The 137,707-nt window shown below is 49.5% G+C and overlaps 6 protein-coding genes across 11 annotated transcripts in view; 3 read left to right on the top strand and 3 right to left on the bottom strand.

The window, feature by feature from the left end:
• The window catches only part of DHX57 (DExH-box helicase 57), a 19,937-nt gene extending 3,807 nt beyond the window's left edge, over nt 1-16,130 (top strand). Inside the window, exons 5-24 of the mRNA XM_082480793.1 lie at nt 195-1,006; nt 2,066-2,253; nt 2,394-2,515; nt 2,782-2,977; nt 3,736-3,860; nt 4,973-5,106; nt 5,786-5,840; nt 6,429-6,631; nt 7,652-7,768; nt 8,125-8,221; nt 9,514-9,687; nt 9,959-10,159; nt 10,949-11,225; nt 11,880-11,975; nt 12,073-12,156; nt 12,278-12,415; nt 13,782-13,856; nt 14,270-14,404; nt 15,410-15,610; nt 15,695-16,130. Coding sequence (XP_082336919.1) covers nt 195-1,006; nt 2,066-2,253; nt 2,394-2,515; nt 2,782-2,977; nt 3,736-3,860; nt 4,973-5,106; nt 5,786-5,840; nt 6,429-6,631; nt 7,652-7,768; nt 8,125-8,221; nt 9,514-9,687; nt 9,959-10,159; nt 10,949-11,225; nt 11,880-11,975; nt 12,073-12,156; nt 12,278-12,415; nt 13,782-13,856; nt 14,270-14,404; nt 15,410-15,610; nt 15,695-15,838 — 3,574 coding nt within the window. The 3' untranslated portion in view covers nt 15,839-16,130. The remainder of the gene's footprint in view (nt 1-194; nt 1,007-2,065; nt 2,254-2,393; nt 2,516-2,781; nt 2,978-3,735; nt 3,861-4,972; nt 5,107-5,785; nt 5,841-6,428; nt 6,632-7,651; nt 7,769-8,124; nt 8,222-9,513; nt 9,688-9,958; nt 10,160-10,948; nt 11,226-11,879; nt 11,976-12,072; nt 12,157-12,277; nt 12,416-13,781; nt 13,857-14,269; nt 14,405-15,409; nt 15,611-15,694) is intronic.
• Nucleotides 16,131-54,979: 38,849 nt separating this feature from the next.
• On the bottom strand, nt 54,980-63,025 carry LOC309669563 (serine/arginine-rich splicing factor 7-like). 2 transcript variants are annotated; one of them, XM_082480266.1, is made up of 9 exons: nt 62,903-63,025; nt 62,375-62,555; nt 62,052-62,228; nt 61,033-61,107; nt 60,805-60,906; nt 60,252-60,305; nt 56,870-56,914; nt 56,145-56,180; nt 54,980-55,289 (listed from the first exon to the last, which is right to left on the bottom strand). In XM_082480266.1, the coding sequence occupies exons 1-9, from the start codon at nt 62,922-62,924 to the stop codon at nt 55,265-55,267; spliced, it is 717 nt and encodes a 238-aa protein (XP_082336392.1). In that variant the 5' UTR covers nt 62,925-63,025; the 3' UTR covers nt 54,980-55,264. The 2 variants fall into 2 exon arrangements, with proteins under 2 accessions (XP_082336392.1, XP_082336393.1); XM_082480267.1 differs by lacking the exon at nt 56,870-56,914.
• Nucleotides 63,026-64,343: 1,318 nt separating this feature from the next.
• On the bottom strand, nt 64,344-69,300 carry GEMIN6 (gem nuclear organelle associated protein 6). 4 transcript variants are annotated; one of them, XM_082480482.1, is made up of 4 exons: nt 67,200-67,827; nt 66,702-66,922; nt 65,008-65,240; nt 64,344-64,432 (listed from the first exon to the last, which is right to left on the bottom strand). In XM_082480482.1, exons 2-4 carry the CDS (start codon nt 66,827-66,829, stop codon nt 64,419-64,421), a joined length of 375 nt encoding a protein of 124 aa, XP_082336608.1. In that variant the 5' UTR covers nt 66,830-66,922; nt 67,200-67,827; the 3' UTR covers nt 64,344-64,418. The 4 variants fall into 4 exon arrangements, with proteins under 4 accessions (XP_082336608.1, XP_082336606.1, XP_082336605.1 ...); XM_082480480.1 differs by lacking the exon at nt 64,344-64,432 and adding an exon at nt 69,141-69,300 and having other exon boundaries at nt 64,520-65,240; nt 66,702-66,899; nt 67,200-67,307; XM_082480479.1 differs by lacking the exon at nt 64,344-64,432 and adding an exon at nt 69,141-69,299 and having other exon boundaries at nt 64,520-65,240; nt 67,200-67,307.
• Nucleotides 69,301-69,404: 104 nt separating this feature from the next.
• On the top strand, nt 69,405-76,231 carry SRSF7 (serine and arginine rich splicing factor 7). 2 transcript variants are annotated; one of them, XR_014268991.1, is made up of 9 exons: nt 69,405-69,492; nt 69,839-70,019; nt 70,592-70,768; nt 71,655-71,729; nt 71,819-71,920; nt 72,288-72,341; nt 74,088-74,132; nt 74,742-74,888; nt 75,919-76,231. XR_014268991.1 is itself a non-coding variant. In XM_082481211.1 (9 exons), exons 1-9 carry the CDS (start codon nt 69,465-69,467, stop codon nt 75,971-75,973), a joined length of 753 nt encoding a protein of 250 aa, XP_082337337.1. In that variant the 5' UTR covers nt 69,405-69,464; the 3' UTR covers nt 75,974-76,231. The 2 variants fall into 2 exon arrangements, 1 of the variants encoding a protein (XP_082337337.1); XM_082481211.1 differs by having other exon boundaries at nt 74,742-74,777.
• On the bottom strand, nt 72,367-85,048 carry GALM (galactose mutarotase; the record flags this gene model as incomplete). Its single annotated transcript, XM_082481212.1, has 8 exons — nt 72,367-73,019; nt 78,255-78,367; nt 78,805-78,979; nt 79,077-79,218; nt 81,045-81,126; nt 82,178-82,384; nt 84,221-84,375; nt 84,853-85,048. The coding sequence occupies 7 exons, from the start codon at nt 85,046-85,048 to the stop codon at nt 78,290-78,292; spliced, it is 1,035 nt and encodes a 344-aa protein (XP_082337338.1). The 3' UTR covers nt 72,367-73,019; nt 78,255-78,289.
• A 15,981-nt stretch (nt 85,049-101,029) lies between these two features.
• On the top strand, nt 101,030-129,903 carry HNRNPLL (heterogeneous nuclear ribonucleoprotein L like). Its single transcript, XM_082480538.1, has 13 exons — nt 101,030-101,352; nt 109,623-109,741; nt 111,870-112,107; nt 116,073-116,158; nt 119,160-119,256; nt 119,345-119,417; nt 123,437-123,508; nt 125,210-125,427; nt 125,590-125,711; nt 126,124-126,325; nt 127,332-127,389; nt 127,500-127,598; nt 129,141-129,903. The coding sequence occupies exons 1-13, from the start codon at nt 101,158-101,160 to the stop codon at nt 129,194-129,196; spliced, it is 1,635 nt and encodes a 544-aa protein (XP_082336664.1). The 5' UTR covers nt 101,030-101,157; the 3' UTR covers nt 129,197-129,903.
• Nucleotides 129,904-137,707: the final 7,804 nt, after the last annotated feature.

The raw sequence follows: 137,707 nt of genomic DNA, 5'->3' as shown, positions 1-137,707 counted from the left end.
TACTGTCTGCCACTGTCATTTAAAATGGCATAAATATTTTCGTGTGGGTTCTTTTCCCCCCCAGTAGTAGTAATAGTATCTCGTGCCATACATGCTTCCTTACTGTAAGCCTGATTAAGCGGATCTATGATTATTTTGCTTCATACAAGTCTCTGTTACTCATTTGTTGCCATGTTGTCTCTGTTTTGTTGCAGGTATGGTTTTGACAGTGAGCGCTGTAGGACGGTACTGAGATCCTGCAACGGCAATATTGGGGCATCACTGGAGTATTTGCTATTGCAGTGTTTTACCGAAAGATACGGAGAGAAGATGCAAGTTTCTGCAACAGCTGCTGAAGCCAGTCAAGAAGAATGTTTAGAACAGAGACAAGAAGAGGCTTTTGCTCTTCGATCAATCTATGGAGAGAAATTTGTAGAAAGAATTCAAAACCGAGTTTGGACTTTTAGTTTGGAATTGGAGTACCTAGCAAACAAGCTCAGCAAATCTAAACAAAAGGGTGGTTGTACTAGGGATGCAGCAAAGCAGACTTCAAAGGAAATATGTAAATTTTATCTCCAAGGAGGCTGCAGGTTTGGTTCAAAATGCAGATTCGGACACGAGTTCCCTGCAAACCACCTGCTAAAACCAGCCCGGAACCCTGTAGATGATGCTCATCTCAGAGCTAGCAGTGATGGTCCTGTGTATGAACTTGAAGTAAGATTTCCTGAAGAAAACAAGTATCCACTCCAGGCACCTCTCGTGGCATTTTATTCCACTGATGAGAATCTACCTTTTGCTTGTCGTTTACACATTGCTGAATTCCTCTTTGGAAAGGCCTTGATAGCTGCAGAGTCTAACGAACCAGTGGTGTACACCTTAGTGACTTGCTTAGAAGATGAATCTGAAATAAGTGAGCTGCTTAAAAATACTCACCACAAGTACAGTGTTCCTCCTGTGTCCCTGCTGGCAGCACCTTCAGGAAAGCTACAGACAGAGAGTACATCTGGTTCAAATCAAATATCTGAAGGTACACTAAATTTCCCTCTACGGTTTCTGGGCGAAGACCAGTCAGAAAGATTTAAAACAAATTTAAAAAATAAAAAAGAGAAGGCAGAGAGCTCAATTCAGGCATCTGTTCCAAATCTATTTCTGGAGATAAAACTCATGTGGTGATCCAGATCTGTAATGTGTCTGTGCCTCAGGAAGTCTCTTCCATAATAAAGGTGCAGCAGAGATGTTTTCTGCTGGGGAGAACTGAGTTAAAGGATCACAGAGCTAATGAGTTTGGGTTGGCAGAGTGAACGATGCCTGTTACCACACAGTAAAAAGCCATTGAGAGATGTGGTGTGAGCTCACCAAAACTGACCAGAGGAGTGTGCTTGGAAGGGGGGAACGGGGGAGGTTGTTTGCAAGCTTTGGTGCATTTGCTGCTCATCAATTCAGAAACATCTTTTAAAAAAAAAAAAAAAAAAAAAAAAAAAAAAAGATATTACTTAAAATTACCAGCAGCTCCTCAAAATTGATTTTGTAAATATGGCTTTAAGGCTAAGTCAATGTTGCAGGCTGTTCTAGAATGTTGTTCAAGGTATCATCGCTTTTCCTGCAAGCAATTGCAACTAGGTTGATTTCACAGGGGGAGAGTTGGGACTGTGTCACTTGTGACAGGGTGACAGCAACTCTGTGGCATAGATGACCTTCAAGCTCTCAATTCCAAACATGTTTTATCCGAGGCAAACTTTCTTCAAGAGAGTTTTCAAGAACATCTGTGTCATGTTTTAGAGCACCTAAATAGCAACAGCCTATTTTTTGTCATCGTAAAACAAATTATTCCATTTTTTAACAGCTCCAGAGAAAGAAATTGAAATCAGTTTCCAAATAATCTTCCTTATGTTATAAAACACCTTGTTTAGATAAACGTAGTGTTGAGCTAAATGCATGTCATAAACAGTCCTGCAGACCCTTGGCTCCAGTCTAACAAGGTTCTTTGTCAAGAATGCTCCTGGAATATGTGTCTCTTCTTCAGTGCTGATGAGGTCCTCTTCCTTAGTAACAAGACTACCTATAACTGTACATTCTTTGTCTCAAGCCTCAGCAGTGTCGGAGCCTCAGGAAGAAGAGGAGGCGGCAGAAGAGGAAGATGAGCCCGAACAAGTTGTTGTGGAGAATGAGAGTTACGTCAACCTTAAGAAAAAGCTGTCCAAAAAGTATGATGTGCAGGCAAAGTCTCTGTATAATGAAAATGTTAAAATCTGCACACAATTTCGGCTGAAAAAGGTATAATGTACAGAATAGAATACCTGATTTCATGCTTACTTGAGAGAAATAAGTATTTAAGCCACAGGCTGCTGTTCCAAATAGTTCTGTTCCACTCCAGTGGTGGTCTTACTGCTGTGCTGTCTGGTTTTGTGCTTCAGTCTTCTAGGCACTTCCAGTCCATGTTGTATGAAAGACAGAAGCTCCCTGCATGGCAAGAGAGAGAAACCATTCTTGATTTGCTGAAGAGCCACCAAGTTCTTGTTGTGAGCGGCATGACAGGGTAAGAGTGTGATGGCACGTGCAGACTTTATGTATCAAAGTATACACAGAAGAATGCGAAATGCCTATCTATGTCCTGAAAAGGTTAGGGTCGTGGTCCATCTGTGAGCAGTGACAGCAGTCCTAGGTGAACTTCATGTGAAGGATGACACTAATGAAACAAAGCAAATTTCAAGTGGAGTGCGGTCATCTTAATTTACATGGATGGAAGGTGTTGGGTTTGTGTTTTGTTTTGTTTTTTAATTAATCCCCGATTTTGTCATGCAGGTGTGGGAAAACCACTCAGATTCCTCAGTTTATTTTGGATGCCTCATTGCAAGGATCTCCAAGCAGAGTTGCAAACATCATCTGCACTCAGCCTCGCAGGATCTCTGCCATTTCTGTGGCTGAACGCGTAGCCAAAGAAAGAACAGAAAGGGTTGGACTCACTGTCGGATATCAGATCCGTCTAGAAAGTGTGAAGGTATATATGCTTTGCTTGTTGGTTTTCATTTAGTTCTATTAAAATGTACTTAGTGCTCCTCTGGCGTGCAGAAACTCTGCCCTGTATCTGCCATGTAGTGAGATAAGCAAGTCTGTGTCACCTATATTCTATATTATGTTATGAAATACACTGTCTTTTATTTCATCGCAAGTTGCTCAGTCCACAGAATAAGAGTGCAATACTATGTCTTGTATTGATGTTTTGCTTTCTGTTGAGACAGGTGAAGGGGTCTGAGAGTCTGAGTAACATTTGTGTCCTCTGGAAGGCTACTGACTTCATTTCCACTTGTCTCTGCTTCCATTTGTCTCCCAAGTGAGGACTGAAGGGTACAGGTTCAGTCAGCCAGAAGGGGGGGTTGAATTCAGACTGCTGTCTTGGAACTGAAATTTTGTCTACGTTGCAGCTGGTTGCTTTTATCAAGAAAAAAAAAAAATCACTAAGTATTTCTAGGGACAGAGATCCAAGTTGTTTATCAGAAAGCAACTTCCACAGGAAAACCAGTTCAGATTTTTTTGTTTACCCCTTATAGTTAGCAGTGCCCCTTGGTAAGAAGCAGATGCTCTTAGGTTTTAGTCAAGAAAGACAAATCGTTCATCTCATCTCCAGCAGGGATTGCTTGTTCCCTTTCTGTTAAACCTGGCAGTCAGCTGAAACCAAATGGTTTACAGCAACTCGTATTCTCTTTGCACTATGTGAAGTTGCCAAAGTCAACTGAATGCTCTGTCTTACTGTTCAAGTCCTCAGCTACCAGACTCTTGTACTGCACTACTGGTGTGCTGCTGAGAAGGCTGGAAGGAGATCTGACCTTGCAGGGCATCACACATGTTATTGTTGACGAAGTTCACGAAAGAACAGAAGAAAGGTAAATAATCTTTTACCCCATAAGCAAAACGAAGAAACATAGTCAGAAGGGTAAAGGTGACTAAGGTGCAAGTAACTGAAGTCAGAGTTGTTGATCTCGTGGCAGTCGTGTGGGATGGTGGAAGCAGTCTGGTTTTAGGTTCTTGTCTTTGGGCAGTAAGAAGTTGTGTTGCAGCAGCTTGCAAAGAAAGTACGTCTCTTAAATTTCTGTGCCTTTGATCTGCCATCACGTTGCAGTGGTATTGAAAAGAGGTTTTCGATGGGGCTGGAGGGTTAAGTAACTTTTTAACCACAGTTGTCTGGTTCTTATTCTTCCCTTGTTAGGACAAGTGCTCGTGTTTTCTTCCAGTCTACAGATTTTACTAGTTCTATGCAGTCTCATGCTATCCTTCTCCAGTCTCCTATAGTTTTACCCCATTTGCCTGCTGATGCCAGACAAAAGATAATGCGTGTCATTATCTCTGTAAACTATGGCAAGGATCCCTTTCTTTGATGTTTTGCTAGTGAAACACTGCAATGCGGTGGGTTTGCAGGAGGCTTTCAATATGACCCGTTATTCTACAGCTCAGATTATATTTTAGCCTCATAAAAGGGCTTCTGTCTCTCAAGCATTCTTCTTCCTTCTCATCTAAAATCATTTCAAGGCAGGCTTCTAGGCATGCCGCAAAAGCTATTAATACGTAGGGAAGAATACAGTGAGCAGGGAAGAGTGGGTAAGTTTGAATAACTCTTCCAGCGAGGAAGAGGAGCAAAAAGGACTCATCTGCTACGCTGAGTTAATTTGTTATCCTGTGTTGTCGTTAATGTAATTAATATCTGTGACTTTATAGAATGTAATTAATTTATAAGAGCTTTTTGTTTCTTAAATGAATTTGCCAAGTAATCCTGAGACTCTTAGTTAAGGGACAACCAAAAAGTAAGCAAGTTGCCTTCCATTAATTTACTGCATTATTAGCCTCTGGCCGTTCTGAGAAGCTCGTGCTGCTGTGATGGTATCGCTGTGCTATTGAAAACACCAGGAAAGGTGGACAGAATGGGGAGGAAAAAAAAAAAAAAAGACTCTGACCGTTAACACTGAAGAAATTCAAATATATTTTTGCTTGTTTTCTTCAGTGACTTCTTGCTGCTGGTTTTGAAGGATATAATGGTTCAGAGGCCAGACCTGCGCATTATACTAATGAGTGCCACCTTGAATGCCGAGCTTTTTTCTCAGTACTTTCACTCCTGTCCAATTATTAACATACCAGGTGAAAACCATTCATTTTTATTATCTTGTCACATTCATTGTTTTAGGGGTTTGCTTTCAGTATTTCTGCTTGCAAAGTGTTTCTCAATTCAAGTGCAAGGGGCTAATTTGCAAAGTGGCAAGATGAGGATTTATACGAGAACTATGATTCCAAGGGCTCAGACGGAAAGACCAGTGAGATTTAGGAGAGAGAAAACTTGGAAACGGAGCCATTTTTGTGCTGTCTCTATACCAGCAGAATTTCCTTCCCCAAAAGAAAAAAACCGACATGGCATGCATTACATGGTTCCCTGAGCTAGGTTCACACAGCTGAAGACTCTTCTCTATTCTTGTGAAAAAGAAGCCCTGAGAGGATGCAGCTGGATGCATACACATTTACCCAAATGTGCATTTTAAATTGCTAAGTTGTTACCATGACGGAAACAGAGAGCCTCACGGATACGTTCCTGTAAGTGCATCGGCCCTTCTCTGGCTGTGTAAATGCATGTTACCAAACCATGCGTGGAAAACGTCCACTCCTTGTCCTAGACAGAAATTGTGTTGAAAAGTGCAGTATAGATGAGAGCTGTGAAGCCAGTGTATGACGTAAAAAAACATGTGAAACGATAACCATCTTCTGCCTTTTTCCCCTTTTCTGCATCTTGTGTGGCACCTAGATTTATTCTCGTGTTTCCTTTTAGGTCGAACATTTCCCGTGGATCAGTTTTTTCTGGAAGATGTGATTGCAATGACAAGGTATGAAGTTGCCAAACATTCTGAGCTGTATTTGGCCTTTGAGGTTGCACTGCTGACCTTGAGACTGCACTAGTTCTGTGCCTAAATTTAAAAATGAAATCTCCAATCTCCCCCATCACCTGCAGTCTTGGAGTTCTGCTAAAGCACTGACTATAACCCATACTTCTTATGCTGCAGTGGGGTCTGGGATCTCATGCCAAAACATTTTTGTGAGCCCTACCTTGCAGCTGGGGTACCAGATTCCTGTTACCGTTTGTAGTTGCACGGGAGTCACAGCAGCTCAGACATTCCAGAGAGTAAATTGATCAGCTGTTGTAAATTACTTGCAGATTGTTCCTCTGAGCTGCCTGCTTAGTTGTCAAGATCAGGTTTGCAGTCCTAGTCTTTTGCATCACAGCTTTTAAAATACTAACATCCTAGCATGGAAGGACACCTTGACTTTGATACCGTCTATGGTTTTGCAGTCCACTTCCACAAAATTCCTCTCAGATTTGCGTATAAATACTTTGGATAGCCTGTCTCGGTAGCTAATTATTAGGAGACTGTTAGGCTTCTTTCCACGCCACTAAATGTTCTTCTGCTGTTCAGGTATGTTTTAGAGGACAGTAGTCCCTACAGGCGCAAGACAAAGCAAGAAAGCAAACAGAATGGGAGACACAAAAGAACTGCATTCGAAGAAGTAGAGGAGGACCTGAGACGTGCTGGCATTCTGGAAGACACTGACACAGTTGTCAGAGATTCAGACCCAGACCAAAAATTAACTCTGAAGCAGCTGCTTACGCGATACAAAGGTGAGCTCCTTCCTAAATGTAACAAATTGGCACATAACGCTCACCAGCCAACATGGTGTGTTAGTGTATGATGATGTATGTTTAATGCATGTGTATAATTCAGAGTTTTGTACTTGTGAGGTTAAGGTGGTCACTACTTCTAGATGAGATCAGAAACCTCCTGCCAGCTTAAAAAAAAAAAAAAAAAAAAAAAAAACGCGAACCCATTGTTCTCTTAAACTAGAACAAACGTATTGGCTGACAGCAGTTCTTAGCATCTGAAAATGGACAGTTTTCAGCTAGTTTCTGTTTCCATCCCTTTTCAGATGCCTCGTTAATTCCACTTTCTTCTCTGTTCTTGCCAGAGCAGCTTTACTTAAAACAGCATGTATCTGCCCGCTTCAAGGAGGTCACTTCAGCATGACAAGCCTTCCTTGAGAAATTCAGTCACTCTGTGAATGGCTTAATAAGAGAGGCAGAGCTCTCCGTGAACTTCCCACTCTCTCATCATCGATATCCTCCTTGTGGTTAGTCCTAAAGACTTCCTGCACGCCCTTATGGCGAGCTCCATAGTGGTACTGAGTGAACGCTTAAAAGCTTCAGGTTCTTGCTAGACAGTTATCATCTCAGAGGCTCAGAAGGAAATCTGGCTGTCTTACTGAGTTGATGTAAGAAACACTGGAAGGGAGAAGAGAGGGCTTGAGAAGGTAGTCCTGAAGGTACCTGTCAGTGGCCATATGAAGGCTTTCGGCTCCTCTTATGCCGTGTTTTCCTGCTAGTAGGCGAATCTTGGTCTGGGCTGTGCTCGGGGCAGGTGTGAGCCCCAGTAAAGCACGAGAAAGGAAGAGCTGAAACAGAGGGAAGCCTGGAAGGGGGAATGTGAGGTGTTGAATCACTTACGGAGCTGCCTCTGTCTGGTGTAAGCCAGATGCTGTTTAAACCCAGGTGTGGCTGGCTGTGCAGCTACACTGCTGGATGCATTGAACCAGGAGTTTTTTTACAAGAGATGGACTTACTGTCTATTTTATTCCTTTTTCCCAGGAGTTAACAAGACAGTGTTGAAAACGATGTCCGTCATGGACTTGGACAAAGTTAATCTGGAATTAATCGAAGCCTTGCTGGAGTGGATAGTTTCTGGCAGACATTCGTACCCCCCAGGTAACTTCGTAGTGCTTGAGAGAGAAAGTAGATTCATGGAGGCTGTGCGCTTATAGAGAGCCCAAAGCTAATGTTTTGCATGCAGAGTTTCTGTAGCTACTAACTATTTTTGAAAAAAATAAAGTTCTAGCTGAGTAATGAAGTCCCTGATACACAGGGGATAGGGAAGGTGAGAGAATTGTCCGCTTTGGAAGTCTTTGGTGAGGGACTGTGGCAGCCTGTGTGGTTTTTGTACAATAATTGCAAATCGGAGTTGGAGTTTTGACTTGGGCCATCTCTACATTGATAAAATATCATGCTGTCCTTTCTGTTGAGTGATTTTTATTTATTTTTTCTTTGTAAATCTACATATATAGGTGCTGTGTTGATATTTTTGCCTGGTCTAGCAGAGATCAAGATGCTTTATGAGCAGCTCCAGTCAAATGCTCTTTTCAATAACAGGCATAGCAAGAGGTAAGGCAGAAAAGCTCCAAAACTATCCGTCTTTACCTATAAATAAAGAGTAGTTTCCTGCACAGAGCCTGCCTTTATCCAGGGATAAATAAAGGTTATTAAATGTGGGAGAGCTTGTGATGAGGGGGTCTTGACTCCGGTCAGGGTAATTGTTTTCTACTATCTTATTGGCTTGCTCTTTTTGTTGTTTTTTTTTTTTTTCTCTTCAACTCTGGAAGGTCAGTTGTTGAAGTTCTTGGAGACCCTAGTGATGAGCGTTCTCCATTTTGTGCTCTGCATGATCCAGTGGACTGTTGAAAACTTCACCTCGACCCTTGTTCTGTTTCAGAATGTTTGCTGAGACACATTCAGTTGTCCCTCATTTGGCCTTAGATTGTTACTTTGGGATGTAATTGACTAAACGGTTTTTACACAAATGTCCACAGCAAAGGTTAGCTGGAGTGATTTCTTCCAGTCTGGCTTTATAAATGGCAGATTCTAGACTCTGCAAAAGAGTCAGAATTTTTGCTCAACTCTGCTCTGAGACCTGTCCATTCTGTAAACTTCTCCACCTTACCTTAGAACGTGTATCAGGAACAGTGCGGCCAGCAGGACTGGGGCAGTGATCGTCCCCCTGTACTCGGCGCTGGTGAGGCCCCACCTCGAATACTGTGTTCAGTTTTGGGCCCCTCACTACAGGAGGGACATTGAGGTGCTGGAGCGTGTCCAGAGAAGGGCAACGGAGCTGGTGAGGGGTCTGGAGCACATGTCTGATGAGGAGTGGCTGAGGGAACCGGAGTTATTTAGGCCGGGGAAAGGAGGCTGAGGGGAGACCTTATCGCTCTCCGCAGCTCCCTGAAAGGAGGGGGTAGCGAGGGGGGGGTCGGGCTCTTCTCTCAAGGAACAGGCGATAGGACAAGAGGAAACGGCCTCAAGTTGCTCCAGCAGAGGTTTAGAATGGATATTAGGGAAAATGTCTTCACCGACAGGGTTGTCAAGCACTGGCACAGGCTGCCCAGGGCAGTGGTGGCGTCGCCATCCCTGGAGGGATTTAAAAGACGGGCAGAGCTGAGGGACGTGGGGTAGTGGTGGACTTGGTAGTGTTGGGTTAACGGTTGGACTTGATGATATTAAAGGTCTTTTCCAACCTAAATGATTCTGCGATTCTGTGTCTTAGAGGTGATACGGCAGAGAGGTTTGCTGGGTTTATGTTGCTCCAAATGGCAGCAGGGCAAAAGCGTGTGCGGGCAGGTTGTTCCCAAGAGGGAAAAGGCTGGAGATGCACTGAAAAAGCTGTCCTGTTGTCTTTCCAGGTGTGTTGTTTATCCGCTTCATTCTTCGCTGTCTAGTGAAGAACAGCAGTCTGTGTTCCTCAGGCCTCCCGCAGGAGTTATCAAAATCATCATCTCTACAAACATTGCTGAAACCTCTGTCACCATTGACGATGTGGTCTATGTGATTGACTCTGGAAAAATGAAAGAGAAAAGGTACTGGGATTCATTCGTCGGGGCTTTGTGATGCGGGAGACTGCTCTATGCCTTGAGCTGCTTATTTCAGCTTTCCAATAAGCTGGGAAAAACTGGAAGGAACTTGATCTGCAGAAAGCTGCTCCAGCGTGGAGGAAGCCAGTCTAGACTCAGATGCAAGCACAGGGGTGGGGATTGTGTCCGTACAGAAGTTGACAGCGTCTGCCTGCTTGCCGTCCAGCCTGTTCGCTCTGCCCTCGTGAATATAAGCCTATTTCTTGCTGTCCTGTAGATACGACCCAAGCAAAGGAATGGAAAGTCTGGAAGACACATTTGTGTCCAAGGCCAATGCTCTGCAAAGGAAAGGGCGAGCAGGCCGTGTAGCCTCTGGCGTCTGCTTTCATCTTTTCAGTAGCCATCACTATAACCATCAGCTTATAAAACAGCAGTTACCGGAAATACAAAGAGTGCCCTTGGAGCAGCTTTGTCTGAGGTGAGCTGTTGTTCCTGTGTTGCCTGACAACGCTATTGTACAGAACGTCCTTCCTCCACTGCAAGGAGCACCTGGAAGGCCGTTACCAAGGTGTTCAGCTTCCTCAGTGTCTTCTCACACTGTGGAGCCAAGAAACTTGCTCTGGGGATCGAAGGCTCTGTTGGCCGGTTGCTTTGACCTCTGCATCCAGAGCCCCCCCCTAATCACCCCCTCTGCCTGTTCTCCCTTGCCGCCTCCGCATTCCTTAGCTCTCTCCTGATCCTAGGCAAAAGGTAACGTCTCTCAGCTCTCTCGTTGCCAGAGAAGGCAGACGTTTGTCCCTGTAGGCTGTAAGCTCTCCTGCGGTGCGTCTGTGCAGCGTAGCGCAGTAAAGCCGCAGCCGGGATCCAGCACCACCACGGTGCAAATAGGAAATGAAGAGGCGCTCCTGTCCCTGCTGCACGCTGCACAATACGGAAAGCAACAATGCGATTTTAAAGTTTTTACTGTAAATAAAAAAAAAATAATACTATTTTAAACCCTAGTGTGCTAAACAGGAGCCTGTTCTGAAGGACTCTGTGCTTGGGTGAGGTACGCCGCGCCCCAGCTGTTACTTCTCATTGTTTGCTGACTTGAAACACGTGTTACAGGCTTCTTCTAAGGGAGACGTTCTTAGAGACATGTTTTCTGTGGGTGTTTTGTTCTGCTTGGTTTTTATAAAAGCTTACTTTTTTGTCCCGTGTATGAAACTAAGCTGTTTGGGTTTTTTCTCTTTTTTTTTCTTTTTTATCCTCCCCCCCCCCCCTTAAGAATTAAGATTCTGGAGATGTTTTCTGCACAGAGTCTTCACTCCGTCTTATCGCGACTAATTGAGCCCCCTAGAACCGAGTCTTTGCGGGCATCAAAGCTCCGACTACAAGACTTAGGAGCCTTAACTCCCGATGAAAAACTCACCCCTCTGGGCTATCACTTGGCGTCGCTGCCTGTTGATGTCAGGATTGGGAAGCTGATGCTGTTTGGCACCATCTTCCGCTGCCTGGATCCCGCACTAACGATAGCGGCCAGCCTGGCCTTTAAGTCGCCTTTTGTAAGTATTCTTAACCGTGCGTCCCGCTGGAAAGCAGTATGTTTTCATACAGCAGCGAAGCGCTGTCGCAGCTTGCAGTGTACTACACTTGAGCGGTTCAATTCTCCTTTTTAGCCCGCGTTGTAGATACGTTAATGCAGTACTCACTAAAAAGAAGTCCAGTTATAAGCAGAAGACCAAAACCACGCAGCAGCGACAAGAACATTATTTATATCGTGAGTGAACGGTAGAGCAGGTAGTAGTTTTAATTTGAACTAAAAAGTACAGTGAGTCCATTTTGTCCCAATCTGGTCTTAAAATTGAAAAGGAATGGTAGTGTAAGAAGCCGTTAGAAATGATTATGGAAGATGATGAAGTTGACGTGCCTGAGGTGGGAATGCCGAGCTCGGTTTGGATCTCAGTTTCTGTGTTCACTTTCACTTCGGCTTTTTGAATCTGCTGCTGCCCTTACTGTTGTTAATCTACTGCAATGTACAAACACGCATGAACAGACAGACTTTGTTGAAGTTGTGATCGCTGTCGTTAGTAGTGCGAAGCGTTTGTATTGAGGATAGTTGTTGAAATAGATTGTTCCAGTGATGTGATTGCATATTGTTTTCCATATGCTTATTGGGCATTCTCTAGAACGTGCTTAATCTGCTGCTGCCTGTCTAGGTGTCGCCATGGGATAAAAGGGAAGAAGCAAACAAAAAGAAGTTGGAGTTTGCGGTGGGAAACAGTGACTACCTGGCTCTTCTCCAGGCCTATAAGGTGAGCTAAAATTCAGTAGCCTCTCTGAGGTTTCTGTTGAGCTTGAAATTGAAGCTGAAATATTGTATTGAAGGTTTCTTCCCATCCTCTCAATTAGGGGTGGCGTTTAAGTATCAAGGAGGGCTCTCAGGCAAGCTACAACTACTGCAGGGAGAACTTTTTGTCGGGTAGGGTTCTTCAGGTAAGTTGGTTTTTGTGGCCTCGCAGAGGGCCGCTGGCAGAGTTCTAATGATGACAATAAGCAACCGGCGAAGACTGTCCTCGCTGTGTGGCGCCCGTCACAGTCCTTTGTCTGTTTGCAGGAAATTGCCAGTCTGAAGCGGCAATTCACAGAGCTGCTTTCTGACATCGGGTTTGTGAAGGAGGGCTTAAGAGCCAGGGACATTGAGAAGAAGTGGTCCCAAGGAGGCGATGGCGTGTTGGATGCCACGGGAGAAGAGGTAATTGATGGCATTTCACTGCTGCAAAATGGTGGCGTGCTTTTTTTGGTTTTGGTTTTTTTTTTTTTTTTTTTTCATTTGACCTGGGTGCCTGGTGGGCTCTAGACCCGTGGGCTTCTTGCCGCAGTCTGGCTTGGTAATGTCACACTGGCAACAGTCAGCTCCTGCCTGCTCTGTTCTACCTCCCCGTACGTTACTCGTGCTGGTGCTAGCCTCGATTGCACGGGGCCTCACGCGCCCAGAAAGAAGAGTCCCGCACATGGGAACGGGCTGAAACCTGCTCCCTTTAGACAGCGGAACACCGGTGAGCTGGCGTGTTAGAAGTCAGCAAGCGGTGGAAAGGCGTGGGTCTGACTCGTGACCTGGCCTCAGTGTTGGGATTAGTGCCAGCCTTGTAATTCTGTTCCCAAAACATTACAGAGCAGGCAGTGAAATGTTTCAGCCCCGTGGACAGTTCTCACAAAGCAGCCCCTCTGGAGCCAGAGCCACGCGATGAGGTGGTAAGGGTTTGGGAGCTGTAGAGTCTCACTGTGCATTGGGACGGCAGGTGCTCGCTTTCTCTCTTTGTAGCCAGACATTAGGGAACAGTTACGTTCAGCACTAACGGCATCAGCCCCATCCCGGGCTGCATCCCCAGCAGCGTGGCCAGCAGGGCAAGAGAGGGGATTCTGCCCCTCTGTTCCGCTCTGGGGAGACTCCACCTGGAGTACTGCATCCAGCTCTGGAGTCCTCAGCACAAGAAGGACGTGGACCTGTTAGAGTGGGTCCAGAGTACAGGCGGAGAGAGTTGGGGGTGTTCAGCCTGGAGAAGAGAAGGCTCCGGGGAGACCTTAGAGCCCCTTCCAGTATCTGAAGGGGGCCTACAAGAAAGCTGGAGAGGGACTCTTTGCAAGGGCACGTAGCGATAAGATGAGGGGTAACGGCTTCAAACGGGAAGAGGGGAGATTTAGATGAGATATCAGGAAGAAATTCTTTGCCTTGATGGCGGTGAGCCCCTGGCACAGGTCGCCCCGAGAAGCTGTGGCTGCCCCATCCCTGGAGGTGTCCAAGGCCCGGTTGGACGGGGCTGGGAGCAACCTGGGCTGGGGGGAGGTGTCCCTGCCCAGGGCAGGGGGGTGGGATTAGATATCTTCAAGGTCCCTTCTGACCTCAACCATTCGATGATTCTAAGATAGTTGGTGGCCAACTTGCTCCATGACAGCGGGGGGAACACAGCCCGGGTCTAGCCTGAGACCTTGGGAGACCGGTCCACCCCTGTAACACACAGCAGCGCAACCAGTTCCAAGGAATTCAGTCATTCCAGAAGCGGGGCTTTACCTTTAAAGGCTTACCTGTAGAGTACCTGATGCATGCATTAATTTCACAGGCAAATTCCAACGCGGAGAACATCAAGCTGATCTCAGCTATGTTGTGTGCTGCGCTGTATCCCAACGTTGTCCAGGTAAAAGAATGCTTTTTCGTTTTCTTTCCCTTCCGCACTCTCGCAGCGCCACGCAGCCGGCTCTCTGCCGAGGCTGATCGTGGCAGCCTCGAGCCTGGCTTCGGTTGCCAAAGCTCACCGCTTACGCTGGTCGAGCCAGGCAGCTGGCCTCCGTCCGTACTGCTGCTGTTCCCGAGGGCCGATTGCAGCGTCACGCAGACGCCAGCAGCAAATCTTCTTAAGAAGCCGCTTTAAATTACAGCTTGTAGAAGGCTGAGGTGCACGGTCAGGCAGCAGCCGGAGTGCCATACCTGGCCGCGGTGAACTTGCCGTGTTACTGCTTGAGAATTTCTGGGTTTGATAAAACTCAAGCATAAGCTGAAAAGGTTTTCTGGTACAGCAGATTTCTTATAAGTTTTTGCCTTGCCTTACAGGTGAAAAAGCCAGAGAGCAAATACCAGAGGACCAGTACAGGAGCAGTCAAAATGCAACCAAAAGCAGAAGAGCTGAAGTTTGTTACCAAAAACGACGGTTACGTTCACATTCACCCTTCATCTGTGAATTATCAGGTCAGGATTCTTTTCTTCTGCAAAGCACGCTCTTTTTTTAGAAAAGAAATCACCTTTGCCTGAGCAGTGGAGCTTACAGTGAGGGTCCCTAGCGGTGTTTAAAAAAAAAAAAAAAAAAAAAAGTCTCTTCGTAATCAGTCCCCTGTTAGAATCGTAAATAATGGTGCGTTTCTGAGTACAGAGCGTCCTCTTGGGCACCCAGGGAAACTCCAGCCTGGGCTGCGGAGTGAGCAGTTGCAGTAACCCCCCACCCCCCCAGGTCCTGTTTTCTTAAGCTGCGCCTGCGAAGCCGTGCCCAGAAGCGGTGGGGCGGCAGCGCTCCCCTGGCTTCTCCCCGCTGCGGCCCGGGATCACCCGCGGGTATGTGCAGATGGCTTTTCCCACCAGCCCTCCCCAGGCTCCTTCGCTTCAGCTGAAATAGTATTCATTGGTAAATGACTGAGGGACGTACTCTGGTTTGTTTCTTCGTGGGCCCTCCAACTCTCAAGTTGATCTCCTTTCCTGCTTCATAGCTAATGCTCGGATAAAAGCTCTTCTCCCTCTGCCGGGACATAGGTGGTATTTCTCTCTTGAGGTCTGTCCCTCATGTGCTGATGCGTTGCTTTTCCAGGATATCAATCGCTTGCTGTAAACACAGTCGTGTCTTCTCATCATTAACCACAGCTGTGGGTTATAAAGGCTTTGAAGTGTTCACTTTTGCTTCTAAAGAGCGTAACAAAACCGCACGTGAGCGTGTCCTCAGCGCGACACGGAGAGCTTGGGGCCCTGAGGCAATGTGGATGAACTGGGTGGTTTCTCCCACCCTCCCTGCGCTGCGGGAAGGAGTGAGGGATAAACAGGAAAGCTAGCGGCAGCTCTTAGGGGTCCGAGGGCCTGTTAGTCACGCAGGCGCCTTTAGGCACGCTTGCTGTTCTGGGCAGCCGTAGAAGAGGCCGGGGAGGCCGCTGTTGGGGCAGGTAGGGCGAGGTGAGGCACTCTGAGGAGGAGGTTGTGTCTGTCTTCCAGACCAGGCACTTTGCGAGCCCCTACCTGGTGTACCACGAGAAAATCAAGACCAGCCGCGTGTTCATTCGGGACTGCAGCATGGTGTCGGTGTACCCGCTGGTCCTGCTTGGAGGCGGGCAAGTTCACATGCAGCTGCAGAAGGGAGAATTCGTCATCTCGCTTGACGACGGGTGGATACGCTTCGTGGCCGCCTCTCACCAGGTAAGGAAGAGGAGGGATTTCCCGGGGAGCGCAGGAGACGGTGGATGCCTGACGCCGGCCTCTGTGTCTTACTGCGCACGGTAGGTGGCGGAGCTGGTGAAAGAGCTGCGCTGCGAACTCGACCAGCTGCTGCAGGACAAAATCAAGAATCCCAGCATGGATCTCTGCCTCTGCCCCCGCGGCTCGCGCATCATCGGCATGATTGTAAAGCTGGTGACCACGCAGTAGCCTCGAGACCAACTGAGTAGCCTTGAGACCAACTGGGTGCAAAGACTCGCTGCCCGAGACCAGCGCAAGCAACATCCGCGTCTTGATGTATCTGTCACCTGTTGCCCAAACGGGGCGCTGACGGCTGGAAGAGCAGGTCGCCGCCTGTCCGAGGGAGGGGGAGGGGGGTTGTTTGCCCCGTTGTTTGCGCAGAGCTGGCCTGGGGGAAGGAAGGAGGCTTACAGTACCCGCCGGGAACCGGGGAAGTGGCAAATCGGCCGTGAGCAACCCAACCCTCCAAGTAAAAACGCAAAGTCGAGGTTTGTTCTTTTCTTGTCGCGAGGCCGCACGCGGGCAAGAGTGTGTGCCGGCCGCAAAGGGACCGGCTACCGGGCGGCCGCGGGGAGCAGTAGGGGCTGGAGGCAGATGTGCCAGCACCGGCTGCGCCCACGCTGCTTTCACCTCGCTCTGCCAGGGGGGCCGCGGCGGGGCCGAGCGGGCAGTGGGGCCGAGCGGGCAGTGGGGCCGAGCGGGCAGTGGGGCCGGGCCGGGCCGCCCAACAGCCCGGAAAGACAGGAGCGCATCGCCATGCCCAGCAGGAGGGCGCCCAGATGGACGTAGAGCGTGGCCTAAAGCGCCCTCACGCCGGGGCTCGGGGTGGCGCTTCCGCGGACGCTGCGAAAGGGCAGCGGAGTGCGGCCGTTCCCCCGGAAGCCGGCTGTGCCAGCGTCCCCAGGGCGCGCAGACGCACGCGCACAGGGACAGGCACATCTGTGTGCTTCGGTGTGCATCGGTGCACGTGCTGTGCACATATGTCGGCACACCTCTGTGAATGTGTGCGTGCACGTCACTGCGTGGCTCTGCGCCACTGTGTCACTGCGTGTGTCGCTGTGCGCGTCAGCCTGGACGCGTCACTCTGTGTGTGGGCGCGTCACTGCGTCACTCTGTGTGTGTGGGCACACCACTCTCTGTGTGGGTGCGCGTGACTGTGCGCATGTGCGCGTCACTGTGTGAGTGCGTCACTGTGTGAGTGCGCGTCACTGTGTGTGCGCGTCACTGTGTGTGCGCGTCACTGTGTGTGCGCGTCACTGTGTGTGCGCGTCACTGTGTGTGCGCATGAGTGCGTCACTGTGTGTGCGCGTCACTGTGTGAGCGCGTGAGTGCGTCACTGTGTGTGCGCGTGAGTGCGTCGCTGTGTGTGAGTGCGTCGCTGTGTGTGAGTGCGTCGCTGTGTGTGTGTGCGTCGCTGTGTGTGTGCGTCGCTGTGTGTGTGCGTCGCTGTGTGTGTGCGTCGCTGTGTGTGCGCGTGTGAGTGCGCGTCACTGTGTGTGCGCGTCACTGTGTGTGCGCGTGAGTGCGTCACTGTGTGTGCGCGTGAGTGCGTCACTGTGTGTGCGCGTCACTGTGTGTGCGCGTCACTGTGTGTGCGCGTCACTGTGTGTGCGCGTCACTGTGTGAGCGCGTCACTGTGTGTGTGCGTCACTGTGTGAGTGCGTGAGTGCGTCGCTGTGTGAGTGCGTCACTGTGTGAGTGCGTCGCTGTGTGTGTGCGTCACTGTGTGTGCGTGTGTGTGCGTCACTGTGTGTGCGTGTGAGTGCGTCGCTGTGTGAGTGCGCGTCACTGTGTGTGCGCGTCACTGTGTGTGCGCGTCACTGTGTGTGCGCGTGAGTGCGTCACTGTGTGTGTGCGTCACTGTGTGAGTGCGTCACTGTGTGAGTGCGTCACTGTGTGTGCGCGTCACTGTGTGTGCGCGTGAGTGCGTCACTGTGTGTGCGCGTGAGTGCGTCACTGTGTGTGCGCGTCACTGTGTGTGCGCGTGAGTGCGTCACTGTGTGTGCGCGTCACTGTGTGTGCGCGTCACTGTGTGTGCGCGTCACTGTGTGTGCGCGTCACTGTGTGCGCGTCACTGTGTGTGCGCGTGAGTGCGTCACTGTGTGTGCGTGTGTGTGCGTCACTGTGTGAGCGCGTCACTGTGTGAGCGCGTCACTGTGTGAGCGCGTCACTGTGTGTGCGCGTCACTGTGTGTGCGCGTCACTGTGTGTGCGCGTCACTGTGTGTGCGCGTCACTGTGTGTGCACGTCACTGTGTGTGCGCGTGAGTGCGTCACTGTGTGTGCGTGTGTGTGCGTCAGTCACTGTGTGAGTGCGTCACTGTGTGTGCGTGTGAGTGCGTCACTGTGTGAGTGCGTCACTGTGTGAGTGCGTCACTGAGTGTGCGTGTGAGCGCGTCACTGTGTGTGCGCGTCACTGTGTGTGCGTGTGTGTGCGTCACTGTGTGTGCGTCACTGTGTGTGTGCGTCACTGTGTGTGTGCGTCACTGTGTGTGTGCGTCACTGTGTGTGTGCGTCACTGTGTGTGTGCGTCACTGTGTGTGTGCGTCACTGTGTGTGCGTGTGTGTGCGTCACTGTGTGAGCGCGTCACTGTGTGAGCGCGTCACTGTGTGAGCGCGTCACTGTGTGAGTGCGTCACTGTGTGAGTGCGTCACTGTGTGAGTGCGTCACTGTGTGTGCGCGTCACTGTGTGTGCGCGTCACTGTGTGTGCGTGTGAGTGTGTCACTGTGTGAGTGCGTCACTGTGTGTGCGTGTGAGTGCGTCACTGTGTGTGCGCGTCACTGTGTGAGTGCGTCACTGTGTGTGCGTGTGAGTGCGTCACTGTGTGAGTGCGTCACTGTGTGTGCGCGTCACTGTGTGTGCGCGTCACTGTGTGCGCGTCGCTGTGTGTGCGCGTCACTGTGTGTGTGCGTCACTGTGTGTGTGCGTCACTGTGTGAGTGCGTGAGTGCGTCGCTGTGTGAGTGCGTCACTGTGTGAGTGCGTCGCTGTGTGTGTGCGTCACTGTGTGTGCGTGTGTGTGCGTCACTGTGTGTGCGTGTGAGTGCGTCGCTGTGTGAGTGCGCGTCACTGTGTGTGCGCGTCACTGTGTGTGCGCGTCACTGTGTGTGCGCGTGAGTGCGTCACTGTGTGTGTGCGTCACTGTGTGTGTGCGTCACTGTGTGAGTGCGTCACTGTGTGAGTGCGTCACTGTGTGTGCGCGTGAGTGCGTCACTGTGTGTGCGCGTGAGTGCGTCACTGTGTGTGCACGTCACTGTGTGTGCGCGTCACTGTGTGTGCGCGTGAGTGCGTCACTGTGTGTGCGCGTGAGTGCGTCACTGTGTGTGCGCGTCACTGTGTGTGCGCGTGAGTGCGTCACTGTGTGTGCGCGTCACTGTGTGTGCGCGTCACTGTGTGTGCGCGTCACTGTGTGTGCGCGTCACTGTGTGTGCGCGTCACTGTGTGCGCGTCACTGTGTGTGCGCGTGAGTGCGTCACTGTGTGTGCGTGTGTGTGCGTCACTGTGTGAGCGCGTCACTGTGTGTGTGCGTCACTGTGTGAGCGCGTCACTGTGTGTGCGCGTCACTGTGTGTGCGCGTCACTGTGTGTGCGCGTCACTGTGTGTGCGCGTGAGTGCGTCACTGTGTGTGCGTGTGTGTGCGTCAGTCACTGTGTGAGTGCGTCACTGTGTGTGCGTGTGAGTGCGTCACTGTGTGAGTGCGTCACTGTGTGAGTGCGTCACTGAGTGTGCGTGTGAGCGCGTCACTGTGTGTGCGCGTCACTGTGTGTGCGTGTGTGTGCGTCACTGTGTGTGCGTCACTGTGTGTGCGTCACTGTGTGTGTGCGTCACTGTGTGTGTGCGTCACTGTGTGTGTGCGTCACTGTGTGTGCGTGTGTGTGCGTCACTGTGTGAGTGCGTCACTGTGTGAGTGCGTCACTGTGTGAGTGCGTCACTGTGTGAGCGCGTCACTGTGTGAGTGCGTCACTGTGTGAGCGCGTCACTGTGTGTGCGCGTCACTGTGTGTGCGCGTCACTGTGTGTGCGCGTCACTGTGTGTGCGCGTCACTGTGTGTGCGTGTGAGTGTGTCACTGTGTGAGTGCGTCACTGTGTGAGTGCGTCACTGTGTGTGCGTGTGAGTGCGTCACTGTGTGTGCGCGTCACTGTGTGAGTGCGTCACTGTGTGTGCGTGTGAGTGCGTCACTGTGTGAGTGCGTCACTGTGTGTGCGTGTGAGTGCGTCACTGTGTGAGTGCGTCACTGTGAGTGCGTGTGAGTGCGTCACTGTGTGTGCGCGTCACTGTGTGTGCGTGTGAGTGCGTCACTGTGAGAGTGCGTCACTGTGTGTGCGCGTCACTGTGTGAGTGCGTCACTGTGTGTGCGTGTGAGTGCGTCACTGTGTGAGTGCGTCACTGTGTGTGCGCGTCACTGTGAGTGCGTCACTGTGTGTGTGCGTCACTGTGTGTGTGCGTCACTGTGTGAGTGCGTCACTGTGTGTGCGTGTGAGTGCGTCACTGTGTGAGTGCGTCACTGTGTGAGTGCGTCACTGTGTGTGCGCGTCACTGTGTGTGCGTGTGAGTGCGTCACTGTGTGAGTGCGTCAATGTGTGTGCGTGTGAGTGCGTCACTGTGTGTGCGCGTCACTGTGTGTGCGTGTGAGTGCGTCACTGTGTGAGTGCGTCACTGTGTGTGTGCGTCACTGTGTGTGCGTGAGTGCGTCACTGTGTGTGTGCGTCACTGTGTGTGTGCGTCACTGTGTGTGCGCGTCACTGTGTGTGTGCGTCACTGTGTGTGCGTGTGAGTGCGTCACTGTGTGAGTGCGTCACTGTGTGTGTGCGTCACTGTGTGTGTGCGTCACTGTGTGTGCGTGTGAGTCCGTCACTGTGTGTGCGTGTGAGTGCGTCACTGTGTGAGTGCGTCACTGTGTGAGTGCGTCACTGTGTGAGTGCGTCACTGTGTGTGCGTGTGAGTGCGTCACTGTGTGAGTGCGTCACTGTGTGTGCGTCACTGTGTGTGCGTGTGAGTGCGTCACTGTGTGTGTGCGTCACTGTGTGAGTGCGTCACTGTGTGTGCGTGTGAGTGCGTCACTGTGAGTGCGTCACTGTGTGTGCGCGTCACTGTGTGAGTGCGTCACTGTGTGTGCGTGTGAGTGCGTCACTGTGTGAGTGCGTCACTGTGTGAGTGCGTCACTGTGTGAGTGCGTCACTGTGTGTGCGTGAGTGCGTCACTGTGTGTGCGCGTCACTGTGTGTGTGCGTCACTGTGTGTGCGTGTGAGTGCGTCACTGTGTGAGTGCGTCACTGTGTGAGTGCGTCACTGTGTGTGCGTGTGAGTGCGTCACTGTGTGTGCGTCACTGTGTGTGCGTGTGAGTGCGTCACTGTGTGTGCGTGTGAGTGCGTCACTGTGTGTGTGCGTCACTGTGTGTGTGCGTCACTGTGTGTGCGTGTGAGTGCGTCACTGTGTGAGTGCGTCACTGTGTGAGTGCGTCACTGTGTGTGCGTGAGTGCGTCACTGTGTGAGTGCGTCACTGTGTGTGCGTGTGTGTGCGTCACTGTGTGAGTGCGTCACTGTGTGTGTGCGTCACTGTGTGAGTGCGTCACTGTGTGTGCGTGTGAGTGCGTCACTGTGTGAGTGCGTCACTGTGTGTGTGCGTCACTGTGTGTGTGCGTCACTGTGTGTGTGCGTCACTGTGTGTGTGCGTCACTGTGTGAGTGCGTCACTGTGTGTGCGCGTCACTGTGTGTGCGTGTCACTGTGTGTGCGTGTGAGTGCGTCACTGTGTGTGTGCGTCACTGTGTGTGTGCGTCACTGTGTGTGCGTGTGAGTGCGTCACTGTGAGTGCGTCACTGTGTGTGCGTGTGAGTGCGTCACTGTGTGAGTGCGTCACTGTGTGCGTGTGAGTGCGTCACTGTGTGAGTGCGTCACTGTGTGTGCGCGTCACTGTGTGTGCGCGTCACTGTGTGAGTGCGTCACTGTGTGTGCGCGTCACTGTGTGAGTGCGTCACTGTGAGTGCGTCACTGTGTGTGTGCGTCACTGTGTGTGTGCGTCACTGTGTGAGTGCGTCACTGTGTGTGCGTGTGAGTGCGTCACTGTGTGTGTGCGTCACTGTGTGTGTGCGTCACTGTGTGTGTGCGTCACTGTGTGAGTGCGTCACTTTGTGTGTGCGTCACTGTGTGTGCGCGTCACTGTGTGTGCGTGTGAGTGCGTCACTGTGTGTGCGCGTCACTGTGTGTGCGTGTGAGTGCGTCACTGTGTGAGTGCGTCACTGTGTGTGTGCGTCACTGTGTGTGTGCGTCACTGTGTGAGTGCGTCACTGTGTGTGCGTGTGAGTGCGTCACTGTGTGAGTGCGTCACTGTGTGTGTGCGTCACTGTGAGTGCGTGTGAGTGCGTCACTGTGTGTGCGCGTCACTGTGTGTGCGCGTCACTGTGTGTGCGCGTCACTGTGTGTGCGTGTGAGTGCGTCACTGTGTGAGTGCGTCACTGTGTGAGTGCGTCACTGTGTGAGTGTGTCACTGTGTGTGCGCGTCACTGTGTGTGTGCGTCACTGTGTGTGTGCGTCACTGTGTGTGCGTCACCGTGTGAGTGCGTCACTGTGTGTGTGCGTCACTGTGTGTGCGTGTGAGTGCGTCACTGTGTGAGTGCGTCACTGTGTGTGCGTCACTGTGTGTGCGTCACTGTGTGAGTGCGTCACTGTGTGTGCGTGTGAGTGCGTCACTGTGTGTGCGCGTCACTGTGTGAGTGCGTCACTGTGTGTGCGTGTGAGTGCGTCACTGTGTGTGCGTCACTGTGTGTGCGTCACTGTGTGTGCGTGTGAGTGCGTCACTGTGTGTGCGCATCACTGTGTGTGCGTGAGTGCGTCACTGTGTGAGTGCGTCACTGTGTGTGTGCGTCACTGTGTGTGCGTGTGTGTGCGTCACTGTGTGTGTGCGTCACTGTGTGAGTGCGTCACTGTGTGTGCGTGTGAGTGCGTCACTGTGTGAGTGCGTCACTGTGTGTGTGCGTCACTGTGTGAGTGCGTCACTGTGTGAGTGCGTCACTGTGTGTGCGTGTGAGTGCGTCACTGTGTGAGTGCGTCACTGTGTGTGCGCGTCACTGTGTGTGCGTCACTGTGTGTGCGCGTCACTGTGTGTCACTGTGTGTGCGTGTGAGTGCGTCACTGTGTGTGCGTGTGTGTGCGTCACTGTGTGAGTGCGTCACTGTGTGAGCGCGTCACTGTGTGTGCGTGTGAGTGCGTCACTGTGTGTGCGTGTGTGTGCGTCACTGTGTGAGTGCGTCACTGTGTGTGCGCGTCACTGTGTGTGCGTGTGAGTGTGTCACTGTGTGAGTGCGTCACTGTGTGTCCGTCACTGTGTGTGCGCGTCACTGTGTGTGCGTGTGAGTGCGTCACTGTGTGAGTGCGTCACTGTGTGTGCGCGTCACTGTGTGAGTGCGTCACTGTGTGTGTGCGTCACTGTGTGAGTGCGTCACTGTGTGAGTGCGTCACTGTGTGTGCGTGTGTGTGCGTGTCACTGTGTGTGCGCGTCACTGTGTGTGCGTGTGAGTGCGTCACTGTGTGAGTGCGTCACTGTGTGTGCGCGTCACTGTGTGAGTGCGTCACTGTGTGAGTGCGTCACTGTGTGTGCGTGTGAGTGCGTCACTGTGTGAGTGCGTCAATGTGTGTGCGTGTGAGTGCGTCACTGTGTGTGCGCGTCACTGTGTGTGCGTGTGAGTGCGTCACTGTGTGAGTGCGTCACTGTGTGTGCGTGTGAGTGCGTCACTGTGTGAGTGCGTCACTGTGTGTGTGCGTCACTGTGTGTGCGTGAGTGCGTCACTGTGTGTGTGCGTCACTGTGTGTGTGCGTCACTGTGTGTGCGCGTCACTGTGTGTGTGCGTCACTGTGTGTGCGTGTGAGTGCGTCACTGTGTGAGTGCGTCACTGTGTGAGTCCGTCACTGTGTGTGCGTGTGAGTGCGTCACTGTGTGAGTGCGTCACTGTGTGAGTGCGTCACTGTGTGTGCGTGAGTGCGTCACTGTGTGTGTGCGTCACTGTGTGTGTGCGTCACTGTGTGTGTGCGTCACTGTGTGTGCGTGAGTGCGTCACTGTGTGAGTGCGTCACTGTGTGTGTGCGTCACTGTGTGAGTGCGTCACTGTGTGTGCGTGTGAGTGCGTCACTGTGAGTGCGTCACTGTGTGAGTGCGTCACTGTGTGTGTGCGTGTGAGTGCGTCACTGTGTGTGTGCGTCACTGTGTGTGCGTGTGAGTGCGTCACTGTGTGAGTGCGTCACTGTGTGTGTGCGTGTGAGTGCGTCACTGTGTGTGTGCGTCACTGTGTGTGCGTGTGAGTGCGTCACTGTGTGAGTGCGTCACTGTGTGAGTGCGTCACTGTGTGTGTGTGTCACTGTGTGTGCGCGTCACTGTGTGAGTGCGTCACTGTGTGTGCGTGTGAGTGCGTCACTGTGTGTGCGTCACTGTGTGTGCGTCACTGTGTGTGCGCGTCTGTGTGTGCGTGTGAGTGCGTCACTGTGTGTGCGCATCACTGTGTGTGCGTCACTGTGTGAGTGCGTCACTGTGTGTGCGCATCACTGTGTGTGCGTCACTGTGTGAGTGCGTCACTGTGTGAGTGCGTCACTGTGTGAGTGCGTCACTGTGTGAGTGCGTCACTGTGTGTGTGCGTCACTGTGTGTGTGCGTCACTGTGTGAGTGCGTCACTGTGTGTGTGCGTCACTGTGTGTGCGTCACTGTGTGTGTGCGTCACTGTGAGTGCGTCACTGTGTGAGTGCGTCACTGTGTGTGCGCGTCACTGTGTGTGCGCGTCACTGTGTGTGCGTGTGAGTGCGTCACTGTGAGTGCGTCACTGTGTGTGCGTGTGAGTGCGTCACTGTGTGAGTGCGTCACTGTGTGAGTGCGTCACTGTGTGTGTGCGTCACTGTGTGTGTGCGTCACTGTGTGAGTGCGTCACTGTGTGAGTGCGTCACTGTGTGTGCGTGTGAGTGCGTCACTGTGAGTGCGTCACTGTGTGTGCGTGTGAGTGCGTCACTGTGTGAGTGCGTCACTGTGTGTGCGCGTCACTGTGTGAGTGCGTCACTGTGAGTGCGTCACTGTGTGTGTGCGTCACTGTGTGTGTGCGTCACTGTGTGAGTGCGTCACTGTGTGTGCGTGTGAGTGCGTCACTGTGTGTGTGCGTCACTGTGAGTGCGTCACTGTGTGTGTGCGTCACTGTGTGTGTGCGTCACTGTGTGAGTGCGTCACTGTGTGTGCGTGTGAGTGCGTCACTGTGTGTGCGCGTCACTGTGTGTGCGCGTCACTGTGTGTGCGCGTCACTGTGTGTGCGTGTGAGTGCGTCACTGTGTGAGTGCGTCACTGTGTGAGTGCGTCACTGTGTGAGTGCGTCACTGTGTGTGCGCGTCACTGTGTGTGCGTGTGAGTGCGTCACTGTGTGAGTGCGTCACTGTGTGAGTGCGTCACTGTGTGTGTGTGTCACTGTGTGTGCGCGTCACTGTGTGTGTGCGTCACTGTGTGTGTGCGTCACTGTGTGTGCGTCACCGTGTGAGTGCGTCACTGTGTGTGCGTGAGTGCGTCACTGTGTGTGCGCGTCACTGTGTGTGTGCGTCACTGTGTGTGCGTGTGAGTGCGTCACTGTGTGAGTGCGTCACTGTGTGAGTGCGTCACTGTGTGTGTGTGTCACTGTGTGTGCGCGTCACTGTGTGAGTGCGTCACTGTGAGTGCGTCACTGTGCGAGCGCGTCACTGTGTGTGCGCGTCACTGTGTGTGTGCGTCACTGTGTGAGTGCGTCACTGTGAGTGCGCGTCACTGTGTGAGTGCGTCACTGTGTGAGTGCGTCACTGTGTGTGTGCGTCACTGTGTGTGCGTGTGTGTGCGTCACTGTGTGAGCGCGTCACTGTGTGTGTGCGTCACTGTGTGTGCGTGTGTGCGCGTCACTGTGTGTGCGCGTCACTGTGTGCGCGCGTCACTGTGTGAGTGCGTCACTGTGTGTGTGCGTCACTGTGTGTGTGCGTCACTGTGTGTGCGTCACTGTGTGTGTGCGTCACTGTGTGTGCGCGTCACTGTGTGTGCGTGTGAGTGCGTCACTGTGTGTGCGCGTCACTGTGTGTGCGTGTGAGTGCGTCACTGTGTGAGTGCGTCACTGTGTGAGTGCGTCACTGTGTGTGTGTGTCACTGTGTGTGCGCGTCACTGTGTGAGTGCGTCACTGTGTGTGCGTGTGAGTGCGTCACTGTGTGTGCGTCACTGTGTGTGCGTCACTGTGTGTGCGCGTCTGTGTGTGCGTGTGAGTGCGTCACTGTGTGTGCGCATCACTGTGTGTGCGTGAGTGCGTCACTGTGTGAGTGCGTCACTGTGTGTGTGCGTCACTGTGTGAGTGCGTCACTGCGTGTGTGCGTCACTGTGTGAGTGCGTCACTGTGTGAGTGCGTCACTGTGTGTGTGCGTCACTGTGTGTGTGCGTCACTGTGTGAGTGCGTCACTGTGTGAGTGCGTCACTGTGTGTGCGTGTGAGTGCGTCACTGTGTGTGCGCGTCACTGTGTGTGCGCGTCACTGTGTGTGCGTGTGAGTGCGTCACTGTGTGTGTGCGTCACTGTGTGTGTGCGTCACTGTGTGTGCGTGTGAGTGCGTCACTGTGAGTGCGTCACTGTGTGTGCGTGTGAGTGCGTCACTGTGTGTGCGCGTCACTGTGTGAGTGCGTCACTGTGTGTGCGCGTCACTGTGTGAGTGCGTCACTGTGAGTGCGTCACTGTGTGTGCGTGTGAGTGCGTCACTGTGTGTGTGCGTCACTGTGAGTGCGTCACTGTGTGTGTGCGTCACTGTGTGTGTGCGTCACTGTGTGAGTGCGTCACTGTGTGTGCGTGTGAGTGCGTCACTGTGTGTGCGCGTCACTGTGTGTGCGTGTGAGTGCGTCACTGTGTGAGTGCGTCACTGTGTGTGCGTGAGTGCGTCACTGTGTGTGCGCGTCACTGTGTGTGTGCGTCACTGTGTGTGCGTGTGTGTGCGTCACTGTGTGAGTGCGTCACTGTGTGAGCGCGTCACTGTGTGTGCGTGTGAGTGCGTCACTGTGTGAGTGCGTCACTGTGTGTGCGCGTCACTGTGTGTGCGCGTCACTGTGTGTGCGTGTGAGTGTGTCACTGTGTGAGTGCGTCACTGTGTGTGCGTGTGAGTGCGTCACTGTGTGAGTGCGTCACTGTGTGTCCGTCACTGTGTGTGCGCGTCACTGTGTGTGCGTGTGAGTGCGTCACTGTGTGAGTGCGTCACTGTGTGTGCGTGTGAGTGCGTCACTGTGTGAGTGCGTCACTGTGTGTGTGCGTCACTGTGTGAGTGCGTCACTGTGTGAGTGCGTCACTGTGTGTGCGTGTGTGTGCGTGTCACTGTGTGTGCGCGTCACTGTGTGTGCGTGTGAGTGCGTCACTGTGTGAGTGCGTCACTGTGTGAGTGCGTCACTGTGTGTGCGCGTCACTGTGTGTGCGTGTGAGTGCGTCACTGTGTGAGTGCGTCACTGTGTGTGCGTGTGAATGCGTCACTGTGTGAGTGCGTCACTGTGTGTGCGTGTGAGTGCGTCACTGTGTGAGTGCGTCACTGTGTGTCCGTCACTGTGTGTGCGCGTCACTGTGTGTGCGTGTGAGTGCGTCACTGTGTGAGTGCGTCACTGTGTGTGCGTGTGAGTGCGTCACTGTGTGAGTGCGTCACTGTGTGTGTGCGTCACTGTGTGAGTGCGTCACTGTGTGAGTGCGTCACTGTGTGTGCGTGTGTGTGCGTGTCACTGTGTGTGCGCGTCACTGTGTGTGCGTGTGAGTGCGTCACTGTGTGAGTGCGTCACTGTGTGAGTGCGTCACTGTGTGTGCGCGTCACTGTGTGTGCGTGTGAGTGCGTCACTGTGTGAGTGCGTCACTGTGTGTGCGTGTGAATGCGTCACTGTGTGAGTGCGTCACTGTGTGTGCGTGTGAGTGCGTCACTGTGTGAGTGCGTCACTGTGTGAGTCCGTCACTGTGTGTGCGTGTGAGTGCGTCACTGTGTGAGTGCGTCACTGTGTGAGTGCGTCACTGTGTGTGTGCGTCACTGTGTGTGCGTGAGTGCGTCACTGTGTGAGTGCGTCACTGTGTGTGTGCGTCACTGTGTGAGTGCGTCACTGTGTGTGCGTGTGAGTGCGTCACTGTGTGAGTGCGTCACTGTGTGTGAGTGCGTCGCTGTGTGTGTGTGCGTCGCTGTGTGTGTGCGTCGCTGTGTGTGTGCGTCGCTGTGTGTGTGCGTCGCTGTGTGTGCGCGTGTGAGTGCGCGTCACTGTGTGTGCGCGTCACTGTGTGTGCGCGTGAGTGCGTCACTGTGTGTGCGCGTCACTGTGTGTGCGCGTCACTGTGTGTGCGCGTCACTGTGTGTGCGCGTCACTGTGTGTGTGCGTCACTGTGTGAGTGCGTGAGTGCGTCGCTGTGTGAGTGCGTCACTGTGTGAGTGCGTCGCTGTGTGTGTGCGTCACTGTGTGTGCGTGTGAGTGCGTCGCTGTGTGAGTGCGCGTCACTGTGTGTGCGCGTCACTGTGTGTGTGCGTCACTGTGTGTGCGTGTGAGTGCGTCGCTGTGTGAGTGCGCGTCACTGTGTGTGCGCGTCACTGTGTGTGCGCGTCACTGTGTGTGCGCGTGAGTGCGTCACTGTGTGTGTGCGTCACTGTGTGAGTGCGTCACTGTGTGAGTGCGTCACTGTGTGTGCGCGTCACTGTGTGTGCGCGTGAGTGCGTCACTGTGTGTGCGCGTGAGTGCGTCACTGTGTGTGCGCGTCACTGTGTGTGCGCGTGAGTGCGTCACTGTGTGTGCGCGTCACTGTGTGTGCGCGTCACTGTGTGTGCGCGTCACTGTGTGCGCGTCACTGTGTGTGCGCGTGAGTGCGTCACTGTGTGTGCGTGTGTGTGCGTCACTGTGTGAGCGCGTCACTGTGTGAGCGCGTCACTGTGTGAGCGCGTCACTGTGTGTGCGCGTCACTGTGTGTGCGCGTCACTGTGTGTGCACGTCACTGTGTGTGCGCGTGAGTGCGTCACTGTGTGTGCGTGTGTGTGCGTCAGTCACTGTGTGAGTGCGTCACTGTGTGTGCGTGTGAGTGCGTCACTGTGTGAGTGCGTCACTGTGTGAGTGCGTCACTGAGTGTGCGTGTGAGCGCGTCACTGTGTGTGCGCGTCACTGTGTGTGCGTGTGTGTGCGTCACTGTGTGTGCGTCACTGTGTGTGTGCGTCACTGTGTGTGTGCGTCACTGTGTGTGTGCGTCACTGTGTGTGTGCGTCACTGTGTGTGCGTGTGTGTGCGTCACTGTGTGAGCGCGTCACTGTGTGAGCGCGTCACTGTGTGAGCGCGTCACTGTGTGAGTGCGTCACTGTGTGAGTGCGTCACTGTGTGAGTGCGTCACTGTGTGTGCGCGTCACTGTGTGTGCGCGTCACTGTGTGTGCGTGTGAGTGTGTCACTGTGTGAGTGCGTCACTGTGTGTGCGTGTGAGTGCGTCACTGTGTGTGCGCGTCACTGTGTGAGTGCGTCACTGTGTGTGCGTGTGAGTGCGTCACTGTGTGAGTGCGTCACTGTGTGTGCGCGTCACTGTGTGTGCGCGTCACTGTGTGTGCGCGTCGCTGTGTGTGCGCGTCACTGTGTGTGTGCGTCACTGTGTGTGTGCGTCACTGTGTGAGTGCGTGAGTGCGTCGCTGTGTGAGTGCGTCACTGTGTGAGTGCGTCGCTGTGTGTGTGCGTCACTGTGTGTGCGTGTGTGTGCGTCACTGTGTGTGCGTGTGAGTGCGTCGCTGTGTGAGTGCGCGTCACTGTGTGTGCGCGTCACTGTGTGTGCGCGTCACTGTGTGTGCGCGTGAGTGCGTCACTGTGTGTGTGCGTCACTGTGTGAGTGCGTCACTGTGTGAGTGCGTCACTGTGTGTGCGCGTGAGTGCGTCACTGTGTGTGCGCGTGAGTGCGTCACTGTGTGTGCACGTCACTGTGTGTGCGCGTCACTGTGTGTGCGCGTGAGTGCGTCACTGTGTGTGCGCGTGAGTGCGTCACTGTGTGTGCGCGTCACTGTGTGTGCGCGTGAGTGCGTCACTGTGTGTGCGCGTCACTGTGTGTGCGCGTCACTGTGTGTGCGCGTCACTGTGTGTGCGCGTCACTGTGTGTGCGCGTCACTGTGTGCGCGTCACTGTGTGTGCGCGTGAGTGCGTCACTGTGTGTGCGTGTGTGTGCGTCACTGTGTGAGCGCGTCACTGTGTGTGTGCGTCACTGTATGAGCGCGTCACTGTGTGTGCGCGTCACTGTGTGTGCGCGTCACTGTGTGTGCGCGTCACTGTGTGTGCGCGTGAGTGCGTCACTGTGTGTGCGTGTGTGTGCGTCAGTCACTGTGTGAGTGCGTCACTGTGTGTGCGTGTGAGTGCGTCACTGTGTGAGTGCGTCACTGTGTGAGTGCGTCACTGAGTGTGCGTGTGAGCGCGTCACTGTGTGTGCGCGTCACTGTGTGTGCGTGTGTGTGCGTCACTGTGTGTGCGTCACTGTGTGTGCGTCACTGTGTGTGTGCGTCACTGTGTGTGTGCGTCACTGTGTGTGTGCGTCACTGTGTGTGCGTGTGTGTGCGTCACTGTGTGAGTGCGTCACTGTGTGAGTGCGTCACTGTGTGAGTGCGTCACTGTGTGTGCGCGTCACTGTGTGTGCGCGTCACTGTGTGTGCGTGTGAGTGTGTCACTGTGTGAGTGCGTCACTGTGTGAGTGCGTCACTGTGTGTGCGTGTGAGTGCGTCACTGTGTGTGCGCGTCACTGTGTGAGTGCGTCACTGTGTGTGCGTGTGAGTGCGTCACTGTGTGAGTGCGTCACTGTGTGTGCGCGTCACTGTGAGTGCGTCACTGTGTGAGTGCGTCACTGTGTGTGTGCGTCACTGTGTGTGTGCGTCACTGTGTGTGTGCGTCACTGTGTGTGTGCGTCACTGTGTGAGTGCGTCACTGTGTGTGCGCGTCACTGTGTGTGCGTGTCACTGTGTGTGCGTGTGAGTGCGTCACTGTGTGTGTGCGTCACTGTGTGTGTGCGTCACTGTGTGTGCGTGTGAGTGCGTCACTGTGAGTGCGTCACTGTGTGTGCGTGTGAGTGCGTCACTGTGTGAGTGCGTCACTGTGTGCGTGTGAGTGCGTCACTGTGTGAGTGCGTCACTGTGTGTGCGCGTCACTGTGTGAGTGCGTCACTGTGTGTGTGCGTCACTGTGTGAGTGCGTCACTGTGAGTGCGTCACTGTGTGTGTGCGTCACTGTGTGTGTGCGTCACTGTGTGAGTGCGTCACTGTGTGTGCGTGTGAGTGCGTCACTGTGTGTGTGCGTCACTGTGTGTGTGCGTCACTGTGTGTGTGCGTCACTGTGTGAGTGCGTCACTTTGTGTGTGCGTCACTGTGTGTGCGCGTCACTGTGTGTGCGTGTGAGTGCGTCACTGTGTGTGCGCGTCACTGTGTGTGCGTGTGAGTGCGTCACTGTGTGAGTGCGTCACTGTGTGTGTGCGTCACTGTGTGTGTGCGTCACTGTGTGAGTGCGTCACTGTGTGTGCGTGTGAGTGCGTCACTGTGTGAGTGCGTCACTGTGTGTGTGCGTCACTGTGAGTGCGTGTGAGTGCGTCACTGTGTGTGCGCGTCACTGTGTGTGCGCGTCACTGTGTGTGCGCGTCACTGTGTGTGCGTGTGAGTGCGTCACTGTGTGAGTGCGTCACTGTGTGAGTGCGTCACTGTGTGAGTGTGTCACTGTGTGTGCGCGTCACTGTGTGTGTGCGTCACTGTGTGTGTGCGTCACTGTGTGTGCGTCACCGTGTGAGTGCGTCACTGTGTGTGTGCGTCACTGTGTGTGCGTGTGAGTGCGTCACTGTGTGAGTGCGTCACTGTGTGTGCGTCACTGTGTGTGCGTCACTGTGTGAGTGCGTCACTGTGTGTGCGTGTGAGTGCGTCACTGTGTGTGCGCGTCACTGTGTGAGTGCGTCACTGTGTGTGCGTGTGAGTGCGTCACTGTGTGTGCGTCACTGTGTGTGCGCGTCTGTGTGTGCGTGTGAGTGCGTCACTGTGTGTGCGCATCACTGTGTGTGCGTGAGTGCGTCACTGTGTGAGTGCGTCACTGTGTGTGTGCGTCACTGTGTGTGCGTGTGTGTGCGTCACTGTGTGTGTGCGTCACTGTGTGAGTGCGTCACTGTGTGTGCGTGTGAGTGCGTCACTGTGTGAGTGCGTCACTGTGTGTGTGCGTCACTGTGTGAGTGCGTCACTGTGTGAGTGCGTCACTGTGTGTGCGTGTGAGTGCGTCACTGTGTGAGTGCGTCACTGTGTGTGCGCGTCACTGTGTGTGCGTCACTGTGTGTGCGCGTCACTGTGTGTCACTGTGTGTGCGTGTGAGTGCGTCACTGTGTGTGCGCGTCACTGTGTGTGCGTGTGAGTGTGTCACTGTGTGAGTGCGTCACTGTGTGTCCGTCACTGTGTGTGCGCGTCACTGTGTGTGCGTGTGAGTGCGTCACTGTGTGAGTGCGTCACTGTGTGTGCGTGTGAGTGCGTCACTGTGTGAGTGCGTCACTGTGTGTGCGCGTCACTGTGTGAGTGCGTCACTGTGTGTGTGCGTCACTGTGTGAGTGCGTCACTGTGTGAGTGCGTCACTGTGTGTGCGTGTGTGTGCGTGTCACTGTGTGTGCGCGTCACTGTGTGTGCGTGTGAGTGCGTCACTGTGTGAGTGCGTCACTGTGTGTGCGCGTCACTGTGTGAGTGCGTCACTGTGTGAGTGCGTCACTGTGTGTGCGTGTGAGTGCGTCACTGTGTGAGTGCGTCAATGTGTGTGCGTGTGAGTGCGTCACTGTGTGTGCGCGTCACTGTGTGTGCGTGTGAGTGCGTCACTGTGTGAGTGCGTCACTGTGTGTGCGTGTGAGTGCGTCACTGTGTGAGTGCGTCACTGTGTGTGTGCGTCACTGTGTGTGCGTGAGTGCGTCACTGTGTGTGTGCGTCACTGTGTGTGTGCGTCACTGTGTGTGCGCGTCACTGTGTGTGTGCGTCACTGTGTGTGCGTGTGAGTGCGTCACTGTGTGAGTGCGTCACTGTGTGAGTCCGTCACTGTGTGTGCGTGTGAGTGCGTCACTGTGTGAGTGCGTCACTGTGTGAGTGCGTCACTGTGTGTGCGTGAGTGCGTCACTGTGTGTGTGCGTCACTGTGTGTGTGCGTCACTGTGTGTGTGCGTCACTGTGTGTGCGTGAGTGCGTCACTGTGTGAGTGCGTCACTGTGTGTGTGCGTCACTGTGTGAGTGCGTCACTGTGTGTGTGCGTCACTGTGTGAGTGCGTCACTGTGTGTGCGTGTGAGTGCGTCACTGTGTGAGTGCGTCACTGTGTGTGTGCGTGTGAGTGCGTCACTGTGTGTGTGCGTCACTGTGTGTGCGTGTGAGTGCGTCACTGTGTGAGTGCGTCACTGTGTGTGTGCGTGTGAGTGCGTCACTGTGTGTGTGCGTCACTGTGTGTGCGTGTGAGTGCGTCACTGTGTGAGTGCGTCACTGTGTGAGTGCGTCACTGTGTGTGTGTGTCACTGTGTGTGCGCGTCACTGTGTGAGTGCGTCACTGTGTGTGCGTGTGAGTGCGTCACTGTGTGTGCGTCACTGTGTGTGCGTCACTGTGTGTGCGCGTCTGTGTGTGCGTGTGAGTGCGTCACTGTGTGTGCGCATCACTGTGTGTGCGTCACTGTGTGAGTGCGTCACTGTGTGTGCGCATCACTGTGTGAGTGCGTCACTGTGTGAGTGCGTCACTGTGTGTGTGCGTCACTGTGTGTGTGCGTCACTGTGTGTGTGCGTCACTGTGTGAGTGCGTCACTGTGTGAGTGCGTCACTGTGTGTGCGTGTGAGTGCGTCACTGTGTGAGTGCGTCACTGTGTGTGTGCGTCACTGTGTGTGTGCGTCACTGTGTGAGTGCGTCACTGTGTGTGTGCGTCACTGTGTGTGCGTCACTGTGTGTGTGCGTCACTGTGAGTGCGTCACTGTGTGAGTGCGTCACTGTGTGTGCGCGTCACTGTGTGTGCGCGTCACTGTGTGTGCGTGTGAGTGCGTCACTGTGAGTGCGTCACTGTGTGTGCGTGTGAGTGCGTCACTGTGTGAGTGCGTCACTGTGTGAGTGCGTCACTGTGTGTGTGCGTCACTGTGTGTGTGCGTCACTGTGTGAGTGCGTCACTGTGTGAGTGCGTCACTGTGTGTGCGTGTGAGTGCGTCACTGTGTGAGTGCGTCACTGTGTGTGTGCGTCACTGTGTGTGTGCGTCACTGTGTGTGCGTGTGAGTGCGTCACTGTGAGTGCGTCACTGTGTGTGCGTGTGAGTGCGTCACTGTGTGTGCGCGTCACTGTGTGAGTGCGTCACTGTGTGTGCGCGTCACTGTGTGAGTGCGTCACTGTGAGTGCGTCACTGTGTGTGTGCGTCACTGTGTGTGTGCGTCACTGTGTGAGTGCGTCACTGTGTGTGCGTGTGAGTGCGTCACTGTGTGTGTGCGTCACTGTGAGTGCGTCACTGTGTGTGTGCGTCACTGTGTGTGTGCGTCACTGTGTGAGTGCGTCACTGTGTGTGCGTGTGAGTGCGTCACTGTGTGTGCGCGTCACTGTGTGTGCGTGTGAGTGCGTCACTGTGTGAGTGCGTCACTGTGTGAGTGCGTCACTGTGTGTGCGCGTCACTGTGTGTGCGTGTGAGTGCGTCACTGTGTGAGTGCGTCACTGTGTGAGTGCGTCACTGTGTGTGTGTGTCACTGTGTGTGCGCGTCACTGTGTGTGTGCGTCACTGTGTGTGTGCGTCACTGTGTGTGTGCGTCACTGTGTGAGTGCGTCACTGTGTGTGTGTGTCACTGTGTGTGCGCGTCACTGTGTGAGTGCGTCACTGTGAGTGCGTCACTGTGCGAGCGCGTCACTGTGTGTGCGCGTCACTGTGTGTGTGCGTCACTGTGTGAGTGCGTCACTGTGAGTGCGCGTCACTGTGTGAGTGCGTCACTGTGTGAGTGCGTCACTGTGTGTGTGCGTCACTGTGTGTGCGTGTGTGTGCGTCACTGTGTGAGCGCGTCACTGTGTGTGTGCGTCACTGTGTGTGCGTGTGTGCGCGTCACTGTGTGTGCGCGTCACTGTGTGCGCGCGTCACTGTGTGAGTGCGTCACTGTGTGTGTGCGTCACTGTGTGTGTGCGTCACTGTGTGTGCGTCACTGTGTGTGTGCGTCACTGTGTGTGCGCGTCACTGTGTGTGCGTGTGAGTGCGTCACTGTGTGTGCGCGTCACTGTGTGTGCGTGTGAGTGCGTCACTGTGTGAGTGCGTCACTGTGTGAGTGCGTCACTGTGTGTGTGTGTCACTGTGTGTGCGCGTCACTGTGTGAGTGCGTCACTGTGTGTGCGTGTGAGTGCGTCACTGTGTGTGCGTCACTGTGTGTGCGTCACTGTGTGTGCGCGTCTGTGTGTGCGTGTGAGTGCGTCACTGTGTGTGCGCATCACTGTGTGTGCGTGAGTGCGTCACTGTGTGAGTGCGTCACTGTGTGTGTGCGTCACTGTGTGTGTGCGTCACTGTGTGAGTGCGTCACTGTGTGTGCGTGTGAGTGCGTCACTGTGTGAGTGCGTCACTGTGTGTGTGCGTCACTGTGTGTGTGCGTCACTGTGTGAGTGCGTCACTGTGTGAGTGCGTCACTGTGTGTGCGTGTGAGTGCGTCACTGTGTGTGCGCGTCACTGTGTGTGCGCGTCACTGTGTGTGCGTGTGAGTGCGTCACTGTGTGTGTGCGTCACTGTGTGTGTGCGTCACTGTGTGTGCGTGTGAGTGCGTCACTGTGAGTGCGTCACTGTGTGTGCGTGTGAGTGCGTCACTGTGTGTGCGCGTCACTGTGTGAGTGCGTCACTGTGTGTGCGCGTCACTGTGTGAGTGCGTCACTGTGAGTGCGTCACTGTGTGTGTGCGTCACTGTGTGTGTGCGTCACTGTGTGAGTGCGTCACTGTGTGTGCGTGTGAGTGCGTCACTGTGTGTGTGCGTCACTGTGAGTGCGTCACTGTGTGTGTGCGTCACTGTGTGTGTGCGTCACTGTGTGAGTGCGTCACTGTGTGTGCGTGTGAGTGCGTCACTGTGTGTGCGCGTCACTGTGTGTGCGTGTGAGTGCGTCACTGTGTGAGTGCGTCACTGTGTGTGCGTGAGTGCGTCACTGTGTGTGCGCGTCACTGTGTGTGTGCGTCACTGTGTGTGCGTGTGTGTGCGTCACTGTGTGAGTGCGTCACTGTGTGAGCGCGTCACTGTGTGTGCGTGTGAGTGCGTCACTGTGTGAGTGCGTCACTGTGTGTGCGCGTCACTGTGTGTGCGCGTCACTGTGTGTGCGTGTGAGTGTGTCACTGTGTGAGTGCGTCACTGTGTGTGCGTGTGAGTGCGTCACTGTGTGAGTGCGTCACTGTGTGTCCGTCACTGTGTGTGCGCGTCACTGTGTGTGCGTGTGAGTGCGTCACTGTGTGAGTGCGTCACTGTGTGTGCGTGTGAGTGCGTCACTGTGTGAGTGCGTCACTGTGTGTGTGCGTCACTGTGTGAGTGCGTCACTGTGTGAGTGCGTCACTGTGTGTGCGTGTGTGTGCGTGTCACTGTGTGTGCGCGTCACTGTGTGTGCGTGTGAGTGCGTCACTGTGTGAGTGCGTCACTGTGTGAGTGCGTCACTGTGTGTGCGCGTCACTGTGTGTGCGTGTGAGTGCGTCACTGTGTGAGTGCGTCACTGTGTGTGCGTGTGAGTGCGTCACTGTGTGAGTGCGTCACTGTGTGAGTCCGTCACTGTGTGTGCGTGAGTGCGTCACTGTGTGTGTGCGTCACTGTGTGTGTGCGTCACTGTGTGTGTGCGTCACTGTGTGTGCGTGAGTGCGTCACTGTGTGAGTGCGTCACTGTGTGTGTGCGTCACTGTGTGAGTGCGTCACTGTGTGTGCGTGTGAGTGCGTCACTGTGTGAGTGCGTCACTGTGTGTGTGCGTGTGAGTGCGTCACTGTGTGTGTGCGTCACTGTGTGTGCGTGTGAGTGCGTCACTGTGTGAGTGCGTCACTGTGTGAGTGCGTCACTGTGTGTGTGTGTCACTGTGTGTGCGCGTCACTGTGTGAGTGCGTCACTGTGTGTGCGTGTGAGTGCGTCACTGTGTGTGCGTCACTGTGTGTGCGTCACTGTGTGTGCGCGTCTGTGTGTGCGTGTGAGTGCGTCACTGTGTGTGCGCATCACTGTGTGTGCGTGAGTGCGTCACTGTGTGAGTGCGTCACTGTGTGTGTGCGTCACTGTGTGTGTGCGTCACTGTGTGTGCGCGTCACTGTGTGTGCGTGTGAGTGCGTCACTGTGTGAGTGCGTCACTGTGTGTGTGCGTCACTGTGTGAGTGCGTCACTGTGTGAGTGCGTCACTGTGTGTGCGTGTGAGTGCGTCACTGTGTGAGTGCGTCACTGTGTGTGCGCGTCACTGTGTGTGCGCGTCACTGTGTGAGTGCGTCACTGTGTGAGTGCGTCACTGTGTGTGCGTGTGAGTGCGTCACTGTGTGAGTGCGTCACTGTGTGTGCGCGTCACTGTGTGTGCGCGTCACTGTGTGTGCGTGTGAGTGCGTCACTGTGTGTGTGCGTCACTGTGTGTGTGCGTCACTGTGTGTGCGTGTGAGTGCGTCACTGTGAGTGCGTCACTGTGTGTGCGTGTGAGTGCGTCACTGTGTGAGTGCGTCACTGTGTGTGCGCGTCACTGTGTGAGTGCGTCACTGTGAGTGCGTCACTGTGTGTGTGCGTCACTGTGTGTGTGCGTCACTGTGTGAGTGCGTCACTGTGTGTGCGTGTGAGTGCGTCACTGTGTGTGTGCGTCACTGTGAGTGCGTCACTGTGTGTGTGCGTCACTGTGTGTGTGCGTCACTGTGTGAGTGCGTCACTGTGTGTGCGTGTGAGTGCGTCACTGTGTGTGTGCGTCACTGTGAGTGCGTCACTGTGTGTGTGCGTCACTGTGTGTGTGCGTCACTGTGTGAGTGCGTCACTGTGTGTGCGTGTGAGTGCGTCACTGTGTGTGCGCGTCACTGTGTGTGTGCGTCACTGTGTGAGTGCGTCACTGTGTGTGCGTGTGAGTGCGTCACTGTGTGTGTGCGTCACTGTGTGTGCGTGTGAGTGCGTCACTGTGTGAGTGCGTCACTGTGTGTGCGTGTGAGTGCGTCACTGTGTGTGTGCGTCACTGTGTGAGTGCGTCACTGTGTGTGCGTGTGAGTGCGTCACTGTGTGAGTGCGTCACTGTGTGTGTGCGTCACTGTGTGTGCGCGTCACTGTGTGTGCGCGTCACTGTGTGTGCGCGTCACTGTGTGTGCGTGTGAGTGCGTCACTGTGTGAGTGCGTCACTGTGTGAGTGCGTCACTGTGTGAGTGCGTCACTGTGTGTGTGTGTCACTGTGTGTGCGCGTCACTGTGTGTGTGCGTCACTGTGTGTGTGCGTCACTGTGTGTGCGTCACCGTGTGAGTGCGTCACTGTGTGTGCGTGAGTGCGTCACTGTGTGTGTGCGTCACTGTGTGTGCGTGTGAGTGCGTCACTGTGTGAGTGCGTCACTGTGTGAGTGCGTCACTGTGTGTGTGTGTCACTGTGTGTGCGCGTCACTGTGTGAGTGCGTCACTGTGAGTGCGTCACTGTGCGAGCGCGTCACTGTGTGTGCGCGTCACTGTGTGTGTGCGTCACTGTGTGAGTGCGTCACTGTGAGTGCGTCACTGTGTGAGTGCGTCACTGTGTGAGTGCGTCACTGTGTGTGCGTGTGAGTGCGTCACTGTGTGTGTGCGTCACTGTGAGTGCGTCACTGTGTGTGTGCGTCACTGTGTGTGTGCGTCACTGTGTGAGTGCGTCACTGTGTGTGCGTGTGAGTGCGTCACTGTGTGTGTGCGTCACTGTGAGTGCGTCACTGTGTGTGTGCGTCACTGTGTGTGTGCGTCACTGTGTGAGTGCGTCACTGTGTGTGCGTGTGAGTGCGTCACTGTGTGTGTGCGTCACTGTGAGTGCGTCACTGTGTGTGTGCGTCACTGTGTGTGTGCGTCACTGTGTGAGTGCGTCACTGTGTGTGCGTGTGAGTGCGTCACTGTGTGTGCGCGTCACTGTGTGTGTGCGTCACTGTGTGAGTGCGTCACTGTGTGTGCGTGTGAGTGCGTCACTGTGTGTGTGCGTCACTGTGTGTGCGTGTGAGTGCGTCACTGTGTGAGTGCGTCACTGTGTGTGCGTGTGAGTGCGTCACTGTGTGTGTGCGTCACTGTGTGAGTGCGTCACTGTGTGTGCGTGTGAGTGCGTCACTGTGTGAGTGCGTCACTGTGTGTGCGTGTGAGTGCGTCACTGTGTGAGTGCGTCACTGTGTGTGTGCGTCACTGTGTGTGCGCGTCACTGTGTGTGCGCGTCACTGTGTGTGCGCGTCACTGTGTGTGCGTGTGAGTGCGTCACTGTGTGAGTGCGTCACTGTGTGAGTGCGTCACTGTGTGAGTGCGTCACTGTGTGTGTGTGTCACTGTGTGTGCGCGTCACTGTGTGTGTGCGTCACTGTGTGTGTGCGTCACTGTGTGTGCGTCACCGTGTGAGTGCGTCACTGTGTGTGCGTGAGTGCGTCACTGTGTGTGTGCGTCACTGTGTGTGCGTGTGAGTGCGTCACTGTGTGAGTGCGTCACTGTGTGAGTGCGTCACTGTGTGTGTGTGTCACTGTGTGTGCGCGTCACTGTGTGAGTGCGTCACTGTGAGTGCGTCACTGTGCGAGCGCGTCACTGTGTGTGCGCGTCACTGTGTGTGTGCGTCACTGTGTGAGTGCGTCACTGTGAGTGCGTCACTGTGTGAGTGCGTCACTGTGTGAGTGCGTCACTGTGTGTGCGTGTGAGTGCGTCACTGTGTGAGTGCGTCACTGTGTGAGCGCGTCACTGTGTGAGCGCGTCACTGTGTGTGTGCGTCACTGTGTGTGCGTGTGTGCGCGTCACTGTGTGTGCGCGTCACTGTGTGCGCGCGTCACTGTGTGAGTGCGTCACTGTGTGAGTGCGTCACTGTGTGTGTGCGTCACTGTGTGTGCGTGTGAGTGCGTCACTGTGTGAGTGCGTCACTGTGTGAGTGCGTCACTGTGTGTGTGTGTCACTGTGTGTGCGCGTCACTGTGTGAGTGCGTCACTGTGAGTGCGTCACTGTGCGAGCGCGTCACTGTGTGTGCGCGTCACTGTGTGTGCGTGTGAGTGCGTCACTGTGTGTGTGCGTCACTGTGAGTGCGTCACTGTGTGTGTGCGTCACTGTGTGTGTGCGTCACTGTGTGAGTGCGTCACTGTGTGAGTGCGTCACTGTGTGTGTGCGTGTGAGTGCGTCACTGTGTGTGTGCGTCACTGTGTGTGCGTGTGAGTGCGTCACTGTGTGAGTGCGTCACTGTGTGAGTGCGTCACTGTGTGTGTGTGTCACTGTGTGTGCGCGTCACTGTGTGAGTGCGTCACTGTGAGTGCGTCACTGTGCGACCGCGTCACTGTGTGTGCGCGTCACTGTGTGTGCGTGTGAGTGCGTCACTGTGTGTGTGCGTCACTGTGAGTGCGTCACTGTGTGTGTGCGTCACTGTGTGAGTGCGTCACTGTGTGAGTGCGTCACTGTGTGTGTGCGTCACTGTGTGTGCGTGTGAGTGCGTCACTGTGTGAGTGCGTCACTGTGTGTGCGTGTGAGTGCGTCACTGTGTGTGTGCGTCACTGTGTGTGCGCGTCACTGTGTGAGTGCGTCACTGTGTGTGTGCGTCACTGTGTGTGCGTGTGAGTGCGTCACTGTGTGAGTGCGTCACTGTGTGAGTGCGTCACTGTGTGTGTGTGTCACTGTGTGTGCGCGTCACTGTGTGAGTGCGTCACTGTGTGTGCGTGTGAGTGCGTCACTGTGTGAGTGCGTCACTGTGTGAGTGCGTCACTGTGTGTGTGCGTCACTGTGTGAGTGCGTCACTGTGTGTGCGTGTGAGTGCGTCACTGTGTGAGTGCGTCACTGTGTGTGTGCGTCACTGTGTGTGTGCGTCACTGTGTGAGTGCGTCACTGTGTGAGTGCGTCACTGTGTGTGCGTGTGAGTGCGTCACTGTGTGTGAGTGCGTCACTGTGTGTGTGCGTCACTGTGTGTGTGCGTCACTGTGTGTGCGTGTGAGTGCGTCACTGTGAGTGCGTCACTGTGTGTGCGTGTGAGTGCGTCACTGTGTGTGCGCGTCACTGTGTGAGTGCGTCACTGTGTGTGCGCGTCACTGTGTGAGTGCGTCACTGTGAGTGCGTCACTGTGTGAGTGCGTCACTGTGTGTGTGCGTCACTGTGTGAGTGCGTCACTGTGTGTGCGTGTGAGTGCGTCACTGTGTGTGCGCGTCACTGTGTGTGCGTGTGAGTGCGTCACTGTGTGAGTGCGTCACTGTGTGTGTGCGTCACTGTGTGTGTGCGTCACTGTGTGAGTGCGTCACTGTGTGTGCGTGTGAGTGCGTCACTGTGTGAGTGCGTCACTGTGTGTGTGCGTCACTGTGTGTGCGCGTCACTGTGTGTGCGCGTCACTGTGTGTGCGCGTCACTGTGTGTGCGTGTGAGTGCGTCACTGTGTGAGTGCGTCACTGTGTGAGTGCGTCACTGTGTGTGTGTGTCACTGTGTGTGCGCGTCACTGTGTGTGTGCGTCACTGTGTGTGTGCGTCACTGTGTGTGCGTCACCGTGTGAGTGCGTCACTGTGTGTGCGTGAGTGCGTCACTGTGTGTGCGCGTCACTGTGTGTGTGCGTCACTGTGTGTGCGTGTGAGTGCGTCACTGTGTGAGTGCGTCACTGTGTGAGTGCGTCACTGTGTGTGTGTGTCACTGTGTGTGCGCGTCACTGTGTGAGTGCGTCACTGTGAGTGCGTCACTGTGCGAGCGCGTCACTGTGTGTGCGCGTCACTGTGTGTGCGTGTGAGTGCGTCACTGTGTGTGTGCGTCACTGTGAGTGCGTCACTGTGTGTGTGCGTCACTGTGTGTGCGCGTCACTGTGTGTGTGCGTCACTGTGTGTGTGCGTCACTGTGTGTGCGCGTCACTGTGTGTGCGTGAGTGCGTCACTGTGTGTGTGCGTCACTGTGTGTGTGCGTCACTGTGAGTGCGTCACTGTGTGTGCGTGTGAGTGCGTCACTGTGTGTGTGCGTCACTGTGAGTGCGTCACTGTGTGTGCGCGTCACTGTGTGTGCGTGAGTGCGTCACTGTGTGTGTGCGTCACTGTGTGTGTGCGTCACTGTGAGTGCGTCACTGTGTGTGCGTGTGAGTGCATCACTGTGTGAGTGCGTCACTGTGTGAGTGCGTCACTGTGTGTGTGCGTCACTGTGTGTGTGCGTCACTGTGTGAGTGCGTCACTGTGTGTGCGTGTGAGTGCGTCACTGTGTGAGTGCGTCACTGTGTGAGTGCGTCACTGTGTGTGTGCGTCACTGTGTGTGCGCGTCACTGTGTGTGCGCGTCACTGTGTGTGCGCGTCTGTGTGTGCGTGTGAGTGCGTCACTGTGGTGCGCATCACTGTGTGTGCGTGAGTGCGTCACTGTGTGAGTGCGTCACTGTGTGTGCGCGTCACTGTGTGTGCGTGTGTGTGCGTCACTGTGTGTGTGCGTCACTGTGTGTGTGCGTCACTGTGTGAGTGCGTCACTGTGTGTGCGTGTGAGTGCGTCACTGTGTGAGTGCGTCACTGTGTGTGCGCGTCACTGTGTGTCACTGTGTGTGCGTGTGAGTGCGTCACTGTGTGTGCGTGTGTGTGCGTCACTGTGTGAGTGCGTCACTGTGTGAGTGCGTCACTGTGTGCGTGTGAGTGCGTCACTGTGTGAGTGCGTCACTGTGTGAGTGCGTCACTGTGTGAGTGCGTCACTGTGTGTGCGCGTCACTGTGTGTGCGCGTCACTGTGTGTGCGTCACTGTGTGAGTGCGTCACTGTGTGAGTGCGTCACTGTGTGAGTGCGTCACTGTGTGTGCGTCACTGTGTGAGTGCGTCACTGTGTGAGTGCGTCACTGTGTGAGTGCGTCACTGTGTGTGCGTCACTGTGTGTGCGTCACTGTGTGTGCGTCACTGTGTGAGTGCGTCACTGTGTGTGCGCGTCACTGTGTGTGCGCGTCACTGTGTGTGCGTCACTGTGTGAGTGCGTCACTGTGAGTGCGTCACTGTGTGAGTGCGTCACTGTGTGAGTGCGTCACTGTGTGTGCGCGTCACTGTGTGAGTGCGTCACTGTGTGTGCGCGTCACTGTGTGAGTGCGTCACTGTGTGTGCGTGTGAGTGCGTCACTGTGTGAGTGCGTCACTGTGTGTGCGCGTCACTGTGTGTGCGTCACTGTGTGTGCGCGTCACTGTGTGTGCGCGTCACTGTGTGTGTGCGTCACTGTGTGAGTGCGTCACTGTGTGAGTGCGTCACTGTGTGCGCGTCACTGTGTGTGCGCGTCACTGTGTGTCACTGTGTGTGCGTGTGAGTGCGTCACTGTGTGTGTGCGTGAGTGCGTCACTGTGTGAGTGCGTCACTGTGTGCGTGTGAGTGCGTCACTGTGTGCGTGTGAGTGCGTCACTGTGTGTGCGCGTCACTGTGTGTGCGCGTCACTGTGTGTGCGCGTCACTGTGTGTGCGTCACTGTGTGAGTGCGTCACTGTGTGAGTGCGTCACTGTGTGTGCGTGACTGTGTGTGCGTCACTGTGTGAGTGCGTCACTGTGTGAGTGCGTCACTGTGTGAGTGCGTCACTGTGTGTGCGCGTCACTGTGTGTGCGCGTCACTGTGTGTGCGTCACTGTGTGAGTGCGTCACTGTGTGAGTGCGTCACTGTGTGAGTGCGTCACTGTGTGTGCGTCACTGTGTGAGTGCGTCACTGTGTGAGTGCGTCACTGTGTGAGTGCGTCACTGTGTGTGCGCGTCACTGTGTGTGCGTCACTGTGTGTGCGTCACTGTGTGTGCGCGTCACTGTGTGTGCGTCACTGTGTGTGCGTCACTGTGTGAGTGCGTCACTGTGTGTGCGCGTCACTGTGTGAGTGCGTCACTGTGTGAGTGCGTCACTGTGAGTGCGTCACTGTGTGAGTGCGTCACTGTGTGAGTGCGTCACTGTGTGTGCGTCACTGTGTGAGTGCGTCACTGTGTGTGCGCGTCACTGTGTGTGCGCGTCACTGTGTGTGCGTCACTGTGTGTGCGCGTCACTGTGTGTGCGTCACTGTGTGAGTGCGTCACTGTGTGAGTGCGTCACTGTGTGAGTGCGTCACTGTGTGCGCGTCACTGTGTGAGTGCGTCACTGTGTGCGCGTCACTGTGTGTGCGCGTCACTGTGTGTGCGTCACTGTGTGAGTGCGTCACTGTGTGAGTGCGTCACTGTGTGTGCGTCACTGTGTGTGCGCGTCACTGTGTGTGCGTCACTGTGTGAGTGCGTCACTGTGTGAGTGCGTCACTGTGTGAGTGCGTCACTGTGTGCGCGTCACTGTGTGAGTGCGTCACTGTGTGAGTGCGTCACTGTGTGAGTGCGTCACTGTGTGAGTGCGTCACTGTGTGCGCGTCACTGTGTGAGTGCGTCACTGTGTGTGCGTCACTGTGTGAGTGCGTCACTGTGTGTGCGCGTCACTGTGTGTGCGCGTCACTGTGTGTGCGTCACTGTGTGTGCGCGTCACTGTGTGTGCGCGTCACTGTGTGTGCGCGTCACTGTGTGAGCGCGTCACTGTGTGTGCGCGTCACTGTGTGTGCGCGTCACTGTGTGTGCGTCACTGTGTGAGTGCGTCACTGTGTGAGTGCGTCACTGTGTGAGTGCGTCACTGTGTGAGTGCGTCACTGTGTGAGTGCGTCACTGTGTGTGCGTCACTGTGTGAGTGCGTCACTGTGTGTGCGCGTCACTGTGTGAGTGCGTCACTGTGTGTGCGTGTGAGTGCGTCACTGTGTGAGTGCGTCACTGTGTGTGCGCGTCACTGTGTGTCACTGTGTGTGCGTGTGAGTGCGTCACTGTGTGTGCGTGTGTGTGCGTCACTGTGTGAGTGCGTCACTGTGTGTGCGTCACTGTGTGTGTGCGTGAGTGCGTCACTGTGTGAGTGCGTCACTGTGTGTGCGCGTCACTGTGTGTCACTGTGTGTGCGTGTGAGTGCGTCACTGTGTGTGCGTGTGTGTGCGTCACTGTGTGAGTGCGTCACTGTGTGTGCGTCACTGTGTGTGTGCGTGAGTGCGTCACTGTGTGAGTGCGTCACTGTGTGCGTGTGAGTGCGTCACTGTGTGCGTGTGAGTGCGTCACTGTGTGTGCGCGTCACTGTGTGTGCGCGTCACTGTGTGTGCGTGACTGTGTGTGCGTCACTGTGTGAGTGCGTCACTGTGTGAGTGCGTCACTGTGTGAGTGCGTCACTGTGTGAGTGCGTCACTGTGTGAGTGCGTCACTGTGTGTGCGCGTCACTGTGTGTGCGTCACTGTGTGAGTGCGTCACTGTGTGTGCGCGTCACTGTGTGTGCGCGTCACTGTGTGTGCGTCACTGTGTGAGTGCGTCACTGTGTGAGTGCGTCACTGTGTGTGCGTCACTGTGTGAGTGCGTCACTGTGTGAGTGCGTCACTGTGTGTGCGTCACTGTGTGTGCGTCACTGTGTGTGCGTCACTGTGTGAGTGCGTCACTGTGTGTGCGCGTCACTGTGTGTGCGCGTCACTGTGTGTGCGTCACTGTGTGAGTGCGTCACTGTGTGAGTGCGTCACTGTGTGAGTGCGTCACTGTGTGTGCGTCACTGTGTGAGTGCGTCACTGTGTGAGTGCGTCACTGTGTGAGTGCGTCACTGTGTGTGCGCGTCACTGTGTGTGCGCGTCACTGTGTGTGCGTCACTGTGTGAGTGCGTCACTGTGTGAGTGCGTCACTGTGTGAGTGCGTCACTGTGAGTGCGTCACTGTGTGAGTGCGTCACTGTGTGAGTGCGTCACTGTGAGTGCGTCACTGTGTGAGTGCGTCACTGTGTGTGCGCGTGAGTGCGTCACTGTGTGAGTGCGTCACTGTGTGAGTGCGTCACTGTGTGAGTGCGTCACTGTGTGTGCGTCACTGTGTGAGTGCGTCACTGTGTGTGCGCGTCACTGTGTGTGCGCGTCACTGTGTGTGCGTCACTGTGTGTGCGCGTCACTGTGTGTGCGTCACTGTGTGAGTGCGTCACTGTGTGAGTGCGTCACTGTGTGAGTGCGTCACTGTGTGCGCGTCACTGTGTGAGTGCGTCACTGTGTGTGCGCGTCACTGTGTGTGCGCGTCACTGTGTGTGCGCGTCACTGTGTGTGCGTGTGAGTGCATCACTGTGTGAGTGCGTCACTGTGTGAGTGCGTCACTGTGTGTGTGTGTCACTGTGTGTGCGCGTCACTGTGTGTGTGCGTCACTGTGTGTGTGCGTCACTGTGTGTGTGCGTCACTGTGTGAGTGCGTCACTGTGTGTGCGCGTCACTGTGTGTGCGCGTCACTGTGTGTGTGCGTCACTGTGTGTCACTGTGTGTGCGTGTGAGTGCGTCACTGTGTGTGCGTGTGTGTGCGTCACTGTGTGAGTGCGTCACTGTGTGAGTGCGTCACTGTGTGTGCGTGTGAGTGCGTCACTGTGTGTGCGTCACTGTGTGTGCGTCACTGTGTGTGCGCGTCTGTGTGTGCGTGTGAGTGCGTCACTGTGTGTGTGCGTCACTGTGTGTGCGTGTGAGTGCGTCACTGTGTGTGCGCGTCACTGTGTGTGTGCGTCACTGTGTGTGTGCGTCACTGTGTGAGTGCGTCACTGTGTGAGTGCGTCACTGTGTGTGCGTGTGAGTGCGTCACTGTGTGAGTGCGTCACTGTGTGTGCGCGTCACTGTGTGTGCGTGTGAGTGCGTCACTGTGAGTGCGTCACTGTGTGTGCGTGTGAGTGCGTCACTGTGTGAGTGCGTCACTGTGTGAGTGCGTCACTGTGTGTGTGCGTCACTGTGTGTGTGCGTCACTGTGTGAGTGCGTCACTGTGTGAGTGCGTCACTGTGTGTGCGTGTGAGTGCGTCACTGTGTGAGTGCGTCACTGTGTGTGCGCGTCACTGTGTGAGTGCGTCACTGTGTGTGCGTGTGAGTGCGTCACTGTGTGTGCGCGTCACTGTGTGAGTGCGTCACTGTGTGTGCGTGTGAGTGCGTCACTGTGTGTGCGCGTCACTGTGTGTGCGCGTCACTGTGTGAGTGCGTCACTGTGTGTGCGCGTCACTGTGTGAGTGCGTCACTGTGTGTGCGTGTGAGTGCGTCACTGTGTGTGTGCGTCACTGTGAGTGCGTCACTGTGTGTGCGCGTCACTGTGTGTGCGTGTGAGTGCGTCACTGTGTGTGTGCGTCACTGTGTGAGTGCGTCACTGTGTGAGTGCGTCACTGTGTGTGTGCGTCACTGTGTGTGTGCGTCACTGTGTGAGTGCGTCACTGTGAGTGCGTCACTGTGTGTGTGCGTCACTGTGTGTGCGCGTCACTGTGTGTGCGCGTCACTGTGTGTGTGCGTCACTGTGTGAGTGCGTCACTGTGTGTGTGCGTCACTGTGTGTGTGCGTCACTGTGTGAGTGCGTCACTGTGTGTGCGTGAGTGCGTCACTGTGTGTGCGCGTCACTGTGTGTGTGCGTCACTGTGTGTGCGTGTGAGTGCGTCACTGTGTGAGTGCGTCACTGTGTGAGTGCGTCACTGTGTGTGTGTGTCACTGTGTGTGCGCGTCACTGTGTGAGTGCGTCACTGTGTGTGCGTGTGAGTGCGTCACTGTGTGTGCGTCACTGTGTGTGCGTCACTGTGTGTGCGCGTCTGTGTGTGCGTGTGAGTGCGTCACTGTGTGTGCGCATCACTGTGTGTGCGTGAGTGCGTCACTGTGTGAGTGCGTCACTGTGTGTGTGCGTCACTGTGTGTGCGTGTGTGTGCGTCACTGTGTGTGTGCGTCACTGTGTGTGTGCGTCACTGTGTGAGTGCGTCACTGTGTGTGCGTGTGAGTGCGTCACTGTGTGTGCGCGTGAGTGCGTCACTGTGTGTGCGCGTCACTGTGTGTCACTGTGTGTGCGTGTGAGTGCGTCACTGTGTGTGCGTGTGTGTGCGTCACTGTGTGAGTGCGTCACTGTGTGAGCGCGTCACTGTGTGTGCGTGTGAGTGCGTCACTGTGTGTGCGTGTGAGCGCGTCACTGTGTGTGCGTGAGTGCGTCACTGTGTGAGTGCGTCACTGTGTGTGTGCGTCACTGTGTGTGCGTGTGTGTGCGTCACTGTGTGTGTGCGTCACTGTGTGAGTGCGTCACTGTGTGTGTGCGTCACTGTGTGAGTGCGTCACTGTGTGAGTGCGTCACTGTGTGCGCGTCACTGTGTGTGCGCGTCACTGTGTGTCACTGTGTGTGCGTGTGTGTGCGTCACTGTGTGAGTGCGTCACTGTGTGTGCGTCACTGTGTGTGTGCGTGAGTGCGTCACTGTGTGAGTGCGTCACTGTGTGCGTGTGAGTGCGTCACTGTGTGCGTGTGAGTGCGTCACTGTGTGTGCGCGTCACTGTGTGTGCGCGTCACTGTGTGTGCGCGTCACTGTGTGTGCGCGTCACTGTGTGAGCGCGTCACTGTGTGTGCGCGTCACTGTGTGTGCGCGTCACTGTGTGTGCGCGTCACTGTGTGAGCGCGTCACTGTGTGAGCGCGTCACTGTGTGTGCGTCACTGTGTGAGTGCGTCACTGTGTGTGCGCGTCACTGTGTGTGCGCGTCACTGTGTGAGTGCGTCACTGTGTGAGTGCGTCACTGTGTGAGTGCGTCACTGTGTGAGTGCGTCACTGTGAGTGCGTCACTGTGTGAGTGCGTCACTGTGTGAGTGCGTCACTGTGTGAGTGCGTCACTGTGTGAGTGCGTCACTGTGTGTGCGTCACTGTGTGAGTGCGTCACTGTGTGAGTGCGTCACTGTGTGTGCGTGTGAGTGCGTCACTGTGTGTGCGTCACTGTGTGAGTGCGTCACTGTGTGAGTGCGTCACTGTGTGTGCGCGTCACTGTGTGTGCGCGTCACTGTGTGTGCGTCACTGTGTGTGCGCGTCACTGTGTGTGCGCGTCACTGTGTGTGTGCGTCACTGTGTGAGTGCGTCACTGTGTGAGTGCGTCACTGTGTGCGCGTCACTGTGTGTGCGCGTCACTGTGTGTCACTGTGTGTGCGTGTGAGTGCGTCACTGTGTGTGCGTGTGTGTGCGTCACTGTGTGAGTGCGTCACTGTGTGTGCGTCACTGTGTGTGTGCGTGAGTGCATCACTGTGTGAGTGCGTCACTGTGTGCGTGTGAGTGCGTCACTGTGTGCGTGTGAGTGCGTCACTGTGTGTGCGCGTCACTGTGTGTGCGCGTCACTGTGTGTGCGCGTCACTGTGTGTGCGCGTCACTGTGTGTGCGTCACTGTGTGAGTGCGTCACTGTGTGTGCGTCACTGTGTGAGTGCGTCACTGTGTGTGCGCGTCACTGTGTGTGCGCGTCACTGTGTGTGCGCGTCACTGTGTGTGCGTGACTGTGTGTGCGTGACTGTGTGAGTGCGTCACTGTGTGAGTGCGTCACTGTGTGAGTGCGTCACTGTGTGCGCGTCACTGTGTGTGCGTCACTGTGTGAGTGCGTCACTGTGTGTGCGTCACTGTGTGAGTGCGTCACTGTGTGAGTGCGTCACTGTGTGTGCGCGTCACTGTGTGTGCGCGTCACTGTGTGTGCGCGTCACTGTGTGTGCGCGTCACTGTGTGAGTGCGTCACTGTGTGAGTGCGTCACTGTGTGAGTGCGTCACTGTGTGAGTGCGTCACTGTGTGAGTGCGTCACTGTGTGTGCGCGTCACTGTGTGTGCGCGTCACTGTGTGTGCGCGTCACTGTGTGAGTGCGTCACTGTGTGAGTGCGTCACTGTGTGTGCGTCACTGTGTGAGTGCGTCACTGTGTGTGCGCGTCACTGTGTGTGCGTCACTGTGTGAGTGCGTCACTGTGTGTGCGCGTCACTGTGTGTGCGCGTCACTGTGTGTGCGTCACTGTGTGAGTGCGTCACTGTGTGAGTGCGTCACTGTGTGAGTGCGTCACTGTGTGTGCGTCACTGTGTGAGTGCGTCACTGTGTGAGTGCGTCACTGTGTGAGTGCGTCACTGTGTGAGTGCGTCACTGTGTGAGTGCGTCACTGTGTGTGCGTCACTGTGTGAGTGCGTCACTGTGTGTGCGCGTCACTGTGTGAGTGCGTCACTGTGTGTGCGCGTCACTGTGTGTGCGCGTCACTGTGTGTGCGTCACTGTGTGTGCGTCACTGTGTGTGCGTCACTGTGTGAGTGCGTCACTGTGTGTGCGCGTCACTGTGTGTGCGCGTCACTGTGTGTGCGTCACTGTGTGAGTGCGTCACTGTGTGAGTGCGTCACTGTGTGTGCGTCACTGTGTGAGTGCGTCACTGTGTGAGTGCGTCACTGTGTGAGTGCGTCACTGTGAGTGCGTCACTGTGTGAGTGCGTCACTGTGTGAGTGCGTCACTGTGTGAGTGCGTCACTGTGTGTGCGTCACTGTGTGAGTGCGTCACTGTGTGAGTGCGTCACTGTGTGAGTGCGTCACTGTGTGAGCGCGTCACTGTGTGTGCGCGTCACTGTGTGTGCGCGTCACTGTGTGTGCGTCACTGTGTGTGCGCGTCACTGTGTGTGCGTCAGTGTGTGAGTGCGTCACTGTGTGAGTGCGTCACTGTGTGAGTGCGTCACTGTGTGAGTGCGTCACTGTGTGCGCGTCACTGTGTGAGTGCGTCACTGTGTGTGCGCGTCACTGTGTGTGCGCGTCACTGTGTGAGTGCGTCACTGTGTGTGCGCGTCACTGTGTGTGCGCGTCACTGTGTGTGCGCGTCACTGTGTGAGTGCGTCACTGTGTGTGCGCGTCACTGTGTGTGCGCGTCACTGTGTGTGCGCGTCACTGTGCATGCCACTCTGTGTCTGTGTGTGCCTCACTCTGTGTGCATCACTCTGTGTGTGCGTGTCACTCTGTGAGTGCGTCACTGTGTGTGCGCGTCACTCTGTGTGCGTCACTGTGTGCACGTCACTGTGCGTGTGCATCACTGTGCATGCCACTCTGTCTGTGTGTGCGTCACTGTGTGTGCATCAGTCTGTGTGTGTGCATACGTTACAGTGTGTGCGTCACTGTGTGTGCATCAGTCTGTGTGTGTGCATACGTTACAGTGTGTGCGTCACTGTGTGTGCGTGTGTGTCACTCTGCACGTCACTCTGTGTGGGTGTGCCCGTCACTGTGTGTCTGTGTGTGCCTGTGTGCACGTGTGTGTGCCACTGTGTGTGTGTCACTGTACGCGCGTCACTGTGTGGGCGTGGGTGTCACTCTGTGTGCGCGTCACTGTGTCTTTATGTCACTGTGTATGCATCAGTGCCGCACGCTCAGTGGCACACACAGTGACGCACAGTGACATGCACAGACACGCACAGTGACAGACACAGTGACGCAGACACGCGCAGTGACGTGCACAGACACGCACAGTGACAGACACGCACAGTGACAGACACGCACAGTGACAGACACGCACAGACACGCACAGACACGCACAGTGACAGACACGCACAGTGACAGACACGCACAGTGACAGACACGCACAGTGACAGACACGCACAGTGACAGACACGCACAGTGACAGACACGCACAGACACGCAGTGACGCGCACAGACACGCAGTGACGCGCACAGACACGCAGTGACGCGCAGACACGCACAGTGACGCACAGTGACACGCACAGACACAGACACGCACAGACACAGACACGCACAGACACAGACACGCACAGTGACACACAGTGACGCACAGACACGCACAGTGACACACAGTGACGTGCACAGACACGCACAGTGACACACAGTGACGTGCACAGACACAGACGTGCACAGACACAGACGTGCACAGACACAGACGTGCACAGACACAGACGTGCACAGACACAGACGTGCACAGTGACGTGCACAGACACACAGTGACGCAGACACACAGCGATGCAGACACGCACAGTGACACACAGTGACGTGCACAGACACGCACAGTGACACACAGTGACGTGCACAGACACGCACAGTGACACACAGTGACACGCACAGACACAGACACGCACAGACACAGACACGCACAGTGACGTGCACAGACACAGACACGCACAGACACAGACACGCACAGTGACGTGCACAGACACGCACAGTGACGTGCACAGACACGCACAGTGACGCAGTGACAGACACGCGCAGTGACAGACACGCACAGTGACAGACACGCACAGTGACAGACACGCAGTGACGTGCACAGACACGCAGTGACGTGCACAGACACGCAGTGACAGACACGCACAGTGACAGACACGCAGTGACGTGCACAGACACGCAGTGACGTGCACAGACACGCAGTGACGTGCACAGACACGCAGTGACAGACACGCACACACGCACACTGAGACACACACGCACAGTGACGTGCACAGACACACACAGTGACGTGCACAGACACACACAGTGACAGACACACACACAGTGACAGACACACACACAGTGACAGACACACACACAGTGACGCACAGAGGCACGCAGTGAAGTGACGCACACACAGTGACATGCACGCACAGTGACGCAGAGTGACACACATGCAGTGACGCACAGTAACATGTGTACGTAGTGACGCGCACGCAGTGATGTGCACGGACACACCGTGGCGCGCACACACAGACACACCGTGGCGCGCACACACAGACACACCGTGGCGCGCACACACAGTGATGTGCACGCAGAGTGATGCGCGCACACACAGCGACGCATACAGTGACGCAGTGTCACCCATGCACACAGGTACAGTGACGCGCACACACACAGCAACTGACACACATGCAGATGCACGCACAGACACACCTGTGACGCGCACACAGACGCACCCGTACACATCAAGACGTTCACAAACGCAGATGGGCTCAGAGACGCGCAGACGGGCGCACGCAGATGTGCGCAGACACGCAGACGCACACAATGAAAAAACAGTAGCCCAGAGGAGTGGGGCAGCGGTCGTGCGTCACAACCGGCCGCGCAGCGGGCTGCTCTTGCCCGCCGTTCACCCCTCCCCCCCGCCCCGGCGGCAGCCCTGTGCCCCCGGCCCCACTGGAGAGGGAACTTTTGGAAGCTCTTAGGCACGCTCCCGCGGCGGGGCGCAGGCTGCTGCCGGCGAGCGCAGTGACACGCCACGGCGGTAACAAACTCACTCACCTGCTGCTCCCGCCGTGGCACATAAGAGCACGCGCCTTACGTGAAATTAGTTTGCTGCCCCCTGTAGTAGCACACCCAGAGTGACCGCCGTTAGCGGCGCTGTGTCTGCGTGCGGCCCACCGCCACCCGGGTAAGCAGACACAGCGGTTGGGGCTGGCTGTGGCGTGAAAGAGCAACAGATTCTGTGTTGTCACCTCAGCATCCCGCGCGCTTTCAACGCGGCGTCCTCTTGAATGAACGGCAGCCAGCGCTCAGGAGGGCGGCGCGAGTCCTCCTGCTGCATCCTGCCCGAGGCAGCCCAGAGGGGGGGCAGCGCCGGCTGAGGATGGCGCAGGTGATAATCAGCGGCATCCACCCCAGCGGGGGGGTGGGGGCACGCGAAACCCCCTCACGCTTTGCCCGGGTGGCAGGAGGGGCTCGCCGTGGAAGGGGAGAAAGCACAGATCAACAGACGCTCAGGTGGCGGCGGGTACTGGCGGGGAGCACATCTACCCAGCGGTGTGCACTAAGCGGGCACACTGGGATTAGCACTTGCTTCTCCTTCGGTGCGTTCGTTCGGCCCCTGAAACAGAGCAACAGACATGCAGATGACAAGCCCCAAACACAGCGGCAGCGCGACTGTTAAGGACCACAGGCCTCCCTCTGGGCCACCCCCACCTTCTCCCGCAGCGCCTGCTCTGCCACCCCCCTCCCCCTCAGTCCCTGCCTCCCCCCCTTCTTGTAATACTCTAAAGAGTAGAAAGACCGAAAGAGTTTTAGTCTACAGGTTTATTACGGAGTCAGCTTGCTTCAGCGGTACAGAGGAAATAAGGAAAAGCCGCCCCCCCCGTTAAAAGCAGTGTTGCAGGGGGTAATTCTACCAGAACGCCGCGGAGAGGGGACACTCCCCCCAGGAGTGTTTAGCGCTGGCTTTTGGGTCGCTCTAATTTAATGCTGTTGCTTCCAGCTCCCTCTTCCGCAGCTTATAATAGACCACAGTTATCACAGAATACTAATTGCAGCACCATCAGCAAGGAAAGCCACTTACCCCAAAACGTACAAACGGGGAAGAGGAGAGGAGGGACGAGACAAACCACACGCTGTGGTACACGGGAAGAGTCTCGGTGAACTCGTGTGTAGGGGCTCATTAGCATTCTTTAAATACCTGGACACCTTGTAAAACAACAATAAGCACAACCCCTCTCGGGAGGTGGGGCTGGGTGCCCGTGCCCGTGCCCAGCCGCGGTGCTCTACTGTAGAGTGCCAACCCGCTGCTGACAGATTAGAAGCCCCAAGAGAATGACTGTTCCTCACCGGCCTGTGAGACACAGCAATACAGGCCAGAACATATTCAAAGAGAGCCTTTTCAGTCAAAGTCACCTGGCACTCCCACTTCCTCACTAGCCTGGTAATAGCCAAAGCTGCAAAGACAAATGAGACCGGCAATTATCTCGCGCTAGTTTATCATACGTACGTTAAACCCTTCAGTGACCTATCCGTGGTGAGACAGGGACCACCTGCATACAGGTCCCGCTTCCCAAAGCCACAGCCTATCAGGCCGGCAGCCAGCCCCTTGGTTAAACTACTGCCAAAGGAGAAGATGCCACCAGGCAGATCAGGTCAGAGAGGGGTAAGATGAGAGCTCTCGATTCCCCAAACGTACCGCTACTTCAACGTGGCCTGCAGGTTCTGCTTGTGGCCTTCGATCTGTAAGAAAAGCCTTAAGTTTTCCTAAAAAGAGTATCTAAATGCGTTATCTTCCGCACCAGAACTGCCAATTTATCCCCAGTATCACAAAGAAGTGCTATTTGGACAACCGGGACATAAACAAGATTTCTAAAAATATTTCCTTCACTAGTTTACGTTCCAAAATTATTCCAAATACCTTCGGGTGAGAAGTTCACCGGTCCTTTCTGTAATCAACAGGACAGACAGACCAGCGTTCACACACTCCTTGTTTTCCCATCTGTTCATGCCCTCTGTAGACATTTTTCTAAGTCAAATCATCCAGACAGGTTTTCAGCTTCGCTGAGCTTTGAGGAGGTACAAATAAAAAACCACAAGGTACAGATCAAGGTTAACATTCAAGAGCGAACAACAGCTGGTCCCGCTAACTCCTCACTCAAACTGGTGCCCTGTAGAAGTGACATGTCCTACGAGAGGCACACACCTGCGGGACAGCCACTGACCCGGCTGCTGCGCCACGCTCGCGTCAGAAGCGCCACTGACAGCCTGCCTCCTGCTTTGCACCGCAGGAACGCCCCACCGGCTTCAGCTACCCAAATATTAAACAGAAACAGCAGGGGTTATCACAAAAATATTTCTTCGTTAGAAATGCACAGTTTATTTCAATGCGCCAATAAAAAAAGCCCAACATTTCCAGATCACAGAACGGTAACACAATAAGAGTTTTGCATTAGTCTACTAATAAGACTTTTTAAAGATCCAGGTTCACGCCAATTGTTAGTCAATAGAAACAGCCTTCTAGGACTAAGCCCTTACATTTATAAAGACACCACAAAATCCCTTATAATAATGTAAACAAAATAAATTTTCTTCTTAAACTTTTTAAATTTGAACCCATTCTTTCAGGACTTGCACTCCTTCAAGGGCTTCCTGATGGTGAATGACTGAAAGGGAAAGAAAGAGATTTAAGAGCAACTCCTCCAGTAAAACCAACAGACAACCGTGGGTGCTACCCCAGGTTTCCTTCCTCTGCTCAGGAGCCCTCACCACAGTTTTCATCTACACCTCTGTAAGTAACAACTGCTTCAAGTTTGAAAAGGGCAGGCAAAATAAGAGCCATCAGCCGCGACAGCTAGGTGAGGCACCCGGCCTGCTCAGAAAGCGCCTTGGAGCCCGCGCTCCAGCTGTGCGGAGGAATTCCTGCTCTGCCAGAACGTTCGGAGGAATTCCTGCTCTGCCAGAACCTCCACGGTTCCGGTTTAGGGCTAGTGCCGTGGGGCACTATCGCCAACGATGGAAATTACAGCACGTACTTCTCTGGTTCCATAGGAAAACTTACGTCTCACTTCACGGTGCACAGCAAAACCTGGGAGCTGTGCAACGGAGCGAGAGCCGGCTGTGAGGAGCCACCAGCGGGAACTTAATCCTACCACGTGTTCATGGTTTGCTCCATACCTTACATTGCTCACTTCTCTCCCAGATTCTGAATTCCTCAGGAACTTTGGGATAGCTGATTCTCATTTGCCCACATTTTCTGTTGTCCTTTAAGATTTCATTAAAGTAGGTTACCTTCAAGTTATTATCATCGAGTTCTGACTACCAGCGGTAGGAAGTACCCACAGAATTTCATCTTTTCATAGTAGGAAGCACCCGTACAAATTCATCTTTTCGTAGTTCACAAATTAAGACAAGTAAAAAGCCTTTTTTATCCTTGCACAAGTTAACTTCTATTGCAACCACCCCAGACACTAGAGCTCGATGTAACACTATGGCACGCTCCAGTTTTAAGATAGTCCTACCTTCTCTTTGGAGATGGTGATCTGGATTTTGAGCGACTGTTAAAAAAAAAAAAAACAAACAACACAAATCAAAACAGTCAATGTGGTAAACCTGTATACACTCAGTAACCACTTTTGACCATTTAGTAACATTAAGAACAGTTTGATGTTGTTAAATACATTAAAAGACACCACCCTTAATGCTGCCCATCGCAAGTATATAGAATTACTTTAAGCAAGGCGCTGCAGCGGAGAAGGACAACTGCTGAAAGCCGGAGCCCTCAGGAAAAGAGCAACACGCAGCTTCAAAGCAGCTATAAACCACAGTCACCCTGCAAAGCAGGAGCAGCGAATCAAGTAGAGGACAGTCAGGAACACCAAGAACTACCAGACAGTTGAGAACAATGGTAGGGAAAGACACACCCCAAATTCTTTCAAGAATACTTTTTGTCACGATCACATGTTAAACAAAAAAAACCTGTGTCCGCAATCCTTCCAGAAGAACTGCCTATTGTCCCACAAAAATCAGCTAGTAAAAAGCCCCCATAAAAATAATGTGAAAAATATTTTAAAATCAGCTATTAAAAAAAAAATAAAACCAAACCAGCAGTCACAAATTAAAAAAAAAAAAAAAAATCCCCCAAAACCCCTTCCACGTGCAACTGAAATACTGGTCCAAGCAGAGATTTTGAATCATGACAAAACCCCATAAAAATACAGAGTGCTACTTGTATTGATACGCTCACCTTTTAGCAGGTAAGCCAGATTTAGATCTACCATGGGACCCAGACCTACAACAGGAGAAAAATAAAGCTCAGCAAAGCAGACAGTGGCATGCACACACAATGCAAGTTAGCTAAACCAGCAACAGCAAATTCATACTACACAGCATCCCAAACCAGAGAGGAAGGCTCTGGTGCCGCAGACTCTTCTCGTGACATTTCAGGAGAATCCTTCAGCTCTTATTCCAGAGCCCCCACTTATCAGAAGACAAGAGCACAAGCGCAAGCAGCTCCCCAGCAAAGCTTCAGTTACCACTTTCACAAAACACACCACCTTGTACCAGGCTCCCCGCCTGCAAGTACGCCTTCCATAATGGAAAATATAGTTTCAAGCGTCATCTTAGAAAAATCTTTTAGTAGCACATTAAGAACCTGGAGTCAGGCGCGTTCGCTAAAGAGCTGAGGTATTCTTCCGATCAAGCTCCCAGTGCCACTTTTATTTAACGATAACATTGCTTTTTCATCAGTTATCCTAATGAAAACAGCATTTCAGTTTTCTCTTCAATATCCAACAACTAATGTGTAAACCACTCCCGGTTTATCTTACGAATTAAAATCTACTCAAACAGTGAGACTTTCCTCCCGCATTTATCATGTTCCTTTACCAACTCCAGCGCTTGCTCTTACTTAGACAATATTTGTGCTGCTAGAGTGTCAGAAGTCAGGTGTGCGGTATTGCAGCCGCCCCATCCCTGGAGGTGTTCAAGGCCGGGTTGGACTGGGCTTGGAGCAACCGGGGCTGGTGGGAGGTGTCCCCGCCCAGGCCAGGGGGGTGGGACTGGATGGTCTTTAAGGTCCCTTCCAACTCTAACTACTCCGTGACTACTGAACATCAGAAAGCCCAGTGTTCAGGACAGTTAGTTGTTTAACAGACTTGGCCAAAAAAGTAAGAAAAAACTTCTTCCTTCTTTTCACAACTGTTTTTAAAGGGTAATCAAGATTCACCTTTACACGGCCTATTAAGTAGAAGTACTACATGGACACTGTTAAACAGAGTTATGTGCCACTGCTTTGAAACTTTCCTGGTCACTATGCAGAGGCATCATCTGTCACAGTTCCCAACCCCATCACCAGTAATTTTGCTACTGTATCACAGTTACACAGGACGGAGCTGCTGACAACTACCCGGAATTTGTATTTTGTAGCACAAGCATGATTTCCTTTGGCAAGAAATACAGTAAAGCAGCTCACAAGAGCATCACCTTCCTGCAAGAACTGCTCACAAAATCCTCCTTCTGAGAGGCACAGGAACAGAGCAGGACTGAAGATCAGAAGCTCTTGAAGCAGCACCGGTTACATACCAGTGTCAGCAGAGGACCAGCACTGGCTAATACAGAAAGGAGTTTTCACAATAACTTCAGTCCCGAATTACCCCTTCCCACCACTGCAACGACAGACCTAGGCAAAGTCAGCACTCCTCAGAAATTTCGATGTATCGAGTCTTTCATGCAGGAACAGGACTGTCCCAGAAGGAGCAGTCACCAAGCAACATCAGCAATAACCAGACTCTTCCGCAGCAGCAGCGGGCAATTTGAGCCTGGCTCGTCACCTCCGGCATTACAGACCTCTCTAAGTCAGGACAGCTCTAGTAATAATCGTCACCATCCCATTAAATGCTCAGCGTGCGAGTCCTAAAGTAGCAGGCAGACCTCTAAAAAACATTTCTTTTCCCCCCATTCTAATGCAAAAAGAAAAGGAAACTTCTTCCAACTTAAGAGCTCACTCTCGCATCCATCACATTTTTATCCTACTCTTTCACCCTTCTTCCAACTCAGACTTGAAGGACAGAGGAAAATAATGCAGGAGCATTTACTCTATACCCATTTTCCTCAACTCCCATTTCAGCACGGAAAGCATCCAGATCAACAAAACCAGGGCTACATGTCAGAGACACCCTTCAAAACACTACCTGTGGCATCAGGACGCACTGTCCTGCTCACTCAGCCCTCCGAACCTCTGAAGTCAAGTGTGCTACCCCACGTAAAGTAGTTTTTAGCACTACAGCAATCTAATTAGATCTAACGCTCAGAACTGGAACCGACAGAGCTGAAAAGCTGCAGCGGCAGCCTTCTCATCTCCCCCCTCCCCCTGCAGCATTTGGGATTTACAACAAAACATGACAAGAAAAACCTAAGCGGTGTTTCCTGTGGGACACAAGGTCAAGCGTTCTCTACTCACACAGGCATTAACTAGTTTTTGAAACTTCTCTCCACAAACTTTACATCATATTGTGGGAAAATAACAGAAGATAGACAAGGAGGACTGTAAACAGTCTCAAGTGACTTGCAGCTGGGGTGCTGAAAAACACACAGAATCACCCAGGTTACAAGGGACCTTTAAGATCAACGAATCCAACCATCAACCTAACACTGCCAAAAACCACCACTAACCATGTCCCTCAGCACCACGTCTACCCATCTTTTAAGTCCCTCCAAGGATAACGACTGCACCGCTTCCCTGGGCAGCCTGCTCCAATGTTCGACAACCCTTTCTGTGAATTTTTTCCCGATATCCAAACTAAACCTCTCTTGGTGCAACTGGAGGCCATTTCCTCTTGTCCTATCGCTTGTTACTTGGGAGAAGAGCCCGACCCCCCCCTCGCTACCCCCTCCTTTCAGGGAGCTGTAGAGAGCGAGGTGGTCTCCCCTCAGCCTCCTTTTCTCCAGGCTAAACAACCCCAGTTCCCTCAGCCACTCCTCATAAGACCTGTGCTCCAGACCCCTCACCAGCTCCGTTGCCACATATATCACACTAATTGTTTTTCAGCCTTGTGTGTCAGACAAGTAGAACATCTGTGCTTAAGTAACACAGGCCTGAGATAGACTCGAGGCACCCTGTGGAACACACCCGAGATTTCTGCCCTGCTGTGAGAAAGATCAAAGCACAGTGGAAAACTACGCCTGCATCAACCCCTGATTAAACAGGGGAAAACAGCAGGTTCGGTGATCATCTAGCAGGGACAGAGCTCTGCCGTGCCTCCATCCCCCTGCCCCGGTGCTGCTTTGGGGATCTCTCGGTTGGCGAGGTAACGAACGTGAATTTACTCTGCATTTCATCCGTGCTTTTGTGGTTGTTCCTGTGTACTAGCTGTGCTGGCTTGCACTTATACTTTGTTTATGGCTACATATACTAGCCACAGAACAAAACAAACTCCTGTTTATTACAAGAAAACAACCACTACTTTAGTCTGTGAAAAGGCACAAATTATTAACGTTAAGCAGACATATTGCTATGCTGCATAACCTTCTAACCCCTTCCAGCCAAATTCCCCTGGGGAAGGAAAAAGAAAAAAAAAAACGATAATCCCAAAAGCTATTATTGGCCTGAATTAAAACAAGTGTTTTACCTGCTTCGAGGCCATACAACAGACCGGGACCTTGAGCGTGATCTGGACCTAGATCTAGAAAAAAAACAAACAAACAAACAAAGCAGTGAAAGCTCAACTACTACTACTACAGGATTCATACAGCTGAGGTAGTATTCTTTGACTTACGTTGCTGACCTCAGAGAATTTTATTAGAGCTATTGTTTTGCAAAAGTAACCTTTATTATTAGAAAGCTGTAGTATGTTTGGCCAGTACTACTATAAACATAAGAAATGCCACCGCCCTGCTCAACTAAGCATTATTACTCCCTGTATCCTTGAAGGTGAAGTAGGAAACCTTAACCGTACATCTAGGCTGTATCTTTGTTATGGTATAAAAACAGCTAAGAAACAGCAGTTGCAAAATTATATGCTTAGTTTTTTTAACTTCAAAGAAAGCCTTCGGAGTAGCTCTCAGGGATCTAATACCATGAAGGTTCCTGCAAACACATGGACTGCAAAATACAAACATAACATTAACTCCAACAGTTACATTCCCTTCAACAGTGCTGTGGGCTTACTACAAAACGCATACCTTGATCTCCTTAAAGAACCAGACCGAGATCTGCGAGGCGAAAACGATCTATACCTACGAGGAGAGATTGACCTGGACCTGCGGTAGGAAGCTGACCTTGATCTACAAAACAAAGGGGAAAAAAACCCACCAAAATTACTGCAGGTTACTTTTCACGAGACTGCAGAAAGGCGTGGAACAGAGGGAGGAGAAAGAAAAAGTAGGAAAACACAACAGCCAGAACCCTACCTCCTACCGCGACTGCGACTGCGTGACCGAGAATACCTTCTTCCTCGGGACCTCGAACGGGATCTAGACCGGGACCTGGGTTTAGGTTAGAGAAAACAGGTATCAGGAAACAGCTGCAGCAATCAGTGCACATGAGGCCCTGCTGAAGTCAAAACTGATTTCAGACAACTAAAAACAAAAACAAAAAAAAAAAAGAAAAAGAAAAAAAAAAAAACAAATCAAAATAATAAAAACACACCACTAGCATCTGTCAGTTGGAAAAAATCTCTGGGCCTACTTGTCTTGAGCATTTTTACTACCTAGAAAAATGTTAAAAGCTGAATTACATTGCAGAATTACATTAGAATAGAAAACACTGTAATGCGTATTTAAAATAAACCTTGCAAGTTTGCAGGTCGACCCTCTTTGGCCCAAGGTCTAGCAGATCTAGACGATCTAGAAGTATCTATAGCCGATCGCTGCATCTAGGTGTTCTCTTCAATCTAACGACGATCAAACTGACAGCCCAATGAGCCAGGGTGAGGCTTGATTGACGCAAGAAGATTTTTCTAGGTGGGAATGTGGTCAATCTGGTGTTCCTCTTTCTAAACCGGAGGGGGGCCCCAATTGAAAGCCAAATTTACTGTTACGGCGATCACCGTCTCAAATTTTCTGCCCTTAAAGAATAAGGTGAAGCTACGTGTAGATGGCTCGAGGGGATCTGGCCTCTTATGCTGATCACCTCAAGGTCTAGGAGGATCTTAAGTGTCGGATTTGCAAGGCGCCTCAGCATGAAATCTTAAGGCTCGTGACATTCTGAATCAAGGCGACTGACTCAAACGAAGAAACCTGAAAGGTTTTGACCAGGTTGATTATTAAGATATTAACATTTGATATGTATTAGAAAAAAAAAAAAGTGATATACACCTGTTGACTTACAACATTAAGTTAAAGCTGGCGTAACATTCTGTTCTTTGCTAACAAGAGCTACACAAAAGAGAACCAGCGAAGCGACCCAGCCGCTCTGGCCCCGCACATACCTGCTCCTCCTTCGGCGACTATAGCGGTGACAGTCATAGGCATAGTGGCCTTTCTCACCACACTCATAGCATCTGTCGTTAGGGTCAAAGGGGCGCCGTGCGGGAGGCCTGTCGTAACGGGACCGACGAGGCATCCCTGTCGACACTTCCACTCTAACCCTGGAGCCACATATTATCCTGCAAGACACAGTATGTATTAATCACAGGAACGCTTTTCTCCCCTCTGCTCGTTACACGCAGAACAGATATCGATGACTGGTGCGGCCTGAGGAGGTCAGAAACCGCAGCCAGAGCGGTCAAGGAGTTTTTAGGCATGCACGTACTTCCCGTCGAGGCCGAGCACTGCGTCTTCAGCGTCCCTCGGGTCTTCGAACTCCACGAAGGCGAACCCCGGCGGGTTCCTCGCGATCCACACGGTTCTCAGGGGCCCGTAGTAGCTGAAGGCTCTCTCCAGCTCGCCCTTGCCCGCGCCCGTGCCCAGGTTCCCCACGTACACCTTGGTCTCTGCCGGGAGGGACGCCATGTCGGACCCGGGGCCCAGCGCGCAGGCGCGGCCCCTGCGCACGAGGCCGCGCGCGCGGCGCCCCCCCGCCCCCGCCCCCTCCCCCACCCCGCCGCCATCTTTGACACCGCCTCCATTTTGGTGGGCTCCCGCTCCCACCGCCGCCCCCCCTCCTCAGCCCCTCAGCGGGCCCCGCGGCGCGCCTGCCCCCGGCCTCTCCCCTACTCGGCGCCATCTTCTCTCACAGCCGGCCGCCCGAACCAACGGCCACCTCCCCCCACCACCCTCACCGCTGCGCGAATAACACCCCCGCCGCCCGCCCCAGCACACACTGCCCCGGCCCCCCTACCGTAACGCCCGTATCGCGACATCTTCCCGGCGACAGGCCCAGCCCCGCGCGCGACCCTTATATAGAGGGAGCCGCCGTCACTGAGCGCCGCGCCCCGACCGGCGCACGGGGGGCGGGTTCTGAGGGGCGGGGCGCCGCCGTCCCGCTCCTCGCGCGCGGGCAGCTCTCGCGAGACCTGGGGGGGGAGGGGCGGGGCGGGTAGGCCGCGCCTGCGCGGTGCGCTTCAGCGGCGGCGCTGCCCGGGGTGGATCCGGTCGCACTTGTCGCGACGGGATCCGCCGCACCTCGTCAGTGAGGCGCCTCGCGGGTACGAGAGCACCATTTGCGCTCGCTCCCAGGCGGGATTTGCCCCCCCCCCTTGGGCGTCAGATTGTATAGAAGTAGTTAATGTAATTGAAAGGTACAGCAGCAGGGTCAGCCCGGGCTGGGTGCCTCCGAGGAGGGAGGGACCGCAAACAAAGAGATCCCTGCACAATTACACCGTCGCCATCTCTGCACCCGCCCCTCACGCATCTCTTAGTCCACTGGTGGGTTTTGGTCTGGACTCTTCTAACACCTTCTTGGCTTCTTTTTCCGTGGCCCTGGACTGCTCCGATCTCGCTGACCGGCAGGCTCTGCTAAGGGGTGCCGCACCCTCCTGAGCCGCTTTGCGCTTCTCGTGCCCCTGCGCCGGCCCAGACTTGGGGAAAACACTACCGAAACATCAGTGCGTTACCGACATTTTCCTGATACGAAAAGACTAAACTACCAGCTGCTAGGAAAATTACTAAGAAAATTAACCCTATTGCGGCCTCAAGGCTTCAGCAAATCTTGCTACCTCTGTTAAGCAAAGCTAAGCAAACAGCCTAAGTCACGCCATGTTATAACCCTAAGTAATTTATTCTAATTAAAACGTACTTATTTAAGCTAAACAACTAGTATCTCTCAACAGGAGCATATGTACAGTAGAGGATGTTTAAGAAAAGCCAGGGTGAATCTGAGCCGTGCGAGGTAATTGTAAATAAACGCCAGCAGGAATGAGGAGGGCCTTTTGTTAACCAGGGTCAGACAGACTTTTCAAACCCAGGTGAGCACACTAACGTGTTTTGGTGCTATCTCATAATAAAATAGAACAAACCAATACACCAAGAGATAAATGAGGACTCTAAAGGCTCCTGACTGGATTAATAATCTCAGGAATAACCACATGATGATTCTTACATTATGTGTTGCCATAAGGAAACAAAGCATTAAGAAACACAAACTTAAGAGAATTTCTTGCGATTCACTAAGGAACAAACGTCTTCCAATCACTGCTCCTCTAAAATGCTCCTCTAAAATGACAAATAGAGATAGGAAATGGTTTTTAAAACCTGCTATTTGCCTGCTAACTTTCCCTAATAATTTTATAACCTTGGACCGACATTGTAATTCATGTTCTAAAACAGGAGAACAGTTGTGAGGGAAAAAAAAAAACAAACCACAAACAGAAAAGCTTCCTGAACAATTTTTTCATCTGGTTTGGGAATTCCAAGTGTCACAATTCCCTCTCTGAAAAAAAAAAATAAATACTGGTAAGCAGTTCAAATAAACATGCCTACACCATTAGATAAGTAATTAAATTGATTTTAAAGGCAGAGGAAAACACAGTTTAAATTTATCATATATCATCTTTCACAATACTGTTACAAAAATACTTTAATTAAACGATATATTAGCTTAATACTGATACAGTAAATGCATAGATCAGTTTAATACATCGTTATTATCCAATGGCTTCCTTTTAATAAAAAATAGTGCACGGAAAATGCTTCATGCTTTTAGTTTATGCTGCTTGTTTTATCCCTTTCTTAACATACAAAAATCAGGCAAAAGTACCTAAACCCAGCATTTTTGCAAATAGTGACTATTGACACCCAGGACAGTTCTTAAAATAGGGCAGGCAGACCCATTTCTAAAGACAACTGCTTTAACCGGCAGACATCACTGTTGTTTTTCAAGATAGCCCTGTATCAAACCTTGAACCCGAGACAGAATAATCTCATTGGAGCTGCTGCACTCTTCTGGGCCGTAGGGTGGGTCAATAGTTAATACCCCCGCCACGCATAGCGTTCTTCCCGATTCACCTTGCTCCGTTACCGGGATGTGGTTCATTTCTAGCCAAGTCTTCAAGTCGTTCTTCCTCTTTTCATGTTCCTCTGGGCTGTAGGCTTTGGTTTCTTCAGGCGCAAATATGCAAGAAAGCCGTTGCTTTGTTTCATCGTCCCCTTCTTTCAGTATTTCGACCTCCTGGACAGCATGGCCCAAGACAACTGATATGGACACCTTCTCATTCTCCAGAAACGTTGCAAGGACAATACTGCCAAGGAAAGAAGGATGTGTGAGTCACTGTCGTGAACTGAAGACAGAGAAACACAGGCCAAGATTCTTGGAGATGAGTGCTCATTAGCATGAGCGTAACCCAGGTATTGAGGCGGTATCGAGTACCCAGCATTCTTCTTGAAAAGCGTGCTGCTATACCCTTAAAATATTGAAAGCGTGAGCTTTGAGGGTAATTTCTGCTCTTGAATTTTAAATACGCTAGATACTATCAAGCAGAATGTTACTTCAAAAAAGCAAAGCATACATTAAAATCAGAGGTGGGAGTCTAAATATTTTTGTGCAGCATTCCCAACCTTCCTAAAGAACCTTAAGCCTTCCAACATTCAAAAACAATGATACCTTTGTACTTGTCAGCACTTTGAACGCTGAAAGCAATGGTGGCAGCTAAAAACATCAGAACCTTTTAATGACAAATTATTAATATTTAATTATTGATTACTACTAAAAGATTTTTTTTTTCTAGAAAACGACTGTTTCTAGTTTCTTAACTGAAAACTATAGCTTGGGTATTACAGTGGGAACACACCACAGCAGGTTCAGGCTCATGTTGTAGCAGCCTGGTCTTTCCCCAAGGGCACTTATGTCCCAGAGGTCCTAAACCACAGGTAGGATATTTCAAGGATCTCTTCCCCATATATCAACGAAGAAGATCAGAAACCATTTTTTTTTTCCTCTTGTGGGAAGAAAAACTCCAGAATTTAATGCTGGCACTTTGCTAATCTACTGTTGCCACCATTAGTGGAACTAATGACTTCTTGGCAAATACGTGATGAAATATGCCTTGATTTTAGAAGAATCACTCACAGCTGCATGCACCTTTCCTAACAAAATGATAAGCAACTCCAAAAGAAGATTAGACTATCAGAGCTACTCCAGAGTTGAAGCAACAACGAATTCATCTGAAACACCTATTTCAGTTTCTAGCCTCCTTTCTGTCCCATGCCCTTGCTGATTTTCCCTGCTCCCTCTCCTAAGCAGTCACTACACCCTCACGGCCGGAGGGGAAAGCAGGGCATTGATGTGAGAACTCTGGAGAGGATGAGGATTTGAACACCTAGAGCATTAAAAACATTCCTGCAGTCCTGCTCTCTTTGTGAAGCAGGGCTCGGTATATTATTAAAAGTAGCCCTAACCACATGGATATAATTTAAAGTACTAACCTCAGGTCCACGATAAAGTCAGCATGAATCCAGATATTATCCATTCCCCAAACTTATCAGTCCTTTGAACGAGATTAAACTGGGTTTACCTGAACTGACTTCATCCACTACAATATCACTTTCTCTTAGGCCTTGCCAATTAAAAAAAAAAAACAGGGGACACAGCCCCAACTTGCAGTTTTTGCTCCAAATAAGTTTACTTCAGTCTTGGCATCTTTTCTCTTCCTGAAAAACTTGTTTTCTCTTACCTTTACAGAAACAAAAGCTTTGGTACTTACCTGGCAGAAACTGGATCAACCGTTAAGACCCATCCTTCATATTCATGTTTCTCAATTGCAGCAACTTTCACCATTTTGTTCACGTACGTTTCCCAGTCTAGAGGGCTTTTCCTCTGCCAGTCATTCATATTTCCTACATCCAGCACCTGGAACGTCGCCAGAGCAATTGGCAGTAGCAATGGATCCTCTTGCTTTCCCCTTCACATCAGAACCGAGTTTGCCTGCGGGTAAAGATCTTCCATTCATCTTAAGCATAACTGGCTTTTTTTAAGAGCAAACATTCACGCAAGCGGTTCGCGTATCGCTGCAGCTCTGTGATTTCCCACCCAGTTCACTTGTTTTCAGAGGCATGGAGCAAAACCTCAAAAATCTCTGCTCTGCTAACTTAATGCTTCCTTGTTGCATTAAACATTCCCTTTATTGCTCTGCCCTCTTACAAAACAGGGAAGGGGTAGGGGAAGGGGAAGGGGAAGAGAGCACTCCCCCAGCCACACTCACCTGCTAGGTGGCCACTGGCCGCTCAATTGCTGGCCCCAGTGCTTCCTGCTGCCACTCAGCCCCCGTGGAATGTGGGGCTTGGAGAGCTCTATAAACACGGGTGTGTATCTGACAAAGGCAAAACAGGTCAGACACTGCTCAGGAAGAAAAGAGCTCGGGCAATCAAAGGAGACAAGCGGGCCTTGTCAGCCTGTAGGTAGCAAAAAGGCACAAGGAACCTAATTGGGAAAAACTGGGGCATTCTGTTAAAACTGTAAGGTTGCTAGTTGTTACAAAGTGTTGAAAATAAAAAGTGTGTGTCCTTTAGGTGAACTTAGCTCATTACAATGTGAAAACCGCACCTCCAAATCTTAAGCTATAGCTTCCTCACTGGGCATGCGTTGTGATTTACCAAGGTACTATAGCTTTAAGTCAAAGCAAGAATACAAGTAGCCACTAGGAGCTTATTGTGAAATCATGAGCTGCCAATGAAAAGTACGGTATGCCGAATAGTCGATTTTTGTAAAATATACAAGCTTAGAATGTATAAGCCAAGGCGTGCTAGCTTTGTGGCGTTTCCACCTGGCACCCGCTTCTGCGAAGACATGAAATAACCAAATATCTCGCCCCTGTGTGTGGAACAGCTCTTTGCCCAGCGGGTGTAGAACTGAGATTTGGGACAACATATCTATTATATGTAGGTTTATATATATACAAGGCCAGACTGCAAAACAAGGTGGCACAGCACGCGGCACTGAAATCCGTCCGGTGTTCTGCCTTCGGCCTCACTGGAACTGGGTTTGCCAGCGCCCCTGCTAGCGCTGTCAGACTGCAAAGCCGTGCAGGCAATGTCACAGCTTGAGCTCCTTCCAGCAACCTCCGTGCATAAACAGGTATAGATAAAAATGCTTTTGTTCCCGGGTTTTGACTTGTACTTACAAGCTCTCCTGTGCAACTGTGACAGGGAGAACCTTGATTTCTTCCCCCCTCCCAAGCTGCTGTAGTTTAACACTACTGATGAAAAGCTTCCTATGGATGAAGCGAGCAAGCTGCTGTCATTTGATCAATTTAAGTGAAAATAAGCATGCAACGCTTTTGTGAGCATACCTGAAAAAATATATAGGGTATAAAATGCTATAGTCTTATTTTAAGGAGGTAATTTCCCTTGTTTTGGGTGAAGCCTCACTTCAACTTCCACAGTGCTATGGGGATTATTTATGAATGGCACATGCTGCTGAATTATTCAGTTTCCTATTTTCCTTCACAGTTATAGTTTATTAGAAAACAGGGACTAGCAAATCATTTTCATTGTAAGAGCAAGCGACAGTGGGAAATCTTAGCTCCTGTTTGAAAGAAAAGTGGTGGAAAGAATGAATGTGTTTTGGTTTTATGTGCTTACATGTACAACACATTTTAGCTGTTTGTGGTCTGAATGTCCCCCTAACCGGGGCCCTTCTGGATCATGGACTGGAGGGCAGTTTGTTCAAAGTCGCTTTTGAGCACAATACTCCAAATATCTTCGGTTTTAATTTTCGCTAGTCTCAGTGCCTACTGATCCCTCTTCCCTCCCCCCCCCCCCCCCCCCCCGTTGCCAGAGTAGTTATTTAATTGTTCTGAACCACGAGGCCAGACTGGACGGGGCTTGGAGCAACCTGGTTTAACGGAAGGTATCCCTGCCCACGGCAGGGGGTTTGGAACTGGATGATCTTTAAGGTCCCTTCCAACCCAAACCATAAAAAAACCCCAAACATACTTTTTGGTCCTGCCACCTAAGGCCTATGCTATAGCTGCGGGTGGCTGCAGCGGGCCCTGCAGTACAGCTCTCCCTCCCCTCTCCCCAGTTCCTCCTCAGCCCCGTTCGCTCCCAGAAATCCGCCGCCCTCCTCCCGCCGCCCACCAGCCGTAAATTCCGTAGCCAAAAGCCGCTTTCCCGGTGCCCGGCGGCTGCCCCCGGCGACCTACCAGCAGGGCCGCCGGCAGGCCCGGGGCAACGCTGCTTCTCAGGCCCGCCGCGGTCCCGTTCCCTCACCGCCAGGCCCCGCCGCTGTGGGAAGCTCCCCCCGGTGGCGGGGCGGCTACTGGGCGACCCCACAGAGGAGCCCCCTCCCCTCACCCGCCCCGTCGCCGCGGCAACCAGCGCCCCACCGCCCGCCCGCCCACCCGCCCACCCGCCCTCACCGCGCATGCGCGCCCGCCTCACGCCGCAGCCGCGCGCCGCCTGGGGGAGGGCAGGGGGCAGGCGCGGGCGGCGGCGGCGCGTGCGCGCGGGGCGGCAGAGCCGTTAGGATGTCGCGTTACGGCCGCTATGGAGGCGGTGAGTCTGCGGGCGGCCGGCTGGGCGGCGGGCAGGGGGAGGGCGGGTGGTGGAAGGGAAGAGAAGGGTGACGGGGAGGGGGGGATTAACTGCGGGGAGCGGAGCGGGCGGGGGGCGAGAAGGAAAGAAGGGAGGCGAGGCGAGGCGAGGCGGCCGTTGCTGCCGCTGTCGCCGCCGCCATTTTGCGTCAGCGGCCGGGCGGGGGGGGGGGGGGAGGCGCGGCCGCGCGTGCCGGGGAAGGCGGGAGCGGGGCCGCGGCAACAAGATGGCGGCGCCCGAGGGGAGTGGGGGAGGGCGGGGGGACCAGCTCTCGCTCCGGCGCTGACACCGGCGTCCCTCCCGGCAGAGACCAAGGTGTACGTGGGGAACCTGGGCACGGGCGCGGGCAAGGGCGAGCTGGAGAGAGCCTTCAGCTACTACGGGCCCCTGAGAACCGTGTGGATCGCGAGGAACCCGCCGGGGTTCGCCTTCGTGGAGTTCGAAGACCCGAGGGACGCTGAAGACGCCGTCCGCGGACTCGATGGGAAGTACGTGTGCCTTTTAGATGTTTGCAGAAACTACGGCTGGTTTTAAGACCTGAGAGAGAATCGGAGTTTTCTCTTTGGTTCTTCAACTCTTTGTCGTTCTGCCCTAAAGCTGGTGAGGGGTCTGCAGCACAGGTCTTCTGACAAACAGCCTGGGGAACTGGGGTTGTTCAGCCTGGAGAAAAGGAGGCTGATGGGAGACCTTATTGCTCTTTATAGCTCCCTGAAAGGAGGGTGTAGAGAGGTGGGGATCGGTCTCTCCTCCCAAGTAACAAGTGATAGGACAAAAGGAATCAGGCTCATGTTGCTTCAGGGGAGGTTTAGGATGGATGTTAGGAAAAATGTCTTCACCAAAAGGGTTGTCAAGCACTGGCACAGGCTGCCCAGGGAAGCGGTGGAATCACCATCCCTGGAGGGATTTAAAAGACAGGCAGACGTGGTGCTGAGGGACATGGGTTAGTGGTGGACGTGGCAGTGTTGGGTTAAGTTGGACTTGATGATATTCAAGGTCCCTTCCAACCTAGACGATTCTATGGTTCTATGATTAACTTACAGCCATTGTGGACTTATTGCAGGGTGATATGTGGCTCCAGGGTTAGAGTGGAAGTGTCGACAGGGATGCCTCGTCGGTCCCGTTACGACAGGCCTCCCGCACGGCGCCCCTTTGACCCTAACGACAGATGCTATGAGTGTGGTGAGAAAGGCCACTATGCCTATGACTGTCACCGCTATAGTCGCCGAAGGAGGAGCAGGTATGTGCGGGGCCAGAGCGGCTGGGTCGCTTCGCTGGTTCTCTTTTGTGTAGCTCTTGTTAGCAAAGAAGAGAATGTTACGCCAGTTTTCTTTAAACTTTAACGATAGAATAAATGTATAGGTGTATATTAAAATTTGTTGCTATTTCTATCAAATGTTAATATCTTAATAATCAACCTGGTCAAAACCTTTCAGGTTTCTTCGTTTGAGTCAGTCGCCTTGATTCAGAATGTCACGAGCCTTAAGATTTCATGCTGAGGCGCCTTGCAAATCCGACACTTAAGATCCTCCTAGACCTTGAGGTGATCAGCATAAGAGGCCAGATCCCCTCGAGCCATCTACACGTAGCTTCACCTTATTCTTTAAGGGCAGAAAATTTGAGACGGTGATCGCCGTAACAGTAAATTTGGCTTTCAATTGGGGCCCCCCTCCGGTTTAGAAAGAGGAACACCAGATTGACCACATTCCCACCTAGAAAAATCTTCTTGCGTCAATCAAGCCTCACCCTGGCTCATTGGGCTGTCAGTTTGATCGTCGTTAGATTGAAGAGAACACCTAGATGCAGCGATCGGCTATAGATACTTCTAGATCGTCTAGATCTGCTAGACCTTGGGCCAAAGAGGGTCGACCTGCAAACTTGCAAGGTTTATTTTAAATACGCATTACAGTGTTTTCTATTCTAATGTAATTCTGCAATGTAATTCAGCTTTTAACATTTTTCTAGGTAGTAAAAATGCTCAAGACAAGTAGGCCCAGAGATTTTTTTCCAACTGACAGATGCTAGTTCTTTAGTTGTCTGAAATCAGTTTTGACTTCAGCAGGGCCTCATGTGCACTGATTGCTGCAGCTGTTTCCTGATACCTGTTTTCTCTAACCTAAACCCAGGTCCCGGTCTAGATCCCGTTCGAGGTCCCGAGGAAGAAGGTATTCTCGGTCACGCAGTCGTAGTCGCGGTAGGAGGTGTGCATAAGTTTGTCTTTTATTCCTATTTGCTTCTTTCGCTTAGAAAAAGCTACGCTTGTGCAACTTCTTTATTGACTTCTTTGCAGGTCCAGGTCAGCTTCCTACCGCAGGTCCCGGTCCGTTTCTCCTCGTAGGTCTAGGTCTGTGTCTCCCCGACGGTCCCGATCGGGTTCTTTGAAGAGATCAAGGTAATTAGTAGTAATAATTTTTAATAGGTTGTATGCTTTGTTTTATTTGTTGTTTTTTGTTTTAGTTAAAGGATTGAAAAAGGTACTGGATAGCAGGCTTGGAAAGGTGTTGAGCTCTAGAATTTAGCATTCTTGAAAAAGTTTCTGATAATCCTAGTTGAAGTTACAGGCATGGTAATACTATTAGTTTTGAGACCTTACATGGCTGCATATCTCATGATGAATTTTGATGTCTAAAACGTCTAATGTAGATTTTAAATTCAACGTGTAAACATTAATCTAAGTAGTGCCGTAATTGTCATCACTTCTGGTTGAGCTGACTTATTTGATTTTGTTTTAATTTGTCTTAATTTTTTTTTTTTTTCAGGTCTAGATCGAGATCCAGATCTCGATCCAGATCTGTTACATGGCCCCGAAGCAGGTAAGATCTCCCCTGTGACTGCGGATACTCAGTAAAACTTGCTTAAAGGTCTGTTTATGCTTTCTGGCAGCTGTTAACAATTTCAGAAAAAGCTGTGTTTTCTCTCCACTAACTTAGGGGTCTGTAGTTTTAAAAAGCAGCGCAGAAGATTGTTATTTCTCTTTTTATTGTTTTCCATATCACTGATACCTAGGTCCTGATAGTCATCACAAGCACTGCTTTGATCAGGTTGCATTAACTGCTAACATAGCAAACAAATTTAGAATTAATCTGAAAAGTGTTTTTTCTTTTTCTTTGCGTAGCACACACGAGATTGTGGATTCCTCCCATTATTTGTCAGAGAAAACAGGATGCCTTCCCGGTAGTGTGTTAAAGCAGTAATACATATAGCCAGGCAAGTCGAAGGGCTTGCTAGTGCCCCGAGTGTTACTGCTGTTTCCAGCTCTGAATAACAAAGTGCCAGTCTGAATTAAATTTGAGATAAACACCTGTCAGAATTATTTTGTGCCAACAAACGTGCCCTAAGAGTGATGATCAAATTTTACAGGACCACAGGATATTGCTCATTCTCTGCAGTTGTAGTTTAATCGTTCCATAGTAAGTGAATGCAGCTTGTGCTTTGTGCAGCCTTGTCCAGGCAGCGTTGCTGCTGTAGGTTGAGTGGATTTCCTCAGCGAGCTGAAATAAAGAACAGTAGTCAACCATGAAGAAACACAAATAACGGGAAGCTTTGGCTGAAGGGAGATTCAGTGCTGAAAGGTGGCAGTGGCATTTTCTGAGAGTGGAACAATGACGGGATTTTTTAGGGGATGGAGAGATGAAGAGCAAAGATGGCTTAGTTAAGAGTTTTTTAGTACCAGGATGGTTTTCTGCAGTGTAAAGAAGGCTCTTAATGAAATTTCTAGACTCTATTGTATGATACCTGTCATTCTAAGTAGAGATTAAGTGAGCAAGGCAGAGGAAATTAACGGACAGGTAAAATATTGGTGCTAAACTTCTAATGAAGTCACTGTTGAACTTCCACGTGAGGCAATTGAAAGACAGTTTCTTTCCAGAAGAATCAAAGGAATGCATAGCACGCAGAGATGAGCTCTTGGTTCATGAGGAAGACAGCCTGAATAAGGATGAGGTGATGTTTGGCGTCAAAGCATACATCTGGAAATTGTTGTGGAAAGCCTTGGATGTGGAAAGTAGAACACTTCCTTTGGGAACCTAAAAATTTCAGTTATTCTTTCAGGCAGTATTAGTGTTCCTATGGTGCAGCATTCTTATCTCAAAGACTGACGTTTTTTACAGTTCTTTCACAAAGGTTAAGTTCAGACAGATTTAAAAAAAATACTTTGAGCAAGTGCAGATATAAGCTGAAGAGCACTGAGGAGAAGATATTTGTAGGAGCACACTGCCTGCAGCCAGTTTCCACTATAGTGGTAGGTGTCACTTTGCAAGTTTAGAGCATGGCTTTTTATTAGCTTTGTGAAAATACCAGTCGGGATTTGGGTTGTTCGTGTATTCCTGCTGTCTGCATCGGCAAACCAGTCATCAGCCAGAGACCAAAGTAGAGAGGAACACGTGCAGCATCCGTTTAAAAAGCTTTCTTCTGAGACTTAGCAGGAAAAGCCCTGGGAAGTTGCAGGAGTCTGTCCAACCTGACAGTTCTTATGCGTTTAGTGGGAATCTTGCTGTCTCCCATGTGGGAACATGCGTGCTACCGGCTTCCCTGCTGAGCTGTGTTTTTTCTTCTTGTAGGTCTAGGTCTCATGGCAGATCAAAATCTGGCTCGCCGGCTAAGAGGTAAGCATGCAGAGATAAAGCCTGCGGGATTGTCTAGAATGCAGAATGGGGTTTGCATGATTAACAGAGCCTGGTCCTTTAAAAAAAATCCCCAAACATGGGTGCCCAGCTGATCTGTTTGCAACATGACTGAGATTATAAAATTTCCCATGCAACTATTTGGAATATGTTCCTTACCCATCTCTCTGTTTTCATTAACTCCTTGTAGTTTCCAACATAGCACTGAGTGTTTTGTATCTTTGTGCTCAGTTCTGTTACATTTTTCTATCTGTCAGATAAAGGGCTTCAGCTTTGCTAATGCTGTTGATGAAAAAACAGCAGGAATCTGTGATAGTGTTTCTTTTCTCAAAGCCTCACCTCAATACTGCCCCTTGTTTTCCTGTTTTCTCTACTGAACACAGTTGCTTAAAATTAATCTCCACGCTAAATGAATTGAGAATCCCTGACAGAGTAAAAGTTGATTTGAAAACTTTGCCATTTTAAAGAGCTGCTGGCTAGATTCCCGTAATAATTCCATTGCTGTCTAGGATGCTTTTTTTTTTTTTTTTTTTTTAATATAAAAGTTTCGTTTGACCCTTAAGCTGCATTGATGATATTCTGTTTTGACAGTCGGTCAAAGTCCCGATCACCATCTCCAAAGAGAAGGTATGTTGATCTCCCTACTAATAACGTAGACTCCGTAGAGCTGGCATTTTAGTATCTGCAGTGATCTCTGCTGAGGAGTTTGACTGCTGCTTGTAGGAAAATACTGGAAAGGTATTTTGCCAAGATCTCTTCAACAGAAATAACATTGTGATTGTGGTTTTATACACGGTAATATCTATGTGGTAATAATACCCCGGGATACTGGTTACTTGGCACTATTATGTCTTGCCTTTGTCTGCTCCTGCGTTGGTTTCAGTTCACTGACAATTTTACTGCAGAGAAAGTTTCTTCCGGTGAGCTCAGAGCACAGAGTCCATGTGGGGATCAGCTTTGGGTCTCGTTAAAAGCTGCAGTGGGATTGGGAAAGAGAGCGGAGCATCCTGGTGTAGCAGTCAGGAGTGGAAGATCAAGCCTGTTATTTTTGCTGCTGTTACTCAGATTATTTTTTTTCCCCAATAAGTTGCTAAATATTTATCGCTATGTGTGCGCAGTGACAGAATCAGCAGCATTTTTTTCCCCAGTTTGAATTATTTAATAGTTCATTTTTAGAACGTCAGTGTTTGGGGTTTGCGGGGAGGGAATATATCCTAGTAAGAATAGGACCTGCCAGGATGTTCCCCTTGCCTTGGTGATCTTTCTGCCCTGCAAGTTCTTTCTTTTTCCTCTTACATACTTATAGGACTTCTACACGTGGGTTTGCTTTGTTTAAAAACGTGGCTGTATGTAGCCTAACCTGGCAAACAGTCACGAGGGACTTGAGTAAACGCTTGTAAATGCTGAGTGATTGCCAGAATGGGTTTTGGTAAACTGCTCTATCAGAACAGTGAAGAAGTACCCTGCTTCCGTGAAGGTTGCTATTAGCAGTACCCTTTAGACTTTACAATGATCACATTTAAATTGCGTTCTAAAAATAACAGTAGAGAAATGCAAAAATGTGAGAGTAAAAGAAATACATTAAATGTATTATCTCTAACTTTAAATCATCAACCCATTAACTTTGTTGATAGCGATTGGTTATTTTATTAAAAACTGCCGCTTCAAGGGTGCCGGAGTCATCTAGGTACCCTCTGGTTGCTTTTTCCTGTGTTTAAGAATCCCAAACGACTACCGAAATATTAACTGTGCATTCTTTTCCTTTCAGTCGTTCACCATCAGGAAGCCCTCAAAGAAGTGCAAGTCCTGAAAGAATGGATTAAAGTTCTGAAGTTAATCTTTTAGGAAGAAAGTTATTTTGCTTACATTATTATAAGGGATTTTGTGGTGTCTTTGTAAATGTAAGAATGTAGATAGAAGAGTAACCAACTAAAATTTGGCATGATCTGGGTCTTCTGAGTTAGTCACGCCAATAGACTAGCACAGGTCTCTTTTTATTGTATGAATTAACTTCCTGTGATATGAAAATGTGGGACTTTTTTATTGGCACATTGGAATAAAATGTGTATTTTTAACTAAAACTTCTCGGTAGTAACCCTGCTGCTTCTGTTAACGTTTGGGTAATTTTAGCTGCGTGCTGTGTAATGTGGATGAAAAATGTCTGAAATGGGAACCACTAAATACCAGTGTCTTCTCAAACGAGTCACTTCTCACATTTATTCTTCAATGGTCTTTGGTGAACGGATTAGTTTCCACTTTCTTTGAAATGGAATTTAAGGTCTGTCTCTGGCTGCAGATGGCTAAAAATTTGCAAATGCCCTTTTTATTCCTTTTTTCCTATTTAGTGGGCATTCGTTTTTCTCCCTCATCTAAGGATTCTGCAAAGCTTACTCTCCGGTGCTTGACTAGTTGTGATACCAGATGCCCAAAAATTTAAGGACGAGCTTTTATTCAAAACACCCACATCTTTTCAACGAATCTGCAGAAACTTCTAACGATAATATAAATCGTTAGTAACTTGACAGTTGCTGCTTTCACTTGGTGCAGTTTTTAGTTCTTCAGGTTATTAGTGTAAAGAAAACGTCTTAAAACGTCTCAAGGTATGTTTTGCTTTTTTGAGGGAAGACGTAAGGTCTTCTGACCTGCTTTCTGAAGGACCTTGGCACAATGAGCAGTGGAAGAAAGCTGTTAGTAGCCCAGCTGACCTCAGGAATTCACAGAAATTAGTAGCGTTTTGTTGAATGAAGCTAATTTCTTACAGCAAATCCACACCTGTAGGATTCATTATTTGTGTGTAGGTATGTCAAACTCCTTATTCTGTCGTCAAGAATTGCAGTGATAAGGCATGTTGTTGACACAGATCACAGCAAAAGACTGGAAACAACGTGAGACTGTGAACAAACAAACCAGGAGGCGGAGGGGGGGAGAAAGCAAATGTTTTGGTTTTTTTTTTACTGCAATGGACAACAATAAATGCCAGTTTTGGCAGCAAACAAACACTAAGATGGAAAGTGACGCCTGTTTGGGCTTATAAAATCTGGCACAGCGGTTTGCTTCCAGTGTGTAAACCACAGCAGAGCATCTTAAATAGAAATAAAAAAAAAGTTACAAGATTAACTGTGGTCACACCTTGGGTAACCCATGATTTTCAAAAAAAAAAAAAAGAGGTTTCCCATCAACGATGACTTCACGGAGCTTTTTCAGTGGAGGAGTTCATAGTCCCGATTCTGACCGCCCCATTGTGGCTTGGCATCTGCCTGCGCGCTCCCGTGGGGGATTCATGTTTTCATCCGCCGGCCGCAATGATCAATATTCCGGTGATATCCATTAAATTCTACCGTCCACCGCAGTGGGAGGGCAGTGATGAAGGGTGGGCATGTGACACAGATGTTGCCCACCAGAAAAGCCCAAATCTTGTGACTTGTGTTTGGAATATTTACTGGTTTTGCATTGCCTGCCTGGTTCACAGCGTACCTGGCGAGAGGCACAGGGGATGCTGCTGCTCTGGAATTTGATCGGCTTTTTTTTTTTTCTCTTCCGTACTTTTAAGGCAAACCTGCTCCACAATAAACCTGCAGCTGAACACGACAGCTGTACTGGTTACCTGTTTTTCAGTACCCAGAGATGCTGGAAGGCTGAGGAGAGGAACCTGGGTAGGATTTCACCAAAAATTCCATGCGGTGTTGGTGAGCTCTTGGAAAAGATGCCCAGACTGGAGGGGGGGGTGGTGGTGCATGTTACAGGGTTTGGGAGATGATACGCCACAACTTTATCCACCTTCCCACGTGCTCCAGGTGACCGTTACCAGATATTCCCCTACTGGAGTTTGAGCTGTGATATGCCAGTGTCCCTAAATAAGGTGTTTTCAATGCATTTTTTACTGCAAAACAAAACCTGATGCCCAGGATGAGGCTGGACGGAGGGTTAGAGCTTTGCACGGCCCAGAGAGCGGCACAGAGGTGGCGCCAGGAGTCAAAGCCAGCAGAAACCGTAGGTGAAAACCACAGAGGAGGAAAAAAAAGTTCCCAGATGAGATCCATTGCCCAGTTTGAACGTGCCGTCTGGCACCTGGCGGGATTTCTGGCCAACCTAAGAGGCACTTACCCCTCTCCGTGGCAGGAGTCGACCTTCCCCGTTCCTTAGGTGGCGTTGAACAGGAGCCATGTGGTGTGATTGTATTCCTCGCCCGGCCGGAGCAGGGAGCTGGGGAAGTGGGGCTGGGGAGAGGCAGGCAGCACGTCAGCCATGGTGAACACGCACTGTGGGACCAGGGAGGGACACGAGGGCACGGCCGCATCCCCTCTGCCTTCCTGGGGCACGTCCCATGGCTCCCCCTGGCACTTCCAGCGACCGGGCTGAGTCCTCTCAGTGGCTGCATTCCTGCCCGGTGGGGAGGACACGGCAGGGCACCCCGTGGGGCTCTTGTGCTCTAGACCCTGTGCCCTTGGGAAGCTGGGCTGCGCGGGGCCCGTCCCCACCGCGCTGGCCGACCCCCGCCTAACGCTGCAGGATGCTGTGACCCGTGCCTGCCTCCCTTCTGGTGTCGGCAAAGCATCCCCTCGCCAAAGAGACTCCGTTTGTATTTAATACCCCAGAGGCATTGGGGGCGGGGGGGTGGTACCGAGTGGTGGCTCCTGGAGGGGGAATGGTTCACCTTGTTGACAGCATCGGGCCAGTTCTGGGTTTCCAGGCAGAAAGCTGAGTGCTTGGGGTACGCGATGGCACCTTTGCCCTTCAGGGAGCCATCCAGGTTGTTCCCGGTGTAAAACTGGATGCCGGGCTGGGTGGTGTGAACCTCCATGGCCCTGCCGGTGGGTGGGTGGCGAGCCCTGCGGAGATGCCGGTGGAGGATACCAAGGGGCTGACCCAACGGGCGCCCCGTGGCTCCAGGGGTGGGGGGAATCCCTGCCCGGGTCCCAGACCTACCTGGCAGCGAGGTGTCGAGCCTGCGCTTGCTGCAGGCAGAAATTGTGGTCGAATCCATCCAAGTGAAACTTCTGCAAGTGCTTCCCCAGCTCCACAGGCTGCCGGAGATCGAAGCCGGTGCCCTCCACGGCGGCCACCTCCCCTGGGCAAGGAGAACAGCCGTGTCAGCCGCTCATGCCCTGTGTCAGCCAACACGCGCAGGGCGGAGGTCCCTGGCTTTAGTGAGCTGAGGGTTTTTAAGCCATTTGTGACCTTTGTCTCCTTGCGGCACCCTGCTTTGAGCAAGCTTGCCTTGTGGCCACCGTGACTCGGGCTGGGACATCACTGCCTTGTCCCCCACAGCGGAGGTGGCAGCCCCCCCGGGGACACCGCTGTACTGAGCCGGGGACAAAGCAAAGCCAAGGAGCTGTTGGCTCTCAAGCCTTTGTTTTAAGGCCTGACGTGGGGACGCGGCGTCCTGTGATGCAGCGAGAACACCCCCAACATACTAAACACGGTGCAGGACAGCCATACCGGCCCAAAGGCAAGGTGAGAGAGGAAGGGCAGGGATTTTTCCCTCAAGCCCCGTTTTTCTACCCCTCTCTAAAGGGTGGGAGAGGTTTCCGAGGGTCAGCCGGCAGCAGCCCAGCTCGGCTGCAGCTCTGTGCCCACCCTGCTCCGCAGACCTCGAGAAACATCAGTCCCCACCCGACAAACAGCACGTTTCTGCGGCTTCCGATTCTATCTAAAAGGAACTGAATTCGGCTGTGGGGTGGAAAAACACCTTGAGAAAAAACAAAAAAAAAAAAGGCAATTTTGATTTAGGCGCTCACATAAAACACAGCAGCCCCTGCACGCAAGGGCTTTGCGTTTAACAGCTGCACAAATCTCGTCTTCGTGAGCTGCCTGCACTGGGAGACCTGCGCCTCCAGCTGCAAGCCGACACGTGCACGGCAGTTTTGGTTCATGAATGCAGCTGTATCTCTGGTTTGAGCAGACACCTGAGCTAAAAATCTTTCTTGCTTGCTTTTTTGTTTGTTTGGGGTTGGGGTTTTTTTTTTTTTGGTTTTTTGTTTTTTCTTTTTAAAGCCTCTCTTCCTCTCCCTCCCGACGTCAGAAGGTGCGCTCAGCAAAGCAGCCCTGCGAGAGCGTCAGGGAAACACGTCTGTGCTCAGCGGCGCGGCCTCCTCAGCGTTTATGCCCCAGAGCGGCTGCTCGAACGACAAGGGGATGTCGGAGCGGGTCTGACAGCTCGGCCCTCGCAGGGAAGGAGGATGCTGCGCTCCTGAGCACCAGAGGTGCCATCAGCTCTGGAGCTCAGCGCTGGGCCTGGGAGCTGCCCTCCAGCTGAGGGAGTCTGACCATCTCCTGGCGTGCCATGGCATTGATCGACAGCAGCCCCGTGCCCAGAGCACGCTGCCTGCATCTCCCATCTCCCACTGAGGCTTAAGAGATGAATTCTCCTGCTTTAAGTGGACTTCGAGCGTGGGCTGATCTTACGGAAATAAGATCTGTGGAAGTAAGACCTTGGCCTCAGGTGGAAAATCACAGCAGAGAAGTGTGATAAGGCTGAGCGCTGCTGGAGGAAGCAAAGCAGGTGAACCCCCCAGGCCGATCCCAGCTCTCAAAGTGCTGAGGGACCCTCTCTGGTGGCCCTACTGGGAACGATGGCCTGGCCTGCAGGGAAATGCTGGCCACACAGGTCTGGAGGGAGATGCTTTGGTCCTGTGTCATAGGCAGATTGTCTCCTGGATGGACCCCTTGGACCCACTTGGCTGGGGCAGGTGACGGACCCTCTTTCCAGCACCTGGCTCTGCCCACTCTGTCCAGTGCTGTAGGACTGTGCCCACGGGTGGGGACCCTGCCGTGCCGGGGGTCCCCGGGGCCCTGGCATATGTCCCCTTGTCGGGCAGCGCTGTTCCCCAGTACCCACAGACGCTCATCTGTAAAACCACCTCCACCACGTGCCGCAGGTGTCGCACCACCCACCAGTAGGGATCTTGGTGTCGTCCACGGGCAGGTAGGAATCTGCTTCAATCGAAATCTCGTGGTCGTAGATATCCCGTGAGCCCTGCCAGGAGGATGGGAAATACTGGGATTCCTGCTGCGGCCCTTCCACCATTTGAGCAGCCCTCGGCACACTCGGGAAATGACTGCCCACAGTGGTGCTACAGCTCATCTGGTGGTGCCCGAGGGACCGCCCAGCCGTCATCCCACCTTGACCCTGGACACAGGACAATACCAGCACAGGCAAAAAGCTGCGTGGGACCTCGGAGCCATAAATCCTGCAGGGCTGAGACTATCAGTCTGAACTACCACCCTGCAGATCGCTGAGCACACAGCAGCGGGCAAAAGGGTAAGGAAGCAAGTGTGGGGAAGCACAACCCATCCTCCCGGTTCATCTCGCCCAGGGCGGGTGGGGAGGTTGGGCTCCTCTTCCTCTCCCGCAGTCTCGAGGATGCTGGCAGGGAACCTGCTAGGCTGGAAGGAGAGCAGGATCAAAGCTGAGCCTGCACATCACCGTCCAGTCTGAGCATCAATTCCATGCCCAAAGGTCTTCCCATTCCCCTTGGAAACGCACCTGAGCGCATGCCTTAGGTATTGGTATTCCTGTACCACTGGGAGGACAAATGGAGGGTAAACTAATAACTGCACAGCCATTATTATGGTTGTAATAGTTGTAAAAATAATTGTAAAAAGAATTTTAAAAATTATTAGCCTGAGCAGACCTCCTGCACAGAGGGGCTGGGATATCTCTCGCTAACACTTTTACGGGTCACTAGGGCATGCCAGTTCCTCCTGTAATCTTCCCAAGGGACCAGGAGAGACTGAAACTCCCCAGTTACACGCAAACGGAGAGTTAATATTCATGATGGGATGTCTCTGTTCATGACGCACTGGGATAATGCGTTCTCAGTTGAGGGCTACGTGATTCAGTCCTGTCCCAGCCCATGTTGCATAAATACAATGCCCATCGCTGTGTCCTCAGAAGCATGCTGTGTCCCCAGACCAGCATGTTGGTCCCAATGATCCCATGCAAAGCCCACAAACCATCCCGTGGGTCCCCAGGCTTTCTTCCCCTGCACAGTGCCCCTCCACAGGGTTCATCTCCCCATGCTTACCTGCCCTGCAAGGTTGAAGTATGCATGGTTTGTCAAGTTTATGGGTGTTGTCTTGCTGGTCTGGGCTCGATAGTTGATGGCCAGCTCCCCACCACTGAGTGTGTAGGTCACCCAGACTTTCAGGTCACCAGGGTAGCCTTCCTCGCCATCGGGGCTGAGCCGGAAGAAGCAGACGCCATTCGGGAGAACCTGGGGGCTCCAGAGAACCTGCAAGGAGCGTGCTGTTGGTGGGACAGTCATGGGAAATCCTTCTATCCTGCCCCAGGCTTGGCTAATCCCAGGGACAACAGGTACTCAAGGAACGATGCTCTGAAACAAAGGTTTTTTCAATCATCTTTCCTGCTCTTCTAGAAGGAAACAAACAAACAAACAAAAAAAGCCCAAACAATCTTTTTCTCCCTATGAAGGACTAAAAACCAATATTCCCTTGTTGAAAAAGAAAAAGGGAAGTGGGAGAAAACACAAGCACCAGCCTGTTTTTGGTCAGCCGGGGCCAGGGACAGGGAACAAGTTTTCCAATGAGCAGCCGACCAGAGGAGGCAGTTTGCTCTGACGGGGGTCTGTCCCAGCCCGTGTTACTCCGTGCCTAAGAGCATCCACGTGTTTGATTTTTGCCCTGAAGCGGGACTTATTCCCCCTCCCATGGATCTCCTGGTGCGCAACATCGCTTCGACAAGCTGCTGCCCTTCCCTCAGCTAACCCAGGGCTTGGTTAAATAGTACCAGGTGTAGTGCCAGATACATCTGCACGTCAGTGCCGACCCAGAGAACCGCGACCTCTCCCTTTCTGGACCCCGCTAGAGACCAGAGCTCTGCTTGGAGCCGAACCGGCCGGCGAGAGAAGCAAGCCAGCCCACCATAAATTTAGCTGCCCAGACAGCCTGTTTGACTCCGGCTGTGGACCTGCTGCTAAGCAGATGTCTCAGCACCTTGCAAGACGGATGTGTGACAAGAGGCAAGGCACCCAGTCTCTGGAGCTTGGCATCTACCTAGGGGATGGTTAATGTCTAACCAAAGAGGACAGGTCTGGGGCCAGGGACCAGATAACACTTTTGAGATGAGCCCTTTTGTGCAGAGACCACAAACTCGGGGCACTTGTCAAAAGCCAACATTTTCACCAAACACAGGAGCTGAGGGTGCCAAATGTGATAACCGGACTGCAGCTCCCACTGCTGTGGGACACTGCCGTTTTATATGTGAGCTGCTATTTAAGTTCTTCCAAGAAAAAGCTATTAAAGGCCAATAAGCATACAGATATCACTACGTTTTAAAGCTAAGAGGCTTATTTTCTAAAGCCCCCCAAGTCTCTCAGCAGCGTGGGCAGATATTGCTGCCACGTAAGCGTGGCTGCTAGCTTCCTTGTCACCAAGCCACACGCTGACCGCAGCGCCGAGGTCTGCAGGACCAGGGGAAACCAACAAGATGACCAAGATAGTCACAGGCAAGAGCCAGCGTGTCCTGTTTTTGTTAGGGCTGACCACAGGTCTCTGCACAGTGATGGTCACCTGGCTGGAGGGGGTCTCAAGCAGCTGCCCGAGCGTGCCCCATGGGCCAGAGGACACAAAGCCCTGGCTGGAAGATGTTGCTGCCTTGTGTTGGGCACGGGGACAACTACAGCACCCACGCCAGGGAGGTGCGGCCGGCGCCTGAGGAGCCTCCATCGTGCATGGGGCTGGGTCCTCACTGCTACATCCCAAGCCGGGCTCTGCAGGAGCAGCACCTCGCCCCAGGACAAGCCCATCAGAGCTGGGCTCACGAGGCCTCGGGGCTGTGGTAACACAGGAAGCACAGCAACCCTCTACATGGCACCCGAGGAGGACATAAGTGAGCACCGCCAAGCCACCCGGGCAGACAACCTGACCCACCAGCTCACAGGGTCCCACTTCACCCCGTTCCTCCACTCACAGCACTTTCCGGACGCTGATTCAACTCAGTAACCCCCAGAAAACCTTACGGGGTGGGGAGTGAAGGCATCATACCCTCTTGCCACGACCCCACAGGCTGTGTGGCCGAGGGCAGTGGGACCCGCCAGCCTGATTTTCACCTTATCAAATCCCCGGGCTCCTCCGTGCAGGCTGTTGGGCCCGTTGTTGAGGAACAGTTGATATTCCTTCCCGTCCACGGTGAACCTCCCCTTCGCAATCCTGTTGGCAACGCGCCCCACGACGGCACCGAAGAAGGGGTGCTTCCTCGTGTAACCTGGCCGGAAAAGCAGCGTGTGGTTAAATGGGAGGATTGGGATGCGATGGGTTGTCTCCAGGTGTGCTTACGGACTCAGAGGTGTCTCTCTCTGCTTCTCCCCAGTACTAAATAGGTGACTGCAGTCCCGGTGTTTTACAGGACACCCAGCTCACTTAGTCATGTGCATCTTTGATTAAAACAGCCCGATGGGATCTTGTATTCTTTGCAGATTTGCAGAAAAGGCCTCTGTCACTGCTGGTCAAAGCATGCCACAGAGACGCCCCCTTAGAGGGGCACACTGCCACCAGCGTCCCTCTTCCCCATCCACCACCGAGCCCAGGACAGGCAGCAAGAGAGGTATTTATTCAGCCCACGATTTGGAGGGGATCCTTAGAAGCAGATCACGCAGTGTGGCAATAAACCAGAAATCACTGGTTAAATTGCCTGATTTTTTTTTTTTTTTTTTTTTCAAAAAAGAAACAGATTCAGACCCACCTTCCAAAGTATCAAAGCCCAGGACAACATCTGAAAACTCCCCATCCCTGCCTTTTGTCTCCAGAGCGGCGATTATGCACCCTAAGGACAGGATCTCCACTTTCACACTGTCCGACTTCAAGATGAATTTTTCCACCACTCCTCCTCCTCCCTCCCGGGGCATCTGCCCAAACACCTCTCTCTTCACTTCTGTCATTGCTGCCCAAAACCTGAGCCCCCAGCACCGCGCGGCAGGAGCTGCGGGCCTGCCCAGGAAGGACGCTGAGGAGGGAGCAATGGTGGCCGGGAGCAGAGCAAACACGGTTCCAGAGAGCAATCATAAAAATCACATGATGGCCTGCCAGCGCTGGGAGGAGTTACGCCCCTGCATCTCCCCGCCACCCCGGCTCGGCAGCCGCCACGCCGCCACGCAGCCGCAGAGGGACGGGGTGGAGCGTGGAGAGGTGCCGAGGGCTTTTCCCCCTGACGGCCGCAGCCCTCCGGGTCTGGCGGACTGAAGGCAGTGGAGGAGAGAGGGATGGATGCCGAAAAGAGGGAGGAAGGATGCCGAAAAGAGAGGGAGGAAGGCTTGCGCGTGCTCCGGCTCGTGCAGCCAGGGCCGGGCAGCGGGGCTGCCAGCCGGCACCTTGGGGGCTTTCGGAGGACAGAGCATCCCCGGCCACCAGCTCTTTCTCCCCCACGCTGCTACAGCTTGTGGGGCCCGTGCAAAATACAACATGAAAAAATTCTGGTTTCTCCCCTTTCTTCCCTGCCCCCCCCCCCTCCACAAGAGGCACAAGGCAGGTGTCACGCCTGCTGCCAGCGCTGTAGGTCGGGCTCAGGGCATTTGCTGGCCAGCTGTTATTCTCAAAGTCATGTTCCTGTGGCCCTGACCAGGACCCTATTGAAAATCATCATCTTTTCAAATACTCACTTCTCCCGTCTGCCTCGGGGCTCTCTGCAGGCAGTTTCGCTCTGCGGGAAGACCCTAGTGATGTTTAGGTGATGTGCGTGCACATCCTTGACGTCTCTTGGCAAGGCTCAAGCCCAAGGCAAAAGAACTTCACCACTGTTTGATATATTTAAGGGGGCCCGTTTTCACAATTTGTTCAAAGAACCCATAATTCCAGTAAGCGCCATCCAAAAAACCTCCATCAGCCAATCAGGGATTGCTAAATATTCACATCCAGCCAGCAATCGCCTTTAGGCAAGACACACTACGGATTCCAAGCCGACACAGAAAGGAAACCTCCCACTGGGGGCTGAGCAGGGGTGGGTTTGAAACCTGCGCTTCTTTGGTAAGGATGGCCTCGGGTTTGGGGTGCAAGAGGAGGAGCGGGGCCTGCGTTTCCTTCTGCACCTTCCCACCTGGGTGAAGACAACATGGCAAGTGCACGTGGTTTTCACTGCTCGTCAGTACCACCTCCTGTTTGAAAGGGGCCGGGGGGCAGCACAACCTTTGTTAGGAGCGAGGAAGGCTCCTGGCAGGTGGAAGAGAGGGCAGTGGCATTTATAACCCATTCATGAAGTATTTTGATGTGTGAAGCTTTCCCAGAAGCTCGTTCCTTTGTACCATGGCTCCCTCAACACCTCTCTCTCAACTCCAGACATAGGAAGCATTTCTGCTTCGCAAAGACAAGTTTTCGCAGAATCACAGCATCCCAGACTGGTGAGGGCTGGAAGGGCCCTCCGGAGCTCCCCCAGTGCCACCCCCCGCCAGAGCAGGGGCACCTCCAGCAGTGGCACAGGACACGTCCAGGCAGGTCTGGAATGGCTCCAGAGTGGGAGACTCCCCCCCTCTCTGGGCAGCTGTGCCAGTGCTCTGCCGCCCGCACAGGAGAGAAGTCCCTCAGGTTGAGATGGAACTTCCTATGGTCAAGTTTGTGCCCGTTCCCTCTTGTCCTGTCACTGGGCACCACTGAAAAGAGACTGTTCCCATCCCCCTGGCACCCTCCCTTTAAATACTGATAAGCATTGATAAGATTCCCCCTCGGTCTTCTCTTCTCCAGACTAAAAAGCCCCACGTCCCTCAGCCTTTCCTCGTAAGAGAGATGCTCCAGTCCCCCAGTCATCTTCGTAGCCCTTTGCTGGACCCTCTCCAGTAGTTCCCTGTTCTTCTTGAACCGGGAAGCCCAGAACTGGACACAATGCTCCAGATGCGGCCTCACCAGGGCAGAGCAGAGGGGGAGGATGACCTCCCTGGAGGGGAAGAATGACCGCCCTTTCATCGAGGTGTGGGGTTTTTAACACAACAAGAGCTGCCATTTTGATGTACTTCTGCGATTCACACCAGAGAAGGTCCCAGTCCAGCTCTTGATCTGATGAAACAGTCACACACACTCTTTCATTTTCTCACATACCGGCACAGAAGCAAGATCACTGGAGCCCCGGTGACATCTAAGAGGACGCAGGTGCGAAAGCAATACCACAGACAAATCTGTTCGTCAACCACCCAACCAGTTGTCAAGCCAACAGATCAGCCAGGAAAGAAACCTGCTTGCTCAAGGCTGAGTCTTGCTCGGAGCAGTAAGGGCAGCGGAGCAGTGGCAGTGCAGGGTTTGAGCAAGGTGCCTCAAGACTCACGCTCCGTCACCGAGAGGATTTCTCATCGTTTGTCTTCGCACGTGTCCCACCTGTACACCTCTGGTGAGTGGGGGAGGCAGAGAAGGGGAAGAGGCAGGGTACGAGCAAGTCGTGTTCAGCATCTCACCGCACTGGGTTTTCTTTTGTTGGTCATTCCTATTTTTAAGAGAGAGTTCATTTCGGGCCTTATTCACTGCGGCACTGAGTTTTGCTTACAGGGAAAGTTGAATGCAAGCTCCTTGCATTTTTCTCTTCTTTCTTCCCAGCAGAAAACCACAGCACCATGCCTGGAACATGCCTGCCACTGGCAGCAGGGCACTTTCACAGCCGGTGAGCGTGCGGAAAAGCTTGCTGCACATCTCCAAGGCTTTGGTTTCACTTCTCTGCCTTGTGGCCCCGCACAAGGAGCCAGACAGTGCACCAGCTCTCTTCTCCGTGTCTCCCCTTGCTCTGACCGAAAGCCTTTTGCAGCCCAGCACCCAAAATGTTTGTGAATCACAGAATTGTCTAGGTTGGAAGGGACCTTTAAGATGATCAAGTCCAACCATCAACCTAACACTGCCAAAACCACCACTAAATAGGAATGGTTCTGTCTTTCCCCCACCAAAGAGCTAATAAAAAGGCACGCTGTGAAAAAGAACAGCTTGGGTTTGGTTTTTTGTTTTGTTTTGTTTTATTTTGGGTTGGTTTGTTTTTTTTTGAGAGGGAGCCATTTCATGCACTGTCAACTGCTGTCAGAAAATAAACCTATTATGAGAAAAATTGCAGAGGAGAATTCATTTCCCTGGGATCAGCAGCTTGGAAATTCCAGGTGCCTGTGGGGCAGCTACCGTTTTGCGAGGCAGAAGCAAGGCATCGGATTTTACACATGCTCGCGCTATTTTCTTATGGATGCTTTATTCTTCCACTTTTTTTTTTTTAAGATGTTTTTCTTTAATCCAAACTAAAGTGACTTTGCTTAAAAGGCTGCAGTCAACCAAAACTTTCTGTCATGCAGTATCTGCTATCACAAGATCCTTTTTTTGGTTGGTCCTTGGGCACTTCTGTAATAAATTACATCACTACACTTCCTTCCTTAATTTTGTCTTTATTTTAAACCCAGATGTGATTTTCAGTTTAACCTGGACCCAGAGCAAGACTTTAGGGACTCAACTGATGAAAAAAAAAAATAGTCTTAAGAGGCAATTCAGGTTTGTGAAGGGACATGTTGTGGTCATTTACAGGATCCACCTCTCTTCTGAGTCACCCAGATCCATAACCCCCGTTTTCAGCAGAGCTGCCTCATGTAGTGGAGCAGGAGGGTGACATTAAGGCCACTCACCATCCTTGAGATAGGTGACAAGTCTGTGTCTGCCCCGTGGGGAATTGCTGGGCAGCACTGCTGGGACAGGTTTCTTGGACCAGATCTCTTGTTTTGGGGAACCTCAGCTGTTTGGCTCTGCACCGGAGCCCAGAAACGATCAAGCTGTTACTACGCCAGCGGCGTTTTGATTTGAAGGTGACAGAGACACTCTAAATGCTGTAATACTTAACCAACGGCCAACGATTACAGCTTGCTGTTGCCCAAGAAGCTTCCTTGATAGCGACAGCTATGTACCCAGTGCTGCAGCTGCAGGCGGGGTGGGTTTGGGCTGGCTGCTGCACAGACACCGAAAAGAACACAGACATCACTTGCTACACCCTCCCGCATTACAAGGCTGTAATTAAATCCCCTCTTTCCAACAATTTTCGTGTAAGCCTGAGGGTACAAGCTGGCACTAAAGCCTGCAGGAAGTTTGCACCAGTACACAAAAGGGAGACGTTTCCCCCCACCATTTTATTGTCTGTTTATTGAGTGTGTCTTCAGCTCGGCTGGGTACCGCCCGGCACACGGGTTTAAAAAGGAGTCCTCACTTTTTTTTTTTGCTTCATGTCTTCAGGGGCAAATATACCGAGCCATTGATTAGGTTATTTTAGGATGACGGCATGGTACAATTGCTGGCTGTTATTCTGGCAGTCACTTGTCAGGAGCCAGTTAGGCACGTTTTTATAAAGCTCTTCAAAAAAAAAACACAGCTACCCGAGAACGCTTTCCACAGTGCGTTTCAGACGCGCCTTTGTGCGCAAGTTGTTTGTGTCTCGGTAGCAGCCAAAGAGCTGTTGGGATGTGTTGGTTGCTATAGTAATTACTTTCCTTGGGAGCTAAAATAATAGCTTACGGCTCCTGCAGCTCGCTGGTGTGTAGGCTGCCTCGAACCAGAGACGCTTCCATTTTGCTTTGGAGGGGGCTGGGGACTGTAACGTAGGCTGAGAGACAGACTTTCCTTTCTCTGCTCCTGCAGCTAATTTTGAATTTAACCTTTGTAGAGGATGCGTCACGGGTCTAAAGCTTCAAAAATAAAAACCAGCGTATGAAATGGTAGGACGGCCTTGCGGCTGAGGTTTCTGATGGGGGTAAATGGATTTGCTTTCCATTTCTCCGACTGAAAACTGGTAAGAGAGGGACTGAGGGTCACGCTGAGTGTGATTTTCGGTGCTGAGGGCCCTACAAAGCAATGGCTGGGGGGGAGCTCACAGGGGTTTCAAAAGCGCCTAAGCGAGTTGAGCTGGAACCTGATGAGGAGGACAACTCTTCATCATTCAACTTTTTTTTTCACTTAACTTTTCACTTTTTTCACTGCACACAACTTTTTTTTTTTTTACTTAACTGCTGGACCTGCAGCTCTGGAGAGGGTAAGGGGTCTCACTTTGCCTTTCAGAGCAATCCCCCGCTCCATCTGCAGGCGCAGGACATTTCTGGGTGACATTTTAAATTGCAGCCCTGTGGGCTGCGGGACTTTTGCTTGAAAGGGCACTGGTGCAGAAGCGTTTCCCAGCAGTAGGACGAGCCCCATGCTCATGGCTCTGCGTGGTCATGAAGGGGAAGGTCTGTTAAGTCGTTTGGGGCTCCTGGCCTGACAAGCCAGGGATTTTTTGTGCAGCTTGCAGCTAGGTGGGCTGGCACAGTGCAGACTTCTGCTGCCTGCCAAGGAACCAGAAGAGAGGCAGGAGCAAGCGGCACAAAGAATGATCGGACCGATTCACCTCCTGCATCAACAAGTGGTGGCAAGGCCACCGCAGCTCTGATTCATGGCTCACGGGGGTTGACCTACATAGGGTCCCTGCACCAGCACCAAGTACCAGTTTGGTTCTGCAGACGGGGACCAGCCAAAGGGGACGAGGATGTCATAAAGGGCTCCGGATATCATAAAGGGCTCCGACAAGGGGGCAAAGAGGAGCTAGGAGGAAAGGAGACAGAAAACAAATAGGGAAAGCATTTTGCCTCGCAGTGCTGTCCGAGAAAATTTACTCTCAGATGCGTACGTGGCTGCATCAGCAATTGGCAGGGAGATGCCAAAGGGAGATAAAAGAACGGCACCATCTGCTAAAGGCTGTGAACACAAACAGTTCCTGTTTGAGTAACAGCAACACACACAGACACAGGGAGGGAGGGTGTGTGGGGAAACCACAGGACAAAACTGGGCCTTCGGATGCGAGGGGGGTGCGCCTGGCTTGCAGGCAGCAAGTGATAAGAACTCATTTCACGCATCTAGATGTGCAAGACCCTCCAAATTTAGGCATAGCATTCACACAGGTTTTGTGCCTAAGCAGCTTTGCTGCTGAAGTGTTAGCGCTTTACCCGCCGAGTTAAAGCAGCCCAGCAGGGAGTTCTCGGCGCATCCCCCGTCTCCCCTGGCAGCGCTGGGTACAGCGCCCTTTGCTGTGCCCGCCTGTTTCTACATGAGGCTTGTATCTAACCACACCAGGACAACTAAAGGCTCTTTTATGGAGGGATAGCCCTTGGAAAGCCATGGGTGATGCTGACCTTGAAATAAACAGCAGTCCAGGACTGCTCCGTCGACCAAGCCGTGGCTCCCAGGTGCACCTATGCCCCGGTTCCCCCGTGGAGGCAAGGAGGGCCTGTGCACGCCGGGCACGGGGAACTCAGCCAAGGGCAGGCACCTCGCACCTGGCCGCAGTGAGACCAGGCTGGTTGGAAGCCAAGAGGATGCCGGTTTGGTGTTCCCAGGCCCTCTTCCCCTCACCCTGTGGGTGTAGGCAGGAATACTGGTGTAGAGCCTCTAAAGGGTAATGCCGAAAGAGCACAGAAATCCCAGGCTAAACCAGGATGATAGACTTTGTCAAGGAAATCCCTGAAAGAAATGATACTGGAAATCTGGAGATGCTCCATTGTAAGGACTCACAGCCCTTTATTTTCCTTTTTCAATTTATTTTTTGTATGATTAGAGAGACAAAATTTTAATTCACAACAGTCCGGATGTGCAGGCTTCAGCTATGAGAACATTTAAAGTGTCTGCTCTGTATTAAAACTTGTTGTGATGTTTCAATTTTTTCATCTGAGAATTTCCCATGGCCTTTTTGTAAAGCTCTTGGACTAAGGTTTCTGCTATTGTATCAGAAAATTTGGCTGCATTTTTAGCCCTGGTGGACTGTGGTGTACCAAAATCTTAAAACTGTCACTGAAGCACTCCAGTAGAAACAATATGTAAGATGCAAAATCCTAAATGCAAGGGGAAAAAAAAGTATTTATCTGGTGAGAAGCTTTAAGAAACAAACAAGTAAATCAAAAGGCATACTAAGATAAAATGTCACAATCACTCCAATGTATTACCTGATTCTACAGGCTGTCTTTGAGACGTACCACCTGTATTCACTGTGACCAACACCTGCAGTTTTAGAAGAGTAACATAATTTGTTTCTTTACCCAAAACAGAGTAAAGTCTGGGAGAATCTTGGCTTTCCTTAAACAGGAAATCTGCAGCCATCATGGGGCTGCATAATCATAAAACGTGATCCAACTATGAGATACAGTCTCAAGTTACCACAAGGCGAACAAAATAATTCAGACTGTTTCAACCACTAAGAATTTACTTCTGATTTTTAAGCCATGGTTTGGAGGGAGCAGGACAGTAGTAATTTCATGACTTTTCATTTCTAGCATGGGCAGTACTGGTCTAAAGAAAGATTAATGAGAGTATTTCTGGACCACTAGATTTTTCTTCGGGTTAATTTGGGTGTAAACTCTGTTATTAATTATTTGACATTTGTAACGAGCTGCTAATGACTCAGAACATGCACTTTAGGAAGGCTTGTTAAAAGCCAAAGCTGCAGCTATGTTAAAAACTCAGGGGAGCAAAAAACTTCCTTGACTGGAGAACTAGTTTGTGTTAGATAAGTATTCTTGCTGGCATAATTATGGTTTCTTCTCAGCAGCACCTCTTCTTTAGCACAGATGTCATAAGATGAAAAAAAAGTCTTGAAAGTTTGCTCGCACATGTCATGAAAATGACTTGGCTTACACCGATGTCTGGCAGGTAGCCTGTCTGAACGTGCGGCTCAGCTGGACAATGAAAGCTCCTGTGAAGCAGAGTGTGAAAAGATGAAGCGTGTCACCCACAAAAGTGTATCAAGGACACCCTAAGGACACGCTTCATCAAGCGCAACTTCCTAGCCAAGTCACTGGAGCTTTTAAAGAGTCAGCAACGGTGCTCTGCAGACCGTGTTTGTACAAAGAGCAGGCAGGGAGAGTGTGCCAGCCGAAGGAATAGCCTGAGCTCTCAGGTAGTGAATTGTCTCACAGTTAGAGAAGCGAAAGCTGATGGCATGTAGATACCTAGCATGGGCTCACTGAGCCTGATGCCTCCACCCCCACCACAACATTGTCATCGTTAGCTGCCAGCAATAGCCATTTAATTGACACAGGTTTGGATGCTGTCAGGCAGGGCAAAGTGAACACGGCATTATTTTTTTTTCCTTTTTCCTCCTTGTGAAAGCAATTGAAGAAATACTTGGGAACTCATCCCCTTTGTTGCAGTCAAAAATCCATGTGCCAGCACCCTGCCTGGGGAGTCTGGGAAGGTGGCAGAAGTTACCCTACAGGGAAATCACAAAGAATTTACGTCAAGGCTATCGCAGCTAACTAGGGGAAATGGTACAAAATATTTTAATTGGCTTTAGCCGGCAGAACGTTCTTTGTAATGGGCAAAAATAAGCAGAGACAACATTTTAATGATAATCAATGAAACTAATCCTCATGTACCACATACAGCACAAGGACTTTAGTAAGCTGAACTGCTTTGAGCTTACCAAGTGTCTATACTGTACAGTGTACATTAAAACACGCTGGGAACCCAAGCAAAAATATCTATAAGATGTTGGTTTGTGCTCTGGGGAAGTCGCATCTCCAGCCAGCACAGGGCAGGGGGGAAACCGCACTGCACCCAGTCTCACCTTGCTTGCCAGTCAGTTCAAAATCCGTCACCAGTTTGCATTTCTGCATACTAGTCCAGCGGTGCTGCTGCTCCATCCTGGCTGGAAAGAGACAAAGGAGATCAAGATTAGAAGTAAAATACAATAACTTGTAGGAAAGCACCTGGCTCTCACACGTTCTCTCACTTAGGACACTGAGCCTTATGCTCCAGTTAAGTTTTCACCATCAAAGAGCAAGACGCAAACCACAGAACGTCAATTAAATTTCTATTTCAGAAATGCATCTGGTAGCTCCTTTTCACAGGTGCTTACCAAATGGTGATTCTGGGAAATGACCCCTGCTTCACAAATCGATCACTGCTCATTTTCATGAACTGTTGCCTAATATCAATCCAGAATTGTGACCCATTCCTCCTTGGGGGATGCAACGCTCAGGAACCAAAAACACTTCCAAAAATCTCCGTCTTTAAAATGGAGCATCTGTTTTAAGAGCAGGAGGACAGTCCTGGTGTCTGGATGACTATGCCCATGGATGGCAGTCCATGTTGTAAGCAAGAGTCAGAGCTGGCTAAGAGTGTGAGTTGTGTCCACGGGACAGCAAAGCCATCTGCCTCAGCAGCAGGAGAAGCTGCCCCAGGATTATTTGGTGTAAGCAGCCCTGAGAGCATCATACTGACAGGTAGCCAGGGCAAAGGTAGTTTTCTAGGACAACCAAGCAGCCATGGCTCAGCCATTCCACCTACACCAGATCTAGCCCTGCTGCCAAGGGGGAGTGGGGGTGGAATGGCTGCACCTCTGTGTGGCACGTCTGTATGGCCCCAGAGCTGTCCACCTCTTCCGGACTTGCCAACAGAGCACCAACCCACCGGCACAAGGAAGACGTTTCAGAACCACAGTTATTTTATGCTACAGCCCAGAAGAAGCAAAACCAGCCCTGGATGGGGATGTGAAAGTGCCATTAGAGTGCCCCGAAGAACAAATGGTGTCTAGTATTTACGCAGAGAAAGGTGATCTGAACCAGAGAGAGGAAGTCCTGACTAGACAGATACGTTATGCTGTCCATCCAAGAAAGAATGTTGGTAACCAAACAAATGCTAAAGGTAAAAAACCAAACACCACCACTTCGGGGGCCCCTTACCTGGGTAAGAGCTGTGACATGGGGACTTTTTTCTCTGCTATGGCTCCACCAGCGCAAACCAGTGCTGGTGTCTGCTGGTGTACCTCTGCTGTTCTCTGAAGTCTGAAAAATACCACCGGATGACCCACCAGGTTGCCTTTTTATCCTTTTAACAGAGGGGAGGCACACATGCTGCAGATTATAAAGAAAAAGAATCATAGAATCATCTAGGTTGGAAGAGACCTTGAAGATCAAGTTCAACCATCAACCTAACACTGTCAAAACACTTCCCTGCTGCAGGTGAACAAGGTAGGTGACCTTGCTCTTGCAGGGAGCTTGGACTAGATGATCTCCAGAGGTCCCATCCAACCCTGACCATTCTGTGATTCTGTGAAACCCACCACTAAACCATGTCCCTCAGCACCACGTCTACCTGTCTTTTAAATCCCTCCAGGGATGGCGACTCTACCACTTCCCTGGGCAGCCTGTTCCAATGCTTAGGAACCCTTTCTGTGAAGAACTTTTTCCTAATATCCAATCTAAACCTCCCCTGGCGTGCAAAGGCAAAAACATAATAATGGAAAATGCCAAGATGAAAGCTCTTCCACTGGTAAAAGACTGGCTTCTTTTCTTCTGAGTTGTCAGCTCAGGTGTAAGAAAATGACTAAAAATCAGTGTGTGATTGTAAGCATCCGGTTTAAGCGACTTGCCTAGTACTACATAGGTCTGAGGAGAAAGCAAACAGCGTCATTGCTTTTAAACTCTGTGTGTGCGTGGGTGTGCGCTTGTGTGCGTGTGCACTGACTGTATAATACAGAAGAGCAGCGGTAATAAACTCAAACGCTTGACAAATTGGTGTCAGGGCATCCAAAAGAAAAGCCTGAGATTTGCTTGTGAGATTTAATGGATCGTGTACTTGAACTGACTACTGTTGGGTTGCCCCTGGCACGGGACCATTTAAGAATCATGTTTTTCAGTTGCAATCAAAGAAATTAGAAGCTTTTTTCAGAAGTACTGACTAGACAGAGGTAAACTTCTAAGTTTTCTTAGGGAATGAAACTTGGAGTTGCTTGGAGCCTGACGCTTTAAGAAACAAAAAATACCACAATATTTGTGATCCTTCTGAAAGTGCTGGTAATAGCACAAGCCTCGGTGATCCTGCTATGTAAGGCAATGATTTTAATTCCTTACTGCTCAGTGGATCTGACCTCTACCACAGCTGTTTTTCAACCCAAGCGCACACCAATTTAGGTATTCGAGCCAGCGTCAAACACACTGAGCAGTCATAATTTCTCTTGACAATAATTAGTGTATTGCATGCTTAGTACTTCTGCTTATTTGGCTTCAGAAGTCTTGTAATGAGTACCCAAATGTAGAGGTCTAGAAACTGCTTGTGGATTGAAAAGAGTAGCAAGGAGGTGTAAGTGCTGTCCAGCCTGGAGGAGAGCATGGATAAATCCAAATCAAAATAATAAAAAACAAGAACTGAGAAAAAATTTCCAGTTCCATTTGTCTGGGTACGTTGGCATTTTCAACCCCTCTGCAGCTGAGGTAGTGGTAACTTCCAGCGGGAGGGTGGCCAGGGCACTAATTTCTTAAGCTGTTGAGACTAAATTCAAAAAAGAAACAAAAAACCCTGCACATTCATGCCTCTGCTGTAGATAATGAACACCAGCGTAACTTTCCTTCACATTGCTACATGCTGGACTTCAAGTTCAACCTGCATGCTATGTGTAACTTTGTGATTCCACTGGCTGTCGGTGGGCTCCTGAGTTCTTGGTACAAAGGGAATGAGTAAAAATGATTAATGTGGGAAAGCCACACTAATCAGCGCTGTTGGAAGGGAGGCCTTGAGCCTCGAACGTGTAAATTCCAGCAATGCAAACTTCCCAGGAGCTGTTGCCCTCCCCTCCAAGTCAAGACCCCATCCTTGGTCAGAACAGCCCTCACGGTGATGTGTTGAGAAACACGATGACATCTTTTCCACAAGCTGGATGTCTACTGATGATTCCCCTTGAGCTCCAGGAAGGTGCCTGGCATTGGTTTCCACCAAACATGCATGTGAAAACATGCAACCTGGGGGTGAGACACAATGACATCAGAGAATCCATCACTATAGGAGAACCTTCAGAGAAGCAAAAAGTATAAATGGGGGGGAAACCCCCAAAAGAGTAGGCAAAAGCCAGCTTAAGGCTATTACACAGAAAGGTATGAAAGCGGCTTCTGACTCAGAAGATCCTTAAATGGCTGACGGCTGGAAACTGGGAAGTCTACCTGGGAACGGTCGCTCCCTGCATTCCATTTTCGACGTGCCACTATATGCACCCACTGCTGGCAGCTCTACAGCACAGGACGCTTTGGTACCTTTGGTCTGACCCCCTTCTACGTCACCTCTTGCTGGCTCAACCCAAAATGGCAGACCAGGTCTTAGCATAATATCACCCTCAACGCACTCAGGATGGTAATATGGGACTGCTAAAGGACTAGTTTCACCTCACACTTGAAAGTCGCATCCAGACCATTTTTAGGTATCACCTTCTCATTAACATCCCACTATTAATGACATTACTGGGTCAACTCACACTAATTATTTTTCCCTAATGGCCAAGCGAACTAAGACCTTTCCCCATTTTTATTCTAGCAGTTACTTGGTTAAGAAACGTTCCTCAACACAATGAGCTAATAGCTTAATGTAATACAAATTACAGCAAAGGATATAAGAAACACAAGGCAGGAAAGGAAGAGGAAAGCAAATTGAACTGGTAACAACGTGTACTTCCAAACTATGTGCATAATTAGGTGGTTTAAATTTCTACGGGGTTTGGGGATTTTTCTTCATGTCATTGTTCTGCTCTTTATGTAATTATGTGGTTGTACTTGACTGCATAGTGGTAAGTAAATAGCACTAATTGCTTTTCTTATTGGAGGGTAGCAGACTGAAACCATGACTTCTGTTTATCAGCTCCAGGTAATAAAAATTGTATGAAACGAACTATTTCAGGCAATATTAGGGCCTTTCATGTCTCTCTCTCTCTTTTATACAAAAGCAACAGGTCTGACAAGCAACTAAACAGTGAAATCCTTCTGCTGAGTCAGATGCTCCGTTTCAAACTTACATAAGCGGGATGTATTTCCATATTCCCTCCCTCCTTTCGCATGCACAAAGCACAGACAGAAACAATGACTGCTCCAAGACTGCTCACAGTAGCTTAGCACGGAAGCTTCAAGGTCGCCACTTAAATATGAAAAGTATCTTAACATCTCCACTGTTGAATAATTAAATACCGCATTAAGTCAGCAAAGCAGGGTCTGCTACCAAGTGACACTGGAGTCCATATGCTGCCCAGAAGCATGCCGGAACTTTTCTGTTTCTTGGAACTCTCAGTAAATAAGAATTTGGTCACACAGTAAGTCATTTCCTCATTTTCAGAAAAGTAATTTTAAATACATGGGGGGGAAGAAAATTTAATTATTGCAGAAAATCTAATTATTGCAGCATTTCAATGCCATTTTCTGACTGTAACTCTGGTATGTTCTGTGATTTCTCAGGCTGTTCTTTTTTTGTGACGGTATGGTGTGAATGTCTGCTAAAATCCCAGAGCTCTAGCACATAAAACTAATCTACTGGAAACTTCAGCTGGCAAGTAAGCATTTATGTCCATAGCAGAAATATCAGTAGTGTATTTAGAAATAAGTGCCAGGAAAAGTAAGTTTCATATTCACAGACGGCATGCTCCTCATTGACTATTTGAACCTACAACAGATGTACTTACAGGCCTGTGGACTGTATGCTCTCAAAGTTGCAATGAATTTTTGTTAAAAGTGAAAAATAGGTACAAATCTAAGAAATACTGAAAGAAAAACATAAATCAAGAAACAAAGATCAAAGAGAAAACAAGAAGGTGAGAAATGCAGCAAATTAACCTAAATCAAATGGATGTGTTTGTAGATAAGACGATTAGATGAGCTACCTGAGAGTTGCAGATCCAAATCATGTCAGGCAAAATTGGAAACTGAACCTCCTCCCACTTCTCAGAGGAGAGCCATTACCACTGGGTTTCAGGATAACAGAAAATGTTTAAACAGCAAACTATTTGCTTTCTTTTCTAGCTTACAAATACTATTTCAGGTTGAACGTGTTTTATTTGAAAGAAGTGTGGAGTTTTGTGTTGGTTTTTTTTTTTTTTCTCATCTCACCAAAACAAGAAGAAAAGAATCACATTTATTTAGTCTGTCTTCTGAATTACTTCTCTCCCTCTATTTGGTTGCTCAACTGAAAAAAGCAATTACTCGCACAATCCTATACTCATTCTCCATTGACCTACTTTCAGCAGGGTTCCACTCCACATCCACCTGGGTTCAGCTGCCACAGCAGCAAGAACTAAATCAGCTAGAAAGTCCTGTAAGCCACTTATAACATTTAAAGTCTTCTTTCTGTGCCTCCATCCATGAGGAAGCCTTCTCCTGGACAAACTGGCAAGACACAGATTGGATAGAAGATGTATAGAAAATTAGCTGACAGGCTGCACTCAGAGTCGTCATCAATGCTTTCCACTCAGGCTGGCAGCCTGTCACAAGCAGGGTCCTCCAGGGACTGACACTGGGCCCCACGCTGTTCATCTTCACAAATGATCTGGATGATGGAATTGAAAGCACCTTTGCCGGGTTTGCAGATGACACTAAAATGGGTGGTGATGTGGACATAAGAAGGGGGAAGCTATCATACAGGGAGACCTGAACAGGCTGGAAAAGTGGGCTAGGAAGAACAGTATAAAGTTTAACAAAGACAAGCGCGAAGTCCTGCACCTGGGATGACATACCCAAAGAGCCCAGTAGAGGCTGGGACCTGTGTGGCTGGGCTGGGGAGCAGCCTTGCTGAAAGGTGGACAACAAACTGAATGTGAATCAGCAGTGTGCTGCTGAAGCAACGAAGGCAGATCAGATCCTGGGCTACACCTGCAGGGATCTACTGCATCTACTAGCAGGGACAGAGACGCGCACATCACACTCTGTTCAGCGCTTGTCAGACCACACCTCGAGTACCGTGTCCACTTCTGGGCCCCACATTTCAACAAAAACATAGACAGGCTGGAGAAGGTCCAAAGGAGGGCCACAGAGATGATCCAAGGGCAAGGCAACCTGCCCTATGAGGAAGGGCTGAAGGAGTTAGGTCTTATCTCCCTGGAGGAGAGAAGGCTCAGGGGTGCCTCATTGCAGTATTCCAGTACTTAAAGAGCGGCTACAAAGAGGACAAAGGCTGTCTTTTCACAAGGAGCCACATGTAGAAGACAAGGGGCAACAAGATTTTTTCCTTTTTTTCCAGTGAGAACAACCCATCACCGGAACCCAGGGACGTGGCAGGGTCCCCATCGCTGGAGGTTTTCAAGATGCGACTGGCCAGGGTGCCAGCTGATCTCATCTGGGCTCCCTCCCACGAAAGGCTGGACCAGACGATCCTTCCAGCTCCCTTCCAGCCCAGGGCTGTTCTACGCCTCTATGCAGGCAGGTCGTGGGCTCCGAGGAGCCACCTTCACCATCACGTCCCTGCAGAAGGAACCCTGAGCAGACCCACCTTCCGTGCCCATTGCCAGCCAACTACCGAGCAGCCCTGCCAGCGCACCCCGAGAAAGGAGCACCGGTGACAGAGCCCTGGGGACGGGGGGGGACACCGACACCCCTCCAGGCAGCTCTCCGTGCCCAGGGAAGGCAGCAAGCTGAGGGCGGTACTGTTTCTCACCCGGTGACACCGGCTAAGGGCGAGCTAACGGCTGTGCCTCAGGAGGTGCCTCGGGAGCGGCCTCACGGCCCCCCCTCCGTTCCCGCCCCCGCCGGCTCGCTGACCTTGGCAGCTCACGGCTGTCAGGCGGGACACAGCTCCTGGCGGGCCGCCCCGCCGCCTTTAGGAGCCGGAGAAGAAGACAAAGGCGGCGGGTGTCGCGGGGGGAAGCCGGTCGCCGAGGAAAAGGCGCCGGGGCTGGGGTCCGCTGGGCCGAGGCCCTCAGCGGCGCCCTCCCCCCCCCCCCCGATCTCAGAGCGCTGAGGAAGGGGGGCGGTGCCGAGGCAGCTTGGCGGCGGGGTGACGGGCGCGCTCGCCGGCCAATCGGCGCGCCGGCCGCGCCCGATGGGCATGCCGGCTGGCCCATGGCCACGGCGTCTCCGCCCCCTCCCCGAGTCGCAGCCAATCGTGGCGCCGATGACCGGCGGGGAGGCGAGACCCGCTGCCGGCGCGGGGAGGGGTGTGTGCGGGGGGGGACGGAGCGCAGAGCATCTCTCGGGCTCGCCGCCGTCGCCGGGTTCTGTCCCCGCTGCCTCGCCGCCTCCCCTCCGCCGGTAGCCGGGGCCGTTCCTCCCCTCCTCTCCCCTCCCCTCCGGCGGCCATGTCGTCGCCGTCGTCTGGAGAGCGGTACGAGGAGGAGGAGGAGGAGGAGGACGGCACCTACGAGAGCCAGGCCAAGCGGCTGAAGCCCAGCGCGGCGGCCGAGGAAGGCGAGATCGAGTACAGCGGCGCGGAGGAGAGCGAGAGCCGGCGGGACAAACCCCCCACCCAGCGCGGCGGGGGCTTCTCGGGCGGGGTGAGGGACTGGGCGGGCGCCTTCCTGGAGGGGGACGGCGGGGGGGGGGGGGGAGCGCCTTCCCTCGGGGACGGGGCCTGCGCGCCGCCCCCCGCCCGCGGGGCGAGGCTTGTGACACCCCCCTTCTCCCCCGTTACCGGGGGGGGGGCTCTCCCCGCGGCCTTCCCCGCTGGTCTCAACCCCGGGCGTGGAGGCCCGGGGGGGAGGGGGCGGGGGGGGGGGGGGGGGGCGCTTTTCCCGCCCCGTGGTCGGGAATGGCGGGGGAAGGGGAGGGGGGGGGGGGGGGGGGGCAGGCAGGCTGCGGCCTGTCCTTCCCTGCTCCGCGGCGGGCTGGACTGGGGCTAGTTGTTTCTCGGGCCTGGTTGCCGGGGGAGGGGAAAGGGGAGCGAGGTGGGACGGCGGGTCTCGGGGTTCTACGGTTGCGAGGTTGGCTCCGTTCCGCCGGCAGCTGCTCGCCGCCTGGGATGTTGTCGCCACTGCAAGTTGTGCGCTGGCCCCCACCCCCCCCCCGTTACGGCGTGTAGCTATAGAAACGGGGGCGGGGGGAGCCGGGCAGAGGGTTGCTTTCACCCACCTCTTTTACCTTTGTGTCTGGCAGCGATAAGGCTGGTGGTAAAGGATTGCTTCCTTTTTTTTTTTTTTTTTTTTTTTTAAATCCACTTGCATTTCTGTTTTTCTCCTCCCCGTGAACGATGCTAATAAGCACGCTGGTTCACTAATTTTTTTTCCTGTGTACCTTTTATTCTTCATGAATTTGTATCTAAGAATCAAGATAGCCCTTGACACGTAAACTTGGGCTAACAATACTTTCGTGTCTGATTTCTTTGATGACTAATTGTCTGGCTGATTGTAACTGGTTTTCTTCTTGCTATCTCTTTTCTCTTGAAAAGGCAAGATCAAGAAAACATTGATTTAATGGCAGACCTAGAAATCTGGAATACCTCTGTTTCATGATTTGGTCAAATGAACTTGCTTAGCACTGGGATAAGTGAACAAGAGAGCATTTGCTGTTACCATCGGTTAAACCTATTGATGGAGAGGGTACCTGCAAAATTAGTACAAAAGTTCCCCGATAAACTGTAACAAAGCTACATCTCTGGAGACGACCACGGTAATTCTCTAGTTTCTTGTGACAGAGCATCGTCTCTGTCATGGTCCAGGCCTAGCAATGTGCTCTGTCTTAAAGGCCAGTTCTGAATGAAATCCATATGCTTGCTTGAGTTATCTTGAAAACTTGTCACGTAGGAGAGCTGGACATCATGCGTTGTTTCAAGTAGGAACAAGATGCTGCTCTTGCCTTTCCTCTTTTCTGCAGTATTTTATGAAATACAGCTAGTTCTTACTTTTTTTTCCTTTTTTCTTTCATTCTGGGTTCTGCCTCTGCTTGTTTTCATGTTGACTTCAGTATCTCAGTTCATCCCAGTTAACGTGCAGGACACGCTGCCCTGCCTTTTTAGGTAACAAGAGCACAGAGTATGTCTGCAACTTTACATTTTGGATTTCAAGAATGGCATGTGCTGAGTCTTGTGGGTAAAGAAACTGAAACAAATATGCAGCAAGTCAAGAATGTGAGGATTTTTAGGCAGCTCGTTAGTTGCAGCATGCCTCAAGGAGGTGCATGGTCACTGACTGATTTATTGGCAAAGCTGTATTCGGAGGACTACTATTGAAGAGGCAGAAGTTGTCTTGATAACAGAGATCAAACTAGTTTCTTAAAAATAAGCTGTAATATCAAGTGGATATGTGAAAAATGAACGACTGAGTGCTTTTGTTAGTAATATTATGTGGGGCTTTTAATAGCAAAATGCCAGCGTCTGTTCAGATAAGTAGAGTTGGTTAAGGTGAATTTTATATTTTTTTCTCTAATAGATTAAAAAAATGTGCAGGGAACTTATTTACTCTGTGTCATATCTTACTCATTTCTCTCCAGGGAAATGTCCTTAGCTTAGAAAAGTGGTCTGTGGTTCAGGGCAAAGACATGCAAGATGAAAGTAGGGTGAGAGGAGGGAAGAAGGGTAAGTATCCTGGGTTGCTCAGAAGAGAGCAGAGAAAGAATAAGTGAAGATGAAGTAGGGGGAATTAGAAGGAGAAACAAGGAAATGGATGGTCGGGGTAAAAAGAGAGTGGTAGGAGTCTGGTAGCATCACTGTTTGGTTCTGTTCTTCCTAACACGTGTCCTAGAATATCGGTCAACTGTACACTCATGGATTATATGCTGTCTTTGTATAAAAGCTGTTTTGTGGTAGGACCTGCTAGCGGGTTGGTGGTGTCTGCCTGCTGGGCTATGTTTATTATTGTGGCATTTTCCTGTTTCTCTGGGATTGTTTAATTGGGTTGAATAAGCCCTTCATGCCTCTTAAGTTTTGGCTGTGTTGGTGGTTTGTTTTTTTTTTTTTTTTTAAATGGGTGCCTAGAAGTCTGTATGGGAGATCCAGATGGGGAAACGTAAAATTTATTTTGCTCTTCTTTTTCCTTTGTTTCCCACTCGTGTGGACGCTCCTCATAGCCCAGGAGTGTACCCTGTTCCTCATGGCTCATCTCAAGGCTGAGGAGCACAGAGAGCCAGGAACAGACCAGAATGCTGACTGGGGGAGGGGTATGGAGTGGTCTTGCAGAAATATTCTGTGAAGGAGAGTATGGTTTGGAAGAATGACTTTTACAGAGGTGAGGCTGAGTGGTGGTGAAGCCTTGGCAGAGGTGTAACAGAGTGTCAGGACACTGGGAGAATGTGGATTAAGAGCTGCATTTGAGGGTGTTTGGGGGGCCTTTCAGTTCCATCCTTCCTCCCTCCCTTAAATTTCAGTTTCGTTGATTAACGTTTTATTTTCTGTAGCGTCTGCCTGCCTCGCTGTCTCTGACATATTGATTCTTAAATATTTCTATGAAGTAAGGAAGATCTGTTATCCCCATCCTTACTGTTGGGGAAGGGAGATGTGGTGTCTAAATACACAAACGTAATTTACAAGCTACCGCAAGGTAAGATAGGGATGTGAACTTGCAGCTTCTCAGCTACTCTGCTGTAACTTCCGATGCGCAGTGTTCTTGCTTTGTGGTAAGTGGAAAGCAGCTCGCTTTGCAACTCAGTTGCTTCATGTCTGTCACAGGCAGTTGTGCTAAGAGTAGCTAGATGCAACGAGTTCAGATTTTGACCTATTTTACAGTGACTTGTTCATATATCTGTTTCTTAAATGATGTGCATCCTAGAAATTGGTTGTAGAGTAAGTGTAAATCATCCTCCCTCCTTTGTCTTCCATCTAGAAAAGTAACCGTTACCTTCAGGCTAGTTCTTCTTCCAGCACCTCAGGTTGAATCTCCTGAGGATGCTGTGTGTTGTGTGGGGTTTTGTTTTGGGGTGATGTTTGGTTTGTTTTGGGTTTTTTTTTTAAGGGATATTCAGATTGCACTGAGCAGAGAGGAAAATAGAGTATTTCAGTTGGAAGGGACCTACAACGATCATCTAGTCCAACTGCCTGACCACTTCAGGGAAGATTCAGAACTAGCAGAAGTGGCCAGAGTGCAGGTATTCTGTTCTGTAGCAGTTGAAAAACATTGAAATAATTGAAAAGACACGGTGGTAGAGAGTGCTAGGGAGAAGTATGCATTAAACAAGAGAAATGATACCCCAAACTCCACATCCAAAACTAAATTGCCAGGTAGCCTTCTAGAATATGGGGTGTGATTAACTTTAACCCCCTTCTGCCTAGCCCTCCTCCCCCAGCTACCAAAACTAACTACCACCACCAAAAAAATAACCCAGGCTATACAAAACTGGGTATATTCTTCTACTGCCATGAAACCTTGACTTTGTCTTGATTGCTTGGTTCTTCTGAGACACCGTCTTAATTCACTGTGTACTGGAAACACTGTTGTCACTGCAAAGCTGTGCGAATTCCAGGTGGCATGGAGAGAGGCGTCTCCCGTACCTCTGCAGGGAAGAGACAGAACTGCTCAGGTCAGGCAGGTGTGATCAGGAGGGATGACCTACAACAGGGCAAATGGCTTTAAGTGACGCCATCATCATGTAGCACAACTCGCAGTTGAAGAGTGTGCATGAAATGCTGCGTATCTGCTTCTGAAAGCCTCTCCTCATCAGAGTGTCCCCAGCAGGAGGCTATGAAGGAGTGCCATGCTTTTGCAGTGAGGAGGTAAGCAGAGAAACGGTAAAGGAGTAGATTGTCCGGAAAAAAGGTCGTACAACCTAATAGATCTAAGGTGAACATACTGACTGGAAAGTGTCTAGAGAAAGGACACGTTTATGTGCAAACACTTGGTGAAAAATTCTCTAATCCGGAATCGGTGAGCAGGAGGATCATCCTAGACCCATGACAACTTTCTTCCTTTTCACAATGGCAAATCATAATTTGTTAGTAAGAAACCAGTGATACATTTAAAAAGTTGTCTGGAACTATGTAGGTCACCAAAGAATGGTGTTTGTGCTTCATCTGCTTGGTTATGTCAGCACTTCCCTTCTTCCCTCAGCTCTTTACAGAGCTCGCTTTCAGCGTTAAGCACTTTTATGTTCTTAGCTGCTTTCTTGAGGGAAACCTTTTCTGTCCTTGTTACTGGTCTTGAGCACTCAGAAAGGAGGTCTGTTTCCATTACCTACGTAGTAATTGCATTTTCTCTCCAGCTAATGATTCTTCAAGAAATTGTTACTGAGCTTTCAAAAACCCTCAAGCCATATATATTAATGGCTACAGCAGTAACATTAGCTGATCTCTTCTGGCTTTGGTGGAGTGCGGGTGTCGCGTTGGAGTTTTGCATGGGGCTTTTGTGCCATCGTGGGAGTTGGAGTTACTGAAAGACTCCTTTGTAAGCAGAGAAATGCTGCTGGTGGTTAATCTGTATGGGAGCAGATGCTTTGATGTAACCTTTGTCTGTGTGCCAACTGTGTAGCACGTGTAGTTTTTGAGATAAAGTGACCGTGAGATCTTGGTCAAAATCCTATATTTTTTGTCTCTGGGAAGAAATTACGGCAGCAGTTGGATGAGTTGTGTATATTCTGACCTTAGCTGTGGAGATGCTTTACACTTACGGACGCATTTGATTTTTTTCATGTGGTCTAGTGGTTTTATTTCTCGGGCTTTTAGAGGAAATCAAGGATCATTCTAGATTTGCTTGGTACTGCAGCTTGGTAGCTGCAAAACTTGTTTGATGGTAATATGTGCATCTGCCCTTCGTGAAGACTTTTTTTTTTTTGCACTCAAACATATGCCTGTGGCACATGTTCGTGTCTTTCACCAATATGCTCTGTGAATGTTAGTTTGCGGCTTCCTGGCTCCGGACTGACTTATGCTCAGTTCTTGTGCTGCTGTTTACTGCTGCTGGTTAGAAACTATTTTGGTAAAGCAGAGGCCCTCTGATTTGGCCATTTAGAACCTCAGTGGTTTTATCTGTATAAATTACTTTCTGAAATGCTGTTTAGGTAAGTCCTTAATTTTATGGCAAGTGACTTAGTTTTCACTGTTGGGGTTTTTTTGGGTTTGTTTTTTTTTTTCAATTCCATGATTCTTGAGCTTCTGCGCAAGTTACTGCAACAGCAGAAACAGACTTTCGATTCTTGCAAAATCACCCTACTAAAGGATGCTTTGTATATGGTGTTATGGGAGAAGGAAACTTGGCTTGGAAAAGCCAAGTGGTGCTCTAACTACAAAAGAAAGCAAAATTTGTATTTGCTGATGGTTCTGAGAATAATTCCAGTTGCAGAAGTGCCCACACCTGTATACGTGTGTATAAGTCATAGAATTGTAGAATGGTTTAGGTCGGAAGGGACCTTAAAGATCACCTAGTCCCACCCCCTGCCCTGGGCAGGGACACCTCCCCCCAGCCCAGGTTGCTCCCAGCCCCGTCCAACCCGGCCTTGAACACCTCCAGGGATGGGGCAGCCACAGCTTCTTGGGGTGACCTGCGCCAGGGGCTCACCACTCTCGCAGCAAAGAATTTCTTCATAATATCTAATCTAAATCTCCACTCTTCCAGTTTGAAGTTTCATGTATAATGGATTTGAAGATGCAAGTATAAAAAGTCTTAATTTTTGAGAGGGTTTGTACTATTAGAAAGATTTGTATCTTCAGTAGGCAAGCTTAAATGGACTGCTAATAAATAAAAATACAAAGGAATATGTATGACAGAGAAACAGGAACTGAAACTATAATAGAAGATTGAACTGGGAAGGGGAGGGAGAGTGAAATACCATTCCATTGTGATCTGCTTGCTGAAAAGCTTGACATGATGTATCGGGGTGCTCTTCAAAGCGAGTCTTTGCTTCAGTGAGAAAATCATTGCTTGTATTTGCCATCTGATTAGACAGAAATATTTTTAGATGAGATTTCTTGAATGCATTAAAGAAAAGAAAACAAAAGAAAAGAAAATGCATACCCAGAGCATTAACTGGGGTATGCAGGGCAATGAATAATTGATTTAATAACTTCTGACTGTTCTGTAGACTGTAAATAAAGTAAAGGTGCCCGCTAGCTTAACACCTTCGAGTAGGTAGAGACTTTGCAGGAAAACCCGGTAATTATTGTTAGTTCTCTTTTGAAGGTTTTCTTAGGTGCTTCTTTCAGCTTTTACAGGTGTGTATGTGCGTAAAGAACATATAAGCTAAAAAACCCCCAGCTCTTTGTCGTTGTGTTGCTTCTGCAAGTTCCTTCTGCCTAAGTATTTGCAGTTCAAAGTATTAACCTTTTATGACTGCATGGATCGCTGCTATGGCTGTAGACCTCTGCTGATTAATTGAGAATTTATGATGTCTTATGCAAATATCACTATTGGTGTTTTCCCACAATTGTCACAGCTCTTATTTGAACAAACATGTTGCCACTTAAAAAGTTTTCATGCTGCAAATGAACAAAATGTAAGCTAAGCTTAAAAAAATGACACAGAGGATTGTTCTGATGTCTGATGAAGTTGGGAAGGCTGGCTTTTGGTTCAAACAGAATGGTCAAATCCTCCATTTAAACAAAAAAATACATAATTTTTTAGGGAGAGCTGTGTACGGAACACAGGAATTAAACACACAAGACTGAATTTGTAGTTTTCCAGAATGTGTTTTTCCCCGCATCTGTAATTCAAACAGATAGGGAAGAGAGGAACGTCTGTAGCAGTAGTAGGCAATCATTGTGGTTACTTAATTACTGGAGCTGAATGCTCCTGTGCACTACAAATGAGAATCTCTCTCTAGTTCCAGAAGATGGAATATTAGCACTTAGGAAAAAGTGAAAAATCAACAAGCCTTGCTCTGTTAGATCAGACACATAGATGTAGTAGCTAGATTTGAATACATCAACTTTATGCTGCTGTTACATGTATGAAATTTGAATGCTGGTAATTACAGTATATATTAGTGTGCTCTTTATTATCTCTAATCTTTCTTTGATTATCTCTTGTTATTGGCTTACATCGTTTCATTCTTTTTTTTTTTTTAACCCCGTGTCTTGGAATATATAAGGTGAATTTTGGCCCCACTTCAGGCTTTGCCTGGAAAGATGAGCTGATTGCAACCCGAATTCTTCAGTTGCATAGAACCAAGACTGTCTGAAGCAGTGGCTCTGAAAAACGTTCATAGTGGGAATTCTTTATGCTTATGTACGATGGCCGAATCTGTTAATGGTAGTCAGCCTTGGGCTGAAAAGAGGGAGCATGCCCATAGGTACAGAAATCGCAAGTTTTTAATAACATGAATGAAGAGTGTTCAGAATTAGAGAAGTTTGCTTTATTTCAAGTATAGGACGGAGCCAGCATTTTTCTCACATTGTGGGGCGCAGCTCCACGTCCATTAGAAAAAGAATCAATTTTAATTCAGTTCACCGATGGCCCTTGTTCTTGTTTTTAATCCCCCCCAGCCTGTCTCAAACAAATACTGGCATAAACAAACAGGAAGTGTCAGAAATATTTTAGCTATTCTGTATGTCCCAAGTATTTTATGTTTTTAATGCTTTTATGAATAGGGTGGAAGACCTCCTGCAATTCAACCAAGTGTTATATAGGCTTTTTTTTTTTTAATATTAGAAAAATCTTGCGTGTGCAAGCACATTAATTAAATCTGCAAAGCATTTTATTTTAAGAAAACTTCAGCAACTGAACTTGGCAATCTGTTTGGAAAGAAAAGGGTGTTTGTTTTTTTTTTTATTTTAAAATATGCTTGGATTGTATATTTAGATGGCTGCTTCTGGACCCAATGTCCAATGTCTGCCAGATATTTAATTTTAGTTAATGATCGCGGTATTCCTTGTTCTGTGTTGAATTTTAAAATGTCGTTTTGTTGCTAGGATGCCGGGGGAAGTCATCACAAAGTCTCTGTTTCTCCTGTCGTCCATGTCCGAGGGCTGTGTGAATCAGTTGTGGAAGCAGATCTTGTGGAAGCTCTTGAAAAGTTTGGAACCATATGGTATGTCAAGCAGTAGAAAGATATCTCTGGACAAGTTGGGAGCATTATTTGAAAGTCTCTTGGACCTCTTTAAACACACTGTGATAGCCATTTGAAGTCCAGAACTTAGTTAATAGTAAAGCATAAAGATTTCCTAGCTGTGTGGAGATTCTGTGTTTCTGTAAATGGCAAGGCTGGTCAACAGAGTTAGGCTGTCCGCATGCCCTAGTGTGTGCTGGCCGGCTTCAGTAGCGCGGCTAGGCCTGGCCTTGGTATGGGCTGTAGAATCATAGAATCGTCTAGGTTGGAAACGCCCGTGAAGATCATCAAGTCCGACCATCAACCCAACACTGCCAAAACCCACCACTACCCCACATCCCTCAGCACCACGTCTGCCCGTCTTTTAAATCCCTCCAGGGATGGTGACTCCACCACTGCCCTGGGCAGCCTGCTCCAATGCTTGACAACCCTTTCAGTGAAGACATTTTCCCTAATATCCATCCTAGACGTCCTCTGGAGCAACTTGAGGCCATTTCCTCTTGTCCTGTCGCCTGTTGCTTGGGAGAAGAGCCCGACCCCCCCCTCACTACCCCCTCCTGTCAGGGAGCTGTAGAGAGTGAGAAGGTCTCCCCTCAGCCTCCTCTTCTCCAGGCTGAACACCCCCGGTTCCCTCAGCCGCTCCTCATCAGACGTGTGCTCCAGACCCCTCACCAGCTCCGCAGCCCTTCTCTGGACTCACTCCAGCACCTCAATGTCTTTCTTGTCGTGAGGGGCCCAAAACTGAACACAGCACTTGAGGTGGGGACTCACCAGCGCCGAGTACAGTGGGACGATCACTGCCCCAGTCCTGCTGGCCACACTGTTCCCGATACAGGCCCATCTTGGCCACCTGGGCACACTGCTGGCTCATATTCAGCCGGCTGTTGACCAACGTCCCCAGGTCCTTTTCCACTGGGCAGCTTTCCAGCCACTCTGCCTCACGCCTGTAGTGTCCATGGGGTTGGTGTGACCCAAGTGCAGGACTTGGCCTTGTTGAACCTCACACCATTGACCTCGGCCCATCGATCCAGCCTGTCCAGATCCCTCTACTACCCTCAAGCAGGTCGACGCTCCCGCCCAACTTGGTGTCATCTGCGAACTTAGCGAGGGTGCACTCGCTGTAGTCAAACTGAATCACAGAACAGCGCGAGGACAGTTGTCTTGATATAAGTGAATATACCAAAAATAAGAGTGGACCGCAGGGCAGATGATGCTTTTTCCTATGGTTTTGTGTGGGAGGAGTGCTTGTGATATGGTAGGACCTTCAGAACGAGATGGTTCTTCAGAGAAAGCCCCTTCAAAGGTCACATAGCCTAAAGATCCCTCTATTGTGAACAAACCAGTACAGCTGAATGGGTAGAGCCAGCTTGTTTTGAGTGCTGCTTTTTGGAAACGTTTTTCTTTTCAAGTAAATGCATGTATTGAAGTCAAATAGGGTTTTGTAAATAATACAATAGGATTTTTCACCGCCTTAATATTCAAATAATTGAATTATACTCGAACCAGTATCTTAGAATAAATAAATTACTAAAACGAAGTGAGCCCAAGCTTGCTCAGGAGTACAAATAGGTACATTTTAGCCTGAGGGTTTTGCTTTTCAAAAACATCAGCTGATGAAGGTTCTTGAAGTCTGTCTGTGTCTGAATTTGGTTAACTAGAATACTTCTGTTTATTTCCTCTAAAGTAGTTTTGTGTCAAAAACAGTATTTTAAATTTCTTAGCAACAGCAAAGTTGTTGACACATTAAACTTTGAATGTGTTTTATACTTTGCGTTTTCTTTGATCCTATACCTCATAAGTGGTTTTAGCAAGTTTTTTTGTAATATTCATTGTAGCTCTAGTAAATTAGTAAATGCTTAACTGTTTGTTGTATTGGTTGAACGTTTTTATGCGTTCAACTTTTTTCAGGAAATTAATTATTTATCTTTTAGCTGCCTTTCTTTGTTTTGTGCAAATGCTTTAGAAATGTGTTGGCCGGGTTTGGGAAGCGCCAGCAGAGGGACCTACCTTCCTTTTATGGCCTTGATAGGAATCGTTTAGAAAAACCTATCGTATGTGGCAGTTACGGGACTTTGGATAGGAAAACTTACTGTAATGTTTCTCTCGCCAGCTATGTCATGATGATGCCATTTAAGCGCCAGGCTCTGGTGGAGTTTGAAAATGTAGAAAGCGCGAAGAAATGCGTAACGTTTGCAGCAGATGAGCCTGTATACATTGCTGGACAGCAAGCCTTTTTCAACTACTCGACGAGTAAGAGGATTACTCGGCCGGGGAACACTGATGACCCATCTGGTGGAAATAAAGTTCTCCTCTTGTCAATTCAGAATCCTCTCTACCCAATTACAGTGGTATGTTTCTTCCTTTTTTATTTTTAATTAAAATAATAAAAGGCAGGGAGTAGCAATCTGTGTTACATTACTTCCGTTGTGTACTGTTTGTTAAAATTGTACGCTGCGAATTTGAGTCGGGAATTAAATTCACCTACCAAAGCTTTACACCATCTTCACGTAAGTAACATAAATGTTCTGAATAAAAGGGTTTTTGAGATGACTCAGTCTCATCATACAGATATTTTGCAATACATTTGAACACTTCAGCGGTCGGGATTTTGAAATGTTTAAGTTTCTACATGCTTCTGAAATATTTCCAAATGTGTTGCCACAACATCAGGAATGTTTCGGTCTTTCTGGCTGAGTGTTTAAATAACAAGTAATTTTTCCAGTCAGAGGGGTTCTTTTATTGCAGTCCTTCGTTCTTATGTATTTCCTTTGTGGAGAGTTGAAACCTTCATCTGTTGATGATCACTCCGGTTTGATGGAATCTTCCTCACTTTTATTTGGGCTGATCCATTTTACTTTTCAGTATTTCAGGTCGTACCATATATACAGTTGCATCCTAATTTGTTGCCGTCTATTTATGGCGCGCGTGTGGTTTTTTAACGAGACGGATATTTTTTGCTAGTATTTAAGAATGCATGTATTTTTCAGAGAGATTTCATAGTACACATTGACTTGCACAGAAATATTTCAGGAAAATTTTAAAAAGTCTTGTAAAAAGACTTCTAACGCTGTGATACAAGCATAAGTTACTTATTCTTACGGAAAAATATCTAGGATAGCATGGATCAATCAAAGCGTTTGGGTTGTGCGGAACCATATAACTTAATCTAAGTATTAAGTTTAGTTTAGTGAGCTGTATGTTATGTTAGCAAACTGATTGATAGTTAGTGTTCCTGAAATTACTTAAAGCAGTCAGTTCCATATCATGCTTTTTACTTCACTGTATGGTGAATATCAACAGGTTTTTGCCTGTCGATTCATTAGTGGGTGATGAATTTTCTTTCTCCTATCAGTTTTCTTTGTAGAAAAACATGGCAAAGTATGAGTTGCTTTTTCATCAGTGTTTGAATAGATACCCGCTTTGAGCTGTGCGAAGAAACCCACTCACTAAATTAAAATGCACATGCTTTGCATGTGACTATAATACAAATTTTGGACAGTACTTTTCATTCATGCGTTTTAAATTGGGCTTGCATAAGCAGCTGAGATGAACGTAGACGCTTGAGAAAACTGGGAGCAGAAGCATTGTTCTGGGCTAGGAGAGGTTCATGGAAGTTCTAAGGATGAAGCCTCTAGCGTAGCAGCTCCTTTTTTGACAACAATCCACCCATCACTTCTTTCCCTCTGCCCCCAACGGTTTGTCTAGAGTATACCAATGTCTGCATTATTAAAAAAACAACCCCACCCCCCCCCAAAAAAAACAAAACCACAAAGCCCAACACCACCTCTTCCTCTTCATTTTTCTCTCCTTAAATTTGAACTGCAGTTCGATGAAATAGAAAAATTGCAACCAGTTTTAAGTGGCAGGTCTGAATGGTGCAATAAACTGTTCCATAGCTCTTAAAAGCTTCTCTTTCAAAACAAGATACAGTATTTGTGGAGAAATTGGTCTGCTCAAGGGCATCTTGTGGAAGAAGCTGAATTGTTCTAAAATTTTGCTGTGGCTTATTCCCTCCGTTACAACTGTGACCTGCTGCTTTCTCAGCAGAATTTTTTTAGAGACTTCCATTTTTGGGATGGGGGAGTCGGTGTTTTGAAAGAGTTTTGCCTGAAGTGTCATACATAGGTCTTTGAAGTTCTGTTTCCCTGTTTTCTTCTCTGCAGGGGGGAACTTTGTCAGGGATTTGTCTGAAAGAAGAGACACATTTGTCTGTTCAAACAGACCTTCTCCAAGTGACCCCTGCTGCTGCAGGCCTTCCTGGCTGTTCAGCTCTCCCTCTTAGTTCTTGCTTACACCTAAACCTTCTGTACATGCGCAAGGAAGGTGCGGTATGCCTTGGCAACTGAAATGGTTCAAACTTAACTATCAGCTTCTTCTGTGGTTAGGCTGCTGTACCTCCTTTTTTAATGATATTCTAGTATGTATATAGTGCTAGTGTTAGGTTTTTTTATTTAAAATTTCCCATGTTACTGTATCTTGTGAATCACTTGATCGATTTGGTAATCTAAAGTAGCTGAATTAAAAAAAAAAAAGAAAAAAATTGAGCTGTGTCTGTGCCTGCTGGCTGATGACACTGATGGCATTGAGTAGAGCTTACATTTTGACGGACAACTATTTTTTTTTTTTTAATTAAGTGGCTGTGAAGAAATCTTGTGAGAGACAAATTGTGAAAGTCAGTCATATGCCTGAAAATTCATGTTATCTGGAGCTGGAGAGTTTTCAGGATTCTTTTGTCCCAACAAGAGGAGATGCAGGGCAGCTGTTTGTGCTATTGGGTGTGTGTAGAAAGTATACCTATAGATGATCACCTAAATCTTATTTTTTAGGAGTTCATGCTGCTTGAATCCTTTCTAAAAATATCTGTCCATCTCCTGAAAGTCTGAAGGTTGACAGTCTCCTCTGCTTGCTACCTTTAGCTATGCAAAACACTCACTGGAGTGGCTGGAGCAAGGCCCCTGAGCATGGACAATGGTTTTGGTTTGTTGGGATTTTTTTTTTTCATTTGTGTTTTGGTGTGGTTTTTTTTTTTTAGTGGTAATCTGCCCGTTTTAATATATGAGCTTATATATTAATATATGAGCTTATGATACTTTATATAAGCCACACCACTTCAGCTGCAGCCAGCAATAAGACATCCTCTTTTTCTAGTTTCTTGTTGGATCTGGATCCAGCATACCCCCCGCCCCTTTGCCTCCCAATTGGTCCGCTGTTCTGCAGAACATAATAATAAATACTGTACTTGCTTCCTTTCCCCCTTCTTCCTCTTGTCCCCCAAATAAAGCTGAGGATGTACACCAAGATCTTAGAATAAGCATTTTGGAAGTATTTGGTTTAGATATAAAGAAAGGAAGGGAAAACCAGATTGTGGTAGAACTGTCTGTCTGGTAAAGCTTTTGTGCTTTCAGCTGTTTGAACCTGATCTAACAGGTGAATCGAGAAATCACAGTTCTTGTTTGTTCAGGTTCTCAAGCCTGAGTCTTCGGAATTCAGAGTATGGGTGTATAATCACTCCAAAATAAACTTATTTTCCTTGGCCAGCTCCACGCTGGAGGCTAGTTTCTGGTAGCACGATGTCTGAATTGTTACCGCGTAATCGACTGTTGTTTGAGGTGCTCCTAGCACCACATCGCAAGCCTGGCCTGACGCGCGGCAAGGCGAGCTTTTCTCCTTGCTGCTTGGTTCCCTTGCAAGACTGAAGGTGGTCTTGAATTTCACCGGTTCCTTGTGATATAGACAAATGCTGGGGAAACAGAGCGTTAACAGTGAGTTTGTATGAATCCAGTGTTTCCTGTCAGCAGTTTCTCTGCCTTAAGTGGAGAAGCACAGCGACCACTTGCAGTGTCTTTGATTCAGGTGAATACGATTGAAATTCTGCTTTTGATAAGCTACCTAAGCTTACATCATGGACTATCCCTGCTTAGTCTTCTGAAAATGAACGTGATCAATTAAAAAAAGCCTCAGCTGCTACAGTCTTATGAAATGAAATGTGCTATAACTACAGTGTCGCTTTGTCTCTCTCGTGGATGCAGTTACTGGGTTCTGACGCAGTTGACGGTACTTGTTAAACTAATGTTTGCAAGGATACTTCTTACAGAAGTTTTTTCCCGTTTTTCAGATTTGACTGCCTGCACTATATTAATTCATAAAAATGCTAATCATGAATGTATGAATTGTGTAGGGAAGATTATAAATGACAAGCTAACAAGCCTTTGCTCTTTGGCATTGAAATGCCAATGCGAGAAAATGTTCTGTGGACCTAAAACCTTGGAAATTTCACATCTGACTAAAATATTTTTTTCTTCTTCTTCCTTAGGATGTCTTGTACACTGTGTGCAACCCTGTTGGAAAAGTTCAGCGCATTGTTATATTCAAGAGAAATGGAATACAAGCTATGGTTGAATATCCTTTTTGCATGTGATTCTTTCTTTTTTTTTTTTGCTGTAGGCTTTTGACTGCGGATGGGATTTAACATGAGAATGTCAGAAAAATACTGTGTAATTTTGAGACCAAATTATATTTTAGTTTCTGTCTAAGGCATGGTAATTTCTCTGTCTTTAAGACAAAATAGCACTTAAATGTTTCATCTTTATAGGAAGATGACATGGTCAATAATGGTCTTGGTGACCGTGTTTATAGGTGGGCCTAAGGCTAATAATTGCAGACATAGATTTGACAATGCATTATGCACAAGAGATTCATGGCTTTTGCCTGTAGTGATACTCAAGAAATGGGTAAGGAATTGCAGAGGTGCACTTCTACTTCTTCAGCCTCTTCTAAAATAGTTCTAATATATACTGCTTGTCTTAATATTCTGACTTTTGTAAAGCACAAGACCAACTTAGGCCTCTTGACCTATTTATTATGTCTTGAGGAAATTCCCTGCGCTGTTATCCTACTGTTTACTGTATTTGTCGCGTTAAGTGGTACATGGGATGAGTGTTCAGAGTTGTTAATGTGTTACTGCGGTTTGCAAAGTCCAAAGTCTGATACGATTACACCATAGTTTATAAAACTCTGATAGCCCTCTTCCTAGAGACTGATTATCCTCCATTTATGGGCTGTTATCTGGACAAAATTGTACCAAAATCTCAGAGAATCTGACGTGATTTCAGATGCTACCGATGTGGCAGGCGTTATTAGTGGGACGCTTCTGTAACATATGACTTAACCGGTGGCTGCACGGATGATTTGCCAGGCAAAAAGGACTACCTTAACTTCCAGACTAGTTGCTGTTTATCTGTGTGTCTTCTAGCAGACAGTGGTTTGACTTTCTATGATAGTGTGTCGAGTTTGTGATAAGCGGTGTTATCTGGATCAGATGACTTGCGCAGTTGGAGGTTATTCTGCATCTTGTGAAAGATTAGGGAAGTTGTGGGGAGGATCCTGCACGTGCTCTGAAACTACCATACTTCCATTCTTTGAGTGAAATTCTGCAACATGCCTTTTATTAAAAACAAAAGCAACGGGCAATTGAAAGAAAACTCACAAATGTGAGCAAAGTAATGCAGCAGCGTAGGTAAAGAGGTTGGGGGGGGAAGCAAGCTTCAAGGCAAGCCTTGTCTGAAAAGTTCAAAAATTTACTCAAATTTCAGTGCTGATTGCGGCACCCCTTACTTTTGCAGATGTGCTCCCACAGTTCTGGCCAATGTCAGACAATTTCTTAGCGGTCTGGGAAGCTTAACTTTTCTCACTCTTCAGTTCCACAGCGAACCTACATCACCTTGGAAGAAGTTGGGCTGCAGGAATGTGGTAAACACGAGGGATATGCTCTCAGTAGACTACTTCCAAAATTTCACTGAATTATATCAAAGGGTGGCGCAAGATGTCTGGTCCGCTGCAAGGTTCAGGCTTTCTGATGCCATCTGTTATTGAGGATGTGTGAGATCACGGATTGCCGTGTGCCAAGGCTTGGGTATATTTTTCTGACAGTCGTAGAACTAAGCTTGGAGTATGTAGAGGATAGGAACTAACCCACATGTTGGAGCCTGGTACACACATCTGCCTTCAGCCGTGGATTTAAAGCATCTGCTTGTTTTATTTTTTGATGGTGGATTATTTGTTCATTCAAAGTATCTCTCTCAGTTCAGTGGTTTTATTTGGCTAACCAGCTAAAAAAGGCATACTCTTTCTTAGTTCTTTTTGCTGTAAAGTCCCTCCCGGGTTCACGTTCTCCTGACCCACAAGTCTCTAGCTAATGCCAGCTGTGAGGAGGATTGTGTTAAGTCGCGCCTTCTTGCCCCCCAGCTCTCTTCCCTTCCCAAATGGTGCAGCTTCAACTTTCCCTTCAAAATTTCCTTTCAAACATTCTCTAGGCTTGCTGGTAACTTTCTGCGTCCTCTGATGAAAATTACGAAATCCACCAGAATATCCCCTTCCAAACAGCGTAAGTTCAGAGCAAAACCAAAACTTGTATCAATATAATCTGCATTGAAGACTTTACTCATTTATGAATGGTCTCATCATGTGCTGCCTACATCTCAAAGACAGATACTTAACATAAGTTGAACCCATATACACTTGTTGGTAACTTTAATATAAAGTCTGCATGGAGTTCTTGTAAGATATTGTTGTGGTTTAGGCTGAATCAGCTACTGGGGATTTGGGGGGACCCCAGATGGGACCGACAGATGCTCCCCTCTCCCCCTCTTCAAAGAGAGAGGCAGAGGAGGGAAAAGGAGACTTAAGAGTTTAGAAGGAACTAAACTACTTTAACGAAATATTAAAATAAAAGGAAATAATGAAATATATACAAAACCCTATCAAGCTCCCGAGATGACAGTCACAACACCGGCTGGCACTGGGGCAGTCCCAGGCTGGACTCAGTGAGGGACGGGAACTGGATTCCAGATCTGCATTCAGGATGGGGATCACAGGCAGACGAACAGACAGAGTCCTCCTCAGACATCGGCCATTGAAGGAAGAGCGCTGACCCTTTGATCCCTCAGCTTTTACACTGAGCATGAGGCAGATGGGATGGAATACCCCGTTGGTCAGGTTTGGGTCACCTGTCCTGTCCGCTCCTCCCTGCAGGTGGGACCCCTCTACGCTCTTCCGCTTCCGACCCTCCAAGGGGGCGAGTAACAAAGTCGGCTGGCCGTGGGGGTTATAGCAATGAGTACAAGCAGGAGCCTCTCTGCATCCCACGCCCAGGCATCAGCTATAAGCGTCGGCCTTATCGCCTGGGGAGTGAACACTGTCTGCGCAATGTGCCGTTACTGTCAGTAGTTAGAAGAGGCCCAGCTGGGAAGTAAAGTCACTGAACAAAATTGGTCCCGTTTTACCTCAAACCGGGACAGTATACAATAGCGAAATATGTGCAGGCTACAAAAATAAAGCCGTATCAGAAGAAAGGGACGTGAATGAGACACCTGGGGGAAAAAATCCTTAACGCGATGTTTATGTTTGAATCGGTGTTTTGCGCCCAGAAGGCGAAGGCTGCGCTCAATGGAGCAGATATCTACGCAGGATGCTGCACACTAAAAATTGAATATGCAAGGGTAATGCTTGGACCTTCTCTTTTAATTTTACTAGAAAAATGTACATAATCAAGAGTTAACCTTTTTCACTTTTACTTTGTTCGAACAGCCAACTCGACTTAATGTCATTAGAAACGACAACGATAGTTGGGACTACACTAAACCGTATCTGGGCCGACGAGGTAGGTTTTCCTACGTTATCGCTGTAGATGTTTGACTGTACTAATGACAATCCTTTACACGTGGTCAGGCTGTATGGCAGTAGTCATTCCAAAGCAAGCCAGTGCTGCTGAAGGCTGTTCCCAAGCCAGGAAATTAACCCTGAGCCCTAGTGCCCCCTCCTGCCGTGTGCTTGAGCCACTTAGTTCAACAAGGAGCCCACACCTGCAAGCACCTCCGCAGTTCTCAAGGACTTGCATTTCTCCAAGCAGCACTCTCCCTTTGGAGGAGAGGAAACCTGGTACAGACTATTCCTTACAAACTACAAACTTGCACACTGCTTCTCCTTCGAAAGGACTCTTTTTTTTCCCCTATGTTGGACGAGGCATTAAGAAGGATAGAGGACTTCAGCAGGCTGACTCTACACTTCATCATGCACCACATCGGCATCAGCAAAAAAAAAAAAAACCAAACAAACAAACAAACAAAAACCCTCTGAAAAAACTCAGACTTGCAATTCACCTTGTCTGCATACTGCATGCACCACCACCACAAGTTTGTAAAGGAGGACACTTTCAGTACTTCAGATTTGTATGGGATGAATAACACGATAGACTGTACCCTTTCTCTTCGAGTTTGTATGTATGCTGGTCTTATTTCCCTTAAAATTACAACTGAAAAATTGAGAACCTCCAAAATTAATCTCTTGTTGATATCACTGACGTTGTAACCTTTTTATTACGTGCTGTATGTGAGAGTTGCATTCAGTCTTAACAGTGTAAATATTGTAGTAGGAAAATTTAATCCTTATCTGTAGAGAGTTGGAACGGAGTAGTGCGATACCAGATAGGCCCCCTCAATTATATTTAAGTACTAAAATAGGGAGATTCATAATTGGTACAGGCGTACTGTCTCTTAAGTACTCAGCTGTAAAAATTGCCAGAGCTTAACTCTTGTCAGTGGAAACTATGACTTGATATGTAAAGACAAACTGCTGTGTAGCCTAACTCCTGTGAAGTGTTTGTTTTAAAATATATATCTATCTGTAACTATTGAGTGCAGTGTTCAGTAATTATGTACAATCATGTGTGCAATGTAAAGTTAGAAAAGTGAAGACGATGTGTCCAAGGTAGAGTATCTACGTATCAAAGGGTATATGAGAACCAGGGCTTTGGCCGTCTCAGGTGATACGCGCTTTCAGAGTAATTCTGCAGGGGCGCTGGGCTTGTAAAACTGTTGTACAACTAAAAACTTAGGGCTTGAATTTTCAAAATGAAGTTCTTGTAAAAAGTTAACAAGGGAGCTACAGTATTGGTTGTAGCTGGTGGAATATGACTATTTGAATCAGGATTCAAATTTGGTTCTTTTCTCAAATTCCTGAGTACAAAAAGGGATTCTGAAGAAACGCAAGGGCAAGAAAAAAACCCTGAGGGTTTGAATTTAAAAAATCGAAAGGATTAACGTGACCCTCGTATCTTTTGGTCATTGTGGTGTTTGGAGGCGGACTTGTAATGTTGTGCATCTAATTACATTATGTAATTGGTCTACGGGTAGATACGGCTGTATGAACGAAATGTTCCCCCAGCTGGAGAAAACAGTGGAAAATGAAAAACTTAGGATAGGTACAGCTTGCTCTTTCTCAAGAGCTCTCTCTTTTGTTTTCCTTTTGTTATTTTGACAGCCTGTCTCTATATTCTATACGTCACTGTACTACACGTAAGAGGAAAACGAGACTTGTATTAGATATATCTATATATCATGCCATATACGATATAACAATGTATTGTACATAGCATGATTTTTCATTTCTTGTGGTGCACATCCATTTATCTAGAAAATGAGAATATAAATTGTTGAATGAACGCTGAAATGTGCTTGAGAAAGCAGGCATCTAGAGCAATTTTGCCCATAAAGTAATCCGGGACTTTTTTAAATTTAAAAAAAATTTTTTTTTTGGAGCAAAAGAGAGTTTTCATATTTATGCTTCACCTTACCCGTGCAGTAACATTGTTTGGCTTTTGAACGTAATGTGAACCGAACTGTAGGGAGCTGACTGCAGCAAACAAGATCTTAGCCCAAAGGAATTTCATTCTGAGGACAGGCATGCTGATGTGTCCGTTCAGAATTTCACATCCCCCCCCCGCCCCCCCCAAATCTTAGGAAGGAAATGCGTTTGGCTAATGTTTTGGGGATTTTTGGTGTGGGGTGTTTTAAGAACTGGTTTTAGTTCTTTATAGTAACAAATTGCAGACTTCCCCAGAGTATTTCTGCACTTAAGTAAACTTCCTAACAAGTGCCTGCTGCTGTGAACTCGTATTGCATCAAATTGAACTGAAAAAAACACCTGACTTACAGTATTCTACTTGCTTTTAGCCACAGAGTTCAAATTGTACTTTGGAGCATTTCTTTTGGTCGTAATACCAGTGTACACCATGCCTCCAGGACCTGATTTAAAAACAAAAGAAAAAAAAACAAAACAAACGCCAAACTTAAACTAGATCATAAAGAATCTTTCTGTTGGGAATGATTTTTAACACAGACCAGTTCTCCTGTTTCAGTGCCTGGTGGCAGAAGCGCGTGTGCTGGCACAATTGAGGGACTTTGTTCAAGGAACAAGTACGGGGCAAGGAGAGAGCAGTGGACTTACACCATCATGAGAAGGAAATATTTGTCAACCTGTTCTTCCAGAATTCTTTATTTGAAGATTATGGTCCTTTACTATCTTACTGGGTGCAGTTTGAAAGGATTTAGCTCCACAGACTGCAATGATAAACTTGATTTTTCTGAAAGGTGATTACTTCATACAGTCTAAATGCTCAAACTACTTGCTAGGACTGCCCGTTTGCTCTCTCAAGCCAAAGACCAGAACTGTTCCCGTGAAAAAGGGAATGGAAAAGCTAGACAAGAGTAATCTTTCATCTCTACATTTGAAGTCATTCAGCACTATTCTCTCTTTAGGCTTTATTGCCAAAGTGAATACCTGGCTTGGAACCTGTCCTCAAAATCCTGAGCAGAAAGGGCACTTGTTTTTTCATTTCCCACTGTTGTGCTGTCTAACGCGACCAGTCCCCGTTTTTCAGGGGCAATACCTCCAGCTGCATCGGGCCGGAGTCGCCATTTTCAGCCGTCGTACTTAAATTCCCTGGGAACTGCTGTAAACTGCTAAATGTCTTGCCCCGTCAGTTCAATGTGGCTTTTTTGATTGTGAGAAACCAATCGTCGTTTACCGCAAAGAAATCTGCGAGTTTAGATTTCCTTTGTCAGGCAGCGTGGACCTGATTAGAAAAATACAGCTTTGGCTGTGACGCACTGCCTTCTGCCAGTAATGTAGACCCCTTGCTTAACTTTATTTCCTAGAAAACTGGGTTTTCTTAAAGGATTGACCGTTGTTTTAGTGCATTATTCAGTGACGGTTTTCTTCAGTTGAACTGTTATGTGCTGCTGATAATGCAATAATGTACAGTCCTTTCAGCACGCCCATAAATCAGTAGGTGTTCTGTAAATATATGTGTACGCATATGTAATGCTCTCTGTTTACTGATTATGAAACCATGTAATACAGGTTGTTGTTGGCTTATGCTGAAACTTCTTGAAAGAAGCCCACTTTGAAAATGTGTTGCTGTTGAAGCTAATATTATGATTCAGGTACTGTCTTTCAAAAGTACTGCATTTCAAATTTGTTTTAAGAGACACATAGGTAAATCCTGCTGTATGGTGTTATCTATGCTAATGTGTGGTGTCTGTTTAGGAAAACTATTGGGTATTTCCATAAACTTTAAATGTCTGCATCTCCTCATTGGCCACTGCCCCCAATCAACTTAAGTGCAATTTGTGATACAGATGGCAGTCTCTTAATTTTGGTGTCCCAGGGCTACTACAGCTTGTGGTTTTAGACGTATAATGAATGAGAAATCGTTTATAAAATTAACAAGGACTCAAATTACTTTTTCGCTTCTTAATGAGAAGCTTTGTGTCTTAACTGAAGAAACCAGGTGCGTAGGTGTGCATACTAAACTGTTTTCTTTCCCTTCCCGCATGTTAGACAGAGGGAAGGGCCGCCAGAGGCAAGCTATTTTGGGAGAGCACCCATCATCGTTTAGACATGATGGTTACGGTAAGTAACGTAGGATGACAGGTGGTTGTGATTTCTTTATATGTTATGTGGAATTCTAAATATCCTAAATATCTACAGCATGAGTAGTTCACTATTGTGCCGCTGCGCGTGCGGTGCTGTCAGTCCTCGTTCTGAAAATGCTAGCGATTCACCGAAATCTGTGCATTTATGGCCGTACCTCTTCCTTTCATGGAGAGCATCCGGCTCTACAAATTTATTCCGTGGTAGGGTGTTTCTTTCAGTTGCCATCACCCTGCCAATGGATGGAAAACGACCTCTGTACTGGAAAAGCGGTTTTCTTCTAGAAAATGGCAACATGGCTTGATTAATGGTTTGATGCAGCATAGAGCTCTTTGATGTTCTTGCATGCAGAGCTGTGAATTGGGGCTTTGTGTGTCTTCTAATTTAGGCAATCCTGAAAAGGTATAGCTATGTGACTGTATAAGGATGATGGTTTGCATTTCGTGCTGTGAAGTGCTGCAGTTGTTACCAGTGCTATCTGTAAACAAAGGTTCTGCTGTTGCTTTTACGTGTTGGACCAAGACTTCGGGGTTGAGAAACCAATGTCCCCAGTTAGACGTGACTTTTCTAGTTATTTACTCTCTTAACTGCCAGATGCAATGGGATTTGTCTTGCCTCTTTCTTTGCAGATGTATTTACAACATTTTACAATGTAGGTTGACCTTCTACCTGCTCTTTCCAAAGGTTCTTCAAATCTCCCGAATTTCCAAGTTCTGCCTTGTATTCACTGATGTTCTTTTTTCATTCTTCTGATACATGCTTCCACCTTAAGTAGTGTTGGCTGTCTCCTCCTATACCGCTGTCTCCCTCTCATTACTGCTTTTTGCTGGGGGTTGGAAAAGGACAAAAGGTTCCTTTTTTCTACTTGGCTAATGTGAATTTCATGTTATTTTTTTCTCAGAAGAACAGGGATCCTCTCCTTGGTCTGTAATATTGATGTTTTCTATAAATGGAAGTATTGCATACTAGTAATGTCTCTTAATTTTAAAAAAAAAAAAAAGGAAAGAAATTGTTTATTTCAATGAGACTTATCACTTTACCTGTAGTGGGAAATAGGACAGCTTCATTTTGCATTGATGCAGGGGTTTAAGTATTCCTGTTTCTTCCAAACGAGCTGTTTGTAGAAAGACGGTATTCTGACTTAATCTCTTGTCTCTGGAAAAGAGCTGTGTCATCTCCTCTCCTGGCCTCTTCTGCTTTGTTTTTGTTTTCCTACTTTGTAATTTCTTGGTGTCCTATATCTCTAAGTGGGCACGGCAATGTTGCTGAAGGCCGATTTTAAAATATTTCTGATAGACTTATGTTCAAATATTTTGTAGGGGGCAGGGAAGATACTATTTTTTTTTTTTAATTGCTGAAATACCTTTCTTCTCTTGTGTATAAAAACAATACCATCAAACAGCTCCTTCCTTCTTGTCTGGTAATGTGAGACGAGACTTGGGACATTAAAGGGAATAGAAGAGATTTTATTGGTAGATTTTTTGGGGGCGTTTGGTTTGGTTTTGTTTGGTTTTAGTTTTTTTTTTTTTTTAATTGGAAAAAGAATTAATGGAAACTGCTGTAATGTTCCCCCTCCCCTTTAAATACACACTACGTATGTGGGCTTTAATGCATGTAGTAAAAGTAAAGTAGTGAAACTTGTTTCAAACAGTATGAAAGCATGGTCTTTCATCTCCTTAGGGTCCCACGGTCCATTGTTGCCCCTGCCGAGCCGGTACCGAATGGGATCTCGGGACACTCCAGAACTTGTTGCTTATCCGTTGCCCCAGGCATCCTCTTCTTACATGCACGGTGGAAATCCTTCTGGGTCAGTTGTCATGGTTAGTGGGTTGCACCAGCTAAAGATGAACTGTTCAAGGGTCTTCAACCTCTTCTGCTTGTATGGAAACATTGAGAAGGTGAGGCATAATTTGTTAGAAACTCGGAAACCACTATAGTCATTTTAATTCTTTTGGGGAAAAAAAACTGCCTGAGAGGGTCTAAAAATATTTCCTAATAACTTGTAAAACTCTTGGTTGGGCTCTTTGTTGCAATTTCATGTTTTCCTTTATCTATCTTAGGTGAAATTTATGAAGACTATTCCAGGCACGGCACTGGTGGAAATGGGTGATGAGTACGCTGTGGAAAGAGCTGTCACGCATCTCAACAATGTCAAGTTATTTGGAAAGAGACTTAATGTCTGGTAAATATGTTTTATCAGATTAATAGTCTACCAGTGTGCAGATGGAGGGAGTTTGCAAACAGAAAATATCCCATTGTTCTGTTATCATTGCTGGAGTTAACGATTTCCAATTTGCAATTATTATTTATTACTATTTATAATTTTATTTAGGATTATTTTATTTATATTAATAAAGCATGTGGGCATTCCATGGAATGGCTGTTAATAAACTGTATTCCCTAACGTGTCTTATCCATCCTTTCTATTTTTTTTTTTTTTAAGAAGGTGCCAAACCCAACCCATTTGTTCTCCTTCTATTTCAAATTGTTGTAAAGAAATGTCAGCTCTGTTCTGGTTAGATCAGTAATCTGTGTGCAAAGTATGCAAGTCGTAATTATTTAAGAAACTTTATATGTATATCCTTAAATCCCAGTGTTTCCAAGCAGCATTCAGTAGTTCCAAGCCAGATATTTGAACTGGAGGATGGCACGAGTAGTTACAAGGATTTTGCAATGAGTAAGAATAATCGCTTCACCAGTGCGGGCCAAGCATCTAAGAACATCATCCAACCACCCTCTTGTGTGCTGCATTATTATAATGTTCCCCTGTGTGTAACTGAGGAAACATTTGTAAAGGTAGGCAGCTGAAATGACTGTGACGTGCAGAGCTTTGGGGCTCTATCCTTTTCACTGTGCTACTTTTAAAAAGAAATAACTGGGATAGTTACAGCAGAGCGACTGGAAGAGAACTGGTTTCTAAAATAGGTTTGGAGCCTCTCTATATAGAAGCTGCTGTATTTTCACAATTCTGGCATTATTCTCTGTCTTCTTTTTTCTTTTTTTTTTTTTTAAAGTGAGAAACAAGATCTTGGAAATAAAGTTGAGGAGCTTAATGTGTTGGGTTTGGGTTTTTTTTTGTGGAGGAAGTGAAGACTTACACAAAGCCAAATACAGGGAGAGTTAGGACTGCAATTCACTTACTGACTCCCTGAGATGGTTACTCTAATGACTGGTAGGATGTTTTGGAACGAGGAGCAGCGTGCACCTGGAACAGTTTGCACAGTTGAGTCCTAAATGAACTCTGGGTGCTTAAAACATGCGATACTGGGCATCTCAAGTGGAGGCAGTGGTAAAACCGATGACAGTTCAAATTCTTTTTCAGTTAAATAAAAGGTTTTTGGGTTTTGTGGTTGTTTTTTGTTTTTTGGTTGTTTGGTTTTTTTTTTTTTTCAAACTCTGCCTGAAGGTTAACTCTGGTTCATGAGCTGTGTGCTTGTACGTACAACTTCTGCGCTACTCTTTTGAAGCGGGAATGTCCAAAAGAACTTGCTTTTATTTAAGTATGTTGCTTGAGATAGTAGTGATATTGGTACTCTAACAATTTATGTGCCTATAAAATCGTATTTATCACGGGACGGCACAGATATAGGAGCCTTGTTTTGCATACTACAGAATGGCATTCCAAAGAGTTACCATTCTAAGCATATTTTTAGAGTAATAATTTGCTATAAATTCTTGTAAGCTCTCTTAAAGAGTCAGTATTTTCCTTTTTGTGTGTCTCTTCCAGGAACTTGGAATTTTTACTAATGTGTTTATGTGCATTTTTACTGTAGTTTTACCTCTTGTTTTATTTTTGTGACAGTTATGTGAGGATCACGAAGTTCTCAGCTTTATTAAGTACAAAGTGTTTGATCCAAAACGTAAGTAAACTTTGGCCTGTTTGGGGAGTTACTTGAATTCCAGTTTTGGTGAGAACATAGACTGTCAGGAGCTGTTATTGATCTCCTCCTTCCCTTTTTTATTTTGACAGCTTCTGCCAAAACACTGTCTGGTCTCTTGGAATGGGAATGTAAGACAGATGCAGTGGAAGCTCTCACTGTACTTAATCACTACCAGATAAGAGTCCCAAGTAAGTCAATTTTACTGATCTTACTGCTGTTTTTTTTTTTTTCTTGTTTTCTTTCATGTTGATGCTGCCTTTGTAAAAGGTGAGGTTTCGGCAGCTCAGTCTGCAGCTAAAAACTGCATCGTTCTTATATGTATATATGCTGTATTTTATATATATACACATATACTTTACTATTAACAGTGTACAAATACTATATGTACTACAGTATTTAATCTCTAGTTTAGGTTCCATTAGTTTCTATCTAAATGGCGCTCTTTCTTCTTAGTTTTTGAGTCAACCTTTAGAACTCAAAATATGCTCCGCGATTTGAAGTTATGGAAAGATGGGGGCAGAAACTCATTTGGGATAGAAAGAAGGCAGGCAGGAAAAGCACTAAAATCCCCTGTCACCAAAATCAAACCTAAGGATAATGTCTTACGGAAGCTTTTTATGTCTTTCACAACAAATGCAGAGAAATCAGCGAGATCTTTGGACAGAAGGTTCTTTAAGTTACACGGCTCACTGCTCTGAATTAAGTGCTCCTGTAGTGGGTTCTCTTTCAAATCGGAGATAGCGACGCCAAACTGAATTTAGCTCCAAACTAGTAAGAATGGAAGGAGAGTTCACCTGGTAAACAAGTACATATTGGACAATTAAGAATCCATTTACTGGATTAAATGCAATTTTTCCAGGTGTCCGCAGACATAACTTTGATTCCAGGCCAGTGGCTAATACTACTTTAAACTACCTTCTCCGAACTATTCTGAATTGGTCTCCCTGTCAAGTGGTAACAGTTGAAATGTTTCCCACCCCTGCACCCCCCGCTTTGGTCCGCCTTCTCAGTAACGGACTGAGATTACTTCAGGGGCAGAATGTTTTTTTTAAGGTATTATTGATAGCACACTGTTCACAGTTGCAGATCTATCTCCATTTGGAGAGGTGGTAACAGCAGAAGAACTTACGCTTTCAACATGAAAAAGGCAAACACTAATGTATAATCAAATACAGCCATCACAGGAACAGCCAGTATTTGAGAACAAGACCTGCGGGTTAAGACTTGCTGTAGTAAGATTGCCTGAGGCTGGCTGAACCGGCAGGATGGATCTTCTGTTACCCGAGAGGCACAGGTGTGCTGCCATCCGTGGGTCCGGGCAGCCTTTCCGCATTTTAAGTCTTGACTTCCTTAAATATCTACGCCTTTTGTCTTTGAAATTGCCTGTTAAATACTACTTCTGTAAATAGTTCAGCCGGAAGTGGGGCAGCGATAATGGTAAAGCCGTTCTTGTTCTTGTGTATAGTACGTTTGGAATGCTGTCTACGTTCCCTTGTGACCAGCTCCATCGCTTTGTGTTCATGTCTAAAAAAACCACTGGTAGAGTATCAATGACGCCGCCTTGCAGGTCATCTGGTGTCTGCAGGCCGCCGGCGGGGTTAGGCGGGGAGGCGCGAGCCTTAAATCTACAGAACTGGTCAACTTGGGAGATTATGCGATGTGATTCTTGACTGGCAGGAGAGCTCTGCTCAGTAAAACACCTGAGTATGTTATATGTTGTCTCCTGACAGATGGCTCCAACCCTTATACCTTGAAGCTTTGCTTCTCTACTTCGTCCCATTTATAGAGAAGAGGACAGCATGTTAAGAGCTACTTTCACCTTGGTTTGCAAGTTCCAAACTACACATCGTTCACGAAGCTCTCAAGTGGTTGTTCTAATGTTGCCTTGTTTCAACTTAATTCTAATATCTTTTATCTTGTTTTATAATAAACGGATGTTCCTTCATAAATACAAAACAGTTTTTTTTTTTTCCTTTTGCCTCGGACAAGTACCTGTTGTAAGCTTGCTACAAAGTTTGTATTTTATTAGTGTAGTATCTTCCAATGTCGAAAGAAGCACCAGTAGTTATAAACAAGATTGTTTTCTTCCAAAAATGAAATATATTTGCATTTTCAATAATGGTAAAAGATTAGCAAGTATTTTTCCATTTGTAGTCTTAATTGACAGAACATCAGAATTTTAAATGTAGAACTTGCTCTTTCAGTATGTTAAGTAGTGAAGTACATCGCAATACTAAAAAGCTTGTATTTATAAAATGCTTTAATCAGGTTAATGTTGCACAGACTGAATTTTTAGTAGTATAGATTTGATTTATAGTTCAGACAAAGCTAACGTAGAAAATTATTAAGTATGTACATGTGTATGGTGTGAATTCATACTTACTTAAAGTGGTTTTGGGTTTTTTTTTTAACAACTATTTTCCATTTGCATTAGCATGATGCCATCTATAGCTAGTCCCACCATAGGGGCCTTTTAAAAATTAAAATTGCAAGCCTGTATCAATGTGTTCATCCTCACTTTCCATAATTTGAACAAAGCTTTGGTGTTTAGCATATCCTCTTGACCTTTTTTTTTTTTTTTTTAATATGACACACTAAATGGTAAAAAAGTTGGATATGCAAGAAGATTGATCGCAATAGAAACCAAGGTGGTAAAAACAGTTTAAACAAAAAGCAAGCCCCACCATATGCTCTCGTAGCTGGACAGTTAAATCAGTGTTTTCTTTTATCTGATTTATCTTATACTTCTGTTATGGCTGTGGAAGAGTTCCTGGGGTGAATAGACTTGTCTAGCTTCTGACTTAAAACCCGGGTGATCTAGGTGGGATTCAGAGAATGTAACTAATGACATGTTGTGAAATTAACGAGGCGGGAAATCTTTCCCTTTGGAGGACGTGATTTGGTTTGTCCCAGTCCTTTGAAACCTCTGTTCTCCCTTCTAGAACCGGAGTTGTCTTTCTTGGGCTAAACCCCCAGAAGTGGGAATCCAAGCAGGGAAGTCTGGGAGCTGCTGTCCCAGGCTCTGAGTTTGTTCCCCCTTCTGAATCTGCAGCACAGTGGTTAGAGCTTCTTTTAGTTCTGCTTATTCAGAGATAAGTTATTTTATCCAGTATTTTATGTTTTATCATACAAGTTCTTTGTCTGTACGGATTTTATCCATATCCATCCTTTCCGCAAGATCGTTTGTGCTTGTCCTCGAGAGGTTACGTTGCGGTATGTTTACAGACCGGGGGCATTGCGTGTGTCTTTACAGCCTGGATTTTCCCCATTCTTCATTTCGAGGCAAATACGCCTTACTGTACAAAATGAGTCAGCTGTCCTTCAGGTTTTCTCATCCGTAGCGATTCATTTTTGCCCTGTCTACCTCCATTTTTGCTCATGCTTCAGGTAATGAGTGTTTCAGGTAGCCAAGTTGAGCTTTTAATACGTCTGAGCTGGGAACGGAAGGACAGCAGCTCTTCGGCAGCTCTTTCTGCACAGGGTTTGGAGTAATACTCGCCTCTGGGCTGGTAGGTGGCAAACTGACTTGCATTTTAGGGTCCCTGCTAATATTCTTTCAGCCTCGGTGCTTTTTCCCCCCCGCAGAAATGGCTTCCTTAGAGCCAGCATAGAAGGCTATGTGCCATATCTTGCTACTTGCCAAGAGAAATGCTGGGCGCTAGTGAAATGCCCTGTGCTGCCTAGCGTTTTAACTGTAAAAAGTCTCTCCCCATCATTCGGTTCTCTTCCATCAACTTACATGTTCTGTGGAGACCCATTTCTGCTGTCATAACTTGCATTGCTGTTTGTGTTAATGTAGTTTCAGAAGTCAAGTTGTTTGTAGTTGAGCGTTAAAAAACAGTGTGTTATCTGTTGGTCCGGTTTGGGATGTAGGATGAGTGACCCTTAAAGCATTCAGGTTCTACAAAGAAGAAAAAAACAGAAAGCACTTTAATGTTTCAGCGTCCTCAGTGGATCACAGCATTCAGTGCCTAAGGTGTGCAGGTGGAAGGCATCTGTCCTGTGGCTCCTCAGCTCAGAGGACAGACTAGTTCCAGGTGTATCTGGGAGGGCTTGGTACCAACTGGAAGTCCCAAATGCAAAACGAGTCGCCTGTGCCACGTGGGGAAGAAAAGAGAGGAGACTGAGAAACTGTTTGAGCTTCTTTCTCCTCAAAATAATTCTTATTTGTGCAAAAGTTGAGAACAGGAAAGATTCCTTGTTGGTGTTTTGCTGTAAAAAGAAAACGGCGTCTTCTCTTGGGCCTGCGAGGATGGATGCCTGTCCTCAGGGAGGAATGAGGTTGTCTCCTCCTTCCGCTAATGAGGTCTGTTTACCTCTTTAGAACAGAGCAAAACCAGGGCAGGGGCCGGTGAAGAGCCAGTTTCTCCAAGGGGAGTGAAGTTCGTCTATAATTTGGCAGCAGTATTACTATACTCGTTATATTCAAATGAAACCGTTAAGGTCTCTCAATGCATTTTTTTAATTATTATTTTTATTTTTCTTCTGTCTTTCTTGCATAAGCCATACAAGCAAAATAGTGAAGATGTCTATGCACATTCCCTGCTTGTAAGCAGCTGGCGTTCACACTGTAATATCTTTGTGTCTGTTCTACTGTTTGTTTGGTTGTTTTAAATTAATTTTTTTCTAATTGATCACTTTTGATTGGAGGTAAATGATATATTGAGGTGGAGATTTGTTTGTCTTCTCTCATGATGCTCTAATCCTTGTTTATATTTATTTTTCCTTATATGCAAGAGGAGGGAATAGATGCTTTTTGACTTCCTATACCACCACAGCAAGATAGAGTGTATCGCTAAGGGTGATAGGAGGAAAAGATTTAAAAGAAAGCCATTCAGGAAGCGCTTGGGTGTCCTGCTTTGTGAAAGGAATGATACAACTTAACGTGGTGTCGCTAAGTCTGTCTTTTAGTAAGGGATGATGGTTGGGGTAAGCTGGCTTGTAACTAGCGGAAACCCTTTGTTGTAATTAAATGCAACTTGCTCCTTTTCCTGCTGTGTGTTTTCTTGTGAACGGCGCTTGAACTTGTTTGGATATTATGGTGGCTTAGCAGGAGACAGTGTCTCTTCTGTCAAATAATGAGTCAAAGTCTGGAAACACGAACACGCTCAAATTTTTATTTTTTTCACTTCTGGGATGTGTTTAAACCTCTTGGGGATTTTTTTTTTTGTGTGTCCTCTTTGGAAAGTACATTGTGTATTCAACATCTGCAGCTACTAGTAGGTTTTTGAGCCGTTCCAGGTTTTTCTGTCTATTGGTTTATTCTCTTCTGGCAATTGCACAGGTGGTAACAATCTCAAAAACAATCTCGTTTGCACTGGTGGGGCTTTGGCCAGAAATAGTGTGCAAGAAGGCATGGGGAAAATAAAACGCTAGTTACGGACTCAGCTTCCTGCAAAGAGTTCTGAAAGCACAGAATACCATCATTCTGATTTTGACCTTGAGCCGGGCGCTGTGGTTGAGAGCCTCCCGGCTTCGCCCATCTGGTGTATAAAAGGTAACTTCAGAGTCCTGCTGTAAAACCGGCCTTGCCGTGGTGGCCTGTGGCAGGCGGCATGTTTGATGCCGTGACCAAGCAATGCTCTGGCGTCTTGTCATGGAAGAGCTGATTGTGCCCTCTGAGGACGCGGCAAAAACTCTGTCAGCTTTAAGGAAACAAACTTTGTTGATTTTTGGCCCCCCTGGTACCAACAGTCCCAACGAAAGGGAAAAGCAGTCTGGCGCTCCACAGAGCGTTCCCCGGGTGTTGGTGGGGCGCTGTCCTACGTCGTGGGTTGTGTCGCTCCAAGAGCGGTGGAAAAAGGCCTCACTGAATAACAGCGTGAGAGCAGTGTGGTGTGTGACCTGCTTCGTTGTGAAATTCAGGAGCGAATGGAGAATCCTGCCTAAGCAAGGGACAAGCGGTGCCGCAAGACACATGGAAGGATGACGGTAAGGAGCAAGGGGTGAGCGGAGTTCACTAGAGTGCAGTTCTCTCCCGGATCGGGGCTACCAAGGGCAAGAGCTGGACATGAAACTGCAGCTGGATGGAGTGGTCTCGTAGGCGGGATCTCACCTAAGGCCACCCTATCTTAGAAGTGAGGTGTCTTTCACTTCCTTCATTTCTTCTAGCCTGTGCTATTTTTGTTCTTAATTGCTAAGACCACACGTTTTAAATTAATCTAGGCTCTTCCCAGCCTACCTTTGCTTCCCTAAGGAATGGTCTGGGACTGGACTGGAATGGCTGAATGGAGAAATACTTGGCATCATTCTTCGTCTGTAAAACAAGGGATTTCCTTTTTTTCTTTTTTTCCCCTCACCCGTTAAACCTTATGCATGCTAAGTGAGCAGTAAGACAGGATCTTCACAGTTGCTCCATTAAAATTGACATTTGTGAAGAGGGGTGATGAGATGTGTGCGCGTGATATTGTGATGTCTCCGGCATGCCATCCGGGTTCCTGACGAAAACCGGCGGGGGCATAGTCTGGGATGAGAATAAGACGAAACAAATACCTGTTCGGGGTTTGGTATGATGGGGCCCCCAAGTTCTACTGCTAAAGCATCTGATTTGATAAAGGGTGAAGAGCTCCTGTTTCTCAACAGTTGTACTGAGTTAAAAGAACAAAATATTTGTGTTCCATTAAGAACAAAATATTTGTGTTCCATTAAGTCTCTAATGTGTAATACTCTTTCCAGGTTAAAAATAGATTTCTTTCTCCACGGATCATCATTCCCACAGGATGTGGAGGAACCTAATGCAGCCAGATTACTTGTGCTGAGCTTTGGCTGTGTCCCTCTAAAGGAAATAACCTCAGTCCCTTTTCTTGCGTACAGAAAGCGTTGGTGTCTGTCCTGTGCCAAGCTTCCCTCTTCTGGCCTTTCGCAGCCCGCTCCCTGGGCCAGGGCCACGCATTCATTCAGACAGATTCGCTGCTCTTCCTCTTGACTGCCGCAGCTGCTGCTTGCGAGGTCTTCAGTTCTGGCATGACTTATTTCACTTTTGCCTCCTCTGGTGTTCACGGAGCAGCTGCAGACTGAGGGGGCCTTCACGCGAGGGAACGAGTACTCCTGCAGGACTGTGCCAGGGAGCCGGCAGCTATTAAAAAGGCAAGAGAATTAACCCTTTTTTCCAAAGCATCCGGGATCCAGGAGTACTAATTAGTCCTGGCAAGGGCAGCATAGCAGTATTCAGAGCACAACACTTGTAGCACAGGGAGGGCCGAGGTTGGCAGTTGCTGCAGAATACAGGCTGTAATTATTCAATTTTATATAAGCCGTTACTGCTTTGTTTGTTGTTCTCTTGCTGCCTTTTCTTCTTTACATTTGGGATCTCATCCTTCTTCAAGCTAGTGAGGAAATGAAACTGCAGGTGGTTGTGCTCCACTCAAATTTAAGTGGGTAGTAGTTAAATAAGCCCCCAGGAGTTACTAGTTGCTTACAAAAGCTCTCCCCTCCTGAATTTTCTGTCGCTTAGGCTGTTAATACAGCAGACTTGGGATATTTCAGGAAGCACAACTTGTCAGCTTGATGCTTTCTCTGTCATCTAAGTGTAAACTTCTGGACGCTTCAAACTTGACGGTATGGATGCAGGGATTTGCGTGTCCTATAGATTATGCTTCTATTTTCTCTTCTGTTAACCACAGCACTGGAACTGCTAAACCAGATTAGATCAGTGGGCTTTAGGTAAGCATCCCGTCAAAAGGCTTCGGAAGAGTGCCTTAGGAATAGCCTGGTCAGACAGTGACCGGAGTAATCTTTTATGAAGTTACTGCGTGGTTTCTGTCTGAAACATGGTAACCTAAAACTTTACTCGTTTATGGTGGGAGTCCCACTCACTGAGCTTTTAGTTCTCACCTATTTTCTTGCGGGGGTGCTTTAAATGCAAACCAAACTCCTGACGATGGGGCTTAAACTGGAATATTTTAGTTATACTAATATTTATACATACATATACGTGTGTGTGTTCCTCTTGCCCAGTAATTCTGTGGAGGTTTTTAATCTTGTTACATAGACAAAAACTTGTCTGTGCCTTTTTTAAGGATCCTTTTTGTGCCTCTAACTCTACACTTTTGTGTCCTTGGAAAGTGAAGCAATGAGAACTAACCACAGGATTTCAGATTAGGACTGGGCTATTGTCTTGTTTCAAAGCATTTCAGGGTAGCGTGCTCTCTGGTCTTGCTTTTTTCAGCTATAGCTTTCATTGAATAATAAAAAAAAACCACCTTCCCTGATAGTCTAAAGGACGGGTTTCTCTCTATGAAGCGAAATAAGGTGATAACACTTCCCCGTGTCTTTCATGGTACGGACCCCAAGTTCCCAGCTAAGTGTGACCCTACTCTTCCTGGTTTCTCCAGCATAGGCTGTAACACACCGTGTATGTGTGAGCCGTGCTTCAGCCTGCCCCTGCCTCCAGCATCTGTGTCTTTGACCCTGTCATTGCAAAAAGAGAAATAGAGCTCTTCCTTTTTATCTCCCAAAGCTTTGAAACAAAGCTCGTTCATCACAGAATCACAGAACGGTTTAGTTTGGAAGGGACCTTAAAGCTCATCTAGTCCGAACCCCCTGCCCTGGGCAGGGACACCTCCCCCCAGCCCAGGTTGCTCCAAGCCCTGTCCAACCTGGCCCTGAACACCTCCAGGGATGGGGCAGCCACAGCCTCTCTGGGCCATTTGTTCCAGTGTCTCACCACCCTCAGAGTGAACAATTTCTTCCTAATATATATTCTAAATCTCCTCTCTTCCAGTTTAAAGCCATTCCCCCTCGTCCTATGGCTCAACTCCCTGATCCAGAGTCCCTCCCCAGCTTTCCTGGAGCCCCTTTAGGCACTGGAAGGGGCTCTGAGGTCTCCCCGGAGCCTTCTCTTCTCCAGGCTGAACACCCCCAACTCTCCCAGCCTGTCCTCATGGCAGAGGTGCTCCAGCCCTCAGAGCATCTTCAGGGCCTCCTCTGGACCCACTCCAACAGGTCCATGTCCTTCTTGTGCTGAGGACTCCAGAGCTGGATCCAATATTCCAGGTGGGGTCTCCCCAAAGCAAAGCAGAGGGGCAGAATCCCCTCCCTTGCCCTGCTGGGGATGCAGCCCAGGATGCCGGTGGCTTTCTGGGCTGCCAGTGTACATTGCTGGCTCATGTTGAACCAACCAACACCCCCAAGTCCTCCTCAGGACTGCTCTCCATCTATTCTCCACCCAGCCTGGATTTGTGCATGGGGTTGCCCTGGCCCACGTGCAGGACCTTGCACTCGGCCTTGTTGAACTTCATGAGGTTTGCACCAGCCCACCTCGTCTGTCTGTTTTCTGCACATTTTGAAACTTTCTAAGAAACAGAGCGGGGATATTTGGGGTGCAGGGACAGGAGAAGCTAATCTTACTCTTTTAGACCGTCAGGAAGGGATGAGCGGCAGCTCCTCTCCCAAGACTGCCAGCACAACCTCCACTTCTTATTGCTGAAAACAGACTCGGCTTTCAAGGAACTCTGCTTTTTCGACCTTTCTGGAGAATGCCCAGCTAAGGATAAACCTCCTTCCGTACTGGGGACGGAGCAGTTCAGAAACCCTGATGGCATGAGTTCAGCTACGGTGTGTGTGGGGCGTCAGGCTTTATGCTCCAAGGGGACAGTTGCTCCTTTCTTGTAGTGTGCTGCCATCCCACCAGCCTTGGCAGGAGGAGACCTCCCTCCAATAAGCTGCTTATAGTTGACCAATGTTTGAGAGAGGCTAGTCTTTAAACTGCTTTAGAAGCAGTCACTTTCCACGTGAAGCTGTTCTCGAGCCACTTTGCAAGCACTTACACTGCTTCTGTCTTATACTCCTCCTGAAGTGCTGATATTCCCCGTTTCCTCAGTTGTTGTGTGACTTGCCTGTACTCCGCATTGGTTTGGTTCTTTTTAAAGACTGTGAAGATCAGTGTTCTCAACGGTGTCGTCCTCTAGTTTTGCTGGTAGCTCAGAAACTTGCCTGCACTTGTCCTTGCAGCTTGGTGAGGAGCCCGTTTACCTTTTGCAAAACAGGCTGCCAATAACCCTGAATCAGCTTTGTAGCTAGGGCTGCGCAACACGGAGACCGAGCTGATAACCACGGCGTTCTGCTTTGTGTCCTTTCCAAGTACAGAGCAAGTTTCGCTGCCGAATGTGAGGAAATGGCGGGTGGAAAGGCTGACGCTGGATTCACCTGGGAGATACTGTTCTTATCAGCTCTGTTAACAGGGACCTGACTTTCAGAGTTGAGTTTTTCCAGATGGGTGTTTGGCAGATTGATTGCTGTAAAATGGAATTTTGTCATGCCGCTTAGGTAGAGTTTAGGGCTTGGAACAAGGTGCGCC

Source organism: Vanellus vanellus (genome assembly GCF_965231255.1).
Source record: "Vanellus vanellus genome assembly, chromosome: 3".
In the NCBI taxonomy this organism is placed as follows: Eukaryota; Metazoa; Chordata; class Aves; order Charadriiformes; family Charadriidae; genus Vanellus; species Vanellus vanellus.
The sequence above is the reverse complement of the archived record's forward strand: the minus strand, read 5'-3'. Positions and strand labels throughout refer to the sequence as shown.

Bases quoted from the DNA above. Each gene is read 5' to 3' on its own strand.
- HNRNPLL (XM_082480538.1), top strand. From the start codon at position 101,158: ATGTCGTCGCCGTCGTCTGGAGAGCGGTACGAGGAGGAGGAGGAGGAG. The intron at 112,108-116,072 runs GTATGTTTCTTC...CTTCTTCCTTAG, and splicing joins CTCTCTACCCAATTACAGTG to GATGTCTTGTACACTGTGTG. The intron at 119,418-123,436 runs GTAGGTTTTCCT...CCCGCATGTTAG, and splicing joins ACCGTATCTGGGCCGACGAG to ACAGAGGGAAGGGCCGCCAG.
- LOC309669563 (XM_082480266.1), bottom strand. From the start codon at position 62,924: ATGTCGCGATACGGGCGTTACG. The intron at 61,108-62,051 runs GTATGTGCGGGG...ACCTAAACCCAG, and splicing joins AGTCGCCGAAGGAGGAGCAG to GTCCCGGTCTAGATCCCGTT. The intron at 56,181-56,869 runs GTGAGCGTATCA...TTTTTTTAACAG, and splicing joins TCTGGCTTACCTGCTAAAAG to TCGCTCAAAATCCAGATCAC.
- SRSF7 (XM_082481211.1), top strand. From the start codon at position 69,465: ATGTCGCGTTACGGCCGCTATGGAGGCG. The intron at 69,493-69,838 runs GTGAGTCTGCGG...CCCTCCCGGCAG, and splicing joins TTACGGCCGCTATGGAGGCG to AGACCAAGGTGTACGTGGGG. The intron at 71,730-71,818 runs GTGTGCATAAGT...ACTTCTTTGCAG, and splicing joins AGTCGTAGTCGCGGTAGGAG to GTCCAGGTCAGCTTCCTACC.
- GEMIN6 (XM_082480480.1), bottom strand. From the start codon at position 66,829: ATGAATGACTGGCAGAGGAAAAGCCCTCTAGACTGGGAAACGTACGTG. The intron at 65,241-66,701 runs GTAAGTACCAAA...TTTCCTTGGCAG, and splicing joins GTTGATCCAGTTTCTGCCAG to TATTGTCCTTGCAACGTTTC.